The sequence below is a fragment of the Crinia signifera genome, chromosome 2 (assembly GCF_055691185.1).
Source record: "Crinia signifera chromosome 2, ASM5569118v1, whole genome shotgun sequence".
In the NCBI taxonomy this organism is placed as follows: domain Eukaryota; kingdom Metazoa; phylum Chordata; class Amphibia; order Anura; family Myobatrachidae; genus Crinia; species Crinia signifera.
The window spans coordinates 139,468,923-139,613,101 of NC_139218.1; the positions used below are offsets into that span (position 1 = coordinate 139,468,923).

A 144,179-nucleotide genomic window follows, 5' to 3' on the forward strand; every position below is an offset into this window, starting at 1 on the left:
GAAACTAGAGAAAATAGAAATAAAAGTGCAATTTTTAAGTTGTGCAATGTTACCTATAAGGCCCATACACTTATGCGACTATTTGGAGGGAGAAGTCACATAATAATTCCCTTGAACCGTCCGGGACCTTTTGCATGCAATGTATCACATGCAACCCCATTCCCATGTAGGAGGTTGCAAGTCCAATCTTTGACTCCGATGCCATTTTGTATTTTATGTTCAATTCTCCATTCAATGTGCATTCAAATTGCTATTAGATTTGCTATTAGATCAACACTGGCTTCAGGCAGGAGATGGACATCGAATCGAATGCTGCAGTGAACACATTAGATTTGCTCTATCTACATTAGATTTGCAATATATAGTCTTGGCTGCCAAGACTATTTTTCTTTCCGATTTACACTACACTGAAGCACGTATTGGGATCGAATCTGCATGGAATGTAGAAAAACCATTCGATTCCCATTCGATTTTCTATTCGATTTTGCTTCTATAAGCAAAATCGAATAGAAAAATAGTGCATATCTCACTGTGTGTATGCTCTAAGGTACACACGCTGAGACATTTCCTGGGTCCTGGTAAAGTGCGCTGAATCCCACTGTGCATACACAAAGTGGGCAGTATGTTCACAATGCTGGGAATAACAGGAAACCATCAAGGGGGCGGGGCCACCATTCCACCCACTTGCCACCTCCTCTATGATCAAGTCATCCAGTATATCACATATAATACTGGATCCCTTCTGTGCATTCACTTTGCATTTTGTTAATTGATAAACATAAACTATTAACACATTATTTTTTTGTAAAGCATTCTTACTTTGCATCATTTGTAACAACGATGCTAACTAAGTAGCCTTTGAAAAAGCTGTACTTAGTGACAGTGAAACACGTTAGGAGCTGAAAGGCCATCACTGACACTTTTGCACCACTTTATTGGATCTGGATAAGCCACCAACCTTTGGGGACCTTCACAGTTGCTCAAGCTTCACAGTGGGACTCCTGGATCAATTCTCAAGGTGGTGGACATACTTTGTAATTATACCACATTCAACTACAGAGAACTATATTGGAGACTGCATACCTCCCAACTTTGGCAGCTAGGCAGGCGGGACGCTGCTGCTGCGCGCCGAAGGCGCGTTGACATTTTTGGGGCGTGGCCTAATTTGGGGGCGTGGCCTATACTCACAGCTCTCTCGCGAGGCCACACCCCCATTTTGCCGCTATGGGGGCATGACCCAGAGGCTCTGTGAGCCTCTAGCCATGCCCCCACAGCGTTTATTCCCCGCTGCTTAGCAGCCGACAGGGGGGACTCCCAACAGCCCCCCCACACCGCGGGACACTGCCGCCCGCGGGTGGGACAGCGGGACAGGCCCTGACAATCGGGACTGTCCCGCTAAAATCGGGACTGTTGGGAGGTATGACTGTGTTAAATTATGTGGTAAACCACTTTTTCTCCCTTTTTTTGTTGTTGCAGCATTTGTGCCTAGAACGTTGTGTGTCCAAGCCAAAGGAGAGACTCAGGCTGTACACTTAGGAAATGAGGGAAGTGGGTCTGTATAAAACAAGTAGTTCTAGCTCTGGCCTGCATTATAATAATGTACACTAGAGGATGCTACAGACAAGCTCACAGGGCTCTTAAATGGAATCAGTACATCTGTCAGAATGAACTTAGGTCTACAGTCATTAGGTCGACCCCACTAGGTCGACTGGCAGGAAGGTCGACATGGGCCAAGGTCGACATGACTTAAGGTCGAATTTGCATAAAGGTTGACATGAGGAAGGTCGACTGGTCATAAGGTCGACATGGGTTTTTCAATGTTTTTTGATCCGAATGTCGACACAGTCGACATGGACACAGTTGGCAATGAGAATAGGACCCTCGCATCGCTCGCAATGCTTCGGGCACGGTGCCTCGCTGCGCTCGGCACACTATTTTATTCTCCCACCAAGCCCTAGTGGATGGTAGGGCATGAAATACCGCCTGTCGGCACATGTCGGCTCAAAAAACAGTGAAAAACCCATGTTGACCTTATGACCAGTCGATAGATGACCGCTTCCCTCTTAAATATACAGTATGTACTTCAAAGTTAGACTTTAACACCTGCACAATGAGGACAGGCAATTCATTATTCCACGCCTAATCATCCATATCCTCTGCTGGCTTCTTATGTCTCAATACAAATTAGTTGTAGATGTGTTTCTTACTGATCAGTAGACACCATGATATTGATTGTTTGCAGTGCACTTTATTTGTATCTTTTATTTACAACTTAATGCAAATTAAACTCTATTAAACCAAGGTTGAACTCGATGGACGCAAGTCTTTATTCAGCTTTAACTACTATGTAACTATGTTGTCAATAGAGATAGTTATTTCATTATTCAGCACGAGAGGAAAGAAAATGTTCTATTTTCTAAAATAGTTTTATTGAAACAGTGGGATACACAAAGTGCTTAGTTCTGTATACACACACTATCATTTATGTATATTAGGAACAGTATAACAATGACTCATGTTTCCTGTCTGCCTCTTTATTACAGAGGAGTTTGTGATATTTATACCTGGATTTTTCATTATGTAATACTAAAGGAAAATATATTGCACGTATCTAAAACAAAAACACCACTACATAATTATTGGGTCTATTTTGCAATAACCAGGGTGACTTCCGCTTGGAGGTTCAGAACTACAAAACACTGAACATGTGTGGAATTTTCACATGGTACTGGATATTGGCATGACACCGAAACACCAGGCCCACAATCATATCCTCATTATCAGAGGCGTAACTAGTACATTGTGTGCCCCATAGCAACATTTTGAAAGGCCCCCCCACCACCACCACCACCACCATTGCCACATCAATGCCTATTGGGGTGGCAATTTATTTCAGCACACTATGAATAGCGCCATGAGGGAGCTCCCACGGCTAGTCGAATCAGCATGCTGTTATGTCGGAGGATGCCAGTACTCACGGGTGTTTAGTCGCAAGTACTGGCATTCTCCAACTAATGTGCCCTGCCACAATGCTGTTTACACCGTATTAGGGCTCAAAGCAGCATTGCTGAGATACAGTAGTTTTGCCAGATTTCTGCTCCGACCTCTCCAGGGGTGTAAGTAGGGTTACCACCCATCCGGGATTACTCCGGACAGTCCGGTAATTAGACCGGGTGTCCGGAGTCCGGACAGGTGCCGTTCTCGGACTATACATAGTCCGGGAATGAGTCCCCCTCTCTGCCCGCCCTGGCCGCCCGTCTCCCTCCGCTGTGCAGTGGCGCCGGGCGGGTGCGGGACTGCGGGTCGCCATGATTGCTGAAGCCAGCAAGGAGGCGGGGATCGATGCAGGGCAGGCGGTGGGCGCTCGCTGGGAGGAGGGAGGCGGAGTCGGACGGAGACTGATTGGACACACACACAGATAGTGTGTGTGTGTGTCACTGTCTGACTCCAACTCTTTCAATCTCCCGGCTCCTCCTCCGCATTTGGCGCTCTGCCTCAGGGTGACACAGCCAGCCTCGTTGCTCTCTCTCTGACAGTCACCGACCAAGGCAAAGCAGGCAGGCCAAGGTGAGGTTAGGACAGTCAGGAGCTCAGTCAGCAGCGGCTCCTCCACCCAGCCAGCCTCCTTCACCCTCAGCCACCCACCCTCCTAGGCTCCGAGTCCTGGCTTCACCATCCATCAGCTGCCAGAGAGGATAGAGCGGCAGAGCCAGGTCAGCCACCCAGCCTCCAGGCTCCACCATCGACCCTGGGTCTCTTAGAAGAAATATAAAGTATGTACTTACATCATTTATTTAAAAACAACAAATAGACTCCTTCATATATGATAAATACAATGGTTTATCACCTGAAGCTGTGTGGCATAACATGTAATGGGCATTGTGGCATTTTGTACACTATTGTAATGGGTGTGTGACGTGTAGTCGGCATTATGTTGAGAATTTACAAAACAAATTTTCAGTCCTGGCATATTGTGGAATGGGCATTGCAGTGTATGTTGTAACATGTAATGGGCATCCAGGTGTGGGGCATAACGTGTAATGGGTATTACTGTGTATGATGTAACATGTAATTAGCATTATGGTATGCAAAATCAAGAATGAAATTGAAGCAAAGGTTAAAAAAAAATCAACATAAGGTGGGTCAAAGGGCGGAGCTGGGGGTGGGGCATGGGCGTCCCGCCCATGCCCCACCCCCAGCTCCGCCCTTTGACCCACCTTATGTTGATTTTGTGGGTGTGTCAAGGGGCAAGTGGGTGTGTCAAGGGGCGGGCCACTGTCCGGGAATCTCTCAACAAAAAGGTGGTAACCCTAGGTGTAACCCGAAATCCACTAGTTAGGACTTGGCATCCCATTTACTGGAATAGCCCCAGGGAGTTCTCTCATGGTGCTGTTCACTGTGAGAGAGAAATGATGAAGAGAGAGAGGGAAAGAAAGAAGAGGAAGAGTGTCAAACAGAGAAATGGAGAGACATGGACTGAGAGAGGTTACCAGGAAGAGACAATGAGTGATAGAGGGTGCCAGGGAGACAAAAGGAAGAGAGAGGGAGTGAGAGAGGGTGCCAGGGAGAGAATGGGGGAGAGAGGGGGAGAAAGAAGATGTCAGAGATAGAAAGGGAGAGAGTGAGAGAGCGTGCCATGGAGAGAAAGGGGTAGAGATGGAGTGAGAGAGGGTGCCAGGGAAAGAGAGGTGTAGAGACGGTGTGAGAGAGGGTGCCAGGGAGAGAAAGGGGGACAGAAGTTGTCAGGGAGAGAAAGGGGGACATAGGTTGTCAGGGAGAGAAAGGGGGAGACGGGGGTGTTAGGAGGGGTTAGAACAGGGGTGGGGAACCTCAGGCCCTGGGGCCGTATGCGGCCCCCGTAGCCGTCTGAGTGGCCCTCCCACCAGGCAGCTTTGCCGGGAGTCAAGTAAAGGGGAATTCTTGCGAGAGGTCGGTAGTTCTCCCAAGTTTCCTCTTAATCAACAGCAACTGGAGACTGTCAGTCCTAAAGGGGAATTCTTGCGAGAGGTCGGTAGTTCTCGCAAGTTTCCTCTTAATCAACAGCAACTGGAGACTGTCAGTCCTATTCAGCGGCAGCCTCCGAAGCGTGGGGCAGCTGCAGCAGGACAATTTGTAAGAGACATTTTTACATATGGCCCCCGAAGGATTTTTTCCCCATACAAACAGCCCTTGGCACAAAAATGGTTCCCCACCCCTGGGTTAGAAGATGAGAGGGGGTAGAGGATGAGGGGGAAAGGGTAGTAAAGCATGAGGGAGGGTAAAGGACAAGGGGGGGCTAGAGAATGAGAGTGTGAGGAGAGGGTAGGTGATGAGTAGGTGAGGGGGTGTAGAGGATGGCAGGAGGAGTAGAGGATGAGAGAGGGGTAGAGGATAAGAGGGGGGTTGTAGAGGACAGGGAGGGGGGTGGCAGAAGCCAGGGGGGGCTCTGTCCACAGTTCAATCAGCAGGACATGTACCTTCATCAGCACAGGGCTCCCATCTCCAGTCTTCAGCTCCTTCTGATGCCCGGCGCCAGCAGTGCAAAACTGCTTGTTCCCAGCATCACAGGGCTCCCGTCTCTGGCATTCTTCTTTAGCTGTGTATTCCCGTCCGGCAGCTCAAAGCCAGGCTGGCTGGGGGATCCCTTTCACTGGCGCCGGGGCGCAAAACTGCTTCTCCCGGCATCGCAGGGCTGACTGAGGGTGAGGGCTCCCTCACCTGCTGGGACACCAGCTCCCAAGCGCTGCCAGCACTGATCTCCCTGTCCCCGGCATCGCAGGGCTGACTGAGGGTGAGGGCTCCCTCACCTGCTGGGACGCCAGCTCCCAGGCGCTGCCAGCGCTGATATCCCTGTCCCCAGCATCGCAGGGCTGACGGAGGGCTCCCTCACCTGCCGGGGCGCCGGATCACAATCACAGAACGCGCTGATCTCCCTCTCCCTGGGCCCGGCATCACAGTGCTCCCAGTTTCAGCGCCGGGTATTCTGCTCTTAATCCCCGGCGCTGGCGAGTCATAGGCACTGAAGGGAGCACAAGACAGAGTGTTCCCGCGGGGACCAGTCTGCCCCAACAATAAAAAAACAAAAAACATAAATAAAGAATAATATAAAAAGGGTGCAGGGGATGTCCTGCTGGGACCTCGGCCCCCCCCAGCCGCCGGGCCCCATAGCAGTTGCATCCCCTGCACCCTCAGTAGTTACGCCACTGCTCATTGTGTCATCTGAGGAACATAGCCAGAATTAGGCACTTAATTCCCTCAGAAGATCTGCCTAAAGTCATACATGTATTTGTATTATCATGCCTAGACTACTGCAATGTCCTCTACCTTGCACTGTTTACAGATTGTACAAAACTCAGCTGCCAGTCTATTAACCAAACAATCCTGTGCCAGCAGGGCCGGATTATAATGGAGGCACAAGGGGTCAGTGCCCCTGGGCCCCCCTCTAGCTAGGGGCCCCCTGTGGTTGTCATGTATTTAAAAAAAAAAAAATTTAAGTTTTTATTTGTTTTTTTTTAGCTAAAGGTTTTGTGCATGGGTGGGGTAGTGCTGCAGCTTCACCTATCTGCCAATGTGACAATGATTTATGGTGCTGAGCATCGGGAGCCAAGGCACACTGATTGCACAAGTGTGCAGTGCATTTCTGGGAGTTGACTAAGTCCCATGACACTTTGCACCAGAGGACAGAGGCTGAGAAGTTTGTGCTGAGCTCTGATTGGTGGAGCTCATTACATGCTTCTCAGGTCCATGGAGAACAGCAGCAGCAGCTTAGTCATGTGAGGGTTTTTAATCAGAGGCAGCACTAGGACTGTGAGGTCTCCTCCAGAGTAAGGGGCAGAGGGACAAACACAGGCTTTTCATGTGGTGTGTGTGTGTGTGTGTGTATATATATATATATATATATATATATATATATATATATCCCCTGCAGTTAACCATTGACCAAGTTTATTCTGCCTTTACTCTGTGTTTTGACAGTATAATATTCTCCCATGCAGTGTGCGGCCAGTAATGACAAGTGCAAGGGGGCCCCCCGGTCTAAAGTACCCCGGGCCCCCCGAAGGCTTAATCTGGCACTGTGTGCCAGCCATATAACACCAATTCTCTACTTCCTTCACTGACTACCTCTAAAGATGGAAAATCATTTTCTATATTAGCTTCTGACTTTCAAAGCCCTTCATGCATACTTTTCTACTTTAAGGTTTTTCTATCTGGGAGATGCCCGGAGAGGAGAAGTAGGTTGAAGGTGATGAGGACTTAAAGCAGCTTCCTTGCTGTCCCACTTAATTACTCTGTAGATGAAGGACTATTAACTGTACCTAAAATCTCCACAAATTCATCTGGGGGTCGAGCTTTCAGCTTTGTGGCTCTGACTCTATGGAACATTCTTTCCCACACAGTTCGAGAGGCCCCCACTGTAGAATTCTTAAAAATAGACTCAAGACGTTCCTGTTTTCTCAAGCATTTTTACTATTAAGCTTGTATTGTATTTCAGCCACCCACCCGTCTTCATCCAGGCATGCAAATAAAAGTCAGTTTTTACTGACTTCTATTTGCTAAGGCAGGAGAAATCATTCGATGGTCGACAACCATAGAATGATTTCTCCTGCAGCGGAGGCATGCGAGGGATGTGTTTTCATTAAACATCCCCTCGCATGGTACCAAGGGGAATTGGCGGTGTGGGGGTTATTCGGCCGGGCAGCTCCTCAGGTGCTCAGTAAGCTGTGATGTTCGCAGCTTACTGAGCAAACCAGAATCAGGCCCACTGTGACTAACTAAATCTTTCCTTATATGTCTGCTGTGAAAGATTACATAGTCGAGCAGTGTAAATGCATGTTCACTCATTCGGTACTTGTTTCCTAGCACGGCAACCACGATATTCAGTCGTACGGCATCGCATCGCATGGGTGCTTACAATGTTAAATGCACCCACACAACCCGAAGCGTGGCAAGCGCAGCAAGCCCGCGAGGGGCGGCGGTACGCGTCCTTGGACCTTTTCATACCCCCCCTTATCCACGTCGGCGTGGAGTTGATTTTATATAGTGTGGCGAGCGCAGCGAGCCATTGAACACGAAGCGTGGCGAGCGCACGCGTATTACTTTACATGTATTCCGGGTCCCCTCGCGGGGCGCGCTGCACTCACCACATTACAGATGTATCGGGTCTCGTCCTTGCTGGCGATCCACCAGCAGCATGCTGCTGGCGGATCGCCAGCAACACGGCGCCGCTATCTGACTGAGACGCGCGTGCGTCCCCCACGCACGCGCGTCTCAGTATCCGGGCGGCGGGACGGCGAGGTGGACGCATTACTGTCCGCCTCCCGCTCGAGGGGGCAGGGGGGGACCCGAGGAGGCTGCGGGGGGGTGCGGTCGCCCGGTGTGGGCACCAAGCGACCGAGGGCAGCATCGTCGGAAGGGGACGCGCGCGCACCTCGACGTCATCGCCATCCCCTGCAAAGATGAGACCCGATACATCTGTATATAAAATCAACTACACGCCGACGTGGATAGTGGGGGTATGAAAAGGTCGTAGGACGCGGGCTCGCTGCGCTCGCCATGCTTCGGGTTGGCATTGATAGTACGGATGGCGTAGGGGTGAGTTTTACATTGTAAGCACCCATTACAGAGCTTATACAAGTATTTATCTTATAGGGGGCACATTTAACATTGAAAACACCCATTAGGGTGCTTATACAATTTTAAATTGTATACCATTGTATATGGCATACAATGGCATACAATTCGATGGTATAGAATTATATACATTGTATATGGCATACAATGGCATACAATTCGGTGGTATACAATATATACAATTCGGATGCCATCGCGTAACATCGAATCGCATCGCATACCATCGTATGCCTTATGGTCTGCGATGCGATGGGCGCCGTGCTAGGAAACAAGTACCACTCATTCTCTTAGAATGAGCCAGAGAAGAAGAGATGCGACCAGTTTGCTCTTTATATCCTGGAACTCCTTCTGGTAGAAAGGATTGGGGCTCCAAACATTAGTGCTGTCTGAAGAAGCAGGGCCATATTAACAATAGGGCAAATGGAGCTGCAACTCCAGACTCCACAAAAACCTAGGTCCATCATCATTACAGCATGATGATCACCAAACAGACACAAGCTGGCCACATGGCTGTCCATAAATCATTAAAATTGCATTCCTATTTCTGTCCATGGCAGATGACCCTTTCATTGGCGTGCTGCCGCTGACGCATTTATTTGGTGATTTGGGGCCGCAGCTCTGGCACCTATACCCAGGCCTGGCAACGGGGAGATGGGTTTGAAAGCTTTCCTGCGCCGGAGCAATTAATATAACAGACAAGCTCTGGTGCGCCCCCTCCCCCTCGACTTACCACATGGTATGGTCTTGATGGGTATTGTGAAGTCATGACACTGTGTGGGTACTTCCATTCTGCCGTCGCCAAGGGGCTCCAGCCTCTGGGCACCAGCAGCCTAACAAGCACTAGCAGCAGAAGAAACCACCTCCCATACTGTGAAGTACAGCAGCAGCCGCTCGCAGCCCCGCTGCTGTTCCTAGAGACAGTCCTCTGGCTCTGGTAAGTCTATTCTGGGTCTTGGCACCCTCCCTCACCACACATATTTATTTATTTATACTGTGTGTGTATGCGTGTGTATATATACATTACCACCCTCACCAAATGTGGTTTATAGACGAGCCCCGAACTTGAGAAGCTTGATAGCCCCCAGTCATTTTTGTCCAGAAAAAACTACATCTAAACTGGGAAAACATTTTCTGAACGATACCATCAGATGCACTCCATGCACCAAATGCAATTGTTGCAAGTACATGGAAAAGCAACCATTCATGTGGAAGACAGCGGAAAACAAATCTTACACTTTAAACCTACCATGTACATGTACCTCCAACTACGTGGTATACAGAATCACATGCGGATGTGGCCTATACTATATAGGCAAGACCAAGAGAATGTTAAAGTTGAGAATTCAAGAACACCTGAGAAATGTTAAAAACAAACTGACCTCGCACAACCTACCCCGTCACTATCTTCGCGAACATGGTTCCAACCCGGAAAAAAACTTCTCATTTACTGTTCTAGAACACATTCCCCTGAACCCTAGAGGAGGTAATATAGAACTTACTCTATCCAAACGGGAAACCTTCTGGATATACACCCTGGGGTCCCTTTCACCCAATGGTCTCAACGAAAACTTAGACATAGTCTCTTTCTTGTAGCCATTACTTTTGAACCTTCTTTCCTTCTTCTTCTTTGTTTCATTCCATCCACCTTAAGTTGGAGTACTCTCATTGACCGTCCTCAAAAAAAACATCTGTACATACAGGACCAGTGGGGCTATAAACCTTGTAACGTGAACATCGATCGATTTCGATTAATCAATGTTCTTTATCTAAATTGAAGATTGCCAGCCCCGCCGGTATTACTTTCATCTCTTATAGTGAAATAGGGTTCTCCACTTTAGGGACCACTTTATTCCCAAGAGGTTATTCGCACCCTCCATCCCTTCACTTTTTAATTCCTCTAATTGTCATATTTTAGTCTCCTTAGTAGGGCTTCTAGGATAATATCTGGCCCTATTATTTTCAACACATTGGCCATTTATTCATATTGAGTCTGCCACACCCCACCTTTAAAGGTGGCACCCACTACTTATTATTATCACCCTCACTGCTTCTATACCCATAAGGGTTGTGTCCGGCCCACCTATACACACCCATCATCCTTTCACTTTTTAATTACCATTCTTGGAAGGGAGTATGTGGCCCTTAGGCACTACTGCACAGAATATACTCCTTACCCCTCGAAGTAAGGGGGTTACACTTAGACACTTATAACACTGCACTTAGAATATAACCTCTCACCCCTTAAAGTTCTGGGGTCACACTTAGACATACACAGTCCTTACCCATCCTATCTTAAACTATCATATAATACTAATCAGTCCATAATTTTTACTCACAGAGAGTAGGCCACCCCAACACTACACACACCTTCGGGGGTCCCCCCTGTTAATATTTCACCCAACACCATGATTATAAGTCACTATTTCCCATTTGATTTAACGTTAAAATCCCTGCTCTTTACTCTTATAAAATAGCAGGGTCACACGCTGACACGCATAGCGTGTCACTTAAAACACATAGGAGCTGTCACCATACTACTCTTTAACATATTTTATACCTAATTGGTTGTCACACATACCTATAGTCACACCATATTCATTCAGCCACACGCTGACACCTATAGCGCCATTAGCCAAGGTACCTGTAACTCAGGTAACCATGGAACATTGGCAGCACGATCAGCCCTATCCACGTTACCTAGGCAACCATATAACATTACTGAACGCAGCGCTACGCCTGCTCTTTCGATATATGTTTCCTCCCATTTCTCACAAGCACCTATTAGATTGGGCTTTTTTGCCCCCGTGACCAGCCCGCATATCTAGGGCGGATACACTCATTTGGAACGCACAGCGTTCCCGGAAGCCCACTTACATGGAGTCCACCCTCCTAAACCGAGGGCTGATACGCATATCTAGGGCGGATACTCTCATTTGGAACGCACGGTGTTCCCGGAAGCCCTCTCACACGGCGTCCACCCTCCTAAACCGAGGGCTGAGACGCAAACGGAACACATGACGTTCCCGATAGTTAGCGCATCTAGGCATCCACCCTCCCAGACCGAGGGTTGAGACGCAGATGGAACGCACAGTGTTCCCGGAAGTACACACTCCTTGACGTTTTTTTTTCACCTTACAGGTAGACACCGCCGACTATTTACTATTTATCCCCCTATTACTTCATCACCTAGCGCCCTTCTCATCATTATTTTATTTTATCCCCTGCTACCCTTTTACATGTAGAAAAGCCTCTTTATGCCCATAGCCGGAAAACCGGAAGTGAGGTCACTCACTGACTGGTATATATAGCACCTCTCAGTAGAGGGTCATTATCTCTCTCCTTGCTGATCGAGACTGTGGATAGCTGATTCGGGTAGGTTTCACCCTATTGGTCCTGTATAGTAATAACCTATGTATGTTAAGGTACCACCTATCATGTATACAACACATGTAATTATATACTGTGTTTCATTGTAAGAGCTTTATTTGTATATTATGAACTCTGTATTTCCAAAGGGGGCTCTGCTATGACCCTGGACACCCATAGTGGTTACACACACTCAGTGTATTATACGCTTCTTTAATGGGCCACATCAATAAGTGATTTTGTGTATCAGTAAAACCCATAGAAGGTTGTGTAACCTTTATTGATGTAATCAGTATACACGGGCACCCATTTGGCCACTATACACTTAGGTGTTGTTTACAGCTGTTTTCTTTATATCTTTTGGATGGCTGACATCTCCGTTGGGACTGATATATATCAGTATCCTAATTGCCCCAACCCCCATTCCCTCATAGATTATCACATCTTAACCCCCATCTGTTGTGCTATAGCACTTTCTGTATACCTGCAAATTGTCTAACAGACATATGTGTTGACATTTAGAATCAACTATATATCTGAAATTGACATCAGTCGGAGAGGTGTGTCATTTCGCCTTTTTATTCTGGTATGTACCATCCATTGTTGTACTCTCTCCACAATATATGCATGTTTTTCAAGAAATGTATTGTTTGTAAACCCATTGTTATGATGCTATTGTGTCTAAAATAGACTTACTGGTTCTCGACAAGTATTTATGCTTTCATTTATTATTACCCCAATAAGAACCATTCCAGTATTCTATTATACAAACACTCCAAGTTGCGAGCACCCACGGATTTGGCAAAAAAAAGCTCTTTATTTCAGCCCTTCGTCAGGCAGCACATACATGTGTGTATGTGCTGCCTGACGAAGGGCTGAAATAAAGAGCCCGAAAGCTTGCATTTAAACCCGTGTGGTTTTCTGGATGTTCTTTTGACAAACCCTTGGGTGCTCGCAACTTGGAGTGTTTGTGTATAGAAGAAATTTGCTGAGCACCGCAGTAGATGCCGGGTTGAAGGAGGGTGCTTGTCCTTTGGACTTTTATATATATTTATATATATATATATCACCCAACTGCCTCGTGGGGCAGCTTCAGCAGCACTTCGGTATGAGTAGAGAATAATGAATAGCAGACTCAGCTATACAGTATAGCTGAGTCTGCTATTCATTATTCTCTACTCATACCGAAGTGCTGCTGAAGCTGCCCCACGAGGCAGTTGGGTGATATATTTTGGAGTTCCCTGCGAGGAGGTCCTACAGCCGGCACCAGGACAGTATACCTGTAAGCTGGGAGTGCACAGCAACAAGGACGCCTATATATATATATATATATGTATATGTTTTCCAAAACTCCTATACGCGCTATATGCTATTGTGATTATTTTTAGTGGAATATTACATTCACTAAGTAGATCAAAACAGTAAAAGGCAGCTCAACCACAGTGGTCCCTGAGGGTTGTAGGGACCAATTCCACCAATATCTTCCCCAATAGTGGTTTGGCGCCAATATCATGTGTCAGTCCATGTTCTCCATATTTTAACAATATTCAACGGTAATAAAAGAGAGTGATCTTTAAATTTATGTTTTTTGTTTTTTGTCTCCAAAGAAATGCCAAACGTCCCGGGACGTTTGGCATTTCTTTGGAGACAAAAAATAAAAAACATCAATTTGAAGATCACTCTCATTTATTACCGTTGAATATTGTTAAATTATGGAGAACATGGACTGACACATGATGTTGGCGCTAAACCACTATTGGGGAAGATATATATATATATATATATATATATATATATATATATAGGTAAATCAGGCAACAGGCGTCACTCGGAGTCTTGAAGTAAATAAAGTGCTTTATTGCAATAAAGCACTTTATTTACTTCAAGACTCCGAGTGACGCCTGTTGCCTGATTTACCTGTGTTGGACCTGCGTGGTTCTGGGAAGGCACCGGAGCAAGCTGCCTTTTTACTTCTTTAGTGGAGTGCCGGATTATCTCTTCTCTATATATATATATATATATATATATATATATATATAAATAGGTAAATACATGCACTCCACTGCCCTTTTACGTTGTAATGGCACCCGGTGCTTGATGCAAAGCCGCTTGGTCTACTTTCTTTCAAGCCTTCTGAGTGCCGCCCACCTTTAGAGCATTATAATTACTGTATATGATATATTGATTATCTGGCTAGTCAATAATAATACTGCTCTTTCAGCCAGATAATCGCTATATCATCATATACTCATATCATAAATTTGATCATCATAAACACATCCTTCTGAATCCACCCCAAAGTGAGTAAACACGCAACCAGGTCCAGACACAGAAAGACAGCCGTACATCATTATCACTATGTCCCCTACACACAGAGCAATGTAGGGGCATTTTCTAAGCGATCTAGTGAGATCGCTTAGAAAATCCTCTGAAATCGCCCCATGTGTAGGCCCCTTTACCGCAGCAAGCAACAGATCTGAAATCACAATCTTGTGACCGCTGTGCTGTGCCATCTGACACATTCTTTACAGACACAGCAGACCCCCTACACAGCGCATCAGTATTTATTCATGTACAATGCAAAATAGCCTTTTCTCTGGTCACATGTGAAGAGTCTACTTTGGGATTCCAAATTGGGGCCCAAAGCATATTGTTGCACCTGGGCCCACCACTCACTAGTTCCACCTCTGCCGCAATTAAACCCCAAAAACTGTTTTTAGAAGCTACTAAGGGTGAAATGTAATAGAGAGATAGAATCAGAAACTGAGAGATTTGGTAAGAAAACAACATTTGTGGCTAAACCCCGAAACACCAATTTTCAGGGATTAGCAGCAAATATTAAGTATCCCCCGATTGTATAAAAGGGGGACCTCCGATCCCTGCTTCTATCCCCCCTGCATCGCCGCAGGTTTCTATGAGGGATGCAAAGCTTATAAATAAAATTATAAAATTATAATAAAGCTGCCCAATATATCAACATCGGCAGCCCGGCTTCGCATCCCTGGGCTATCGCCACTACCCCGGCGGCAGTGTGGTCAGCAGGGTCAGCGGGGGTTCAGCGCTAACTGCGTATGTACAGACCCCCCGGCTTCCATGTCAGGACTTCGCAGGGACAGGTTATTTTCGAAACCCTGTCCCTGCGCCTCAGGTATGATACATACCACAGATGGGATGGCATTTTACAATGTGATCCTGGGCGGTAACATTCCACCCAGATTCCATTGTAAATGTGATCCATGATAAATGGGCCCCAAAATCTTTCACTTTCTGATTCTCTTACCCTATTACATTTCATCCTTCGTATCAGATGGCCTCATGATATTATACATCTCCACCTCCATCAGTTGAGGAACAGGATCAGGCAGCTTCTGATAATAATTAAACGGAACCTAAATGTCTTCCTCTGGTGCTTGTCAGTAATCTTAAACCTGTTTTTTTTCTTGTTTTTTTTTACTTTCTTCATGATAAAACTTTTAAGAAGTGATGGAACCTTGGTATTGCTTTACATTATTTATTTATTTACAGTTTCTTATATTGCGCATCATTTCCTTTGCGCTTTACAACTGGTCTAGCCTGCTGGACCATGCACAGGTGCCATGGGTGCATTATCATTCAGGGCCACTCTGTTTGGAGCTAATTAAAAATCTGTCCATAGTGTGGTCAGTGCCGGGGTCAGTCCATATGGAAACTGCTTCCAAAGCCCCAAAAACTGACTTTACATCCCACCATAAGATCTTTGAAGAACGTTTATTTTTTCAGCATTCAATACATTGCTGAGTATTTTAGCCATGATTCAGAGTTGCTTCCAAGACAGATCTTGTGTGTTTTTTTTAATTAATAGAACTCTGCATGTGTAGAAGATGACATACACAACTTTGAGCACCTATACAGGCAATTCAGAGTTGTATTCAACTCACCTTCATCTCCACTTGTGGCTCAGCGGGTATGATGTGAGACATATACAATAGAGGTAATTGCATGCTGATCAGAGGTGAGTACATGGAGGGATCATCTGAACTTTGAGGGAAAAGAATAGGGCTGGTAAAAAAAATTCCACTAATAGTGATGGCTGTTGCTTTTCCAAGTGGATAGAAAGGGATGCAGGGAAGTCACAGGGATCAACGATGGATGGTGCTTCGACAAGCCTCCCCCCCTTTTCCCCTCATCCCATTTTCATCAATCCAAGGGTGTACCCAGCATTCCACGAGATGCTGGGCTGCCCATACTAGAACCCCTCTGGCTGCACTAAGTTCCGGCAACTCAATCAGGCTTTTATGTGCAATTAAGGAAAAAGGTTGTTTTTATTATACAGTATTTGGCACTACATAGTACTTTATAATTATCAGTGGTAAAATGCCCAAATAAATCTACTTGATGGAAAATAATGCATTGTGAATAAATCTAAGTGGAGCCACCATCGTTAATTCAATGGTAAAAAAATCACACCTCTACAGCAAATAAAATGTTATCTTCAGTAAACAAAGGATCATCTGAGGAAAAATATGTCCCGATATATACTGTGCATACAGGATTGTGGTACGCAAAAATCGAAAAATATATATATATCCTGTCACTAGAACACTGGACATAACAAACTATTTAGACTCAGCATTTTCCTGTTGATCTAAACAACAGGATAAAAACAGCTGCTATTTCCCAAAACTGAATTTTCATTGATTTGATTTGATCAATCATGTTAGAAAAATTGCTGATTTAATTCCTGCACAAAAATTGCAGAAACCCTGATTTGTCACATAAACCCTGTTGTGTGGCATTTGATGATTATTGGGTCTGAAATAAGCGAGTACTTCAGATCACTGCTACATACCTCCCAACTTTGGCAGCTCAGCAGGCGGGACACATTTTCGGGGGCGTGGCCTAATTTGGGGGCGTGGCCTATACTCACGGCTCTCCCTCGAGGCCACGCCCCCATTTTGCCGCTATGGGGGCATGACCCAGAGGCTCTGTGAGCCTCTAGCCATGCCCCCAGCCCCCTGGCTGCGGGAATAGACGCTGTGCGCATGCGCACAGCGTTTATTCCCCGCTTCTTAGCAGCTGACAGGGGGGACTCCCAACAGCCCCCCCACACCGCGGGACACTACCGCCCGCGGGTGGGACAGCGGGACAGGCCCCGACAATCGGGACTGTTGGGAGGTATGCTGCTAATCATTCGCAAATCAACCCCTGCTTAAGTAATCTTTATATATGTGTTATAATATTACTACAATAATGTGCCTACACCAGTGATGGCTAATCTTGACACTCCAGCTGTTGTTGAACTACACATCCCAGCACCCCCTGCTACAGTTTTACTATTTGGCCCTGCTAAAACTGATGCAGGGCTTGCTGGGATGTGTAGTTCAACAACAGCTGGAGTGTCAAAGTTAGCCATCACTGGCCTATACTGTGCAAAAGGATTCATTTTAGAATTTGTGTTTGGACACCACTTAACATCTCAAAAATAATCTCCCTTAACCTCCATATTGAAATTATCAACTTGTTTTACCGGAACTAATGATTATCTTCTAGTTCTGATAACAATACTACCATCTCTTATGTGCGTATATGTATACACATGCCATCAAGAGAAGATGCATGGCTTGTTATTATATAAAACACACTGGGGCAGATGTATCATAGCAGCGCTTATCACGCCGCTATGATACTTCCTGCTTCGCCTCAATAGCGAGGCGAAGCAGGAAGGGACATCGACAAGATGTATTAACATCTTGTCTGCCGAAGCGGGGGAGCGTTAACTCCCCCCTCCGGCGATGTCCCTTTCTGGAGATAGCGCATCAGTTAATACTGATGCGCTATCTCCTGTCCCCCGGCCGGCCGCACTGGGCATGCGCGGGATCTCGCTGTTCACGCGAGATCCCCAGCGCAGCCCAGACCTAACAGCAGGGACAGCGCTGTCCCTGCTGTTTAGATAGGGCTTTGCCAGCCTGATGCTGGCGAAGCCAAACCCGGCTTCGTGCGGAACGGTCAGCGATGCTGACCGTTCATACATTTGGCCTGCTATCATTTTGATAGCAGCGCCGATATGGACAGGGGCGCATAGCGCCCCTGTCCATTACCGCATCCCGGCCGCATCATACATGGGGGAGAAGCGGTATCAGTGCACATAACGTGCGCTAATACCCCTTCTCCCCCATAACGACCGTTCATACATCTGCCCCAGTGCTCTCTATTTCCTGATGTACTCAGCATAAACAACTCTTACATAAAGTACCTACTACATACATGTAAACACCTCAGTCAAGTATCTACTAAGCTTAACATCTCTACTGTGGAACTGGGACCCTGATTTACTCCTCCTATGGCATAGAGCCTGTTCTTCAGTACGATGCTGGCACAAGCACACCGCGGAGTAGGCATTGGACTCAGGCTTTCCCACCTGTTCTTCTGGGGATGGAAGATCTCTGTTGTTTCCAAAACCGATGGTTGGTTTCCTAAATGAATAGGACAATTGAAAAAATGATTTAGAGATAGAAAATGCTAAAGTATTAAAAATACTTTCCCTTCCTAACTTTGAAATATGATTGCATTCCAAACTCTCTTATGTACATATGTGTCTACATACATCTTTGCTTAATCGTGCCAAATGAGGCGCCATCAGAAACCTGGCAGTTGAAATCCAGACGGCATCCTGATGGTAAGAATCTTGATGGATCCCAACTTTAAGTACTGGGGTTAAGGGTAGGGTTACACTTTTAGGGTTATTCTGCTGGAGGGAATGACTCTGGTAAGACTGCAGGAGGGGATAGTTATGGTAAGGCTACAGGAGGGGTGGGTTAGAGTTTGGAAAAGGGATACACACCAGGATCCTGAATGTCAGGATGATACTGTCAGCATTCTGACTGCAGGGATATCAATTACATCCCCTATGGACCACTTAGCCACACCATGTGATTCACTATAGGTTCGTTACTCAAACTATGTGGGCAAGATGGCCGCAATCTGCATATGCACCAATTCTGGAATGTGGTATATTCTTGGGTTCCAATGCGGTGGGCAATGTTTTGTTCATATGTTTGTAAATCCAGTCATAAGGACACAGAGACATGTTAGTTCACTGCTGTGCTGTCTTATTCCATCCAACTCCAGACACACTGCCTCAGGACCACCCACTTCCCAGCATTCCCCTGGTCCCCTAGGGACCATCACCGAAGATTCAGGCTTACACATATTAGTAAGAGAGTGTCTACAATTATTACGCATTCTAACACAATAACATCACATCCTCCTTTCTTTAAAGATAAGCCCTGTACGCCATCACAGGCAACATGATTTCAAATCAGCGTTGCCATAGCCTATGGCAGCGGTTCCCAAACTTTTTTGAATCACAGCACCCTAGAGCATCAAATTATTTTCAAGGCACCCCTAGGCCAAATGCTTCTTATAGAGAAATTCAGAAAAAAAAATATTAAATTAAGTGCATTGTGTTTATATGTCACAGTTATCTGGTGAGGGACAGGATTTGCTTCTGTTTGTCCACACATATTATGATTGGCAGCCACAAGCACTGGTTTTGCCTGGTACATTGACCATAAATAATATGAATTGATCCTGGTCCACCATCCCAAGGCACCCCTGCAAGTGTCCTGAGGCACCCCAGGGTGCCTAGGCACACAGTTTGGGAACCACTGGCCTATGGAGTTTTATCGCAGACTTCTGCTATGACGGTTCCCTCCCAGCATCACTGGCGGCGCGTGCCTCACTGAATGCACAGATAGGACTCTGGGTCCAAAAACTGGAAGTTCTATCATTGCAAAGGACAGGTTTTACCGCAAGAGCCATCCTTTGCAATATTCTTCATGCAGACTTGGACCCCCCTCCCTGCGGCGGAGAACAGGGTAGCATGCTGTACATCAGTAGTGTATGGCCAGCTTTACTTGTGGCTAGTGTTTCACACCATATGAAGCAAAAACGCTATGTGGATGAGGACACATTTGTAATGACTCCTCACATTGCTCTGCGTCAAATGAGTGGAAGTTAATTGGCGTTCTGTCAGCATCTCTTTGTGTTTATTTAATTACAGGGTTGTATTTATCTGCTTTCATTAATCTCCAGCACATCATGTCCACGGCACTGTATAATGTATGCAGACATACTGTACTACATTCTGTGTGACATGCCTATCCTCCAGGCATATTTGCTTTATTTGTGTTATGTAATATTAGTCTCACTGTAAATGTATGTGGCAACAATAAAAATGAGCGTGGGATTTATATATTTGTATAATAAATATATAAAAAAATTCCCCATGGTAAATAACCATTGTGAAGGCTGAACAAATCTTTTGCCCTTACCAAGACCGCCAGCCACGACAACTCTCCCATTTATTGCACCTGCAACAAAATCAGCTCTTCTTTTCCTTAGGAAACAGGAACGGTCTGTCTTTGACCAGCTCCCTGAGAGAAAGAGAGATGAGATCAGGGTTATTCCTTTAGTGATGCTCACTTAGGCTAATCAGTGCTCTTTAGATGCACAGAATCACACAATAATTTGTAGATATACACTTATGCTAGAGTGCCGATTGTTATACATAAAGGCAACAAATGTTATATTTATTTTACATAATGGGGTCACATTTAAGTAATGTAATGTATACCAGTCATTTAATGCTAGCTAAAGTAATCCAAGATGCAAATTGCACACTTTATGTATTGGTTTACACTACAGTATGGCACAAATAAACCATGTTGTTCAAAGAAGTAATAATAAAAATTATAATATAGTAGTTACAACTTGCCAACATTATATTATATATATATATATATATATATATATATAGGCTGGTAATGATGGGCGGCACTCCGAGGAAACTTCCAAAGGTTTTAATAACGTTATTAAAACCTTTGAAAGTTTCCTCGGAGTGCCGCCCATCATTACCAGCCTACCTATTCCCTTTGGGAAGGCACCGGGGCACATTGAATCAGTGGGGAGAGTGCCAGGCCGCCACCAAGCAGTATATATATAATCTATAAGCAAGAAAGAAAAAAGGCACTCCCTCGGACATGATGCACATTTTGTTTGCTTTGATAAAGGAAGTCAAACCCCGACACGTTACCACCTCCAACAGTGTGTCTGGCTGGTTATTGCTGCATGCGGAAGTCCGAGGGAGTGCTTTTTTCTTTCTTGCTCATATATTCATCATTCTGGATAAGCACCTCGGCAGCTGTATTTCTAGGCTTGGAGTGCCGGTCCCACCACAAGGATTATATATATAAAGTTTTGGTGGCGGATCGGCACTCCGACGCTCCGATGCAAATACCTGGGTGCCCTCCGGATTAGATAGGTAGCAGAAAGATAGCAGGCAGACGGCGGCACTCCTTAGGATTTTTTATTGGTGCAAAAAATCAATCTCCAACGTTTCGGGGACTAGCCCCTTTGTCAAGGTGAAAACCTCGTTTTCACCTTGACAAAGGGGCTAGTCCCCGAAACGTTGACTTCTGGAAACTAATTGACAAGGGGCTGCTATGATTGCAGCTGGATCTGCTGTCCAATCACAGCAGCCCCTGTCAATGAAGCACTTCTCGAAGTACTGCTTTTGCCATTATTTTTAATGTGCTTTTCTAGCGCACGGTTTAGCCTTGCCTCCCGGCACTTCATCCCCTTCACTTGCTTAGAGGCACACTTATTGGTGCCTGCCAAACTATTTTAAATATTACAATTTCATTGTGTCGAAATGAAATGTATAAGAATTTAATAAGCACATGAGGAGAGAGGGCCCTGCTCATAAGAGCTTACATTCTAAAGGGGAGAGGTAAGTGTGAATTAGAGATGCAGAGCTGTGAGATATTTTAAGTTAAGCAGATTTATATATAATTTATTTAATCCTTTCCCCTAGGGTACAGCGTTGAACAGATCCATACCAATTACACTGCTGTCTTACTTACAAATAAGAATATATTAAGAATGTGTATGCAGCCACCAAATAACTACTATTCCTGTGAGTCATTGCTCTTCTATCTGACCTTGTAACAAAATATTAAGTTCTATATTACTTTTGTAGATATTATGAAGACTGCAGTCTAGATCACAAGTACAGTACCTTATTGATAAATGTGATATGAATGTGAGTCACTTAAACAGGTAGACAGAGGAAAACTCCCTAAACCCTAGGAAATCATTTTACAGGGCATGGCACCATAAAAAGTCACATCCACCTACTCACAACTCTATAAATTAGTTAATGGTCATGCTTCCCTTTGATAGGAGAACCAAGTACCATACAGTAGCTCATGAGAAGGTAACACAAACCAAAATTATGTCTCCTTTATACAGAATAACAAGTAAATATCTACTTGGCGTGCTCATCTATCGTCTTCCAGGTTGTATTCTACATTTACACACAGGCCTGAATTTAATCCTTTGACACACACAGAACCCAATTGATTCTGTTTACACTACTTAAATCTAAGTATTCATCACTAATTAAAATGACTGTATATAAAATGAATACATGTATGTATTCAGGGCTACAACTAGGACTGTGTGAGCGGGGCAGCCGCCCAGTGACCAAATCTGAAGAAGAGCACAGGAAATTCATATTTTAGGTCAATTTGAGGGCTTGGCATTGTCACTTCTTACAATGGGTGGTGGTGGTGGTGGTGGTGGTGGTGGTGGTGGTGGTGGGGGGGGGGGGGGTAACATTTCTAGTTGCAGCTCAGGCCATGCTGGCAGGATACAAAGTTTTTCCTTCTGTGTGATTTTTTTTTTAAATAAACAATTTTTATTCCTTTTTTAACATATAGAGTAGAGAAAACACATCAATGAAATATATATAATATATAGAATACACTGGCATTTCAAATGTACTAACAATATCCCAAAAGCAGATGAAAAGTAATCATATAAAAATGCAAAGATTGCATAAGAAACAGCTGTATACATAAAACACAGTATTATCATCTGCTACATATCCAGAAAAAGAAGAGAAAGAGAGAGTATCACTAAAGCATAACGCATATAGTAAACAGATATGAGAATTTGGGGAAGGGGAGAGGGAGGGGAGAAAGAGACACCAGACAAAAAAAAAAAGGATGACTATCAAGATCAGAACATATCACATAACGCACCTCATTACTTGGGAAAGCAATTTCAGTATTGAGACATCAGTTAATCCATCATGCAGGAAGAGTACGTAGTGTATTATCTAGTTGTCTGTTCAAAAAACCATTCAGTAGTCTAAAAAAGTTTAAATATATGTGTCTGTACGTCAGGGGCCAAGCCAACAATAAACTATTCCCATTTTTTTTATAAACTCTTTAACATCATGTCTGAAAGGGAAGCACGATATAAAACCCTAATGAGAACATTCTTTACCACCTCCAAGGAAGGGGTAGATCATTTTATCCAATTAAATAATATCTGATTTTTGGCAATGGTCAATATAACTGATATGACCAGTATAATTTCAGACATGTTTGTAATAGACGGCCAGCAAGAAAATTCCAAAATAAATAGGCCATAGGATTTTTCATAACCCTGGTATCAAAAGTTTTATTTATGAACGGCACTACTTTGTGCCAAAATCTGGAAACTTTTCCACATGTCCACATATTGTGGAAGAAGGTAGCCGACCCCATATTATGTTTTGGACAGCACCCCGACTCCCCCTGTATCATATGGGCTCTCTGGTTGGGGGCAACATAAGCCCTCTGAAGAGTTTTAAAATGCACTTCCTGAAGGGAAGCAGAGTGTAAATATCTGAAAGAGGTCAACATATTGTCTAGGATAAACTCAGTTCCTTCTATATTGGGGGTGTAATTTTTCCATTTTTTAAAATATTTAATTTTATATGGACAATCCTTTGTCAGGACAAGTGTGGAGAGGACCTTCTGTGTGCTCTTAGTCAAGAACTTTCCAGGACAGAGGTGGTTTTCAAGTTTAGGCTTAGCACCCATCTGGGATTGCCTCATATAGTCTGAAAATTCAGGGGCATATGTACAGGAGTCAATGGAAGGCAGTAGCAGTGAACTCATGCCCCTGGTGTTGCCATTACCAGGGGATCAGTTTGAAATCCCGGCGGTCAGAATCCCTACGATGGAAAACCTGATGCCGGAATCCCGACCGCCGCAATGCCGACAAGGGGGGGAACGTGGATCGCCCCCGCCCTTGCGGACTCGCTGCACTTGCCACGCTACGCTAAGGCACACTATTTTATTCTCCCTCTATAGGTGTCGTGGACACCCATAGAGAGACAAAATGCCGGCATTGCGGCAGCCGGGATTCCGGCGTCGTATTTCAACCGTCGGGATTTTGACCGCATCCCATTGCCAGACGGGTAATATGCAAAAATCAAAGCCCCACTGTCGCTTCTTCACTATCCATCGAACTGGCAATCCAGCTTCAAAACTCTGTCTGACCTCAGAAACCTAACTTCCCTTCTGTGCCTGCCCCACTACCCGTCACTGCTCCCCTCCACCGGCACCGCTGTCCACCTCCAGCAGCCCCAATGCCAACTCCATAAGTGTACAATTGGTATTTATGACATCTGAGGAACTATGATGCCTATATAAAAAGCCATGAGGGGGCATTGGCATATGTATGTAATGTTTGGAACATAAGTTTGTTTTAAGGAAACTTGTTTGACTTATGGATAACCGGGAGGTACAATATATCCACAAATATGATGTCACAAATCCATTTTCCCATTTTTATTAAGGATCAAGTAAATCCATAATGTGCTTTTGAACAGGCTCCTAACTATGCCCTCTGCCTGGGCATCTAAACATAAATGGTGGTTACTCTTAATATTATACTTATTTATTTAGCACATTCTAGAAGATAATAGATAGAAACTTATTGGTTGCCTATAGCAACATCCCATCTACAATAGAACTCCCATCTTGGTAAATTTACTCCATGGATATACAGATTGCAGATATAGCAGAATAGCTGCCACTGCATTTTTTATAATTTATTATAGTCATAAAATTAATGAGAAATTCTAAAACAAAATCTTTTGAATGGGAGTAAACTTGTGTATTAAAGTATTAAAAGAGAGGTAGATGGAGGTTAGTGAGCAATACCATTTTAAATATAAACATAAGTTTCCTAAAATAAAATAGTATCTTTATTATAGAGTGATGTAGGTTTATACATACCTTGCTCCAGGTCAAATGTATCCACAGTCTTTGTAAATTTCGGCCTACGGTATGTACCCCCTTGCCGCAGCCCTCCTAAACTGTAAAGTGATCCTTCGCTGAGCACATATCTCGAGTATGCCCTCTTGTTGGGAATACTGGGGAACTTTGTCCAGGAACGGGTCTCTATGTCAAAAACTTCAAAGGCATTCACTGCATACTTAGACTGCCTCCCTCCTGTGGAAATAGAAATTTGTGTCACTAGAGATATTGCAGAGAAATATATCTAAGTTATATGCTAACACAAGTCAACAATACTCCCTATAATATAGGACACCCATGAAACAGGCGAAGTAGCATAAAACAAATTGTTGAGTGATCCCAGTGATCACTCTTATGTATTGTGCACACAGTTGGATTTACTTTCTATTAGATTTCCTTTAGATGTCCTTTACACATGGTTTGATTTTGAGTAACTTTCTATTCGATTTTGCTTATATAGTCAAAATCGAATTGAAATCGAACGGTTTCCATCCACTTTCGATCTCAATTCGATACTGATGCACGCTCCCGTTTTGTCTATATCAAGTAAAAAATTTGATTTTGCATGCAAGACTATATCGAAAGGAAGTTGAATAGGCCAAATCTAAAGCTGTGTACACATGCTTAGATTTTTCCCTGTTTTCAATTCGATTTTGCTTATAGAAGCAAAATCTAATTCACATCGAATGGTTTTTAGGACACTTTCGATCTGCGTTCGATTCAATGCGCGCTCCCGTTTTCTCAAAATTGAATAGAAAAATCTACTGTGCAGCCAAGGAAATCTCGAATTCGATCCAGTAAATCGAATGAGTACATTGTGCCTACATTGTGAAATCGAAATCAAATCGAATGCAAAAGTACAGATCTAATGCCAAATCGAATGGGATGATCTAATGCCAGATCTAATAGAAAATCAAATCTAACATCAAATCTAAAGCAAATCTAAGCGTATGTACAGGGCTTTATGGACCACCATTAGTGGTTGATCTAGTGGTTGTTGGCCTAGATATTGTCTATCATCTATACCGTAACTAGGGAGGCCAATCCCGGGGCTTTTTTTCAATCCCGGGACTCGGGATTGAAAAATGCTCCCTAATAAAAAAACAAAAAATGACCCGCCCCCCCCAAATATCAATATTAATGCCCTCTTACTTCGCCCCGCCTGCCCGCCCGCCACTCTTCCCCATCCCTCTGCCCTGCGCTGTCACTTACAGAGGTAGTGGTGACAGGCAGCAGCAGGAGCGATGTTCCTCCATCCATCCAGCGGCGGAGCGGGCGGGCGGGCGGCTGAGCGATTGTGTGCTTGTGCTGAATTTAGTGCACTGACAGGCATGGCGGCGGACGGGCTGCGCAGCGTGGCATGATGTCAGGGGTCACGCTGCGCAGCCTGGGCGCCGTCATGCCTGTCATCACAGAGCACCTGCACACAGCGGAGAGCGGACCAATCGGCCACCGGGGGGTACGGAGCAGACAGCCGGGCAGCATTCTAAAGTGCTCAGCGCTGCCCGGCTTTGAAAAAAAAGTACATTTAGCACTGGGATACTAATCCCGAAATCCCGGGATTGAAACCTTTAATCCCGGGATTCAAATCCTTCAGACGATTTTAGGCCTAAATCCCGGGATCCCGCCGATCCCGATCCCGGGATTGGCCTCCCTAACCGTAACCCTCCACTACGGTATTTATTCTTCTCTCTGGCCACCTATCTGTGTGCTTCCCCTCAGCTGTTCCCTTTATCACTGCTATATATTTATATACTGTAACACATACTCTATTATATACTTATATAATATAATACTGTGTACACTGCTATCTACCTACATAGTTTAACACTACACAACTATATAGTTTAATACCTACACTGCTATATACTGTACTATCTACACTGCTATATACTGTATTATCTGCACTGCTATATTTATTTGTTTTATTTATTTACATTTTCTTATATGGCGCAGCAGCTTCCGTTGCGCTTTACAATTGGAAACAACAGTGATTAAACAAACTGGTAGGAGGGCCTTGCTCGCAAGCTTACAATCTACCTATATAGTACTGTAACATTTACACTACTATAATACCTGCACTGCTATATACCAATAAAGCTGAGTACGCACTAGACAGTGTGTATACCCAGCGCTATTGCAGGTGGCAGGACTAACTTTCACCTACACCTAATCCTGCTGCCTAAACCTAACTACCTCCCTGGCTTATTGTACTCAAATCTTAAAGCCAATTTTTACCCCCTATTAAATGTCTTTTAAGTGGAGTCTGCACATCATGTGTATAATATTGAGTTTGGGTATGCTCTTCCCAGGGCCGGTGTAAGATCATAGGGGGAGGGGCCCTAAACTGCACACCCTGGACATATGAGGTGCTACCTGCTGAGACTTGTAGTGCAGCAAGCAGGAGGAGGAGTTTGCAGGTGCACACTAAATATATATGCTAGACCTTTTAATATCTTGCTATATTGCATTTGAGGTTATTAGCATGGTAATGGCCATTAGTATGGGCTTGTCCACCGCATCCAGGTTCCGGTGTAAGATCACCCACCAATGTTCATGGAAGTGCTTATTACCAACACTAGGTATATTTATGGCAGATCACCGTCCTCTCTTTCTAGAGTTCTCATTCCTTCAAGAAAGAGAACACTGATAGTATCTGGATGGTTTCTCTGGGGTTATTCAGACCTGATCGCTGCCCTGCTAAATTGCAGAGCCCTGCGATCAGGTATACATCGCCCAGCCAGAGTGAAATCCTGCCCATGCAAGCCTGTGAATTGCTTAGTACGGCTTGCGAAAATTAGCTGCATCAGCAATTGATTGCAAACCAATTTGCAAGCTCCTCACTAGGGGGGAGATTCTCTAAGCTAAAAATGCGGTAAAAACCCTGTTATCAGGGTTTTTACTGCATTTTGGGATGCTGTAAGAAAAATCTGGCGATGCCCCATAGAAGCCAATGGGCTTCTACCGCATCGCACCGCCGCCCGCAATGAACCCCCGCCGCCCCGCATCGCCCCCTCACCTGTGTCCGGGCAGCACAGAGCTGTGCTGCCAGGACCTGTGACCTCCTCCCTGCACTGATCCTCTTCCGGGTGCAGGGAGGAGGAGAGCCCGGCGCAGCAGCAGCAGCAGCGCCGGGTGTGTGAGGGAGGGGGGAGCCGCCGGGACCTGCTGGTACCCGGCGACTCTCATCGCAAAGGACAGCTCTTAACGAAAGAGCTGTCCTTTGCTATAATTATCGCATGTGTTAGAACATATGCAATAATTATAATTGCGATGGGCGGCGAAGGGGGGCGGAGTTTCTTAGATAATCTCCTCCTAGGATGGCCAATCCCGGGATTTCGGAATTAGACTGCGCATGGGCAGTCTAATGCCGCGCAGCATCTAAGCATCTGCCCCCAGCGTGTGGCCTGCGCAGCGTGACTTGACCATAAGTCACACTGTGCAGGATGAACCTCCGCCTCCAGAACCCTCCGCCTCCCGACCACCTCTCCCGGCGGCACACAATACCCAACGACTGCCTTCCGACCGAGGACTGCTCAAAGTGCCCATAACACCTGCTGACTGCCTCCTCCTCGCAGATCCGCCACAACGCTGCCACCTGCCCCCCCCCCCCCCCCCCCCCTCCCCAAGTAAGTAAATGTGGGGACAGGGTCGTTTTGCTTTTAGGGATATTTTTCAATCCCGATTCCCGATATTTAAAAAAATGCCCCGAGATTGACACCCCTACCGCTCATCATTGAATGATTTTTCACCAGGATTTTATCACAGTATGGCCTTGCGAATGCACGCTACGATCCATACGCACGCGCAGTATATCGATAGTCACCGATCAGCTCTGAATAACCTCCATGTCCCTACTGGACAGTAACACACAGGTTCAAACTGCTGCTTATGATGAGCATGTGCCCTTTGCCCAGCATGAAAACTTCATAAAATACCCTGCATGAAGGGCAACTCCTTCTCAGAACAGGACAATGTTGGCCATAGATGCTGGAAGTGAAATGTACACTATGCACAATATCTGCAATGTATGTTAGGTATGCAGTTCCGTGCACCTGAACCAGCTGTGGATTAGTGACAAGTGATCTCACAGGCAAATTCCCACGGCTCCATGGAATGTGGAACTGCAAGTTTCGGCAGGATCATGTAGAGCCACAGCACTTAAGTGATCAACTAAAATTCAATTTGGGTTTTCTATAATGCACATAATAGCTGGCACCTGAGCATTCATAGCTTTCTGCTTTAGGCACATGCATATTTCTCTCACAAATTCTACATTGAATGAACTAGACAACAAGTTGCCTAAAGCAATGCGCCCAATATTATGCAGCACAGCATTACAACAAAACATAGTTTAAACAATAAAATCTGGACAGCTTCTCTCCTCATACCCCTCCAGGGCCATGGTGTACCATGCACTGTAATGTCAGCAGCTCCCCTTATTAAAAAATGTAGGTAATATTGGGTTGGGATCATTTGGTCTACAGCATGATGGTCGACAGTAATTAGGTCAACATGGGAAAAGGTCGACATGGTTCTAGGTCGAAAGGTCATTAGATCGACAGGTCATCAGGTCGACAGTCAAAAGGTCAACATGGGGTTTTTCACTGTTTTTTTACCTAAATGTCAACACAGTCGACATGGACACAGTTTAAAGTGCACCGCACCCCCTTGCATCGCTCGCTGCGCTCGCAATGCGTCGGGCGCAGTGCCTCGCTATGCTCGGCACACTATTTTATTCTCCCACCATGTCCTGGTAGATGGTAGGGCATGAAATACTGCCTTCTGCACATGTCGGTTAAAAAAACAGTGAAAAACCCCATGTCGAACTTATGACTGTCGACATAGACACTGTCGAACTAACGAACTGTCAAATTAATGACCTTTCGACCTAGAACCATGTTGACCTAGACCCATGTTGACCTAGAACCATGTCGACCTAATGACTGTCGACAATCATGCTGTCGACCTAATGACCGTATCCCGTAATATTAGCACTCTAATATATTACCAAAGCAAGGATTTTCTGTATAATGAAGCCAAATGCATACCTCCCAAATACCCCAATTTTGGAAGGATAATCCTGTCTGTAGGGCACTGCCACCCATGGGCCACTGTGTGTGTGTGTGTGTGTTATGATAGTATAGTACAAAGCAGTAACCTTCATTTGGGGCCTGATTCAGACCCCGGCCGTCCATGCCCATGTGCAGGGCTGCGAACGTATGTATGACGATTATACATCCTTTCGCAAGCACCCGTGCAGAGGAAAAATCATTCAACAGTTACTGACCATTGAATGATTCCTCTCCCTGGCGCTCGCAGCCCTCACGTGACCCAGAAGTCACTCTGCGGCTGCAAGGATTTAAGCCAGGGGTTCCCAATCTTTTTCTAATCATGGCAACCTAGAGTATCAAAATTTTCCAAGGCACCCCTAGGCTCCAAAAAATATATATCAAATGAAGTAGATTGTGCTTATATGTGATTCTTAGGTTCAGTTATGTGGTAAAGGGCATGAATTGGTTCTGATTGTACACATTGTATGATTGGCAGCCACCAGCACTGGTTTTGTCCAGAAATAATTGATCATAAATAATTTGAATTGGTCCTGGATGACCAACCCGAGGCACCCCTGCAAGTGTCCCAAGGCACCCCAGGGAGCCTAGGCGCACAGTTTGGGAACAACTGATTTAAGCGATTTTGGGTCGGGCACCGATGTCATGCACCCGCCCCTAGCAGGCAAAAAAGCTCCTGCATTTAGCCAGGCACTCCCAGCCTCTCTATGTGCACGCCCACCGTTTCTGAGCATGCCCATGAAACGCCAGGGGTCCACCCGGCACGCCCCTCACCTGTCAGTCAGGCTGTGAGCGCTTTTTGCAAGGGCTAAATTTGCACGCACGCAGCTGGACCCTGCACATGTACATTACAGAAAATGTGAATGTGCAGTAGTCCCACCATCAGAAAGAGGCCGAATTCGGACCTGTGCGTGCAGGCCTGAATCAGCCTCATGGTGTGGTGATGGCTATTACTGCATATTATGGACCTAGGTAGTGAATGATATGTGAACGGACTCTAGTCATACCTGTGGTTGGAGGAAAGAAGTAAATTCACCCTGCTGAATGCATACCCTCCAACTGTACTGAATTTGCCGCTACAGTACTGTTTTGTAACAGTCTGTACCGGCAAATTGCAATTGTGCCGAATGTACCGCATTTTCAGCGGTCAGAGTCAGGCTCACATGAAGTTACATATGCGCGGCGCCGCATATGTAACTTCAAGCCCTGGCTCCATGTGCTGCCTGAGTTCTCCCCCTTCCTCCCCGTCACCCGTTCCCAAGAGTGCAATGCGCGGGCCGGTGCCGTGCGTCATGACATCACGCGCCGGCACCGCGCACCACTCATGGGAGGAGTAGAACTCCTCCAGCCTTACTCTCCCTTTCGGTGCCAATCTCTGCCAGTGGCCAGCCGGGACTCGTATCGGAGGAGCCTGCCACCCGCACACACTGTAAGTGCACTGCAGAAACTTAGGTGGCTCAGGCCTGGCTGTACTGGTACTTTAAATATTAAATCTCCACACTTCTCTTGACTCTTATCCATCGTGACGCACCTGCTGCAGTCACGATGGATAAGAGTCAAGAGAAGTGTGGAGATGTAATATTTAAATATTTATATTATAAGCGCTCAATTTTTATTTTAAATGCCCGGAAAGTGGGTGGCCACGCCCACTTTACATATGCCCATGCCCACTTTGCTTATGGCCACGCCCACTTTCTTTGTGTGTACCGATTTTGGCCGTTCAGATGTTGGAGGGTATGTGAATGAGATAGACCTGTTACAAGTAGCGCGATGCACACTAATGCAGCAGGATCAATGCGTGTCAGAAAGAAAATTTAGCAATAAAGTTTGAAATGAGGGTGATTACCATGCACTTAATTCTGCTGCCTGCTGTGTGTGATAGTTCATAGTGAACATCAGGTGAGCAATCCCCTATATGTTATACTTGCCTACTATTGAAAACTAGTTTCAGGGAGATTATATTTGGTAGTCGAATATTGTACAGTGCCCCATTGAGGGGGCATATCATGCTCCACCCAAAGGGCATGTCTAGTGCCATATATGGGGAGATTGTGAAAAGAGACTGTGACATGGCACCTAGAAATGTGGGTGTGTTATGCTACATCTGAGGGTAATCTTTTAAAATTACTTACATACAAATGAACAGTTATTTATTTATTAGCAGTTATTTATATAGCGCACACATATTCTGCAGCGCTTTACAGAGAATATTTGAACATTCACATCAGTCCCGGCCCCAGTAGTGCTTACAATCTCTCATTCTTTTTTTTTTATGTAACAGCTACATAATGTAAGCTAGGTGAAATGAGGGAGATTGGTAGACTAGTGAGGGAGAGAGGGAGATTGCTGTTATTTCATGGCGTCTCCTGCAGAATGCAGGATGGTAGGCAACTATGCCATATGTTAATGAAGAAAATGGGAGACCCTGTGTAGCATTTTACTGCTATGTCCCCTGCTATCCAAGGACATTGCAGTGAACTAGCAAGCAGACCTGACTAAACAGCAGGAAAGTACCCGAAGGATGGCTCTGTGAAAATGGACTGGCATTGCTCAGGTGTCATTCACTACCTAGGTACATGGCATGCAGTGGTAGCCAGTGGGTTAATGGATGCTGCAATTCTGTTAACACACAAATCCATAAACTTTTCACAGACCTGTGTGTTAACATGCTACTTTAATGGGTATTAACAACGCTACTGGGGGAAATTGGAAGTCCGATTAAATCTGTTTTTCTCTTGAGTTAATTTACGTCTGGTAAATTAATCCCACCTAAATGTATTAATATTATTATTCAGTGTATAGTTTGCACCTCAATAAACTATATTAACGCAACCTTTAGTGTAACCAGCTGCAAGAGGACTGAATCAGCATGGGCAGATCCATCCATGTGTTATTTGATAATGAGTCACTGTGTAGATTGCAGTGCAGAGAAACATAAAAAGGGCTGCTTGACAGCAACAAGAACAAGTAAAACATCCATTCAAATTAACCTAAATCAGAGATAATATTTATAAATAAAAATGGAAAGATGTAACCGTAATATTTGGAACTCATGATTACAGGAAGGAGAGTCAGAGCAAATACAAAAAGAATGCAGAGTCCATTAGACAGGGCTGAATAACTTAGGCAGGGACCAGGCCAGATTCAGCATGTACAGTATTACTAGACGGAGGAAATATGTGAGCATTCGGACACACCTATGTATGTGCCTCCGGCAATATTAGAAATACATTAGGTGCAATGGCAATTTGGCTATTTAGTTTGGGGGGGGGGGGGGGGTTTGCATGGAAAAATATACATATATATATTCTATATATAAGCAGTTACAGAAAATATTTCCTATCGATCAAATATTGCTAAACTAAGTAGGTCCTTTAATCCCATTTTGATCAGATTAAGGATTCATATTTGTTTTCAATACCTAAACTCACATCCATGTTTTAAATACCTCCTAAAATTAAAAGGATTTTAATAATGCCTGACCCGTCACTTATGGTCAATATTATTTTAGTCCCAGTGTATGTGTTAAGATGATCGTAAACAGGGGTGTACCTAGATATTCATAGTCCCCATAGCAATGGTTTGTAAGGGCTCCAATTTACCAAATAATGGTGATAAATGTATATGGCAAATATAAAGTATATAGTAAAGATGGGCCCCCTTCAGCTCTGTGCCCCATAGCAGCTGCACCCCTTGCACCTATGGTAGTTACGCCCTTGATAGGTAATCAGATCCTTGGTGATGAGGCATCACTGATCCACACCTACCTGACTTTCTCCATGCGGGAGAAAATACTCTGTTCCTGGGCTTCCCTGGTAATGTAGGATTGCCATCACCTCTGGTGAAACACCTTTCTTATCAATTACCTAGCTCCCCACAGGTGATGGCAATCCTACATTACCAGGGAAGTCCAGGAACAGAGCATTTTCTCCCTCATGGAGAGGGTCAGGTAGGCAAGTATGCACTAATCTCTGTAATACCCGGAGTGGCAGCAGGAATCAATAAGCAATCCCAGTGGCGCAGAGAGGGAGGATGGTACTCTGTGCCCCGGCCTTGGCCTCGCTAGGAGACCTGCCTCGCGGTCTGAACCATATTTTCATCACTCTGGGGGTCCCGGAGATTAAAGCTGCCCACTGACGGTGCTGGCTGCAATGCTGGCTCCTACATTGTGACAGGTTCCAGGTGCTACACATAATGTTATAGTAAACAGTCAGTGATGGTGGCATATACACTGATCGGCAATTGCAGGTGGAGGCAACCTGTTTCGCACAAAGGTCATGTCAGCTCTGTGTGAGTCAACTGGCTGCATAGTTACGTCTATGGAACAAAATACTGTTACCAAATCAAAAGTTAAGGTGATTCACCCTGCTGTTTAGCATTGAATAAATCTATGTGTATCATTAATAATATGCAAAAAAAATCATATAATATCTAGGCTATAAGCATTTCTTCTTATTCTAATTTGCTAACTCTATTGTATATTGTAGTGAATCCTCCATTTTATAAAATACTCCATAGCTAATCTCTTTGTTGGTTAAAGGATTTAAAACCTGGGTTCCACCCCTGTAGAGAAGCCATTTCTTCCATTCCTCTACTGCGAATAGGGCAGTGGCGTGCGGGGGGGGGGGGGGGGGGGGGGGGGGGGTTGAGGCAGGTGAGGCACAGCCTTTCTTGTCATTCTAGCATATAGCATAGCACACTGAATGAGAAATATACATATAATAATCAGATAATACAGAGATCTTGGTTGCATATATCTGCAGATATAGGGTTAAGCCCCCTGGCCATACGTCAAGGCATCTCAGTCACTGGGGGTCCCTAACACTGGGTATGGGTCTGGGGTGTGGGCCCCCAATATGCCTGCACAGGCTGACTACTCCAAGATCTCTGTATTATCTGATTATTATATGTATATTTCTCATTCAGTGTGCAATAGGGATACAAACTGTTTTTTTTCCTAACCAGATTTACCCCTTCCTGTTGGCACCTGAATGACATTACCTCTGATTGAGCAGCTTGCCAATAAAAGTGTTGTGCAGTTGAGAGAGGCATAGATGGGTCAGCATTAGGAGGGATTGCTGACACCTGAGTGCCATTGGAGAAGCCAGGGGTATCTCCAGGTAAGCTGGCTCTCAGATGTTGTAAGCCATTATCATGTGGCCTTACACTGGGCTATTAGGCCCAAAAATTTGCTATTGTGCATGGGATGGGTTTGGGAGTGTGATTCCCTCTTTGTTGGTATGGCTGGTCTGCTCCAGGTTGACACACCCTAACACTTTATTAACATTTATGTTTTTCCCTATCACATTGTATGTATTATTTTAACCACACCTTCACCTCCTTACATAGCACTTATGTGCTTCTTATTTAACACCTACTAACTTTCATTTGTGTGCTGCCCTGGAGTAGTCAGCCTGTGTCGGCATATTAGGGGCCCACACCCCAGACCCATACCCAGTGTTAGGGACCCCCAGTGACAGAGATGCCTTGACGTACGGCCTGGGGGCTTAACCCTATATCTGCAGATATATGCAACCAAGATCTCTGTATTATCTGATTATTATATGTATATTTCTCATTCAGTGTGCAATAGGGATACAAACTGTTTTTTTTCCTAACCAGATTTACCCCTCCCTGTTGGCACCTGAATGACAGACCTCTGATTGAGCAGCTTGCCAATAAAAGCATTCTAGCATATATGCTGGTGTTTTGAATTTATAAAGTATGTCAAAAATACAAAGAATATATATATTAAAAAATATTTTTATTATTCTAATCATTTTTATAGTCAAAACTCTGGAGTGAAAAGTCTATGTCAGGTGAGCCAGTGCCTCACCTGGCTACCTTTTCTGGACATCTCTTATCAAAAGTCATCGATTCTCCAGCAGTATATACTGCTGCACATGTGTATAATGCTGGCATGTACCCCATGGCTTATAGGTGCCGATTCTGTGGGTGCTCAAGGGCCCGAGCACCCACGGAAATTGATGAGCACCCACGGGCTCGAATCCCGCTGCTGGGCCGCCATATTAACTTGTTAATTTGCGGCTGCAGCACCCACATCGCTGGACCCGCCACCTGGGAAACAGTATGCCGGGAAGAGTGTATTCTGTCCGCGGAGTACCTGCACTGTGGGCAGTGGCGGAACTACCGAGGGTGCAGGGGGTGCAGCTGCTATGGACAAAAAGCACTCCCCTGCACCGTGATGCTTAATAATTATATTACTATTTCAAAGAGCCGCCACGGCCGCCTGTGCACAGAGTAAGGACGGAGCTGCGCGCACCGTGCTAGGCTGGGGAGTGGGGGGTGCGCACCACGCTGGGAGAAAACCCGGAGAAGCCGAGCGGATAGTCGGAGGGATGATTACGCGCAGCCGCGCACTTTCAACAGCACTTTGTAGCCTCCCTCCACCAGCACCATAGAGGAGCTCAGCTGACCAGACAGGAAGACGGCCCGGTACCCACCTCCACCTCAGCAGAACAAGCACGCACCGCACCCAGTCAAAGCCATCAGCAACACATTTGTCCCCCGCTGCCAGCCGGATTGCCCCTCCTGCTTACATACCCGCCTCTGCCTGCAAGACAATGAAGCCTTACGCATGTTCCCCGCAGCTGGCAACATCAGGATTTTGATGAATCTCAAACCTCCAACACAGGTGGGAGTTTGCTTGTATGGATGAAAGCTTCACAGTATGTATGTATGTATGTATGTGAGCTGCACAGTATGTATGCATGTACAGTATGTATGTATGTGAGGTGCACAGTATGTATGTATGTATATATGTATGTATGTATGTATGTATGTATGTGAGGTGCACAGTATGTATGCATGTACAGTATGTATGTATGTATGTATGTATGTATGTACAGTATGTATGAATGTATGCATGCATGAGAGCTGCTATGTATGTATGTATGTAAGCTGCACAGTATGCATTATTTATGAGAGCAGCACAGTATGTATGGATGAGAGCGCCACTGTATGTATGTACAGTATGTATGAGAGCAGCACTGTATGTATGTACAATATGTATAATATGTATGAATGAGAGCTGCACCGTATGTACATACAGTATGTATGAGAGTGGCACTGTATGTAAAGTATGAATGAGAGCAGCACTGTATGTATGTACAGTATGTATGAGAGCGGCAATGTATGTATGTACATTATGAATGAGAGCAGCACTGTTTGTATGTACTGTATGAGAGCGGCACTGTATGTATGTACAATATGTATGATAGCGGCACTATATGTATGGGAGTGGCAATGTTCTAGAAAGAAAAAAAATGTAAATATGTGAGATTTGACATAAATAAATAGAGTCCTGCCGCTTTGTGACGGGCACCTAGATATAGCGCTAGGGACCCCCAATATACAGAGAAGCCTTGACGCGGCTTGGGGGCATAGCATACACCTGCGCAGGTATATGTAACCAATATCTCTGAATTCTATTATCATGTAGTGTTCTAGATTGGTTACTAGCATTGCTCAGTGTGTTGAGGGAAAAAATGTCTTGTTTTACTTACCCAGTAATTAACCCCTCCCTCATGCACCTGGGAAATGCTACTGAACTAATTGAGCATCTACCACTATCTGTATGTATGTTGTTAGAGGCAGAAGGGAGCCCATATTAGGAGGAGATGTGGGTCCTGATATGCCACATGGAGTAGTCCGGGGTTGCTCCAAGGTAGGTAGCTCTTAGTTTGGATATATCAAGTAAGGAGCCATTATCATGTGGCTCCTTGCTGGTTAATCGTAGACCCAATTTAGGGTAACGGTGGTGTGGGGTGCGGTGCTCCTGGACTGGATGGGCTGGGTGGCTTTAGTGCGGCATGCCCTTACATTCTATTAACACTTTTCCCTCACTAACACTATCTCTATCCTATTTTAATTACATTCATTTATCTCTCCCTTTTTATATAGCTTCGGCTTCCTATCACTAATTATTAACACTTAGTATATCACTGGCATGCCGCGCTGGGCTTCCCAGCTTATGATGGTTTTTTGGGGTGCCGCACCCTGCACCTAGATATAGCGCTAGGGACCCCCAATATACAGAGAAGCCTTGACGCGGCTTGGGGGCATAGCATACACCTGCGCAGGTATATGTAACCAATATCTCTGAATTCTATTATCATGTAGTGTTCTAGATTGGTTACTAGCATTGCTCAGTGTGTTGAGGGAAAAAATGTCTTGTTTTACTTACCCAGTGATTAACCCCTCCCTCATGCACCTGGGAAATGCTACTGAACTAATTGAGCATCTACCACTATCTGTATGCTTTGTGACGGGCAGAAGAACCTACACAGTCATGGTGACCCCCATCCTTAACCCCACCTCCGTCACGGCCTGGAACCAATAGAGTTTTATGGGCTGGTGCCATAGCGATAGACAGTCTGGAGACCTGAATTGGGGGCCCTTAAAAAAAATTTGCTATGGGGCCCACAAAGTTCTAGTTATGCCTCTGACTGTGGGGGCATTTATGTACCTGCACTGTGGGGGCATTTATGTACCTGCACTGTGGGGGCATTTATGTATGTGTAACTCTGTTGCTGTAATTTGAATATTGGAGACAACTGTGCTCCGTAATATAAATTGGTATTATTTTGTAGCCACACCCCTTCCCCATAAAGCCACTCCTCTATATTTTTGGCTTGAGCACCCACCAGCAAAAACATAAATCAGCACCTATGCCTGGGCTCATATATTATGTGCAAATCTGTCTCTGGTACATGCCAGGGACTCCTTAGCCATTTACCTCACTGCACGTCCCTGGAATAGGGGACATGTTGGGCAGAAGGCTGAAGCAGTGTATATACCAGATGCCCAATGATTAGATCAGTTGGACATGTTGGAAGATTTTCCATGCCAGACTGTCCGATCATTACTGATCAGTTGTGGCCCTACCCGATGCAATTATCTCCCTGACAGTCAAAATACAGGAGATCAAAATACTGAAAACCATTGTCAGACAGTCAAAATATCTACATGTTTAAACTGCTGACATTCATTATTCCGACACAGTCAAAATACTGACACAGTCAAAACTTCGACATTTGACCATGCTGGCATAACAAATCCCTGTATCAGGTTAGTAATTTGATTGTAATTTTGCTGGCATTATCCTCCGCACTGAAGCCCCGACGTACATTTTTCCTTTAGTGCAATTTAAGATGTTTTTTTTTTTTTTGTGTTGGCAAGATTATACATGTCAGGATTTGTGTGCCAAAGAAATCATACGTAGGATGGTCTTAGTGCTTACCCAGTACATAAATATTGGTTCCTTGGAGAAAGGAGGTAGCACCATACCGGGGAGTTGGCATCGGGGCAAAATGGACCCATATATCTTTTAACATGTCAAATTGCTGAAGGAAACAATGTGGTCGTAGATCTGAACCCATTCCTCCAGCAGCATACACCCTGCAATCTGCAAAGAGGGAAGAAAATCTCTTTAGATTATTTGCCATGTGTCAAGTGGATCTATGGGCCTGATTCTGATCCACTTGCAAAAGCAAATTCTCTCTGTAATGGGCAAAACCATGCTGCACTGCAGGTGGGGCAGATCTAACATGTGCGAAGAGAGTTAGATTTGGGTGAGTTATTTTGTTTCTGTGTGGGGTAAATACTGGCTGCTTCAATCTTACACTGCAATATAGATATCAGTTTGCAGTACAAAAACACCCAAATATAATTCTCTCTGCACATGTTACATCTGCCCCACCTGCAGTGCACATGGTTTTGTCCATTAGAGAGAGAAATTGCTTTTAAAAGTGAACCAGAATCAGGCCCCATGTTGTGGATTTATAGGACTGTTTAAGACAGGCATGTGCAAACTAAGGCCCTCCAGCTGTTGTGAAACTACAAGTCCCATCATGCCTTGCCAAAGTTTTGCTATTAGAGAAAGCTAAAACTATGGCAAGGCATGCTGGGATGTGTAGTGTAGCAACAGGTGGAGGGCCACAGTTTGGACATGCCTGGTTTAAGATATAGTGCACTGATAACTTACTTTACTAAAGTATTTTTATTGTAGTGTTCTGACAAGATAAAGGTGGCGATTGATGATGAGACTTCTACTCAATTTGTTATGCAAAATGCACTTGTTTATGATCATGGAGAACCTGTACCTGTCAAAGTGTAGTTTGAAGTTAAGACCAGGGTTACCTACCCTCCCGGAATGACCGAGAGGGTCCCGGAAATCGGGTCACCCTCCCGGCCCCCCGGAAAGGAGGGCAACCCTCCCGCATTGCCCTGCAACCACCAGTGGACCGCCCCTCAAGCAAGAAAGTCGGCAACCATGGTTAAGACGCATGGGCAAATCCTAATGCAGCTAGTATAGTAAGCATTATAGTGTTTCTACATTCCTAGCAGGGGTTACTAATGTATACTTATACCTCTCACAGTGATTGATATTCCCATGGCTGGCTCTCTTAGGGAGCTCTTCTTCTTCCACTTGCCCTCATCAATGTTGTAGACTTCTACCACCTTGAGGGGTGTCTGGTTTTCTCCCACTCCTCCAACAACCATGATTCTCTTGCCAACTGAGACCACTGCGACCCCAGCTCTAGCAGAAGGCATGGGTGCCAGGCTAGTCCACCGGTTGACTTCTGGGGAAAAAACCTCAAAAGAATTCATTGGGTTTCCTGTATCATCACATCCTCCTATTGCAAAGATTTGGCCTCCAGAGTCTACTAGAGAACAGTACACACGAGGGCTGGAGAGAGGTGCTAGTGTCTGCCATTGGAAGTCTTTGGCAAGTGGCACTTCCATGCTGGGTCTCCGACACAGACGAGGCTCATCTGGGTGTTGGCATCTTAAACACAAAATGAGTAGAAAACAATAAGTGATGTACTAGTATTTCATGGTCATGAATAAGCTTAAGACACGATGGTCCGTTATTAAGTATGCAATATGCTGAAAAAGCAAATAAGCAATGTTGAAAATTCTTAATCGCAATGTAAGAAGCCAGCTGCTACTTTTCACCAGCTTTTATATGATATGTGAGTATACAGAAATAAAACATACAGAAAAAGTAAACACAGAATTCATAATATCTGTTATTACTAATTTTATAAACACTTATGGGTGAACAGTAATATTTAGAGGAAGCTCAGTATTGTTTAAGAAGCACTCTGCTGTGCCCTATAAAACCAACCCTAATATCTTCAGTTATTAATAAATATGCAACCAACTCACAATTACAATTTTATCTAATATCTTTGGTGTTGATAAACATCAAGCTTTTAGACAAATATAATATCCTATAAAAGAAAATGGCGGCACTTAAGAACTAGTGCCAGGTATAAGATTAGCTCCAGTCATTGTAGTCCCTTACCCCTGATGAAGTCCGGATGGACAAAACATGTTGGAAAAACTTCGGTCACTTTTCTCTCACCGCACTGCCTAAGATAAGCAATATTATTTTTAAATAATTACCTTTTGCCATTTTCTTTTATACTTGCAATTTTTTTTACTACATATAAGGTCTATATATCTTTTATGATCAAACATGCTTTTTCAAATAAGTTTTTTTTCTCTTTTTGATTTATCCTTCTATTTTATTGATATATCCCCACTCTTTTATATGCTGTTTTTGTGTTAATACACGTTTTGAAATCCCGTCTGAGTGCCGCTGCTTGTTTCCTACCTGTCTGCAAATTTGTCCCAGAGGGCACCAGGGTGTTTGTACAGCTGAGGGAGTGCCGGGTCCACACACCAAACTATATATATATATATATATATATATATATATATATATATATATAGTGTGTTCTTTATGATCCTTGAGTGGTTGAGTGTAAGTTTTGGTCTTGTGCAAATGTTTGTTTAAATTCAGCACAGCATGTATATGTGAGGGGTGCTGGTGCAATGTGCTGGCCGGGTGAGGGGTGATGGGTGCTGTGATCTGTGCTGCTGGGTGACGGGTGCAGTGCTGGGTCAGTGGCAGAAGAAGTTGTGGTGCAGTACCCACTGCATACCTCCCAACTTTCTTAATAGTAGAATAGGGACACTCGCGTGCCCGGAAAGGGGACATGGTCTATGCAAAAGAGGGTGCGGCTTATGCAAATTAAGCCACACCCCCTTTCGGCCGCGAATAGACGCTGTGTCTATTCGGTCAGATTGGGGGGAACTCCCAACTGCCCCCCCCCCCCCCCCGCAGCGGGACATTTCCGGACACGGGAGGGACGCGGGAACGTCCACAAAAATTGGGACGTTCCTGCGTGTAGCGGGACAGTTGGGAGGTATGCACTGCAATGAAGAGGACCACAGCAAATGGCAACACTAAACTTGGTGTTGGAATAATCTGCAAGGGGACACCAACAAACATTTTGCATAGGTCATTCAATTTCCTAGGGCCAACTCTGCTGTTCAGGATATCAGTGGTAAAAAGACCGATCCCATCATCCCAATATTGAGAATCCTGGCAGGTGCTCCATAACTCACCTAATCCTTCCCTCTTATACCTAACCATCCTCATCGCAGCCTGACACTAACCCTCCTCACTAGTGCCTAATGCCCTGTGAACCACTGCCTAAACGTAACCCCCCCCCTTGCCCGCAGCCCAATCCAAACCCCCCCCCCCCCCCCTTTTAAGTGCCTAATCTTTAACCCTCCCTCACCTGCAGCGGGACCCTACCCCTCCCTGCTAGTGCCTAACCATAATACCCCCCCCCCCCCCCCGCAGCCTAGCCTTAAGTCTCTCCACTACAATCTTAACCTGAAACCCCCATCACCAGCATGACCCTAACTTGCCCCACATTCTCACCAATCAGAATGCCGTATACAGTCATTCCGGCATCCTAATCCTTTCGAGGTTCCTTCATTGGTCTTCTGGTGACAGTCAGGATGCCGGCTTCAGTATATTGAATTCTGGGATTCTGACCACCAGGACGTTGCCTGCATCCTGTTCCCACTGCTTTCTCCTATTTAAGAAGTGTATTAACAACAGGGAATATATATATATATATATATATATATATATTCATATATATTTGTCATGTAGTCTGTAGACAGAGAGAAGGGTTCTCACACCTCTTTGTGCATTAATACCCTCTCTTGATTTATTATTGTCTTTGATCCAAAGGCAAGTATTCAATGCCAGGGGCGAGCAGTGACAGCGAGCAGGGCTGCCTGTTTGCTGTCACCGCTTGTCCCCACAGTATTTAACTGACCCCCCTAATACGCCGATTCCCCCTCACTCCGTTTTTGGAGCAAGGGGTAATCGGAGTATTTTGCTGCTGAAGCAGTGAAACCCGCGGTGAAATGCAGCTGATTCAATGCATTAGCCGCTGGTTTCGCTGTTAGGGGGAATCCTCGCTGTCCTGTGACAGTGAGGATTCCCTGGAACGTTGAATAGGGCGATCGGCCGACGAGGGGGTTAAACAGCGAGAATTACTGGTTTTCTGTGATCCTCACTGTTTAACCCCCTCGCCGGCCACGGCGACCCGCATTGAATCAGGACCAAACTGTAAATGCAGAGTATGCGTGTCCAATGCTTTATAAATAAATGCTTATAAATAGCAAAAATAAGCAGGGTTTCTTTTTGGATGAAATGGAGTTATGGCGCCATCTATTGGCTATTTAATTTAAAGCACATCAATTGAGTATGCAAAATTGCTGTAGGTCTTGGGTTCCTATTTATCAGACTTAAAACCCCCATAAACCATACAGAAACATTTGCTTATAATCCCCCCCCCCCCCTTTTGAAGTGAACGATTCCCCATGTGTATTCCCTTATACCTCCTGTATTCTGGTTAAAACTTAAAATTGAATCACTTCATAAATGCTTTAATCCATGAATAAAGCAGTTTGGACTATATAAAGGGTTTTTATTGTTTTAACTTAACTTTACAAGTTGCTTATCTGAGCAGTGTCAGATTAACAAGGGGGCTGATGGAGCTGCAGCTCCAGGCCTCCGCATAAAAATAGGCCCATCATCATTACAGGATGATTATTACCAGCTAGCCACAAGGTTGGTCATAAATCATAAGTATTACAATTGAATGTCAATTTTCCACACAATGGCATTCGCCTCACCTCCTCCACTTCTCAGAATGGGCCCCTGAAAAGCCTGTCTGTAATCAGCTTTCACCCCTGCTGCCGTCTACTTTGCGGGCCACCTCTCTGTGTGTGGACTGGCCGCTGCCCGCTGAATCTCCCTCTGTGTGCCATGCACCGGGTGCCGCGTCTCCCCTGTGTGTGTCTTTGTGCAGTGCAGGCCGCCCGCAGCTGCTCAGCGCTCATAAACCGAGTCGGCTGTTTTCCGTCCCGTCTGCCCTGTACACCTATAGTGTATGGCATTATGTGTAATGGGCATTACAGCGTGGGGCATATGTAATAGGCATTACATGTGCAGTATAATGTGTATCATGCATTATGCATACCTCCCAACAGTCCCGATTATCAGGGCCTGTCCCGCTGTCCCACCCGCGGGCGGCAGTGTCCCGCGGTGAGGGGAGCTGTTGGGAGTCCCCCCTGTCAGCTGCTAAGCAGCGGGGAATAAACGCTGTGCGCATGCGCACAGCGTCTATTCCCGCAGCCAGGTGGCTGGGGGCATGGCTAGAGGCTCACAGAGCCTCTGGGTCATGCCCCCATAGCGGCAAAATGGGGGCGTGGCCTCGCGAGAGAGCCGCGAGTATAGGACACGCCCCCAAATTAGACCACGCCTCCGAAAATTTCGGCGCTCCTACGGCCTGCTGAGCTGCCAAGGTTGGGAGGTATGATTATGGTGTGCAGAATAATGTGCAATGGACATTACAATGTGTGGTATAATGTGTAATGGGCTTTACGCCGCATGGTATAGTGTGTAATAGGCATTATTGTTAAACAGTGTATATTGATATAAGTAGCCTGACATTGTTTCGGCTTGTGAGGCCTTCTGGGTCACTGTGTGGGTCTACATGTTTTTATGTCACTGCGAGGCCTTCAGAAAACCAATTTAAGCATGGCAGCGACCATTTCTGTGGTATCCAATGTCTGGACATGCATGTTGCAAGAGTGGGGGTAGAAGGATTTTTTTTTCTAGCTATGTCATGGCTTTTGTCGCCTGTTAGAACACACCCTTTTTTTTGCTCTGTGACAAATTATCGGGGGAGGGGGGGGACATTTTTAACTGTTTGCACTGGGAGCCAAATTGTCTAGAAACAGCCCTGATGGACAGCTTAACTTATTGCACATGCGAGGCACCCCATGCCATCTGCTCCTGCGCTCTGCGGCTGCATGCCCTGCCTTCTCGCTACAGCAAGAGCTATGGGACAGTCGAAGAAGAGAATTAAAGTTAACAGTAAGTAACATTGCTGGTCGTAGGTCACCAAGTGTATTGGGGTTGCCTTCAAAGAGGAATCAGATATAGCATGGGTTCAAAACAAACGTTAACATTGTGAATTACCACAGACAATGCTGCTGATTCTCAAAGTATAGGTGGGGAGGTGGGAATGTCTCCTTTCACACTGCACTCAGACCTGGGATCGACCCCGGACAGCCCCGTTTACAATGATCCTGGAAAATCCCGCAAATACATGTGTATGTCATTAGAAAAGGACGTTTTTCTTGCTCACAATGATGAGGTCACAATAGAAATACCTTGCAGCATTGTTTCAATAGTAGTCATAACCCTTTCATCATTATTAGAAAACTTGAGTATTAGAAAAGTCATCACAACATCATGTTTGGTTAATTAAACTTTGTTTAGTTTGCTTATAAACAATACCACTGTGCCTGTTATCAGTCTCATTATTTCCTCCTCCCCCTTATGCTGAGCAGCTCTCTGATCTCTTTATTCGTCCAGGGCGCCATGCTGCCTGTCTCTTCTGCTTTCCCGAGCTCTGGGGGGGTCACACCCCCTTTCCAAATGTGTACTGGGCATTTTTCCAAGATGCCTCTTGGCACCTCCTCATTCACCACTGCTTGCCAGTGGATGTCTGGAGGAGAAAGGTGTTTCACCTAGCTGCGTTGTACACTGCATCTTATGTACTCATTCTGGAGGAAGGTTGCCGCCACCTGGCCCCTCTGTGGTCGTGAACGGATGACATGTCATGTCCGTGACCAGAACTAGAGCCCTCACAGGCAGCGTCACGGTCACCCAGATTCTTTGTGGTTGCGGACGGATGATAAATCATGTCCGCGACCAGAAACTAGAGCACAGGAACCTACAGTAAGCGTCACAGAGCGGGAGAAACAGCGCTTGCTGTTAAGCTCCGCTCCTCCTCACTTCGACCCCAAACACATGGAGCTGGATTCCGGAGACAATGGCAAAGTGGCGACTCCATTGCCTCTGGCAGAAACCCGGTACAATTGGTACATCCATTTTTATTCAGTAAAGACCGTGAAAGAAACAGTACTGTACAGTACTGTACTGGCTAAATCGGTACAGTTGGAGGGTATGCATCTTAAAAATGCCTCTGATTTGAGTTTTCTTGGGCTCAAGCTCAAGAAAGCTCAATTCAGAGGCATTTTTACAGTCCCATGTACAGAATCCCGGGTAGGGCACGTTTACACAGCACTGCATCCCAGGTCAATCCCTTGTTCAACCCTGATCGCGACCAGGGACGTTCAACCCAGGAAATTTCACATTGAACAAATTCCCGTGTTGATGCTCGTTCATGCGCAATAACCCTGGAAAGTGTGTATGTAATTGCCAATGATCATCTAGTGCAGGCATGGCAAACCAGTCAGAGAAAAAGGCATTGAAAAGGCCAAATCCAACAAAAAAATACATTGAAAAGGGCAGATTCACATTATAAATGTCCGCTCCTGCACCAGACCAACTTCATGTGTCATTCCAGCAGCCCATTTTGACACTGCAGCAGCTTTTAATATTGTCAATGCAGCCCTCCAGTGTATCCTGTAGTCAGAAATCACTGCAGTGTTATAAGTTTTAGGATGCCCAGAAGCCTCTTAAAAAGGGAACTAGCCAATGGGACCAACTTAATACGTGGTCCAGCTGGCAGGTGGACAAAAGCTATAAATGGGAGATGGCTGCATGCCGTGACTTGCTGACTCAAACATGCCTAACTTATGAGTCCCCTTATGACTCTCTGCAGCCTTTACGACTCTCATTGCTCTTCGTAGAGGGAGTGATACTAAATGACACGATTTGCCTTATTTTAGCTCTGTCCCCTCCCCAAAGAGGCGGGAATGCCGGTATTTGAGGGAGTGGGTGTGGGGGTCAGAAGGGGGACCGGATTTTTGAGACCCTCCAGGCCACTCCGGTAGGGTAGGTAAGTATGCGCTGACTTTCACGGCTGCTAGTTTTATGACACACTGGAAGGGAGAGATGTTGCACTAGTCAGCACACTGGGGGTTATTCAGACCTGATCACTGGACTGCTAATTTGTAGCGCCCTGCGATCAGGTAATCACCACCAAGCCAGAGGGAAATCCAGCCCTCTGATTATCTGCAAATCCATTCAGAACCACTCACCATTGAATGATTTCCCCAGTGTGTGCAGTCTATGCAGGACTTACTCGGCTGCTGCTGCGATAGAAACTGGCTGATAGTGGCCGGAGCTGATGTCACAAACCCTCCTCGAAAAACGCTTGAGCATGCCTGAGTTTTCCCTGATACTCTCAGGAAATGACCTACAAACGCCGGCTTCCTGTCAATCAACTTGCGAATGGCTTTCAATTAAAAAAGTCTCTGGATTTTAACACTGGGTAACCTTGTGTATGCATCGCAGAATGGCCTTGTGCATGTCTGCATGTGCAGTCCATCAATATTTGCCCAAGGTGTGATCAGGTCTGAATAACCCCCACTTTCTGGTACACTACTCACAAGGCAGGATACTCAGAGGCTGTCAATGATGGGAGCCGCATTTGAATAAAGAAAGAGCTGCATGTGGCTCAAGAGCCATAGGTTGACCACCGCTGGTCTAGTGTGTATGGGGCTCAACTTCTACACATCCAGCCACATGTTCCATTTGACTCATGCACTAGTTTAGTACTGTATGCTAGACCCCAGTTTAAAACTGATGGCCATACATATACTGCTGCGTTCCTGATCACTTGTGTGCCCTATGTCACTGGCCCTGTTTTTATTTTTTATTTTTTTGCCACTTCAGCATGCCCCAACGTGCTCAGGATCATAGCAGGGTGATTCAACACCTGTACCATCCTTACTTGAACAGGTAACGACAGGTCTGCCACTTATAGTTTAGTAAGCAAGAAACTGGCCACACGGAGCCCCCTACGACTGTTTTCCTAGTCCACATGCCCTTGTCAATGTGATTTGATCCACCAGCAAATCTGTTTAGGCCGTCACCCTCTGGAGACCATGCTGAATGATACAGCCTTGATGGACATGGTGTAGTGAGCATACCAGTGCTATCTCTGTTTTACTTCTGCACGGTCCCGGTGCAAATACGCTGGGGAACGATCACTGCTGAATTAGGCCCTTCATCTTTTGCTAAATAATGGGGATTGGAAATGCATGTTTGCACATAATTTTAATTAGAGATGTGCAGGTTCGGATTTACCTGGATTTTCTTATTGGCTATCGGGTGTCACATGTTTTGACTCTAAATCATGTGACAGCTGATAGCCAATAAGATCCTGTTTAACCGTATGCAGATATAGCAGCCTGACTGTGCAACTATCGAATATAGATAGCTGGGCTTGTGAACGGACTTGTCCATTCTACCCTCAGCAGACATTTCTACACTGAACGAGGTTTTTTGGACCTAAAGTGCCTCTATATTCCCAGCCGGATATACTACTCCAGGTGCTCCCGCATTCAGCGGTGGAAGCACCTGAAGGGTTACCAACACCATCATTACCCTACAGGCTGTTTATTTCATCAACTCTGAGGCAGTTCGAAATTACCCTATCAGTGAGCATAATCCCCTACAAATACCCATGGACTCAGGAGGACTTTCCCACTAATCTAAATTGTTCCAAGCAGAGTGCGGTGAGTGCACCCTTACAAAAGGGACTTTGAGAACATTGTTTCTTTTATACATTTTCACTTTTATCTTATTTTTGTTTTTTCTCTTTGCTTTTTACCACCATTGCCGGGACGCTGGCGCCAAAGTGCTAATAATAATCCTTGCAAGGACATAATTGTTACTGCTATATTCTCTTTGTGATCTTTGTCTTATGTGTATGTTTTATTGTTCCATTTTTTGATCCTATTTGATTGGATCAAAATATTCCATATATGTGTAAAATTTTAATAAATTTCTACTGAATAGATCAAATTTTATTGTTATATTTAGCCACATATGGTTTCAACTTCACGGTGTGTCAACAGGCAACCATCTAGATTTTTTGATATATGATCTTTTGATACATTGTATACACATATATATTTGGCTTCTTTTCCCAGATGCTGTGATTTTATTTATCGTTTTTTTTTTCATTTTTCATTAAGGCAGAGCAGAAGAGGACACTAGCAGCACCGGGACGGCTCAGAAAAGTAGATCTCCGGGTCCCGACGATGGCGGCGAGCAGGGCGGGGTGGGAGGTAAGCAGGTACCACTGGCAGTGCTGCGCAGCAATAGCCCCACATACCCCCAGCGCCCTCACCTACTCAGCGCCTTCCCGCCATTGCAGGGTCTGCAGGACTATAGTTACTCCACTGATCTAGGCCCTTGAGTAAGAAAAGACCATGCGGACCAGTTGCTTACTACATTGTGAATTTCTAGGCACAAAGGAAGCCCTGCAAACATTGTTGTTCTGACAGATGCTGAAGTGCATCTCTTATGACAGTCTGCGGTTCCCATTCTCTGCTGTTACTACTCTGCTGTCACTTCAGAAGGCTGTTCTTTTTTGACAGAGTAGAAACAACATTCATTTGTTTGCTCAGTGATAAAAGCTAGTGTTTATTATTATATGCTAATGGTAAAGTCTATGATCATCAAAAGGGTTATGGCTGAAACGTGTTTACAGCAAATAAATGATTGTTGGCGAGTGAGACGAAAACTCAGATAAACTGGAATTTTGCCCTACACTGTTATTATCATTACTGAGGGATTTCAAGTGCGAAATAAGCCATTCATTACATATTCGGCAAGGATTTTTCTTTCTCGGGGCAGTATATAATAACAGAAAGAAAATATGCGATCATATGTCAGTAGTTCTAAAGAATTTGAAAAGTAGGGTTAAATGATCAATGGCTTAGGTGCCCATTTATCAATCTCATATATTTAGCCAGATCTGTCACTCATCTCCTGTGTGTATAACGCTCCCGCCCAGCGTTATACACAAACCCGCCCCCCCCCCCCTAGGTAAAGGATCAGTGTCATACACACAAAGTTCCCACCCAGCGTTATACACAAATCCGCCCCCCCTAGGGAAAAGACCAGTGTCTTATACATATGAATTTTCCCACTGCATTGCAAATAGATGTTTAGCCTAAACATCAATTCACAGGGGAGCGTACAGGGGTGAAATCATTCAATGGTCGCCGACCATCAAATAATTTTTCTTCCCTTGATCGCAAATATAAATTAATATTGACTGACCTATATTTGCCATGTCCGGGTCCCAGAACAGGGCGGGGGTGGCTGACATCATGTGACGTCAGCTGCCCACCTGCGTTCGCATGGGGAAACCCAGCATTTTTCTGTGCGCACCCACCATTTTTACATGACAATATACGCGTGCGCAGAGTGCAAACACAAGTCAACCAAAATCGAGCTCTGTATCTCTGCCTGCACTACATGCTGTTCTGCTCACATTCTGGCTGCCTGTTTCTGCTGCTGCATAAGAGGGACAGCTAATGATGTCAGTATGCCCTGGATAAGGGGCCCCCTGACAATTGGGGACCCGGGGTACAATTATGCATACCTAGTGCCAGTGGGGTTTTACAAATGGACGGATCGCAACAGATATCTGGGCCTAATTCAGACCTAAACTCTGGGCTGCTAATCTTCAGGGCCCAATGATCATTTAGCCACCACCCCACCACAGTGAAATCCCACCCATGTGCAAGGTTACGAATGGCATTCAGTCTTCCAAATTTTTGCAAATCCATTCACATCACATAAGCATCTAATGATTTCTGTAGTGTGTGCAGCAGTTTAATAGCCAGTAGCTAATATCTACAGCTAACCCCCTTCCTCACCTCTAAGGGAGGAATTCAAGGGATTAGGACAGAGCAACTCAAGTGTTGTTCTATTCAGGTGCGCACAGCTGCCCGTGCGGAAATTACTGTTATGTAACTACTTATCGTACATTTCTAGTTATGTGATGGCATGGGACAATATACTTGTTCTGTGCCTTCTCAAATTTGCCACTGTTATTTTTTGTAACAGTACTTGAAATGTACAGAATGAAGTGAACAGAGAATCGTATGTGAGGAGGGAGGCATAGGACTCAAGGCCCGTACACACACATCGATTTGCTTTAGATTCTATGTTAGATTTGATTTTCTATTAGATCTGGCATGAGATCTTCCCATTCGATTTGGCATTAGATCTGTACTTTTGCATTAGATATCAAATTCGATATCGAATTCGATATACATTCATGGTACAGTGTACACATTCGATTTACTAGATCGAATTCGATATTTCCTTGGCTGCACAGTAGTTTTTCTGTTCGATTTTGTGAAAACGGGAGCGCGCATCGAATCGAATGCAGATCGAAAGTGACACAAAAACCATTCGATTTTGTTTAGGATTCGATTTGATTTTGCTTTTATAAGCAAAATCGAATTGAAAATAGGGAAAAATCTATGCATGTGTACAGGGCTTTAAGCTATGTACACACACTTCATTTTGCTATAGATTTGATGTTAAATTCGATTTTCTATTACATATAGTATTAGATCTTGCCATTCAATTTGGCATTAGATCTGTACTTTTGTATTAGATATCGAATTCAATATCAAATTTGATTTACATTCATGGTACATTGTACACATTCGATTTAGTGGATCAAATTCGATATTTCCTTTGCTTAGATTTTTCTGTTCGATTTTGAGAAAACGGGAGCACGCATCAAATTGAATGCAGATCTAAAGTGTTCTAAAAACCATTCGATGTGGATTTGATTTTCTTCTATAAGCAAAATCGAAACGAAAATAGCCAAACATCGATGCATGTGTACACAGCTTGAGATAGATAAAGGATCTTGAGGTGTGGATTATGATGTACAAATAAGTACCAACAGAGAAACAGAAAAATAAACATCCAAGGCAATGTAGAAGAATGAACTTAGGATGATGTCCCTCAAGGTCCATCAGTGGAGGCAGATCAAGGTGGTAATTCTTGTTTACACGCTATATAGCGAGTTTGGCCCCATCCTGATTCTTTGGGGACTGCAAATGTAAATGCTCTATTATGCACATGTGCAGCTCTCTGTTGTCAATGTCTTTGGTAACGTGCATAGTCGCCGAACCATACGCAACCATCGTGGTGGGCCAGGGGCGGACAGCGTTGGGAATGGGGCTCGATTCATGGGAACGGCCAGTGTTTTTTGGGCATTTTAAACCCATGTTGACCTAGACCCATGTCGATATTGTCCCATGTCCACCTTGTCCCATGTCGACCTTTCCCCATGTTGACCTAACGGTGTCAACCTAATGACTGTCGACCAGCTTGCTGTAGTCCAAACGATCCCAACCCCTCCATTGACAGTCCCCATCCTCGGACCACATGTAAGCACTGGTTAAAACAGGTGAATGCCGATGCATGGCACAGGATGGTAAACGCAGAGTGTGGATCATCTCACAGACAATGTCTAGATCAACATTCATCAGGTAAACACCATGCACTAGGTCAGTGCTCACAAAAGGCTGACATTGACAAACAGTTAGATATACACAATTCCCCATTTTCCTAAGTGCGCTCTTCCTCCATCTCCTAAACAAACAGAAAATGGATCTGGAAGACCCCAGAACGAGCTGCACCAACCCCCGAACCCCGCACCCCTCTCAGTCCCATTCCCATTTTTTCCCCACAACAGGTAGAGTGCAATACAAACAACTCCTCAAACATATGCACTTGGTCAACACTGACAAAAGGTAGACATGCACTAGGAAAAGGTTTTTTTTTTTTTAAATTCAACACCTGAGTACGTGGACCCCCAAACAGTGTACTATGTACCCTTACATGGCTCACTTAGCTCTCTATGGGGGTTATTTTGGTTCACTCTTTCTGACAAATTCCTTCTTAAATGGACAAAACCATGTGCAATGCAGGTGGGGCAGATGTAACATGTGCAGAGAGAATTAGATTTGGGTGAGTTATTTTGTTTCTGTGCAGGGAAAATACTGACTGCTTTATTTTTACACTGCAAAATAGACCTCACTTTGAAATAAAACCCCGCCTAAATCTAACTGTCTCTGCACAAGTTACATTTGCACCCCGCCCCCCTGCAGTGCACATGGTTTTGTCCATCTAAGGACTTTGTCAGAAAGAGTGAACCAAAATAACCCCTATGTTTCAGGAACACGTAGCTGGCAAAGCCTGAAAACAAATTACAAAAAAAAAGGGAAAGAATAATGTAAAACCCATGTCAACCTTTTTCATGTGTTGACCTCTTATCAATGTCAACCTTGTGCATGTCAACCTTTTTATCATTGTCGACTTAGTACATGTCAACCTTTTGGTGGTGACTTATTGACTGTCAACCTAGACATTGTCTGTGAGACATCCGGATACCGTAAAGGCCATTACATATTAAACTGTCATTTAATCTTATTTACTAGCACTGTTATGGGTTCATATTCATGTGGTATACTAGTATGCTCATTTATATTCTTATGTGGGGAACAAGAGTTGTTATGCTGCACAGAAGTATATGTCTCTGTGAAGTCTTGCCCACAACATGTAAAACATTTCTTTTGAGAGCTAAGGGAATGTTACCAACTGCAGTTCAAGTTGCAGATTTAGATCAGAGACCAGGAATATATAACCTTATTCAGATCTAACGGGGGTGCATGCAAGGCATGATCTCCCCCAACCCATCCAGTACCAATTTCGGCTCTTGGCTCAGAGAGCATGGCTATTAAATGAACAGCTGGAGCTAAGTTGGGAGGGAGGGAGCAGGAAGGGGATTTCAATGTTGTATTATCATATAGATGTGTTTTGTAATGATCATAATACAGGACATTTGATAAACTAAACCACCCTCCACTTCTCTCACTCTCAAAGAAAAAGTCTAGACCCGCACCTAGCTCACACTTGCCTACTTTTGGGACCTTCCTTCCAGGTCATCTCAGAGCGAAGGTCTAAGTGTCAGGTGCTGCTGCCCTACACTGTGCAATGCCGTGTGATTTAAAGTGGATGGAGATCTGGGAGAGCAAATGATTCTCCAGAAAATGTAGTGGCAGCGAGCAAAAAGGCAGTTGCTCATGGTGAATTGCAAATGCTGTAAAATATTGCAGCCATTGAAGTAATTGCTCCTTAAGCCTCTGCAGCATTGATGTTTATAAACACTTGTATGACCTGTAGGTCAGTCTAAAATGAACTGTGTCTGCAAGATTTCCCAGTGATTTTCTGACACAGCTTATACTACTCAGCACAGTACAGTAGGCATCAATGGTCCCAACGTACCACTCATTTAGTTTCAAGCACGCTGTGTGGAACTTCTGCTGACACGCTCCCCTGTATGAGTCCGAATATGTACATATACATGTACATGCCGTCCATGGAGTAATTAGATAAGTGTTTCAGAACCTTGGACCTCATGGTACACTAACATTCTGACACAGATAACTCAGGCAGGTACTACTAATATGTCGCCTGTGTCCAAGTATGTCTGTTCTTAAATTCTGGACTGTTATACTGTGGTTGGGAACCTCGAGTTACAGCTAAATAATAACAACCCCCCCCCCCCAAATGTTCTTCCTGAACGAGGACAAGAATTCACTTTTTCTGCATTACTGCATTCGCTCAGAGAATTGCATACACTTAAATGATCCGAAATCTCAAAGAAATTCAGGACTTGCTTTACCTACTTGGAAACACTTATAGCAGTGCAGATTAGCTTTTAAATGACATTTCCAATACAGGAGATATTAGGAAAACAGGGGGTTAATCTCAGCATCACAAGTATCGCACCTATCTACCAATTCGTTAGCACTCAGCTTGATGAGTTCTGGTTACTTAGCAACCAACGCCCACATGAACTTACCATGTGGTACAACAAGGACAGCATGAAAGAACAGGAACTGGGCCTTGCAAAAAAATACACACAAATATTAAGACTTAGCAGGAGTATACCTAGGGGGGAAATTATAGTTATTATACTGACATTATGAATGACTATTTACACAACATGAGGCTTTGCGTGTACGTAAAAGAGTATCTGATGTTATTGAGCAGAACAGACGTTTCTTGTATTGATAGGGTTAAAGGAGAAGTGAAAGATATAGTAAAGGAGACTTAAATCCAGGTCACTTCACTATTGCTTAAAGCCCTTGGGTGGACTGCTGCGCATTAGTCACGTGTATCATTGCTGATGTGGTCTCTAGATCAAAATCACATTGCAGTACGATTAGGACCTAGATTCAACAACTATTGCATGACCTAGAAAGACACAGGAACTAATAATGCTAGCCTGCATCTAGTTACCTAATACGGTTACATCTACACAAACATCCATTCTGACAACATGAGCTTTTATTTGGTTACTTGCAGGACTGCAGGGTCCTCCTCTAACAGTGCAGAACCATAGCTCATTCTCATGGTTTTTGCTAAGGGACAAATATTTTATATATATATATATATATATATATATATATATATATATATATATATATATATATATATATATATATATATATATTACAGTAAAACAATGCCCTCTGTCAGATTAGAGTGTAACAAACTAGTGATAAATAGGCAGCCTATTCTCTAATGTTCCCTGGGGTTCGGTATGATTTACCTACAATTAAAATCCTGACGGTCAAAATACCGACAGCAATTGTCCAACAGTCAAAATACCTACATTTAAAATATAGACAGGTCAAAAATTAGACACATGTTTTTCATATTTTTTGGGGTCTATATGTTGACATAGGTCGACATGAACCCCGTGCTCCGGGCACGGTGCCTCGCTGCACACGGCACACTATTATATTTCCCCGCCGTGTCCACTGGGATGGTAAAGTATGTACAAGTCGGTTTCAATGAAAAACTCATGTTGACTTTTTGACCTGTCTACATTCCATATGTCGGTATTTTGACCGTGTCAACATTTTAAATGTCGGTATTTTGACCGCGTCGGTATATTGACCATCGGTCGATGGTTGTCGGTATTTTGACTGTCGTTATCTTGATTGTAGGTAAATTGACTGCATCCCGTTCCCTGAAGGTGGAGAACAACAATAGATAAATAAAAACAGTAATCGGTTGGTAAATACCTCTAAAATAGAGGAAAATAACCTGTACAGTATTAATCGATTAAAACGTCCTAATCCAGTGAAGTACGAGTGTTGCCGTCCAAAACGATTTATTAAAAGTCTTTATTACATTTGGTCCACTCCATTCAATGAAAATCACTTCAGTAACATTAAGAGACTGAAGTAGTTGGCGGGTATCACATGAAAGGTACCCCATGCGATACTTCGCCCTAGTGGAAGGGGGCCTTTAAAGATTCATTAAAGCTAAAATATAAGTTAATGTGTTGTAGTCATGGAGGGCGATCATTTGCGGCTTGGGCTGATCTGATGTCACTGCGCCTTGTTATTGAAGTATAAAAAATAGCTGTTCACACAAACTGAGAATTCTATTTTACAACGTGTTTGTCTAAATACTGTAAGCAGGATCATTATCAGCCATTGCAATCTGTTTTGGTGCCCTCATGTTGTAATAACTGCCTCCTTGTCCAGCGTATACTGCGATATTACAGAATGTGTGACCTGCTAAACCTTAAAGTGCTATTGATAACATTTATATTTGTCTAAAAGCTTGCTGTTTATCAACACAAAGACATTAGATACAATTGTAATTGTGAGTTGGTTGCACATTTATTAGTAACTGAAGATATTAGGGTTGGTTTTATAGGGCACAGCAGAGTGCTTCTTAAACAATACTGAGCTTCCAAGTTACAAGCATGTTGACATATTCACATGAGATCCAGGAAAGAGTCTGACAGTCTTATAGTCGGTGTAACAGATCTCCCCTACTCATACTTGCCTACTTTTGAAAACTAGTTTCAGGGAGATTATAGTTGGTAATAGAATTTTGCAAAGCACCCATTGAAGGGGCGTATCATGCTCCACCCAAAGGGCGTGTCTAGTTCAATATATGGAGAGATTGTGAGTGTGACACCCAGAAGCATGGGTGTGTACTGCTACATCTGAGAGGAATCTTTTAAAATGACATATCCAAATGTGGATGAGCTCCAAAGCAGTTGGTAAGAGCTACTACAAGGTATACTTGGTATAGTGCTGGGAAATGGTGCTGATGATTCAATGTAAATGTGTCTATCTCTCATTCCTTTTTCACCAAAAAATGTAACCGTGTAACGTGGACTAGGTGAAATGAGGGAGATTGTTAGACTAATGAGGGAGAGAGGGAGATTGCTGATATTTCAGGGAGTCTCCTGCAGAATGCAGGAGGATCCTGGCTTTAAGTAATTACTAAATACAACAGTGGTGGTCCCAGGGAAGCAAAAACACATATTATTCATGTGACCATCACTTACTCTACCCAAGAATAACTTTTTAGTATTCACTATGTTAATGCAAAAAAAGTTCTGTGTTGTAAATGACTTAATGGCTAAGGTGCTTGTATACTGATAAATAAAAAGTAGGTTAAGGAGAGCAGAATATATGCTTCAGCTATTCAGTCATAGAAATTACGCTATCAGAGCTGAGGGCCCTAGGAAAGTAGCAATAAACTTTTACCAGAAAGTTTTTCACAGTTATAATACTGGACAAGACCAGGGCTAGTCATCATGAGACCCAGTCACATCTATGTCTGCAATTGATCCTATTTCTTTAGTCATATTAATGCTCAAATTATATTGGCATTTTACTCATGAGTTCTCAATGAAAGACTCACTAGATTAACTTTGTGAGCAGAGCAACAACATAAGGGTTAATTTGGATATGAAAATCCACTCACAAATTATATAATCAGTGATCTCCGGGGAACCTCTGCAGGAGTTACAGTATGAACGCAGAAAACATTACCATAAATATCTAGTTCTGCTGAACCCATAACATTATCAGTGCCAAGCAACGGAATATTCTGTATTCCGCAGAAAAAAACTCTAGAAACTTCCACACCGGAACCTTATGATAGTGCTAACCTCATATGATATAGCAACTGCTCCGTAATATGTCACAACAGAGGGTGAGTGTTATGACAGTCAGTCACACAGAGACATTGATTGCAGATCAGAACAGCTTAGACTCATCTAATCTGCTTTTATCCGACCAACTTAAAACATCAGTCCATATTTAATCCAAGGTCTTTATTCAGGAAAGCCGGCTGTCTATATTTCCTCCCTATGTTTATCCCAACCACCTTTGATGGGATCCAATGCCATAAACACATGCAAATTATGGATTTATATTGAGAACAGTAGTTGTAGTAGAATACGACAAAAAAAAAAAACAACCAAACAAATAAAAACCCCACAATGATGGCTTAACAGCTTGGTATAGATATAGATCTGCATTATGTTGCATCAAAACACTTTCTATTAGCATTCAGTCAGAAAAAAGACCATACAACCTCCCTTTTCTGCTTAATTAGCTGCTAGCATTAGGTCATATCTGTATTGGGAATTGTGCTTTCCTGGAAATCCAGTGGTGTTCTTCTGCCCTATACCATGTCTGAGAGCTTTTCATTGTAATGTAGGCGTCAGCCTGAAGATCCACTCGTGGGATTATTTATCATGATGTAGGCTATTGTATGAAAACTATACAATGAAACGTTCTAAGCAGCGGATAGGGACATAACTATCCGTGACATTGAAGGGATGATGTCAGAGACAGAGATAGCAGGCTAGGACATTGTTACTGTCACTGCCATACCCTTGTGCTATGGGTACCGACTAGCCTTCAGCACCAGAGTCAGGGATGCATTACTTGGTGGTTTGTGGCAGAACTGTCATTAGTAGGGGTTAATAACTTACAAAACAAGAATCCGCTATACTACTCACCGGTGTCTCCAGGGTTACCAGCGTTCTGGGTGCTGCCTGGTGCTCTTTCAAGTTTCAACCTGGGAAAGTCCAAATATATATAGCAGTAGCTTCCTGGGAGCTTGTCACTCCCAATCTTCTGCTGCTCCTCTCTCATAGCGTACATGCCTGCTCTCCCTCACACTGCTCACAGCATGTTTCTGCCTCTCATCTTTCCTGCCTGCCCCCTATTCCTCATATGCACACGTTGTCAAGTCTCTGCCTTTATTTTTCGCCCTCCTCGCAGCCCGTAGGGAATGACAAAAGCTGCGATTGAACAATGATACGCAGAGGGAAAAATACCTGGAGAGGAGAGAGAGAGAGGAAAAATGTCAGCGAGTGGATCGTCAATTATCCATGCATCAAAGCTAATTTTAAAACATGTTCTAAGGATGCCACAGCTGGTGATGTCAGGGGGATACTTACAGTGGTTGCAAAGGGAAGAGTGGATAAGAGCAATCCGAACACTAGGCAATACTAGTTCGGTAATGCCTTCTTTACATCTAAGTATATATATCTAGATTTCTATACACAATAGTGGAATCTTACTAGTTAAGGGTAGACAGATATTTAATAAAAACTAAATTAAAAAAGCAATCCGAACAGTATAAAATATGCATTGTTTATAGTGAACTATCATCAAAAAGTTGGATGCTACTTTAACCCATTCACTACTGCTCACATTTAGGAGATTGCTGTAATAAGATGAGATACAGTAACCATCAGAGAATGGAGGGGTGTCCTGCAAAGCCCTGGTCTCTTGGAGTCTTCACTGATTTCACTAACGAGCAATTGGAGAATAATTTTCCAATGAGTAACATTTTAATGAAAGCATCATAATAAACAAACTGATACAAATGAAATGCAGTTTGGCAGTAGGGTTTTTCTTTCTTAAGTAGTTACTATACCGTCAAAACGACGTAACAATATAATGTAATGTCAGCGACAGCGGCTGTGCGTGTCCTAATGGAGCAATATTTGAATTGCTCTGCCGAGCACTATATAGTGGCCCCGGGTGCAAAACACCTGAATTCCCCTCAATGAGGTGAGGTCCAGGCAGTGTTGGCCTCATATAAGATGGATAGATACCCAGTGGTGGATTTCCTACTAGGCATGTGAAGCACATGCCTAGGGACAGCACTTGGTGGGAGGTCAGAGGTTTTTTTTTTTTTTTTAATTACAACAAATACTTTATTTTGCAAATGAATTAAGTGAGAAAAAGGGCAGCAAATTGAGGCCCCGGAGGTGGTAGTAGGGTGAGATCGGGGCTGCTATAGCATCTGCACTGGAGCCGAAATTAAGAGGGCAGTGACATGACAAGGAAGCAGCCAATAATGTGCCTGGGGGCGACCTGTCCCCTAAATCCATACCTCCATACCATAGAGAATGTCTTTCCCTAGAGTACAATTGTCTGACGTGTGTCTTCAGTGCATACAATTCATTTGGAAATGATGTCACTTAGAACACATGCATATTAAAGTTTAATGTTATAACAAACAGTAACACTGCCTTTCTACTTTCATTTATTTATCTTATTACTTGTGCTCTGATGGAAATAGAGGAAAGGAAGCTACCTGCAAGGAGCATTGTACTCTACTGTATCTCATAAACCACTCTGGTCAAACTGAAATAAAAGCTCTGATTTCAATGGGTACCACTAAAAGAGGGGAACATAGGTGGGTTACATATATACACACACACAGAAGATACAGTATGCTATATTATTTAAGATTTGAAGGCGTTAACAGTTCTTACTTTGTGCTCTGAAATGTAGGCTTTAATTATTATAGAACATTTTTTATCTCCTTTTGCAATACAATAATACATCTTGAGACATTAAGACATTACATATACAATTTAGATTCTTTAAAATGATATTACTCGTAACACAGGGGTCAGGTTGATATATTTCTAATACATGGGGAGGGGGGGAGATGGGGGGGTGGTAGTGAATACTCAGAATTAAATTTAGACCTCATGGGGCTCTAGGTAAGATACCGGTTTGAGGCCTCCTCAAATAAACCATAGCACAATATTTTACCAAAAACCCTAGCCCAAACCCCTTTACTAACCCTAACCCAAACTGCTACAATAACCCTAATACCCTATCTATAATACCCTAACCCAAACTCCTAATCTAACCATAATACCCTAACTCAAGCCACTACACCAACTCTAATAACCTACTGTATCTGTAATAACCTAACCCAAACTCTTACACCCTAATACATGATTAACCCAAACTGCTGCACCAAGCCTATTTAATTCCCTAACATCCTTACTTCATGTACACCACACAGTATTACTCCTATTACACCTTAAACACATTACACATTATACTTCTTAAACACATTACGCCACAGTACTCCTTATACACCTTATGCCACACAGTAGAATTTCTTAAGTACCTTATGCCATACTGTAATACTCCTTATACACCTTACACCACACAGTAGTACTCCTTAAGCACCTTATGCCACACTGTAATACTCCTTATACACGTTACAGCACACAATCGTGCTCCTTTTAACATTATGCTCCCTAAACACAGTTCTCCCTAAACACATTACACCACACAGTAGTACTCCTTGTACACTTTATGCCACACACTAGAGTTCTTAAACACATTACACCACACAGTAGAGCTTCTTATGCATTTTATGCTACACAGTAGAGCTCCTTGTCAGTGGCGTAACGAGATACATGTGGGCCCCATAGCAAAAATTTGTAAGGGCCCCTATTTATCAACTAATGCTGAAAAATGTGTATAGCACATGATACTTTCACAGGCAAAGTGGGCCCTTCTCAGCTCTGGGCCCCATAGCAGCTGCACCCCCTGCACCTATAGTAGATACGCCTTTGCTCCTTATACATTTTATGCTGCACATTAGTACTCCTAATATACATTATGCCACACAGTAGAGCCCCTTATACATGTTACACCACACAGTAGAGCTCCTTATAAACGTAAGATCACACTAGTAGTCCTTGTACATGTTACGCCACACCATAGTGCTCCATATATGTGTGTGTGCACAGAACTGGCAACATAAATCTTGGGGCTCCATACATAGATATCTCTGGGGCTTGCCCACCCCCTCAAGCCTGCTAACCATAGTGTATATGACCCCAGTGTCCTAGCATGCTAACCCTAGTCTGTATGACCAGGATTCACTGACATGATGATTTAAGTGTGTATGACCAGAGTGCACTGGCATGCTGATCCCAGAGTTTGTGACTAGGGCACACAGGTATGCTGCCCCCCTTAGTTTGTGTGATCCAGGTGCACTGGAATGCTGCCAACAGTGTGTATGACCAGGGTGAACTGGCATGCTGCACGTAGTGTGTATGCCCTGGGTGCACTGGTATGCTACCGATAATGTAAAACTGGAGTGCGCTGGTATGCTGCCCCTAGCTTGTAAGTCAAAGGTGCACTGGTAGGCAGACAATATAGGGGAGGGAGATAGTAGGAGAGACTGCAGAGCATCAGGTGACAGTGAGAGACAATGATATATATATATATATATATATATATATATATACACAGTAATGCTCATCAACAAGCCATGCATAGTATAAACAGTCTAACCTGCATCAGGGTCTGAGTAAATTCAGTCAGATAGAGCTGCAGGCCCTCCAATGAAACTAGGCCCAGTAGATCCTCTGGAGGCTGGCATTGTGTACAGGAAAAACTATACAGTATGTTTTCCTATTACAGCTATCCAAGGTCCTTCTTCTTCCAACCTTCCTGTCAGTCAAATTGCGAGGGGATTGCGACTACAATCCATATGCTTTTTTTTTTGCTATTTGTGCACGCGCATGTGCACTACGATCCATATGCATGTGTAGTCATTCGATAATTACTCGATCAGTGAATTCACACAACAGCGATCAGCTCTGAGTCAGGCCCTGGGAGGGGGGGAATTACAAAATAAAGAGGGTCTATTTGTTATAGTTCATCTTTCTACTATGAAAGTGTCACTGCCAGCAATAAACCAGCCAGTGGCGTAACTATAAATTTTGCTCCCCCCTGCCAAAATAGTATCTGGCGCCCCCCCCCCCCCCCCCCCCCATAATGCTGCTTACACCATCATTTCACGTACACTGTATGCCACACACCGTAATGCCACTTACACTATACTCCACACACATAATGCCACTTACACTGTACACCACACACTGTAATGCCACTTACACTATACGCCACACACTGTAATGCCACTTACACTGTACGCCACACACTGTAATGCCACTTACACTGTACGCCACACACATAATGCCACTTACACTGTATGCCACACAACGTAATGCCACTTACACTGTACACCACACTCATAATGCCACTTACACTGTACACCACACACATAATGCCACACATTGTACACCACACCGTAATACCATTTAAACTGTACGCCACACACCATAATGCCACTTACACTGTACGCCACACACCATAATGCCACTTACACTGTACGCCACACATCATAATACCATTTAAACTGTACGCCACACACCATAATGCCACTTACATTGTACACCACACACAATGCCACTTACACTGTATGCCACACACCGTAATGCCACTTACACTATACTCCACACACATAATGCCACTTACACTGAACACCACACACTGTAATGCCACTTAAACTCTACATCACACACCATAATGCCACTTACACTGTACGCCACACACCGTAATGCCACTTACAATGTACGCCACACACATAATGCCACTTACACTACACACCACACACTGTAATGCACCTTACACTGTACGCTAGACATAAGGTAACATTCAATAGATGTCAGGCAGTAAGTCACCATGGGGAGAAGGAGCAGAACCCTCCCCACATCCACACAGACCCTCCCCAGTGCTTTACCAATAAAAAATTGTGCTTACCTGCATTCTTCAAATGTGTGGCGCTGTACATGGTCTTGTGTTGGTCTTGCAGAAAACAGCCATAGAGGGGGAGGCATGGGTACACATAAGGACATAGCAGAGCTGCAGAGGTACAGATGGGGAAAGCAACAGAGGAACACATGGGGGGGGGGGGGGGGGGTCAGAGGTAGAGATGGCACACATGGGGTGGAAAGGACACACATGGGGTGGGCAGGAGCAAGGGCACACATATGATGGACAGGGGCACACATGGGGTGGGTAGGGGCACACATGGGGTGGGCAGGAGCAAGGGCACACATATGATGGACAGGGACACACATGGGGTGGGCAGGGGCACACATAGGGTGAGATGGACACACATGGGGTGGGCAGGAGCAAGGGCACACATATGATAGGCAGGGGCACACATCGGGTAGGCAGGAGCAAGGGCACACATATGATGGACAAGGACACACATGGGTGGGTAGGGGCACACATGGGGTGGACAGGGACACACATGGGGTGGACAGGGGCACACATGGGGTGGACAGGGGCACACATGGGGTGGACAGGGGCACACATGGGATGGGCAGGGGCACACATGGGGTGGGCAGGGGCACACATGGGGTGGACAGGGACACACATGGGGTGGACAGGGACACACATGGGGTGGACAGGGGCACACATGGGGTGGACAGGGGCACACATGGGATGGGCAGGGGCACACATGGGGTGGACAGGGACACACATGGGGTGGGCAGGGGCACACATGGGGTGGGATGGACACACATGGGGTAGGCAGGAGCAAGGGCACACATATGATGGACTGTGGACAGGGACACACATGGGGTGGGTAGGGGCACACATGGGGTGGACAGGGACACACATGGGGTGGGCAGGGGCACACATGGGGTGGGATGGACACACATGGGGTGGGCAGGAGCAAGGGCACACATATGGTGGACAGGGGCACACATGGGGTGGGCAGGGGCACACATGGGGTGGGTAGGGGCACACATGGGGTGGGCAGGGGCACACATGGGGTAGGTAGAGGCAGTGGCACAGCTAGGGATAGAAATCTAGACTTACAGTAAGCAGGGGAGGACAGCAGCAGAACTGAGAAGCTGTAGCAGGAGATCTGGGGGCGGAGCAACACGTACAGGAGGAAAGGAAATGCAATAGAGGAAGCTTCTGAGCTGCTGCGGGGACTGGAGGTTTAAGTGCGTAAGTGTGAGACTCCAGAGTGGGGGAGGGAAGGTATACTACCTGCCAGAGAGGGGGCAACTCTGATTACAACAGCCTCGAGGTTACACTGCAGCAGTGGGGAGCCTGTGTGTTTTACCTGAGGGGGAGAGGACCGGCCAGGGGGATCGGGCTGCAAAGCTTTCTTCTCCACCTCTGTAGCTTGCTGCTGCATGTCAGCTGTTTGACAGGAGCAGCAGGGACAGCGCTTGTCCATGTTGGTGCCTTCCTGCACTGCAGAGCGTGCTGAGCAGCCAGCGCCAGCTCTGTGTGCAGACAGTGACCTTTCTTCAGTTCTCATGGCGGGATATACTAAAGGGAAAATGCGGTAAAACCCCCATTTTACCGCATTTTCCTATGTATCATCACCGGTTCGCCCCGTTTTCGCTGGCCAGGGTTTCGCCACCCTCTGGGTGGCGATACCCTATAGAAGCCTATGGGCTTCTTTCGCCACCCGCCGTCCGCACGCCGCCCCCCCCCCCCCCCCGTCCTCCTTGTACCTCCTCCTCCCCCTGGTGTGACAGCTGGGAGGACATCCGGCTTCAGGGGGGAGGAGGAGACGCAGCGGGACGCTGGCAGCCGCCGGGAGGTGACGGAGACCCCCGCAGCCCACATCACAGGTATCGCGGGGGTCTCCGTTACCGCAACCCGATGCTGGCCGCATATGTTAGTACATATGCGGCAGCAACGCGGCGGCTGCCGTGCGAAGGGCGGCGATGTATGTTGATACATCCCGCCCCCAGTGCGCCCAGCAGGCGCTGGCTCCTCCAAGCCATGGCGGGGGGCTGCCACAGCATAGCTACGCCCCTGAAACCAGCCACAGTGACTCTAAATAAAATGAGTGCTTGCCTTTCTGTGGGTTTCTCAGGCCACTCCAGGGCTTCTAATGTAAAGGTTAACTATTATTTTAGTAAAAAAATGTTAATAAATTGGGGGTACCTGTTGTATGTCCCTACCTACAATGGATCTGGGAAAGCGATAGGTTAATAAGCAATGAGCATATGCACTGAACTTTGACACAACAGGAACTTCGCAAGGTGTAGAAGTTGCTGAAGCTGGAAAAGCTTTTGCTGGGACTCCATGGGAACCATACTGCTAACACCAACTAAAGTATTTAATCACAGTAAGTGCTCAGCAAAACTCCCTTCTGCCTGCGCTATGGGGTGCACATCCTCATCTTCCTCATTCTCCTCCATGTGCTGATCCAGGCAGAACATTCCTCTTAGCACTGGATGCCATGTTGCACTACTTTCTGTAGATACGGGATAGCAGAGGCACTAAAAATCTTTGTCCAGAGAAAGAAAAATGTCAAATACACTCCATTGGTTGAGCCGCTTAAAATTTTTCCTCCACTTCACATTAAGGGGGTTATTCAGACCTGATCAATTGTCTGCTTATTTGCAGAGCCCTTGGATCAAATAGCTGCAGCCAAGCCAGAGTCAAATCCCAGATAAAGAAGGTCAGACTTTCACTTATCCAATAGAAACATTTCTGGAGTTAAGTGAAGCAAAGCTATAAGAAGGAATATTTGTTGTCTCCAGATAAGGAAACTGCTTATGGATAAAAAAAAATATGAAGCTAAATTGATGGAAAATGAGTCTGCTGCTCGGTCCTAGGCTGTTGTATGTGGGTCCTTAGAGAACTCACGCTATGATCCAATCTTATAGGAGATGTTTAACGGTGATTATGCAGCGGTATTCTGCAACACATACACATGGCGGTCCCGCTACAGAATGCTGCTATGCATAGAAACAATGTAGCAGTAGCAGTAACACATCTGTACAAGAATACTGATTGCAGAATGTCAATCAAAATTAACTTTTTACATTCCCATCCAGACTTTTTTCCTAACAACCTGAGTGGTGTAAGTGGTGGACAGGTGGAACATTTCCACCAAGATTTACTGACAATGGAGCAACGCTAGAACTCTGCAGTGATGGGTGACAACTGCTGGTTCCTTTATAGGGCAGTATTCAATGAAAATATTCACGGCATGCAGCGAATCCTGTTTAGGATTCGCTGCACAGTCGCCACTGCCCGCCGTGTTCCGGAGCCTCGCTGTCCCCCCTATTCAACGTCGCAGGGGCTCGCTGCCCCTGACGGCGAGTGTGAACCCCTGCGGCGGACGCCGCAGGGAGCCTGAGGACGGTGGCAGGCAGGGAGATGGAAGTCTCCCTGCCTGCCCCAGAACGTATGTGGAGAGAAGGAGGGCTCCCCGGGACCCAGGCAGCACAGGCTGCCCCCCTGGGAGAGCCAGCAGGGGACCAGGTATTCACTGCACCCGATCGTGCATATGTAATGATCGGGTGCAGTGAATATCTGAATATCTAATGAGCGGCTCTCGGCTCCCAGCCCCCTGCTGGCTGCTCTGTGTAAAAAAAAAATATTTTTTTTAAAAATAAATATATATTCATGTGCTATAAGCACATGAATAAAAATAGCATGCCCCTTCACAGAATAAAATTCCTGATTTTTTTTTACACCAAATGTAAAACAACAACTTTATTTTAAAAGTTCACTTTCCACTTCACCATGAAAAGATGGCGATTTGCTACAAGGCGACACACGGCGAAAATCACTTAGAAAGACGGCGAGAAGTGCACGTTGAATAGTGTGATTCACTTTCTGACCCAAAAAATCACCTTCCAACGCAAAAATAGCACAAATTCGCCGTGAAACAGGGCGAATTATCCTCATTGAATACTGTCCATAGAGAGACCAATGATGCACTAAATCAGGTATGGGGAAGCCTTAGCTCTCCAGCTGTTGTTAAAATATGCATCCCAGCAGGCCCTGCAACAGTTTTAACATTGCCAAATAGCAAAACTGTAGCTGGGCATGCCGGGATGTTTAGTTCAACAACCAGGGCCGTTTCTAGAGGCGGACAAGCCGTGCAGCAGCCCGGGGCGCCGCACGGCTTGTCCGTCTCTAATAAACAGCCGAGGCGCCCGGCAGCTCCCTCCAGCGCCGCCTCCCTTCCTCCCCCTCTCGGCTCGCCTCTCACCGTCCGCCGCCGGCGCCGCTGATTAATTTCCCATGGGAGGGGAGCGCATCGTGCGTCTCTCCTTCCCCTCTCACTATGTCACTGGGCTGTCAGCCAATCAGGAGACAGCCCGCGATGTATGAATGGCTGACAGCTCAGTGAAGGGGAAGGAGAGACATGCGATGCGCTCCCCTCCCCTCCCCAAGGAAGATGAAGGAGAGGCAGCAGCAGAGGCGATGGCAGCAGGGGGAGACGCAGAGAGTGAGACAGTGAGTCACTGTATGCTGCTTCCGGCACTGTGGGGCATATTTGGCACTGTGGGGGCATATATCTGTAGCACTGTGGGGGCATATATCTGTGGCGCTGTGGGGGCATATATCTGTGGCACTGTGGGGGCATATATCTGTGGCACTGTGGGGGCATATATGTGGCACTGTAGGGGCATATATCTGTGGCACTGTGGGGGCATATATCTGTGGCACTGTGGGGCATATTTGGCACTGTTGGGGCATAGCTGTCACTGGAGGCATATATGTGTGGCACTGTGTGGGAATAGCTGTCACTGTGGGGGCATATATGTGTGGTGCTGTGGGGGCATATCCAGCACTGTGGGGGCATATATGTGTGGCACTGGGGCATATTTGGCACTGTTGGGGCATAGCTGTCACTGTGGGGGCATATATGTGTGGCGCTGTGGGGGCATATGTGTGGCCTTTGGGGGAATAGCTGTCACTGTGGGGGCATATATGTGTGGCGCTGTGGGGGGCATTTTTTTGTCTTCGCCCTGGGAGCTAAATTGTCTAGAAACGGCCCTGTCAACAACAGCTGGAGGGTTTTCAAAGGTTCTATCCTATTTCCCTAAAACAAAGGGACTTTACATTTTATCTTTTATTAGCGATAAAAAAAAAAAATAAATTAATATGATGAGAATATTTAAAGGGATTAATTGAAATTTTTACTGATCTTACTTTTTTCAGATATAGCTACTACACTTTGTTAGTGTGAATTTAATGAATGTGATGTGATAGAGGAAATCTGATTTTTACACTGAATTCAGCAGCCATATATTAGATATAGCAGCCATATATTAGATTAAAACAAATATTCACATGCCAGATGCCGAGAATATTTTAAAATTTGTTTAGCAGTTTAATAGTTTGTCTAGATCAGGGTCAACCAGTGGCAGTTTTTACCTTTGAGCTGCAGTCCCCCCAGGTAAAATCCACCACTGTCTCTGCCTAAAGTGAAGCCAGATGGAGTCTGTGAGACGGCTCTGGCTTCAATGTGACTTCCTATTGGAAGTCCGACCTGCCAGTCACTCAAAGTAGTCCCATTGGGAGGTGTTCCCTCCCTTCGGGATGCCTCTCCCCCAAAATGGGCTCTGCACATGCGCAGTACCGTGGACGATACTTCGCATGCGCCAGCAGGGCCGCTGAGAGGAATGCTGGGCCCTGGTAAAATTTGGGGGCGTGGCCACATCCCACAATAAGGCCACGCCCAAAAATGTTAAGGTGGGTGAAAAACACTCTAATGCCGAGGGGGGATGTTATTGCTCCCCCCTCCCCCACCTCAGCAGCAGCACACACCTACAGCATGTGCTGTGCTGAAAGCTGTCAGCACAGCACATGCTGTAGGTGTGTGAAGCAGCTGCCCGGGAGGGTGTCGGACCAGGGCCCCTGGCAGGCCCCTCCAGCAAGCCTGGGACCAGGTAATTAGTACCTGCTTCCCCCCCCTCTCGGCACCCCTGTGCACCAGACCCGGGAACCTGATTAAGCCTCTTGGCTTAATCAGGCTGCAAAGGCAGCCCATGTAGGCTTGGGCCAGCGCATGCGCAGTATGTATGAAGTTACTGCGCATGCGCTGACCACATGCAGGGGAATGGAGTCCAGGACCGGAAGGTGCGAGGAGCGCGGCAGCGGGTCCCGCATTGCGGCAGGCCCCCTCCTCCAAAAGGGTAAGAGCCGCCACTGGGGTCAACCATTTTTTGCTGGGGTAAATGTATGAAGTTATGAGAAAAGTTGAATATTGAGTCATTGGAGAAGTTACTCATGTCAACCAATCAGCTGCTACTTATTTTTTTATAGAATGCACATAAAAAGTGTTACTTCAAAGCTCATTCTTTCCAATGGGATGCCTGCTCCAGTCTTCGGTATGCAGCCCCCAATAGAGGGTATTACTCTTCACATAATAAGGAAGGGGTGTCCAAACTTTTTGCGACGAGGGCCAGTTTTGGTGAGGTGAAAATGTGGGGGGCCGATCATTCAGCCTGACATTCTTTGGGTACTTGTTTCCTAGCACAGTGCCCAATTTTTTCATCTTATGGCATCTTATGCCATCGCATCGCATTGCATGCCATATAGCCGCATATGATGCATGCGATGCGGTGCAATACGATTTTTTATTGTATAAGCACCCTAATGGGTGCTTACAATGTTAAAAGAAGCCCCATGCCACCCCTACTATCAACGTGAACCCGAAGCGTGGGGAGCGTGGCGAGCGCAGCGGGCCCGCAAGGGGCGGCGGTACGCGTCCTCCGACCTTTTCATACCCCCACTATCCACGTCGGCGTGGAGTTGATTTTATATAGTGTGGCAAGCGCAGAAAGCCACCGAGCCCGAAGCTCGCCACACTTTATCAAATCAACTCCACGCCGACGTGGATAGTGGGGGTATAAAAAGGTCGGAGGTGGCGTACTGCCGCCATAAAATGCCATACAATTTTTTATTGTACAACATCGTGCAGCATCGCATTGCACCGCATACTATATTTAGTCTTATGGCATACAATGCGATAGGCGCCGTGCTAGGAAACAAGTACCCTTCTTTGAATCATTAATGGCATCAGAATGGTCCCCCACTCTGCCCCCATTCACTTTATGTCCCCCAGCCTGCCCCTTCACTGTGTATTCCCTGGACTGTCCCCTCCTTCTCTGTATTTCCTCCAGCCTGCCCCCATTCTCTGTATGTCCCCCACTTTGCCCCCTTCACTGTATATTTCCCTGCCTGACCATCTTTCTCTGTATGTCCCCCAGCCTGCTCCTCCATTCACTGTATGTCCCAAAGCCTGACCCTCCTTCACTGTATGTCCCCCAATCTTCCCCCATTCACTCCATGACTCCCATTCACTATGTCCCACAGTTTGCCCCCCCCCCTTCTCTGAATGTTCATCACTGCACCCATTCACTGTATGTCCCCCAGCCTGACCCTCTTTCACTGTATGTCCCCCACTCTGCCCCATTGACTGTATGTCCCCCTGCCTGCCCCCTCCCATCTCTGTATGTTTTCCAGCCCCTTGTGTGAGCCAGAGGATGAAGAGGCAAAGTAGGAACTGCAAGGACAGGAGATGCTTAGGCTCCCGCTGCCGCCCTCCTCCACTCTGCATGTTACGGGAGCAATCTTCTCCCTTGCTGCCACCCCTTCCCACACACTGCTGTCACTGTGATTGCGGAGGAGGGTGATATACCATTGCAGCTGCAGGGGTTGGCTGCATACTCACCGTAAAGTCACCAAACACATCTCACTTTGGCGGCCGACACCTCCTCACTGCTGCAGACAGCAAGGTAAAGGCACGCTCGCTGGGGCCCCACCTTTAGTGCTGTGTGTCCCGCATCTGATGCTCCACCCACTTCTGGCTGGAGGCTGCGGGCCGCTTGAAATGACAGCACGGCCCGCAATTGGCCCCAGGGCCGGACTTTGGACATTCCTGTAATAAGGTGAATCCACACACAAATTGTGGGCCTTACTTGGTTTCCTGATTCCCAGCTTGCCTAACGTTTTCTAATTATACCGTATCATATTTATGTTTCCCATGTTTGATCTGCTACCTACAACATAATGTGGCTCTCCACCGCTCTACAAAACTTTAAACAAGCTCTCAAGATCCCCGCCCTCTTCATAAAACCCAGCCATCTCTCACCCTAGTCTTCTATATGTGCTCACTGCTACCCCTTCTGTTTCACCCCTGTCTGTCTGCCCCTCCCCTCTAGAATGTAAGTTGTAACAAGCCTCTACCATCATGTGCTTTTTTCATCTCTTGGTCTATTTTTGTCCATACTCCTCTTAACGGCAGTGGCAAAAAACCCTAGGTCTCTGGCCCAGTGGCGTAACTAGAAATTTTGCTCCCCCCTGCCAAAAAAATTCTGGCGCCCCCCCCTCCTTTCCTTCCTTCCATTTTTTGGTAAAAGAAACAGGACAGTTTCTCAGCAATTCGGCTCTCAATAACCCCCCCCCAAATTAAAGAAAAACACAAAGAATTTATGAAGAACCTATAGTGTGCCCATTCCAAAAAGGTGTGTGGCAATGCTTATTAGACAATATGCAAAACACTGTAATGTCTATTACATATTATACCACACACTATAATGACCCTTAAGGCGATTGCGACCAATCGGCCCAAGTCGTCCCTCCCTGACATGCCGTCGGGTCCGATGCGCGCTCCCATGCGCAACTGACCCGACCAGGTGGTCGGACCGGTAGGCCGTCCGACCACCCGTTTCTCCTGGTGGTAAGGCGGGTGGGAAACAGGGACGCATGCAATCCATCACAACGAATCGCATGCGTCCCTGCCGCCGGGAAGGTCCTCGCAGGCTATCGGGTGTCCGTACACTGCTGCGAGACATTGCAGACAGTGTATGGACACCTTAACACATCGCTATCCATACACACTGGGCAAAAATGCCCAGTGTGTATGGACCTTTAGTGTGAGTGCCAATCCACAAATAAGATACCCCCTTCAGAGCTGACAGGGGGGCCTTGAGGTATATATATGTGTGTGTGTGTGTGTGTGTGTGTGTGTATACACATACTTTATTGTCGAGAGATCCTGCGTTACCCAGAAATGTTTCTAATACATACAGGATATACACGCACACATACCATACAGACACACAGGACTTACATGCACATATACCATACAGACATGCATCACATACACGCACATACATACATACACACAGGACATGCATGCACACATACAGTAATCGCACACATACCATACAGACACACAGGACATACACGCACACATACCATATACACACACAGGACATACAAGCACACATACCATACAGACACACAGGATATACACGCACACATACCATATACACACACACACACACACACACAAGACATACAAGCACACATACCATACAGACACACAAGACACACACACACAGGACATACACGCACACATACCATAGACACAAAGGACATACACACACATGGCATACAGGCACAGATACCATACATACACACACACACACAAAGCATATTTATAAATATACACAAGCTATAGACACACATAGTATACACAAAGGACAAAAACACACACACACACACACACTCACACATAGCATTTAAACAAAGTATACATACATTATACATACATACAGCATACTTACAAACACCAATACTAAAACAAATAACCCCCACAAGCAATGGAGGGCACCCAGTTTCCACATACCCAGCCCTCCCCCTTCTCACTGCAGCTACCAGTACAACATAGTGCTCACTGGGCCACCAGCATACATTAATGGTGCCCACATTCTTCACCCCCTGCCCATGCCCCTCCAGCTGGCACCCACAACAAGGGACACAGACCTGTCAGTTGTCCATTCCAGGCAGGTTAATCTTCGTGTCTCAGGCAGCCCCATGCGTTGTAGACACATATAGAAGAGCTTCCTGAGTGCCGAGGATCTCTGCGCTGCAGCGCCACCTACAGGCAGCTCAGCAGTACATCCTTAGCTTTCTCCCAGCAGCTTGCACAGGACAGCCTTCGGCTCCGAGAGAGCCGTGACCCTCCTTCGCCCTAGTGGCGCCGGCTCCCCCCCCGCGACCGCTGGGGCTGCCTATGCCTAGTTACGCCACTCTCTGCCACCCTAATAATCGTTACCATGTCCTATCTCCTGATGCAACAATCTCTATTTTCCATGAATGTGTCCAAAATTGCTAAAGTTAAGTGCTGCAGACCCCTTGTGGTGCCATATAAATAAACAATTATGATGATGATAGTTATGATGATAATAATGTGCAAAGACAGACAGTGAATTGGGTGGAGTCTCCTAGAAGAATGCAGAGACAAAAATGCAGTTATACATTTTTTTATAACTAAATATATATAAGGACAGATTCTTTGTAATCCTACAAGTTTGCATTTTTTTTAAATTACATTTATGTTCAGTCATGAACCATGTTTAATATGTAACTATAAAAATAAAGTCTTATGATAAACAACTTCAATTATTCTTATACGTCTTTACAATTGTTTCTAACAAGCAAAAACAGTTAATTTTACGACATGTACTCAGATTGAACTACTGTGTTCATCAGTGACTATAATAAAAAGATTATCGCAGAGAATCACGGAGATAAATGACATGTGGTGCAGCGTACATAAAAAAGACTATAGGAATTAATATATTTGAACAATTATTGCCAGAAGATGCAACTTTCTTCATGTGTGTACAAAGTAAAAAGCACAACCCAGTTGTGTTAAATAATACTTAATGATTTTTCCGGCTTAATACTTCTACTTGATGACTTTTTTAAGTGCAGAATTTGCAGCCGTAGAAAGTAAAATAACAAAATATGTCATAAACATGGCAAACATAAAAAGGCATGGAACAGTGTACAACCTCAACTCAAATAAACAAATATACCGGGCTATAAGCAGAGAATAGAAATTTATAAAGGAAATATAAAAACAGAAAGAAACATGTAAAGTGGTATAGAAAACATAGGGTAAGTAATAAGTAACATGTGTATCTATGAACCTTATTCTAGTTCACTCTTTCTGACAAAATCCTTCTTAGATGGACAAAACCGTGTGCACTGCAGGGGGGCAGATGTAAAATGTGCAGAGAGAATTAGATTTGGGTGAGTTATTTTGTTCCTGTGCAGGGTAAATACTGGCTGCTTTATTTTTACACTGCAATATAGATCTCACATTGAAGTAAAACCCCACCCAAATCTAACTCTCTCACAAGTAACATCTGCCCCCCTGCAGTGCACATGGTTTTGTCCATCTAAGAAGGAATTTGTCAGAAAGAGTGAACTAGAATAACCCTCTATAATGGGTAGAGGGTGTGTAGTGGGGTGTGGATTATTAGGTCAACCACAGGAAGGTCTACATGCATTAGGTCGACCACTGAAGCTCGACAGGCCTTATGTCGACACAATCAAAACATGGCTTTAGGTCGACAGGGTCATTAGGTTGACATGGGGGAGTTCGACAGTCAAAACGTCAACGTGCATTTTTTGTCCCGAATGTTGACACAGTCAACATGGATCAACACGTATCAGTGCACTGCTGCACCTATAGAAATCTATGGGTGATGTGATGAGAAATGGAGGGACTGCAGCAGATGTGATTTCAATATCCCGGCAATGTCAGCAGTAAGAGCCCTGGCATCAGAACCCTGGTGCTTAAAAGCCTGACAGTGTTAGGGTTAGTCTTAGGCACTAGGTGGAAGGTTAAGGTTAGGCTGCAGAAAAGGAGGCCTAGGCTGTGGGAGGGATGGGTTAGGCTTTACGTGTGTGTGTGTGTGGGGGGGGGGGGCAGTAGCGCACGCAGGGGGGTTTCTGAGTACCCAGAAACCCCCCCAGGAGTCTAAGGACCCTATGCTGAAAGCTGAGGGTCCCCTCTTTCCATGGGTATAAGAATTTTAAAAATCGGCCCTTGGAAACCGGAGATATCTAACTTCAAAGCAGTGGTCCCCATCCAAGCCTATTAATTGCTCTTCCCAGTCAGATATTTCAGGTCCTGTCTGACTTAGAGTTTTTTTGAGGGTATATTCCAAAAGCTGGGACTCTCCCCCTTTGATGGACACTAGTAGCTTGTCTCTACTGTTCCCAAAATCAGAGATATCAGCCTTCCAGCAGCTGGTTACTGCTCCAGCTCCACACACCTGGTATGTAGTTTTATATTCTCGTTGGCAGATTGCTCTGCCTCCTGAACTCTCATCCCCTAGTCCCCAATACAATTTGGTAGGTAGGATTCTCTAGTTTTTAATTCCATTAAAATCTAAGAAATCTGGGAACTGGAGATATCTGCAGTCAAGCAAGCTGTCTTCCCACCAGAAAATTATGAATAATAAGCCCACTCCACTATACACCCCTCCTCTGTATATTAAACATCCTCTACCACCCTGGAAGTTATGTATCAGGGCCCTTTCATTCAGCCCAATGCCCCCTTCTCCCACCCCATCTCCCACCATCTGTGCAGTAAAGGGGTAATTAGTGGAAATTACTGATCCAGGCCCTACATGCTGAGCAGTTAATATAATACCCCCTACCACCCGGGGCAAAGCTTCCCCCACCCCTACCGCTGGAGGATCGGTAAGTGCCGCAATACATTGTTATGCCCAGGGGTCTACACTGCTGTTGATGCCCCTGTATGTATATATATATATATATATGTACTATATGTATGTATATGTTACTGTTACTTTAAAATCCAACCGCATCACCACCACGTTATACAAAAAACCCACCGATAGAAACCTGCCCCTCAAATACAGCAATTGTCACCCCGCGGGTCTTAAACGCGGCTTACCCTTTTCGCAGATGATTTGCATCTTGCGAATCAATAGCAACCGCGATGTAGCCATCCAGCAAATTGATGAGCTCATTGCCAAATTTTCAGACAGAAGTTACTCCCGACAACTTCTCACGGAGGCTAAAACGAAGGCTCTTACTTTTAATCAAGATAGCCTCCTCATCAAACGTTCCCCTACTACCCAAGCCGGTAGTAAATTCCCGTGGGTTAACAAATTCACCCTAACCTCCCCTGCCATCACGCACTCAGCCAAAAAACACTGGCCAGTAGTTGCGTCAGATTCCTACTTGCCATTCAATGCTACCAACCTCATGCCCTGTTATTCCCGCGGCCGCAACTTAAAAGATTGGTTAGTCAAGGCAGATGTATCCCGATTGCAGCAAACCATGCCCGCTACCAAATCCTTTCTACAAACCAAACCAGCAGGTTGCACCAGATGCGGTTGTGTCACCTGCCAGTTCATGCTCCCGGGCGCCTCCTTTCCCCATCCCCACAATGGCACCAAAATTGCCATTAAACACCCTGTCAATTGCGACACCAGCCATGTGGTTTACCAATTGATCTGCCCTTGTGGGCTCTCTTATTTTGGCAAAACGGAGTGCAAGTTCAAAGAATGGATGGCAGCGCATCACTCTGCCATCCGCAAAGCCATCCAATCTGGCACCAGCGAACAGCCAGTCGCTAGGCATTTCGCTGAATTGAAACATCCCATTAATTCATTACGTTACCGCATCATCGACACGATACCACCACTACTTAGAGGCGGTAATAGTGCACTGTTGCTTCGCAAAAGAGAGGCACAGTGGATACACAGATTGGATGTCCTAGCACCCCGGGGCCTCAACGAAAGTGCCTCATTAGCGTGCTATCGATAGCACAGGTGGATTACTCTACTTTCACCCACCGGCTTTTGCCACGATATACAGTATGTGTGCTTAGACTTGGTATATTGCTTGTGCATTTATTTGATTATGCTTCATGTATTCTTACGGACTGTTCTCTCTTCTTCCCGCAGCACTGTTGGTTGCCATGGTGATGGTTTTTTGTTGTCACTGATTTCAGCCAGCACGATGACGTCATCGCATGGTGTCCATGCCGGATGCGCGTCTCGTCCAGGCTTCACATGTCACAAGGGTGTTTGTTCAGCTATAAAGGTATGTTTGTTTCTGTTCTACACTGTATGACTTGAAAAAAGTTGTGAGAAATACAACTGAAACGTTGTCTCAAACCACTGTTGTTGGTACATTTATTTTGCATCATCGCGCTGAGTGCCGCACCTACACCAGACTTTGTAACCTCATTTGTGCAGGCACCAGCCCAAGCTAAAAAACATCATTGGGAGTGCCGGACCTTCGGATACTATGTATATATATATATATATATATATATATATATATATATATATATATATATATATATATATATAAATAAATCCGGATGTTCGGCACTCTGGATGATAAAGCAACTTGCCGGGGTGCCTTCCTAATTATTGATAAGTCTCAGGTACCTTCTGGGTTTTTTTAGGACCAGTAAGGAAAAACGGCACTCCACGGGCTTAGAGTAAATAGGCTTTTTATCCATAAGGTGAATGGTGTACATCAAGTCGACGTTTCAAGACCAAATAGGTATTTTCTTCAAGACTGGTACATTAAAGTGCGGATAGTGCTATGCAGATTGTGCATATTTTTTTAAAATTATTATTATTTATATACATTTGGTCTATCTATAATACTTTAACTGACCCGACATATACTGGGTCACCTAAGTGTCCATCTCCGTGCTTTGCTCCGCCCCTCTGGAAACCCCCTTCTGAAAATCCTGCGTTTGCCACTGGGGGGGGGGGGGGGTAAGATTAGTTGACATGCTGTGCACCAGGATATTGTACGAGCCCATGCAGATATCTGCTTCTGTCCCTCCAGCTGCGTTACTATGACCGTGCCCAGGTGTCACCTGCTGATGGGTGACAGCAAAGTTCCAACTCCTGTTTTCCTGGTCAGTGACAGGGGCCAGTTGCTGCGCTGCACTGCTCCCACTAAGTGTGGGAGCCAGCACTGCAGCTAAGGCTCTCTAGGGGCAACCCGCACCTCGCAGACCCCTGCAGTGAGGAAAACGGGGTGAGACCGTGGCCCCAACCAAGGTCATGCCCCTTTAAGTTTTCCCACAGGGGCCCTTATTCAGATCTGATCGCAGAACAAATTTGGGTACTTGTTTCCTAGCACGGCCACAATCTTATGGATCGTGTACCTTTAAGTTAAGGTACACGATCCATACGATGGACCCGATTTCCTTTGAAATCAGGTCCATTTTGCCGGCTAGGACACAATATCGGGGGCATCGCGTCGGTCGGGACCATTAACATTGGTCCCGACGCGACCGACGCGATGCCCCCGATATTTCCATAGGCTTCAATGTTAAAAAATATTTTAACATTGAAATCGTGTCGGGAAAGGTAAAATATCGGGGGCATCGCGTCGGTCGGGACCATTAACATTGGTCCCGACGCGATGCCCCCGATTTTTCCATAGGCTTCAATGTTAAAATATTTTTTAACATTGAAATCGTGAGAAAATGTGAAAAATGTGAAATGGGCCAATATGACCCATTTCACATTATAGATGTCCCCGTCGTCACCCCACGATAGACGCCAACCCGAAGCGTGGCGAGCGCAGCGAGCCTGCGAGGGGCGGCGGTGCGCGTCCTCCGACCTTTTCATTCCCCTACTATCCACGTCGGCGTGGAGTTGAGAACAGAATAGTGTGGCGAGCGCAGCGAGCCACCGAGCCCGAAGTGTGGCGAGCGCAGCGAGCCCCGCGAGGGGACGCGTATAACTTCACAGGTATACGCGTCCGCTCGCCACGCTTCGGGCTCGGTGGCTCGCTGCGCTCGCCACACTATTCTATTCTCAACTCCACGCCGACGTGGATAGTAGGGGAATGAAAAGGTCGGAGGACGCGCACCGCCGCCCCTCGCGGGCTCGCTGCGCTCGCCACGCTTCGGGTTGGCGTCTATCGTGGGGTGGGGTGTACGCCGTTAAATTTGGGGGGGTTGGGAATATTTTACATTGAATCCAATGTAAAATCGGGTCCCAGGGACCCGATTTACATTTCATTCAATCAAAAAATCGGGTCGAAAATCGGTCGGTCGCGTCGATCGCATCGCATGCGACCAAATCGCATGCGATGCGATCGACCCGATTTTTCCGACACGACCACCCCGATGTAAATCGGTGTGGCCGTGCTAGGAAACAAGTACCCAAATTTGTTCTCAAAATGGGCAAAACCATGTGCACTGCAGGTGGGGCAGACGTAACATGTGCAGAGAGAGTTAAATTTGGGTGGGGTGTGTTGAAACTGAAATTTAAATTGCAGTCTAAAAATAATGCAGCCAGTTTTTGCCCTGCACAGAAACAAATAACTCACACAAATCTAACTCTCTCTGCACGTAACATCGCCCCCACCTGCAGTGCACATGGTTTTGCCCATTTTGAGAACAAATTTATACTGCGATCAGGTCTGAATACGCCCCCCCCCCCCCATCTCTGGAGCGCTGGTGCTTGCTGGTTGTGTCTCTGACATGCTGGTAACCTCCTCTCACCAGAATACAGCATGTGGACTAATATAATCTACCACTATACATAAGATCACACTGCTATATATTCTTTGTTACAAATTTCCTCTGAGAAGCCCTGGAAAACATAAAAGAGAAAGGGTAACACTTGAATATTATTTCAAGCTGATGTGCTCAGTAATTGAGATTGCCTTTGTTTGAAATGATTCCTTACAAATCCCATTATTTAAATTCAAATGAAATCGTCCCATAGGAAATCGCTAATAGAAAAAGAAAATGCCTGCTTGTGAAGCACGTGTGCAGCTGCAGTGATGAGTGCTTTCCAGAGGCGAAACTAACATTGGTGTAGCAGGTGCATGTCATTGGGGCCCCTAAGGACTAGGGGCCTATTGCTGAACAGACCAACAATGTAATCTTGAGTTGAGGCAGAGGAGGGGGCCTAAATTATATTTTTGCACCTGGCCCTGCCACTTAGAAGTTCCACCACTGGTGCTTTTCCTAGTGTCTATGAGTACTTAAGGATACTCTAAGTAAAGAATGTGAAGACAGAATATGTTAAAAACTGTACAGACAAATGGATATGGGGCCAAATGTAATAGGGTGAGCGTTTCAGAAAGTGAGAGATTATGGGAGAGTGTTTCCATTTTTTTTAAAGCAGCAATCAATTACATGGCAAAATCAACCTGGTTTTGCAGTGTAATTGATTGCCGCTTTAAAAAAGGGGGAAAACTCTCCTAAAACCTCTCACTTTCTGAAACTCTCACCCTATTACATTTGGCCCATGGTCTCTGTGTTGTGCTGAGGTTAAGCAGCAACTCCAGTGGGTCCCTCCTGTTAGTGAGGGACAAACAGAATGGATACAAACAACTAAATTCCAGTACCTCCCAGAAAAAGTAATATGAAGTAAATTGTACTTATGGTCCATATTATGTTTTCTGTACCATTCCCAGTGTAAATCCCCTGATGAAGTTGTGTTGACGAAACGCTTTGGATGTCTTTGTCAATAACAGCTACATTTTTACCTGTCTCCAGTTCATTGAATATAAATCCAGAGATTGGAAAGAAACATTGAAATCACAAACATTTTAAACATTATGGATTGTTTTGCTGGGATGTTAAAAACTGTATTTAAAAAACAAAACAAAAACAACAACCCATTTCAGCAAGGGTACCAAAGTTCCATTACTCCTAGTTTTAAGTAATTTATCCCCTTTGCCACCATGAAAAGAAAGGAATTCTAAAGGTCCATACACTGATGAAATAAAAAAAATAAAAAAAGTCCATACACACTGGGCATTTTTGCCCAGCGTTTATGAGTAACTATTATGGGGAAAATTGCTGGGCACAAAAACACTGAGTATTTTTTCACCAGTTTTAGCGGTTTTCCCCAGGTGGACGGCTTTCCATAGCGGGGAGATGAGCGGCTGGGCCAGCAATGATGCCTGAGCATGCATCAGAGCTCATCGCTGCCCCGTACACACTGGGTGGCTTTCAAGCTGAAAGTTGCTCAAACGCGTAAACTGAGCAGCTTTCAGGTGAAAGTGGCCCAGTGTGTGTGGGCCTTAAGATCTGACTGGAATTTCCAGACCTACTGAATGTCTGATTCTAAAATTCAGAGGATGTAAGCCTATTATGCAGAATGTTTATAAGTGACCAGAGTGGCTTTTTGCATCTATAAACTGGAAACTTGAAAAGTGCTATACAAACAATTCCGTGGTTGAGTTGACCATGTGTTCCCTCCCACTACAAGTCCAAAGCTACTGCATGCATATAATATACTTCAAATCCAAAATATTCAATGTTGTTCAAATCTAATTTTAAACAACTGTTCCGTTATTCTGCTCATGTCATGGGTCACTGTTGTAAGCTCTAAGAACTCTGTATGCAATGCCACTGCCAAACTACTGTCTAACTGTCTAACTGTATTTCTGTCAGTACTTACAAATCCCAGCAAATGTGCAGAATTTGTCTAATGTCTGCCCAGTATATAGGACCTTATTCTGGTTCAATCTGACCCCCAGCATGTGAATCTGAAATTTTCTGCGACTGCGCATGCACAAAGTAATTTATGCACACGTGCAGCTGCCGAGCGCTGGCCAAATCATTCGATGGTTGCTGACCATTGAATGATTTGTCCCCGGCTGCGAATGGATGATTATGCAAATCATCCATTCGCAGCCGTGCAGGGATTTGCTGGGGATTGCCACATGTGAGGGGGGAGGCGGCCAGGGTCTGATGGACTCGCAAGGCTGTGAGTAAAGCAGAATAATGTCCTTAGTGTGTGCAATGCGTGGACATAACATGCTGGTTATAAACCGTGTCCACAAACTTTTGCAAGGTTGACTTGAATATGATATCTATTATTAGTTTTTTTCTCAGTGCTATAAAAAATTTTTTTTTAATTGTTTATCATCTAAATCTCACCCAGTGGTAACTAGCCACACCATTCAAGCATGGGCTCCTATCATCGCATTCCCCCGGGAGGTCCGGAATGTCACAGTCCAGCACTGGACTGAGGAATGTGCCAGATTATGATGCCTGTAATTTATATCCTATAGGTGTAGCACTGGTCCCGGACACTGACCTCTTCCCATAATGCAGGACATACAAGGATATAAAAAAAACTCTCACATTCTTCTAGGGCTTTTCTCATAGGGATTCATGATCTGTAGCCTGCCTGATGAAATACAGAATAGAAGTGGCCATGTTATTGTATTACTTATATATGCTCCGATACCAGATTCCTCTCTGTATTTGGTTTGGCTGTGCTTCTCAGCCTTATACGGCCTACACACATGCCGATATTAAGGCATTTTCTAAGCAATTTTGCTTAGTTTAGCAAAGTCGCTTAGCAAATGCCCTCACATCGGTGTATGTGTGGGGGCTATATCGGCAGCAGTGCGCGTCCCCGCACGTCTTTATCGCTGGCCGAGATTGATGAAGTGTCCATCAATCTCGGCATCGGCAGTGTTCTCCCACCGGAGAACACTGGCGCTCTCTGCTCGCTTAGCACACAGAGCTGACAGCTCGCTCTGTGTGCTATGCGATAGCGGCGCAGCACAGCCCGACCTAGCATAGCTAGGTAGCCCTGCACACATCGCTATGTGTGTAGGGCCCATAAGTCTGAGGTCTTGAAGAGACCAGACTTGTGTAATATGGAGAAACCTGGAAAATGATAAACTGGAATGGATGCTTCAGCTGCCATACTGTAGCTGCCTTAGGGAACACAAACAGGACGTTTGATATCCCACTATGGGCTCAATAAAAGGATACTTTTATTGAGCCCAAAGTGGGACATCAATACATTGGTCTTAGAGAAAAACTGATACATGAATAACGCCCTGCTGCGGAACTTTATGTTTGTGTTCCCTAAGGCAGCTACAGTATGGCAGCTGAAGCTTCCCTTCCAGTTTGTAGTTTGGTAGGGGGTTATTTATGAACCTGTCATTTAATAAGCAACAAATGTCAAACTTACTGAGGACTAAGTACTTGGAGGTCGAGTAACATCCGATGAGGGTCGCATGCACGTGGAGCTCCCATCCTGGGCCCCCAGAGAAGAGGTGCTTCAGCGTACAGTGTGCGGCCGACCCCCCCCAGAGACCTCGCGGGTGAAAAGGCGATGGTGGATGCAATGCCACTGGTGACCCCGGCCTGGAGATGGGCAGCATCCCAGCTGGTGACACACCCGGACTGGAGGATTCCCAACCAAGACCCCCGGAGGGGGAGCAAACCAGCCAGCAGGATCCTTGGCCACGGACACGACCCCCAGTGAAAGACATGAGGACGCCTCGCCGGTCTGGAGATCCACAACCAAGACCCCAGTAGGAGAAGCATCCTGGCTTGCATGATCCCTGGCCGTGACCTCCGGAAACAGCTGTGAGAGTCTATCCACCCCACGCAACGTCCCAGCTCCTGGAAAACCTAGAAGAGGCCCTCATGGGAAGAATCCCCAAAGGAGGAGGTAAGGCGCTTGCCTCTGCGGAAAGCGGTTATGAGCCCACAGCCCAGTGAAGGCCTAGCTTTGGCCGGCGACCTCACACCCTCAAACCGGCTCACCCCCCAGCCATGGCCTCCGGACACCATGGTCCACCCCTCAGCTTCACAGAAGGACAACCTCAGGACTGTAATATGCTGATAACAAAATTGGCCTGTTAGGCCCTGCTGCTGCCCTGGAAGTACCAATGACCAAGACGGTGCCGCTGATGGCTTCCTAGGAGCTGTGTCTCACCTGTCCTTGTCCATCATCCTCCCCAGGGTATATCTATATGTGTTATATATTCTGTACTGTCTCTGTTTATTTGTTACCTACCTGGCACAGCAATCCAAAATAAATTCCTAGTATACACAAGTATACCTGGCCAATAAAGCTGATTCTGAGTTTTGAGCTTGATCATTTTTTGGGGAGAAGTGAACTCCCCCTTCCTTCTGCGAAGTTCGTCCCCTAATTGGTCAGGCATACCAGTGACTGGCTTCTCTGAAACTCAGCAGTTTTCTGAAAAAATGTGCTTGGATATCTACAATAATACACAATGCACGAAGTGTGACAGGAATAAAAAGAAGCCTTGAAGCTGAACAAATAAATCACTTTGTTTCGCTGGTGTCATCCTGCAAAGATGGGATGATAGCCTGGTGCCAAATTGGTTCAGAAAGAAAATACATGTTCAAGAAGACAGAAAGAACACAGTATGCAGCCAGTCCCATTAGAGAGGCATAGTATGTCATCTTGTGATTTGCTAAAATTTTGAAGGCCAAGGGTCATATGGGCTGGAATATTCACTGTCCTCTCAAGTTGCAAAGGGGCATCACTAGGTGCACCCTTTCCCCAATGGATGTACACTTTGAAATGGGAAGGGTGTACATTTTGCAAAAGATAGGCTGAATTTATATGACTATTGTTCACTTTACAAAATGGCTGCCTTCCCTTTGTGTTAGGGTTGGCCATCGACCAATGATGGTCATTAACCATCAATAAATATTTTCGCTGTCATTAATGGTAAAGATCCAAAGGTTCTCCACCATTACTGATACAGAGCCCAAAACTTCCCCTGAAAACCCTGTCCCCAGCTCTAATTTGGCAACTGCCCAGTGACCAATAGAGCAGGGATGACCATCGGTGTGTGAAACTGTAGATTATTCTATAGTCGACGATTTCATAACATCGAGGTTAAACAAGAATGGTAATCATCAATGGTTAACACACTGATGACCATCCCTACTTTGTGTCAGCATTTAAACAGCCATGTTGCTCTATGTTACCTCTCTGCTGTTTTGTATCTTCCATTAATGTATCAAGAGGTTGTACAAAAGATTCTGTGTTACCCTTGATTCAGTTGATAGATCTACTGTGTCTAGATAGACAGTCGAAAGGTCGACAGGGTTAATCTTGGAAATATTTTGGCGGTAATGGCTTGGTATATGAATACTAATTACAGCCACTTAGTGTACAAAGAAAAGCAAGGCAACAAAACTGACAGAAGTCAGGGAATGGAACATCTAAAGCAAAAACATGCAAAATGCTGAATATTGGGGGACCGCATAATTTTTGCCATCCAGATTTCCATGCACTCAGTAAGGTGTTGGTAATGTAAATGGTTTTCAGGGACTGGAACCCATTGTCCCCCCAGTAACCACCATAGACAAAAAAAAATGTGCATGATGAAACCTATAGGGGAGATGCATGAAACAGTGAAAAGAATGGAGAAGTGAGCCAGTGGAGAAGTTGCCCATGACAACCATCCAGCTGCTACCTACAGTATAAGTTCATAGAATGCACTTGGTAAATGTTAGCTCAAAGCTGATTGAAGATGTTGCCATATGCAGATTCAGGAATTGACAACTAGGTATGTGCCCCCCCCCCCCCGTCCTTTAGGCCTGTACATTGCAGCAGTAATCCCCAGTCTGTCAGTCTTTCCCTAGGCAGCTATGCATGATCAGTCCAGCTCCGCCTCCAGTGGGCTGTGCTTCATCCTGATTGGCTTCCCTGGCCACACTACTCTCTAAACCCATTAAATGGGGATGCCCTGTGCACTGGAAAAACTTCCACAGCACAGGGATCCAGAGCCACCAGTTCAATGTCCTGCTGCAGCCATATGAGGACAATGAGGCAGAGCAGCAGGAGAAAGGATTTGCTCTGCCCTCTGCAGCTCTTTCCGAACATTCATCTCAATCTCCCTATGAGTATAGTGCATGCCTGATGTTGGGCCCTTGCGTAATTTTGTAGAGTGCCTCTTATAACCAGTAGCATTAGACATGAGGCCAGTAACATATTTCTAAAAATGGGATGCAGTTGAAATCCCGGCGGTCGGAAACTCTGCGTTCAAAATCCCGACGCCGGAATCCTGACACTTTCTCCCTCCTCCTCACTTCTGCCCCCAAGCAGAACCCCCCACATACATACTCTTCCATCCTTATACACCTCCCCACACATCTACCTCTCCCCTGCTTCCAGTTACCCTGCCTCCAGAAACTAGCCACCCCCCTAACTAGCTCCAGATACCCCCTTCCCAGCCTCAAGAAAAACCCTCTTCCTTCTGTCCTTAGTATTAGACAGTACCCCTCCCTGCTACCAGCTCCCCATGCTGCCATATTTCTTTCTCTTACTGCCCAATCCCCCCTTACTACCATACCAATCTTACTAACATTACCCCCCACATACATACACTATGGTGCTATACCCACTATGCTGAAATATTAGTCCCCTATTGTGCCAAACATGAGAAAGCTGCCTTGCCTCATCTGCATTTTCTTATAGAAATGCTAGCTTCCTTTCAAACCAGTGTCCCCTGTATAACCCATTGCCTCTCATCATCACCTGCTGTTTGTAACCCACTACCTCTCCCTGCCACCCACTGCCTTCCATCCTCTACCTGGCGTTACCCACTAAAACTTCATGTCACTCTGCCTGTGGCACACTTGTACAGCATTTCCTTTGAGACAACATCCTCTTTTGCAAGGCTACATCTACTTTTTTGTGAATTGCATGTTAAAGGCACACTCAGAAGATTCCCCCCTCCACCCTGTTGTTTTGTTCTGGATCTGCCCCTGGATGTTGCCTATAGCACATTACAACCTATTACATTCAAGTTTACTTATAGACCAGTGATGGCTAACCTTGACACTCCAGGTGTTGTAGAAGTACACATCCCAGCATGCCTTGCTACAGTTTTGCTATTTGACCATGCTAAAACTGATGCAGGCCATCACTGTTATAGAAGGTGCTAAATAAATGTTAGGGAGAAACTGGTTGTTACGAGCAACATCTCCACGTCTAAAATCAAATCTAAATCAAATAATTTTTATTGTACTCACAATTCACACACTACAAATTCAAATGTAAAATAACAGATGGGAAAAAAACTATTCTGCAGCCGACTAGTACGGCAACCTAAACACCTATGACGTTTCCCAGAGTGCAACAGGGAGAAATGAGAATAACAAGGATGTCTTGAATCTAAAATAATTGTATTAGCCTTAACTTTACCCCTTTTAGAAAAATATCTGCCATCCTAGGCAAGGTTTGGCCAATGTTTTTTTCTGCAGTCTTAACTACCCTATCTAGGAGCCATAGGGGGGTATTCAATCGTTATCGAAATGGTTTTTTTCACGTGTTTTTTTTCACTTTTTCACATCGGAGAGTCCTCAGCTATTCAATCTAGTCATTTTTCGAGTATGTGAAATGTTTTTTTTCACGATGCATTTTCGTTTGATTCGGTAGCGATATTTCCACTTTTTCACTTTTTTTTATAGCTTTTTTTCGACTTTTCACTCAGACATATTCAATGATATGATACCGATATGAATGTTTCCGCGTGTATGCTCTTCTTCTCAATTTTCCTTTCACCATGTCACGGGTGATGAATTCATAGATTCAACTCTGTATTTTGTTAAGTAACGGCTCGTTTGCTCTCCAGAATAAAATATATGCAGGATTGTTTGCCCTTATTTTGTTTTTTGCTTATTTTGTGTGAAATATTACTTGTTTTCTTACAATTCACTTCCCAGCATGCCTTTCTTTTCTCCCATCATGCACTTCACCACACCTCCTCACTCCTGCGTTTGGGATTTCATGGAGTAGCAGCCTTGTGCAGTCAGCTGTATTTGGAAGCGTTTTTATAGGTCAATTTGCGTTTTTGGATACAAATTCCTTCATTTTTTATCACTGTCTCAAAGAATGGATTATTTTGCTGACTTGCTTGTGATGTTCATGATCGTGTCAACATACCTGATGCGCTGTCGACGTCGTCGTTTGGCAAGTGGCTATCGGTGTCCTGTTCAGGGCCGTGGATATCATCATCGTGGTCAGCATCTTACTCCTTCTGGTGAGTCAGTGCGTGTTTCAATTCCACGTCCACGCCAGTATCGTACTAGGCGTGTACTGGATGGTCTCTCTGAGACGGAAGTGATTGGTACCTTTCGCTTGTCGTCTCAGGATATATATTCGCTGTATGATCTGTTGGAAGCTGACCTTGAGCCCCGGGTACGGTCAAACCATGCAGTCAGCGGTTTCCAGAAACTGCTGGCTGCATTGCAATTTTTTGCGTCTGGCACCTTCCAGCCAACTTTATCCCAGACATGCGGTTTTTCCCAGCCAACGATGTCTCGCTGTTTATCTCAGGTCATTAAAGCTTTCCGTAAATTAACGGCCCAGGTTATAAAATTTCCAGACACTGACAGCGAATGTAATGAGATCAAATTTGGCTTCTTTCAAAAATGGAGATTCCCCAATGTGCTGGGCGCGATTGACTGCACCCATGTGCAACTCACACCTCCCAGGGAATCGGAAGAATGTTATCGGAATCGAAAACACTTCCATTCCCTGAATGTCCAGATGGTGTGTGATTCCACAATGAGGTTATTGGACATCTGTGTGGGTTTTCCTGGGTCGACCCACGACTCCTTCGTTTTAAGCCAGTCATCTATTTTCCGTGATTTTGAGGAAGGAAGAATGCCAGATGGCTGGTTGTTAGGTATGTAATCTATATATATATATATTTTATAATGCATAAGTTATTAGCAAATATGTTACAACTTTTTATTGATATTTTAGGTGATGCGGGTTATCCGAATAAACCGTGGCTGTTGACCCCATTGCTTAATCCTGTAGGTGATGCTGAAAAAAGGTACCAGGAGTTAAACATTGCATCGAGGGGTGTATTTGAAAGGACCTTCGGTGTACTTAAGAGCCGGTTTAGATGTTTAGACATCTCCGGTGGTAGCCTCTTATATTCTCCGGGAAAAGTCTGCGGCATTATTAATGCCTGTTGCATTCTGCATAATATCTGTGTCGCAAGACGTTTGCCGGTGAATATTCGTGCTAGTGTTAACCAGCATGGGGATCTTTCTTCAGTGTTACCTGTGGGCATGGACGAAGGAGCAGAAACCAGAAGAAATCTGATCAATACTTTTTTCGCATGTGAGTATTTCTGTGTTTTTTTTTCGTTTAAACAGATATCTCTATATATCATGATCCGTATCATTAACGATACATATGTATATACACACATGTCTGTATGGTTGACAGACCTTGTAATATTATTGTTTTAACGATTGCTATCGTATTGGGACATGTGTGTATAGCACACATTAGTTCTTTACATGTAAATGCACATGGACTTTACATATATATATTTGGTGTTTGTAATGTGATGCAATGGAACTGATTTTTCCGTGGTATTCAATTTGTACAATATTTAACTACGCATGGCGGTGGATAGAAACCTGTGCCAAGGGTAGTGACCCTCCGTGGCCCAACGAGGCAAGCACAGCGAGCCCTGCAAGGGGACGTTGTTTTGTTTTTAACTAATCAGCATCCCCTTGCGTGGATAGCTGATCATGTCCCCGATCTGGGTGGGTGCTTCTTGACGCTTGTCCCAGGTTTAGATCCAACTGAATGCCTTGTTGGATAGTGGGGATTTGCAAAGCTTACTTCCCATACAACCCTTTGAAAAATCGGGACCATCACATTGCATCGCAGTGCATATAAATTTGTTACATGCGATGTGATGCGATTATGGAGTTGCAACACACCAGATTGTGTGCCATGTTTCTGAACAAGTCCCTGAATATTTTTTAACGATATACTTTATCCCTTTCTAATTACAGAGTTGATCCATGTTGGTTCTTGTTGGCCTAGTTGGTTCTTGTTGGCCTTGTTCGGCTTGAAGTTTTCTGTCTTTTTTGGAGTTGTTTATTCAAAGTTTATTTTCGAAAGAGTCTGCATCACAAAATTATTGGGGTTCATTTGCAATGGATGTAAGTAGCAAACTGCCAGGTGTAACTCGGTGCCATGTCCGTGTGCAACAGGGCCACTACTGACCAGCACGCTATGTTCCCATTCATGTTTCCCCCTGCAGGTCCTTATGTCTCCTGCTGCCTCTGCAAACATCCCTTTGCTGTTTGATGTCTGCCTTCACGCCACATCCACTTCATTCCCAAGTGCCAGAGACAGGCCCCACTTCTCAGCTGCTGTGTGAAATTGGTAAGTAGCTCATTCATGTGCCCCCGCAACACTGGTGTTCAACCTGTGGCACTCCTCAGGGAGGGCCACAGGTTGAAGACCCATCCCCTAGGTTAAACCCCAAACAAACCAAGGGCGCATGCGCTGTGTGCCAGGTGTACCTCGGGGCCATGTCCGTGTGCAACAGGGCCACTACTGACCAGCACGCTATGTTCCCATTCATGTTTCCCCCTGCAGGTCCTTATGTCTCCTGCTGCCTCTGCAAACATCCCTTTGCAGTTTGATGTCTGCCTTCACGCCACATCCACTTCATTCCCAAGTGCCAGAGACAGGCCCCACTTCTCAGCTGCTGTGTGAAATTGGTAAGTAGCTCATTCATGTGCCCCCGCAACACTGGTGTTCAACCTGTGGCACTCCTGATGGAGGGCCACAGGTTGAAGACCCATTCCCTAGGTTAAACCCCAAACATACCAAGGGCGCATGCGCTGTGTGCCAGGTGTACCTCGGTGCCATGTCCGTGTGCAACAGGGCCACTACTGACCAGCACGCTATGTTCCCATTCATGTTTCCCCCTGCAGGTCCTTATGTCTCCTGCTGCCTCTGCAAACATCCCTTTGCAGTTTGATGTCTGCCTTCACGCCACATCCACTTCATTCCCAAGTGCCAGAGACAGGCCCCACTTCTCAGCTGCTGTGTGAAATTGGTAAGTAGCTCATTCATGTGCCCCCGCAACACTGGTGTTCAACCTGTGGCACTCCTGATGGAGGGCCACAGGTTGAAGACCCATTCCCTAGGTTAAACCCCAAACATACCAAGGGCGCATGCGCTGTGTGCCAGGTGTACCTCGGTGCCATGTCCGTGTGCAACAGGGCCACTACTGACCAGCACGCTATGTTCCCATTCATGTTTCCCCCTGCAGGTCCTTATGTCTCCTGCTGCCTCTGCAAACATCCCTTTGCAGTTTGATGTCTGCCTTCACGCCACATCCACTTCATTCCCAAGTGCCAGAGACAGGCCCCACTTCTCAGCTGCTGTGTGAAATTGGTAAGTAGCTCATTCATGTGCCCCCGCAACACTGGTGTTCAACCTGTGGCACTCCTGATGGAGGGCCACAGGTTGAAGACCCATTCCCTAGGTTAAACCCCAAACATACCAAGGGCGCATGCGCTGTGTGCCAGGTGTACCTCGGTGCCATGTCCGTCTGCAACAGGGCCACTACTGACCAGCACGCTATGTTCCCATTCATGTTTCCCCCTGCAGGTCCTTATGTCTCCTGCTGCCTCTGCAAACATCCCTTTGCAGTTTGATGTCTGCCTTCACGCCACATCCACTTCATTCCCAAGTGCCAGAGACAGGCCCCACTTCTCAGCTGCTGTGTGAAATTGGTAAGTAGCTCATTCATGTGCCCCCGCAACACTGGTGTTCAACCTGTGGCACTCCTGATGGAGGGCCACAGGTTGAAGACCCATTCCCTAGGTTAAACCCCAAACATACCAAGGGCGCATGCGCTGTGTGCCAGGTGTACCTCGGTGCCATGTCCGTGTGCAACAGGGCCACTACTGACCAGCACGCTATGTTCCCATTCATGTTTCCCCCTGCAGGTCCTTATGTCTCCTGCTGCCTCTGCAAACATCCCTTTGCAGTTTGATGTCTGCCTTCACGCCACATCCACTTCATTCCCAAGTGCCAGAGACAGGCCCCACTTCTCAGCTGCTGTGTGAAATTGGTAAGTAGCTCATTCATGTGCCCCCGCAACACTGGTGTTCAACCTGTGGCACTCCTGATGGAGGGCCACAGGTTGAAGACCCATTCCCTAGGTTAAACCCCAAACATACCAAGGGCGCATGCGCTGTGTGCCAGGTGTACCTCGGTGCCATGTCCGTCTGCAACAGGGCCACTACTGACCAGCACGCTATGTTCCCATTCATGTTTCCCCCTGCAGGTCCTTATGTCTCCTGCTGCCTCTGCAAACATCCCTTTGCAGTTTGATGTCTGCCTTCACGCCACATCCACTTCATTCCCAAGTGCCAGAGACAGGCCCCACTTCTCAGCTGCTGTGTGAAATTGGTAAGTAGCTCATTCATGTGCCCCCGCAACACTGGTGTTCAACCTGTGGCACTCCTCAGGGAGGGCCACAGGTTGAAGACCCATCCCCTAGGTTAAACCCCAAACAAACCAAGGGCGCATGCGCTGTGTGCCAGGTGTACCTCGGGGCCATGTCCGTGTGCAACAGGGCCACTACTGACCAGCACGCTATGTTCCCATTCATGTTTCCCCCTGCAGGTCCTTATGTCTCCTGCTGCCTCTGCAAACATCCCTTTGCTGTTTGATGTCTGCCTTCACGCCACATCCACTTCATTCCCAAGTGCCAGAGACAGGCCCCACTTCTCAGCTGCTGTGTGAAATTGGTAAGTAGCTCATTCATGTGCCCCCGCAACACTGGTGTTCAACCTGTGGCACTCCTCAGGGAGGGCCACAGGTTGAAGACCCATCCCCTAGGTTAAACCCCAAACAAACCAAGGGCGCATGCGCTGTGTGCCAGGTGTACCTCGGTGCCATGTCCGTGTGCAACAGGGCCACTACTGACCAGCACGCTATGTTCCCATTCATGTTTCCCCCTGCAGGTCCTTATGTCTCCTGCTGCCTCTGCAAACATCCCTTTGCTGTTTGATGTCTGCCTTCACGCCACATCCACTTCATTCCCAAGTGCCAGAGACAGGCCCCACTTCTCAGCTGCTGTGTGAAATTGGTAAGTAGCTCATTCATGTGCCCCCGCAACACTGGTGTTCAACCTGTGGCACTCCTGATGGAGGGCCACAGGTTGAAGACCCATTCCCTAGGTTAAACCCCAAACATACCAAGGGCGCATGCGCTGTGTGCCAGGTGTACCTCGGTGCCATGTCCGTGTGCAACAGGGCCACTACTGACCAGCACGCTATGTTCCCATTCATGTTTCCCCCTGCAGGTCCTTATGTCTCCTGCTGCCTCTGCAAACATCCCTTTGCAGTTTGATGTCTGCCTTCACGCCACATCCACTTCATTCCCAAGTGCCAGAGACAGGCCCCACTTCTCAGCTGCTGTGTGAAATTGGTAAGTAGCTCATTCATGTGCCCCCGCAACACTGGTGTTCAACCTGTGGCACTCCTGATGGAGGGCCACAGGTTGAAGACCCATCCCCTAGGTTAAACCCCAAACATACCAAGGGCGCATGCGCTGTGGGCCAGGTGTAACTCAGTTCCATGTCTGTTTATAACAGGGCCAATACTAACCATTAATTTTTCCCCTTGCAGGTCCATATGTCTACTGCTGGCCACACAGAGAACACTGTGCTTGATGACCGGTTGAACCGATGGCCAAATCTTTGCATTACACCACTTGCATCGTGTGTCATAAAATTGTATTGTTATACTATAATAGTTCAATGTAAATAATTGTATACGAAAAATGATTCTTGAAATGTTGTTTGGTTCAATAAAATTTTATTGAACAATTTTGGATTTTCGACTGACATGAATCATGACCTTTGATGTTGTTTCATTTATAAATAGTTAGAAAGATATAAAAACGCTCAAAAAATGAGAAAATATTCAAAGTGTTTAGAGAAACAGAGAACCAAGATACGCCACAAGGTAAAGTTTCAGAACTGTCATTTGTTTGTAACAATGACCATTGTCACCACTGACCACGCTGCTCCTTCCAAATGTGCAGTGCGTCACATCTGGGGGGAGAAGGTTGGCCAGTGTTGACAATGGAACATTGAAATCAGCACAAATGATATACGCCACAAGGTAAAGTTTCAGAACTGTCATTTGTTTGTAACAATGACCATTGTCACCACTGACCACGCTGCTCCTTCCAAATGTGCAGTGCGTCACATCTGGGGGGAGAAGGTTGGCCAGTGTTGACAATGGAACATTGAAATCAGCACAAATGATATACGCCACAAGGTAAAGTTTCAGAACTGTCATTTGTTTGTAACAATGACCATTGTCACCACTGACCACGCTGCTCCTTCCAAATGTGCAGTGCGTCACATCTGGGGGGAGAAGGTTGGCCAGTGTTGACAATGGAACATTGAAATCAGCACAAATGATATACGCCACAAGGTAAAGTTTCAGAACTGTCATTTGTTTGTAACAATGACCATTGTCACCACTGACCACGCTGCTCCTTCCAAATGTGCAGTGCGTCACATCTGGGGGGAGAAGGTTGGCCAGTGTTGACAATGGAACATTGAAATCAGCACAAATGATATACGCCACAAGGTAAAGTTTCAGAACTGTCATTTGTTTGTAACAATGACCATTGTCACCACTGACCACGCTGCTCCTTCCAAATGTGCAGTGCGTCACATCTGGGGGGAGAAGGTTGGCCAGTGTTGACAATGGAACATTGAAATCAGCACAAATGATATACGCCACAAGGTAAAGTTTCAGAACTGTCATTTGTTTGTAACAATGACCATTGTCACCACTGACCACGCTGCTCCTTCCAAATGTGCAGTGCGTCACATCTGGGGGGAGAAGGTTGGCCAGTGTTGACAATGGAACATTGAAATCAGCACAAATGATATACGCCACAAGGTAAAGTTTCAGAACTGTCATTTGTTTGTAACAATGACCATTGTCACCACTGACCACGCTGCTCCTTCCAAATGTGCAGTGCGTCACATCTGGGGGGAGAAGGTTGGCCAGTGTTGACAATGGTTCCTATGTTGCTGCATTGAAAAAAAAAACTTATAGATAATAAACAATAAAAACTTAAATAAGTGCAATTTCACAATAAAAAAACCTATTCCTTCCTAAAGAGACCAGAGTCAAATCTGGATGGAGATGGATGTTACAAGTTATTACTGTGAAAACAATGTAATTTTAAACTTTTTATAATTCCTGTGAAATCTGAGTTTCATCGTCATCGTGTGTAGGTGCTGATAATGACAGATCGTTAGCTAACGATTCAGGTTGCACACAAGATGTTGTCGCATGATCTGGCTCTCTAACATTTGGAAACATGCCTGAATATCCTGTGTACATTTGGGAATAGGAATAGGTATTTTGTGTGGGAAATACACCCCCTTTCCTCTCGTTTACTGATGCTTTTCTTTGTTTTTCACTTATGTTTTTTTTGTGCGACTTTGCAATCATGTCCTCTGCAATTAACTTCAGAGAAGTAGCAATCAACCCTGTACTGGCAGAAGTTTGTCGATGGCACTCTAACATGATATTAAAGGTATTTGCTGATTGTGCATTAGCATCTGAAATTTTCATTAAACTGTGTGCGTGGCTAGTTGTATTGTCAACCAATTTGTTGATTGACACAGCTATAATATTCAGTATATCCTGAGTAGTTTTGTATTGGCTCTGGCGGTTTACATCAATCTGTTTTACTATGTCTATAAAACCTTTAAAAGTGTTTTCTAAGCTATCTAGTCTTTTGTTTAAAACTTTTTCAAAGTCAACATGTCTCCGCTGCATTTGATCTGCCAAAGCTCTGATATGCAGATATTCTGGTTCTTCTGATGTGTCGTTGTTTCCAAGCTGCCTTGCTTGAGATGCTGTAAGGATAGAGAAATTTTGAAGAACATTCAATTACTTGATTTTATTTGTAAATAATGAAGAGTGTAGTAGAAAACCAAAGATATTGCTGAAATATATTATTACTTACGTATAGGTGTTGATTCCGATTGTCGCACCTCCACATCTCCATCCTCAGACAAATTTTCAATTAAATCAGGCCTAAAAAAACGACCAATTCCGGAGGAAAGTCCTCCACTTGTCATAGGCATATCTTCTGTAATTAAAATTCCCATAAAATTTATTATAAACAAATAAATCACACTTTTCATGTAAGGAGTGCATAATATTTCCAAAAAAGTATTACTGTTTAATAAAATACATCCCTTGATTATAAACTGGTTTTATGCCGCAATACACAGCTATTTTTTAAAAAAAAACTAACCTTTTTCTTTTGGATTTACAGTACTCTCGCATTCCATCTGTTGAGAATTTCTCTCCCTTGAGGATCGGTTACCGGAATAATTATCTATGGAACTGCTGTTGAAACCCTCAAACGTTACGTCGGTTACATCAGATGATTCAAGGAAGCATGTGGGTATACTTTGCAATTCAGCCATACCACTGCCATCATTATCTTTCGAACGTTCAAGAACTCGATTGCTGGAATTATTGTGCCTTCTTTCCGCTTGCATTAAATGTTGACGCTCATCTAATGAAGGTAAAAATATTATTAATAACATTTCATTACATTTTGGTACATAGATTTTATGCTATTAAATTATTACCATTTTTACTAGACATATTTTTCTCATTGCTAATTTTGCTGCCTCTTTTCTTTCTAGGATTCTCCTCTTCCTCCTGAATGCCTCCTCGTCTAGAGTCAACACCTCCTTTCACTCCATAAATCATTATTGGGTTGAATCGTTTCTTGATTATTTCCTCCCAGGAAAGCCACTTTATTTTCATCTCCGGTCCGCCACCTGTACCTATCTCATGTCTTCTTTGCATACCCATTTTTTTTTTAGTTTGCCTGCGGCAGTCACTATACCTTTTGATACAATGTTTGGAATCTCTTTGAACACCTGATATAGAGGTGACTTTTTCGGCAATATTATTCCACATCTTTCTTTTCAATTTTGGAGCTGTAGTTGGTGCCCTTGGACCAAACAACATATCATAATATCTATCAACTGCCTCCACCAGAGCATAATTCTCGGACTCATTGAACCGTACGCCACGTTGAGCCTTTTTCAGATTTTCACCACCGGATCCTTCACCAGAAGAATGATGAGATGCTGAGTCATCAGAAAACCTTGCAACCTCATTTGTATCACTTTGCATGCTTTCTTGACTACGGATATTTGATCGCTGCCTATCATTGGGACGCTTCTTTTCTAGACTGTTTTGTGGCCGGCTGTGATGAACATTTTGTAAATGTTGCCTTTTGCTGTGGAACATCTGCAAACAGAATGAGAATTTACAATTTAAACATCATTACATTGCAAAATTGAAATCATCTTTGGTTGAAATAAAAATAAATACCTTCGAATGTCCACTTGTGGTGGCTTTTTGTTTATTGCGCGATGCTTCAACTTTCGCCCTCCAGATTCTAAATTCGGCACTTTGCTCCCAATCCTCCTCAAATCTTTCAAAATCTTCCTCCGTTGTAGAAATATCGGAACGATGTGGGCTTCTCAATGTAGGAGACTGTATAAAAAAGATGTAGTGTTATTGTTTTTAAACAAGCACATAATAAAAATTATTTGCCATGTTCAATTTGCCCTTAGTTTACCTATCTCTTTCAGGAATTTTTATTGTATGTCTAAATAAAAGGCATGTGTGCCAATGACATTCATTGATCACCCAGTTTAAGAAACCATAATGGTTATAGACCCAGCACCCACCCATGTTTTACCAAAGCACACCAAGCTGTAACCGCTACGTTTTGCCTTATAGAAGGCTGCTGTGTCTGTTCCAACTTCTCGAATAATGTGTTGTACTTGTGAGAGCCAAATACCATTTCTTCCAATAAATTATGGTTGGATATTAGGACAACATTTTAAGAAATTGGCGTGTTATAAAATCACCATAAACAAATAAATGGATGTTAGTATTGATGTACCGACACATGGTGATTTTTAAAATCGCATTGGGGCGTGGTGTGAGGGTTGTTGGGGTTGAAATTTCATATAGGAGGGTTCACTCTGAGGTGGCAACAGTATGAGCCGCACACCCACAGGCCTTGTCCGTGACACTCGATGCAATGCATATTTACTGATCCAGACTATCATTACATATTGGTGATACTATATTCATAAACCCAAAATAATTTTAATTACCCGATGTCTTCCATTGCTTTTCTTTCTAGTTCCAACAAGGCTTGTCGTCTTCAAAGCCATCTCATCCAGTTCTTGATGCTCTGTATTTTTATGCACTGAATCTTCTGAAGAGGAATCCACTGGTGAAAAAAGACTTCTTTCTGTAGACATTCCTAATAAATACAAATGTCATGATTGAGCATGGTCGTTTCAATGTACAACAAAAGATCCCCATGTGCTAAACTTGCACAGTGAATACACCCAGTTGAATAACTTTATAACAGATGCCCATAGGCGGGGTGTGGATCATGTGTGAGAATGAAATTATATATGTACAGTCATAAAGTCGTCCCCACTAGTGCAACTTCCCTGGAAGGTCGACCTGACTTAGGTCTAAAAAGGACAAGGTCTTAATGAGTTATGTTGGAATTTGAATAGAGATCGACAGGTCATAAGATGAGCAGGGAATTTCCAGCACTTATGTGGGCACGACATATAACTGTAGAAATAAGGTCAGTCTGATTGATTACCGCTTCTATTACAATGACTACTGTTTATGCCAGACTAATATACAGACACACCCGCATAGGCACACACAGCAACTCACACACATATAAAATCCACATATATAGAAACTGCAACATACTTCACATGTACACACATAACAGGACGGACATATGCACATACACCCACAATTCATATATGGCATTAACAGACACAAATCCATGTATACACACAACAACATATGCACATACACCCACATCCATACACACAGCGTTATATGCACAAGAACCACCATCTATACACACTTCCACAAACATCACATGTATACACATGCAGTTGCTACAGATGCACATACACCCACAATTATAAACTGCAACTTTCAGGTACACAGACACATGTATGCACACAGCTACATGTGCCCATACATCCACATGTACTGTAGACCAACCTCTCTAAATACAGTGACATAATAGCCCTTACATACACACAAGCAACACATACATAAATAAACAAAGCAGCATCTACATAAACACACAATACACATACAAATCCTCACACACTGCGACTGCCCCCTCACACCTCTAAAAGAGCCATCTAGCTATTTCTTTATTCATAAGATAGTTGGAGGTGGTCAGCTGGATGGGCTTTATGGCTGCGAGGAAGACACAGGGGCTTTCTGCGTGTGACAGGAAGTCACGTCTCCTCCTGTGACTGAGCTCCTCCAGCAATGCTGCTATTCACTGCAGCGCTGCTCCATCACAAAGCATTCTGGCTGGCACGCAGGGGCTGGAGTTTAACAAATGCTGCTGGTCAGGCAGGGTGCACCCTTAAGACGTTCCCCAACAAGAAAGTGCAAAGCTTTGAAAAGTGGCCATGCTGACCCACCCCAACCGTGCACACTTCAAAGCTCATATAACAGTACAATTTGAATTTATCCCCTTAACAACCAAGCACTAAAAAGAACCAATTTGGAAATATGAAAGACATGCCACACACAAGGAGAGTATCGTTTAAAGGACATGCTAAAATCTCACTAACAACGGACAAAACTAAAAAGCCCTAACCTGTGGTTAAATTCAAGGACAACGCTGTCGAGCAGAAGGTTCCATTTTAAAGAAAATAAACAATAGAAACAGCGCAGCAATACTGTACAAAACAACTAATAAAATAAAGGATATTACTCACTCTGTTTGAAGACACGCGGTCCGAACGTGGAAGGGGGCTGCTGTGATCCACTGCACTACGGCCATTAGACACAACACTGTCGGCATCCCAAAATGGTGGATGCGTTGCGCAGCACGTTCTTTTTATACAATACGCGTAAGTTTCGCTTAGCGAAAAAGTCACGCCCATTTTTCGATACATTTCACTTTTTTCACTTCTTGCTGTCTCCGGAAAAAAAACCTTTGAATACCTCGAAAAAAAAAATAGCGAAAAAGGATTCTTGATGCGAAATAAACGAAAACATAATGTTAAACGTAAAAGTTTTTTTCGGAGCACATTGAATACCCCCCATAATCGGAACACTTGGAATTCCCATGCCATAATAGCATAAGTCAACAGACTTTCAGTTACACAGCAATAGGAATTCATAAGTATTGGCCTAGGTAATCCTGCTGCCTGGAGTCTCCGCAGGAAATAAAGGTGTTGCTGAGCCTTTCCAACTGCTATAGAGGGATGTGAAGACCAGGTCAGATCCTCAGTAAATGTAATCCCCAAGAATTTGATATTACTAGCCCTCTCCACCTCCTTGACATTTAGGAACAGCGGTCCAATGGTCTGATCTTCTAACATCTATAAACACCTCTTTCATCTTTTTACCATTTAGCAGTAAGTTATAAACCTCTCCCCAGTTTCTTAGTTGCTGCACCTCCATTCTATAACTGTCCTCCCCCCCTCTCTATTCAAACCCACTACCATCATATCGTCAGCAAATTTAACAATGAGGTCAGACTCTAAGGGGTAAATTTATTAAGCTCAGTGAAGTGATAAGGTGTCTGGTTTTTATCACCATCCAATCAGCTCCTACCTGTCATTTTTCAAACCAAGCCTGTAACTTCACAGTTAGGAGCTGATTGGCCGGTGATAAAAACCAGACACTTTATCACTTCACCGAGCTTAATAAATCTGCCCCTGAATTTGAAAAACAATCTGAAGTGTAAAGTGAGTATAGGAAGGGACTCAAGACACAACCTTGGGGGGCACCTACATGTAAAACAAGTTCAGATGAAAAAGTAGAACCCATCCTGACTGTGGACGATCAGTGAAGAAATCCAACAGCCAATTACACATGGGAACATTGTAACCGATCTTCCAAGGCTTTGAAATCAACATTGCAGGCACAACTGTGTTAAAAGTGGACCTATAATCCACAAATAATAGTCTAACACAGGAGTCCCTATTCTCCAAATGACAGAGAATCCTATGAAGAACAGTAAGGGCAGCATCCTAGGTGGATCTATTTCACCTATATGCAAAATGATAATGGTCAAAATCCACCGGGATGACTCCCTTAAGGTGATACAAAACCACCCTCTCAAAACACTTCATAATTAAGGTTGTGAGAGCGATCGGGAGGTAATCGTTTAAACCAGATACTGTTGCGAATTTAAGGACAGGGACAATTATAGTGACTTTAAAGCATTGTGGGACAACACAATAGTACAGATTATTAGCTGCTAATAGGCTTTCCTCTACTCCACCATGGCAGCATACTTCTGGGTTTCCGCCCTCTTGGGTAGATATCTGGAAAGGTACAAAAAAGACACTGCCCCTATATAAGGACCACCCCCATCAGGCTCTGTGTCTTTTTTTCCCTTTCCGGGTAGATGTATGGCTTACCCTGTGAAGAGTTCCCGCCTGTTCCTCTGCCCGGTGCAGGTGTGAATTTGGCATTGTTGGGACCCCCGCCGTCAAGAGCAGAATGGGGCGTCCGTCTGCTGAGGGACCCTGCCATCCAGTATGGTTAGGGTAGAAGTGTCCGGCGTGGGAACTTACAGAGGCCGATGCCTGAGGTATGATAACAGCCGGCGTCTGAGGTCATCAAGCTGCACCCACCAGTAAGCAGGGACGCCGGAGCTGAGACGCGTGTAAGCGTCTGACGTCATCGGAGGCGTCCGGCGTCTGTAACCGGGACACAAGGTTTTTAAACCAGTCTGCAAGCCCTAGAGGTTGCTGCAGACTTCTCCTTAAGACCAGCAGAATATGTGTGCAAACAATTTGTACTTGTTGGTATAAAATGGATTATGAGAAAAAGCAGCCCGCAAAGGCAGGGTAAGTCAGGACTGTTTTGGTTTGTGAAGGATATTTTTTATATGGTTTCTTTTTGCCTTTTGTCTCATATGGAAGTAATATATAACTCTCTGGCTTATGATATGTCAGAGCCAAGCAGTAAAGAGAAAGCTGAAGGGAAAGCTAAATATAAAAGGCTTCATATAGCAAAGTGTTCTTTATGTGAAAATAAATTACCTGAAAAGTGTTCAAGTTCTACTTGTGATAAATGTAGAGGATCCCAGCAAATGGGGTTACCTCAGATGACCGAGCTGGTGTCATAATTAAAGACAGCGCTCGCAGATACCTTTGTGACCAAAGAGGATTTGGCAAAGGCTCCTGCAAAAAGGAGCAGGACGGTACTTTCAGATGACTCAGAGGCAGGTCTGGCATTTAGGGCAGAAGAAGAGACAGAAGAGGGGTAATTATTTCAAGAAAAGGAAGAAATAGATTTTAACCCAGATCTGCTTGAGAACCTATTGTCCCCTATAAATAAGTCACTTAGGCCCTTATTCTGGTTGGTGCGGCCAGAGCCGCACACGGGGCTCCGGCCGCACAAACCAATCCCCGCCCACCCTACGGATCGCCACGGCCGTCCGTACACGGACGGCTGGCGATCCGCATAAAAATGGTGGAGGCGTACGCCTCCACCATGGTGGGAGCTGCCCCCTGCATTCGATGGTCGTCGACCATCGAAGGCAGGTCCGCACGCCCCGGCAGCTCCCGCAAGCTGAGACCACACGGACGGTAGCTTGTATGGGGGCTGAAAGCTGACATCCGGCGACGTCAGCTTTCCGCCCCCATGAGTTGCGTCATGCCCTCATTACCATGCATACGCCCCGCGTTTGCATGGGAACGCCCATGAAACGCGGGGCGTACACATAGGGAAATGAGGGCATGAAGCCTCTCACGCCCCTATACGCCCCCTTTGCGGCGGACGAAATACGTCTGCGGCGAAGGGGGCTGCACATGCGCAGATTGACCTCTGCGCATGTGCAGAATAAAAACATCGGCGGTACGGCCGCACGCGGGCCGTACCGTCCGAATTAGAATAAGGGCCATAATATTGAAGATACCCAAGAAGAGGGGAAACTTCAAGATTTGCTACAGTATTTAAGGATAAAAAGAAAAAGGTGAAGCAATTTCCGTTATCTACAACATTAAAAGAAGTGGTGGAAGAGGAGTGGCTTCTCCCGGATAAGAAAGTACCAGTACCTGTAAGAGTATTAAAAATGTACCCATTTGACCCAGAACAGGTTAAAACATGGGAAGAGGCACCAAAGGTGGATGCCGCCATTGCCCGCATATCAAGGAAGACGACACTCCCGCTGGAGGATGCGAATGTATTTAAAGACTCTATGGAGAGGAAAATAGAAATGAATTTAAGGAAGCAGCATGTGGCGGTGGCGGAAACCCAGAAGTATGCTGCCATGGGGAGGTAGAGGAAAAGCTATTGTAATATTCCTGCTAATTGGTCAGCACAGAAAACCTGCCTGCAATACCATCTGGACCGGGAGCTTTCCTATCAATAATTTGCCGTAGGCACAACCTAACTTCAGACTCGGATAATGCCAGAGGGGTATCTGAGTGATCACAGATAATAACTGCAGGGATCAGGTTCCCCTCCTCAAACCTGGCATAAAATTTATTAAACGCATCCAGAGGGCCCATTAGTCTTACATAGACCAGTATTTGAACCACTGTTGATCTTTATATGCTTGATCCCATGCCACATTAATCATCTCCATATTCCTTTAAATAACCATCAAATTTTTTCAAGTAGGTCTTCTTAGCCAACTGAATGCCCCTCTTCAAATTTGAATGAGCGACGGTATATGCTCATAAATATCTCTAGATCAGTGGTTCCCAACCCTGGTCCTGAAGTACCCCCAACAGTGCACGTTTTCCAGGTCTCCACACAGAATCACAAGTGCTATAATTAGCTCCACCTGTGGATCTTTTAAAATGTGCCTAAATAATCTGTGCACCTGCCGGGTGACCTGGAAAACGTGTACTGTTTGGGGTACTTGAGGACCAGGGTTGGGAAACACTGTTCTAGATCGTAGCAGGGAACGAACTTCACTATTCATCCATGGCTTCTCATTTGGGAATAAATGTATTCTCTTTTCCCTAGTTACACCCTCTATGCAAAATTTAAGGTACAGTACTTCCAAACAATGGAAGCTAATGAGCCACATTGATGCTATAACCATGGCTTACCTCCTCAACAAACAGGTTCCAATCTGTATATTCCAGACTCCCCTGCAAACTCAGCAAAGCCCTGTCAGGACAAACTGTATGGGGCTAAAAACCAACACTTTAGTAAATATAGCCCTAGATTTGTATTCATGTAGGATTTATAAGGGTCTCTTACCTGTATTACTCACTTGTTAATTATTTCTCATTAATAAGGATTAAAAACAGGGCAAGCCAGAACATCTAAAAGGGGGAAAACCCACTCAACATAAGCCACATCCCCCTTGAAACAGAAAAAGACTTTCTTCAAATACCAAGTCTACCATATCATTCCAGGGGTGCTGCATCAGTCCTGGGGTTCTGCTAAGTCTGCCATATCAGTCCAGGAGTGCTGCTACTGTAAATCTATTGTATAATTTCAGGGGTGCTAAGTCTGCCATATAATTCTAGGGGTGATGCCCTGTGTGCTGCATCATTCCAGGGTTGCTGCTAAGTCTGCCGTATCAGTCCAGGTGTGCTGCTAATTCTGCTGTATAAATTCAGGGGTTCTTCAGTCCAGGGGTGCTGCAAAGTCTGCTGTATAATTACAGGGATGTTGATAAATCTTCCTTATAATTGACACCACTGATCTAGATGGTAGAGTGTGAGATGGAAGGATGTACACACTGGTGGGAGTGAGGAATCGGAGGATGATGAGGACATCTTGCCTATGTAGAGTTAGTTTGTGATGGGAGAGACCACTGGCAGCTTGTTTTGTGGGTGCCCAAACAGTATATATATGGTGTCCATGTCAACTATGTCGACATTTGGGACAAAAAACTCCATGTCGACCTTTTGATTAACAACCTAATGCTTGGGTCAACCTTAGCCATGTCAACCTGTTTCATGTGTCAACCTTCAGTGGTCGACCCAATGACCCATACCCGGTTTCAATAGCTAGTCTCTGGAAAAGAGCTTCATCTTAGAAATGATATAGGTATTTATTGATCGGAGCACAATACAGCTGCAGCACCTTTAACATTTATTGAATCCTTAGTTGCTGTGGGCAGGGCTAAAAGGGTTAATACACCCAATTTTTTACACATGCGTGAACCTCCCACAAAACTGGTAAAGCTCTGGAAATGCCTGTTTTGTTATGGACTTAAATGCCTTAATCCTAAAGACATGTTTAGGGATTTAATAAACAAAACCTGCAGTGCATAGATTACCTTTCAACATAGGAAACTGGGGATTGTGCTGGTTGTGATCTATAGGTTGTATTACTATTAATAGTTAAATATTTTGTGACCATCAGTGCATCACTAATAAGATTTAAAAAAAACAGCCCTAGATCCCCACCCGCAGTTCCCGAAACTGAAAAATGGTCATTGGAACTGCAAATTTGCTAATGCTTGAATCTATAAAATGCATAAATCAGACCTGTAATCCTAGCTGTAAAACAATCATCTATTCAGTGTTATTAGCTGGGGAAGTTTCCTCCCTTATACACAATTTGTGTGTATTGGTGATATATGGATTTTCTCTCTGCTCCAGTTTCAAACGGTGACGCAGAAGGCGAGAGATATTTTTGAGAGTTAAATCTGGTTCTTGTTCTAAAACTGCTAAAAGCCTTGTGATAAATGTCACTGAAAGCGGGATTGTTTATTCAGGAAGACAGTATCCAGAGACATAGAGGAGCCAAGAGGAAATAGATTGCAGCCGACAGTACATTAACTGACTTAAGTAGAGCAAGCAGTTAAACAAATTAATTATATTGCCAAAAAGTATGCTCAAAAGGAAACAAAGAGCTGCTGCCAGTGCTAGTCCACACCCACAGTGCAAAAACTCAAACAAAATGGACTACAAAACAAAAAAGGCAATTGATAAATTTTAATTTGACTTAATCTGAAAAATTAGACAAATATAATTGAAAGGAAAATACTATTTAAATTCATTTGATGTGCAGCATGCATTTAATTCAGCACGGTCACCCAAACTGTTTAGTAACAGATGGTATGGTAATCTGAAAGAGAATGAGTACCCCCTCATAATAGCTATAATACATGACGAGGGTGATCAACTGGCATGTGTGGGGATGCTAGCACTATCATTTATGAAATGCTCACCCTTTGTTTACCCACTTTACTGATATGTTTTCCGACACTTACCTTGAGGTCCCGTTCCTATATTGCCACCATTAGTGCGCAATATTGAGCAGTAAATGAAGTTCAATGGGGATATGGCAATGTCCCATAAATATATAGCTAACAATGTGACCGCAAGAGGCATTTGATCCATGTAGGATGGCATTGCAGCATATATCCTCAAATTTACGTGGTGAAGTACCAAGGCAAGGCACTTTGTCCAATTGACAAATGATGGCCAGCTGGTTTGGGAAGATGGTAGATAGGAATGGTGATGGTGGTCCTGTCCAGTCCAAGTCCTCCCCCCCCCCCCCCGCAGTGCACATGGTTTTGTCCATTTGAGAATGAATATGCCTTTGCGAGTAAACCAGAATAAGGGCCAGAGCCACTGATTGATTTCATTTCATCAGTAAGGTGCTTAGCTTGAATCATTTAAAATATCATGATGCATATTATATGCAAATTGCAAGGACTGTCATGGGTTGTAACTAGCACCAGGTTTATTTATACATGGCAGAATATGAACAAATGAACATTCTAAGCAGATTTGCATTCAATATACTTTAATTTAAGAGATTTATCAACAACGTATTTTTTTTATCTGGCGTCTCCTATCAGATTCACTGCCTCAGTGGCAGACAAGGATTTATAAAGGTGTGTACACACGTATCGATTTACTTTCGATTTTCCCTATTCCACCTCCTTTTGATTTGGCCTTTGATTTCACTTTCGATCAAGGCACATTGTACACATTTCATTTACTGGATCAAATTCAATATTTCCTTGCCTGTACAGTCTATTTTTCTTTTCGATAGAGAAAACGGGAGTGAGCATTGAGTCGTAAAAACCGTTTCATTTCAATTCGATTTTGCTTCTATAAGCAAATTCGAATCGATAACCCGCGAAATTCAAAGCGTGTGTGTACTGCTTTAGATGTATCTGTGAAGGACGAGGTCAAACATTTGGAATGTACATTATTTAGAAAACCCACTGACAGAATCACTTTGTTATGGGACACAAGCCATCACCCAGATAGACTCAAGTCAATCTTGCCAGTTGCCCAGTTGTTAAGGGTCCTCCATATTAACTCCAATGGGGCACAAGCTAATATCCAGTTGGAGGAATGCTGTGAGAAATTTCTGATGAGAGGTTACAAACCAGCAACAGTACAACACTGTCTCCTGAAGGGTGGAAACATTCATAGAAAGCCTAATATCAGCAGAGAAGATGCTTGTGCTGAGAAAGTGACCGTAGTTGTGAAACGTGACACTAGTTTGAAAAGCATTGAGGGAGCTATTAAAAAGAACTGGCCAATCATCTTGTCTGACTACCTTCAAAAGACATAACCGAGCTCCACTGTTGATTGGTGCCCTGAGGGGAGAGAACCGAAGACCGAATTTGAAGCCACATGCTGAAGAAAGTGGAATGTGGTCATAAACACAAAGGGGTTTCTTCAAATGTCTGCACTGCCCCACATGTAGGGTTTTAAATAACCGGTCCATTGTTCTGTCACCCGCACATAGGTAGAAGGATCAGCGTGCAATAACATTTTTGATGTACACTTGATCATATTATTTACTTCCTTTAGTGCCTTTGTGGACTCATGTACATCATTAACAAGGTGCGCACTTTCAGGGAGCATAAGAGCGAGCACTGTTCCTTGATCCGACCGGCGTATGTCAATAATGACACTGATAAACCAGTGGCAGCACATTTTCTAAGCATGAACCACTAAATTTCCACATTACACTACATGATCATTGACTGGATTCCTCCATTGGAGAAAGGAGACTGATGCATTTGATCATCAAGAGAAGAAGCAAAATGATGCATTTGATCATCAAGAGAAGAAGCAAAATGCACACACCTTTTGGACACGTGACCAAATGGTGTATCCATTTTGCTTATATTTTATACATATAAAATATTATGCTGTGTTTTGTTTAGTGTGGAGTGGAGATTTGTATGCTACTGGGAAACACCAGCAGAATGGTATGAGCTCTGTACGCAAACAGCCATAAGGAGGACTTTCCATTATAATGGGGGGGTGGGGCGGTGGTTCGTGGAAGCTGTAATCAATGTTGGAGAAGTCACTAATTACCTGCAGAGTCAGCAATGGAGGAACAAGGAGGAGACTAAAAGGGTCAGGCTGACTGGTTACACCCATCCAAGCTACAGCGATCCAGGGGATGGCCTTGTCAGCTCACCCCTGACAGCAGTTCTGTAACCCTATTAAAAACACACCATGTGCAAATAAGTACACCACACTTTATCATCATTTATTTGTAGAGAGCCACGGTGATACACAAGCTGTACAGTTGCGCAAAAAGCTAAATACTGTTTCTAGCAAGCTAAAATGCCAATATCGATAGCTGATAGAAGCAGCTATTTAATAGCTTGGTTGTGTGTGCAGGAGACCCGCAATTTTGCAAGGGGTGACATGACTGCAAAAAGGTTTTTTTGCACTTCAAAAAAAAAAAAAAGTGTACACCATCAAAACATATCTTCAGTTCTGACATTATATGGACACGCACAATCATTTAATAATATTAATAAAAGGCGCTTTCCGTGTAAGGATTGGTATTGAGGCATGTGGGACGGTTTTAAATGGATTTATGTATATGGGTTTATTAACACTGCGGATACTATATTTTAAACAGTTATGTTGACATTGGGCCTAATTCAGACTGGATCAAAAAGCAACATTCTTATCTAATGGACAAAATCATGTGCACTGCAGGTGGGGCAGATGTAACCTGTGCAGAGTTAAATTTAGGCGAGTTATTTAAACTCTGTGCAGGGTAAATACTGGCTGCTTTATATTTCCACTGCAATATAGATTTCATTTTAACCCTTTGAGTGCCAACATAGGTGTGGGATCCTCAAAATATCAGTTAAAAATACCAGTGCTGCTCACAGTGACTGGTCTTTTTTTGGGTGCAATATTTAACTAAACTTCAGTTAAATGACTTGGCTGTATATGTATACTAAAAAGAAAAGTCACCGTGAGCGATGCTGGCATTTTTAGCGGATATTTTGAGGATCTCTTACAGCAACGTTGGCAGTGGCCCTCAAAGGATTAAACACACCTCACACTAATATAACTCTCTCTGCACATTACATTTGCCTCACAGGCAGTGCACATGGTTTGTTCAATCCACAGTTGCTGTTATATAATGTATTGTTTGAAGTAAACCAGATTACTTATGGTTGTTGCCTTTTTATGGAATAAACTGCATTTGAGGTGTTGATTGCACCATTGCCTTGTTTCTCTCGTAATAAATAAGGTTGTGGAATACTGCTGTAACATCCAGAAAACTCACATGATGGTCAAACATTGTTTTCCTGTTCTCATAAATGAAGACTACAAAAAAGGAGGAAAATAAACACATGCTTTATTTAAACACTGAATAAAATAACTTAACACTTCCATAATAATCCAAAACTGTTGAATGAGACAGATAAATGGTCCAACAACGCCAGTCACCAAAAGAGTGTACAACGGCACATATTTGCAAACAATATAGAAACAAAAGTGGTACTGGATGTCATAACAGGTAGATTTTTTAATTCAACCCCTGATGTACATTATGTTGCAGACAGATCCTCATCTTCCGAGTTTGGATACTTAAGGGGCTGTGAGCAATAATGCTTATTTTGTTGAAGTTCAATCTCTGTGACCAATTGTGCTCTATCACTACTTACACACACAATAAAGAAAACTGGACATTAGAAAGGGAGGGTGGAAGTACCACTAGTGAATCCAGTTAACACACATTTTAGGGACGCATACCATTTAAACCAGGGATGGGGAACCTTTGGCCCTCCAGCTGTTTAATTACACATCCCAGCATGTCCTGCTACAGTTTTGATATTTGTCCATAATAAAACAGTTGCATGGCATGCTGGGGTGTGTAGTTCAACAACAGCTGGAGGGCCAAAGGTTCCCCATCCCTGATTTAAACACTTCAATAAACACACTTAAAGTAGGCCAACTTTAAAATAAAATTGTATTAGTGATTGCTCTTTCAAATGTGAACTCAGAGGAGCTCATTTAAATGGCCTTTGGACATTCGTAAACTGGTATTGCACAGAAGAATAGATACTGTATGCAAAAGCAACAGCATTTAATACTAGGTACTGTAGCTAGCCTGCTAAGCATAACTAGCTTAAGAGAAGTAGGCAGTGCTCATCGTCTTGGGACACTCCCTTGAACTTTTTCATCATATTTTAAAGGTGATTGCGGTGAACTGGGAACCACTTACCGTCCTTGTGCAATTTAGTAGAGTCACTTTCTTATTAGCAGCATCTATGGCCAACTTAAAGCCCAAAAATAACTAAAATACACTTCGTATCGATGCTTAAGTAGGTTCAACTATTAAGTGTTCTACAACAGAGAACAGTGCATTGTAGCAACTTCTATACTTACAATCATGAAGAACCACTCAACGTACCCATTGTACATGTAACAGACATTACAAAGAACAAGCATTACTCATTTGGGTAGCTTATAAAAGATGCTCCATTTGTTCCTCAGATAGAAGGGGCTTAGAAAGGTATTGCATCACTGTATGTTCTCTTTTAAGGTTGCTGTAATTCAGTGTCTCCTTCTGTGAGGGGTTTGAAGGGATTCTCTGGACTGTTCTCCATACTAAGAATGACCAGGGCAATAAAAGCTATAAAAATAAAGATGGCAATTTTAACAGGCACAGGGATGAAGCGTTGCGCTTTTGATTCAGTCACCATGTCCTTGGGCTGTTCTTGCATCCTGGCTCTGGTAACAATGTCATCGTATTGAAACTGAATGGGACGCCCAGCTGCACCCTTTATTGGTTTCCTGCGGGTTGCACTGCAGATGCAAAAAACAAAACAAGGACAATACTAAATAAATGTATACAAAAAATGGAAAAAATATATTACCACTATGTAAAAACCAAATGCTGTAAAACAAGAGGCATATTAAACACCAGGGATCTATGTGTAATAAAATGGACTGCAGTTATTGCTTTTTTTCCGCACTTTATTTAGAAAATATTTAGGATTTGCTTGATAATTCTTTCTTGTGTTACACATGTGTATAGGTAAAAATGAGAAAATCGGCCTGTAATTTTAAGAAACAAAAATTAACATAGGAAGACAGTATAGAAGTGTGTTATTGTCCATATAAAAGATATTTGGGGTTCTTAAAATGTGTCAAATGGGTAGTATATGCATTATTTCAAAACACTAGGAAAAATTCTAGAAACAATTTTTAGGCAAAATAAAGGCTCTACTGAAATTAAAGGTAAATAAAAATGTCTAATAGTATACATTTGGGCAAGTTTAAGCCACTATTTTACAAAATTGTACTAAAGAAAAAAAACAAAATAACTCCTCCCACTTGCAAGCCTAAAAACACCTGTTCCAGTCATAAAGCACTCCCGTATACATGTCCCATTCATTGAAACCTGCATTTTGCTTTTTTTTTTCATCCATAAAAATATATTGTGCTTGGTCAATAATATGGGTATCCAAGTGGTTCTCAATAAAGTCCAGATAAATTTGTGAAAATCCCTGTTTTAAAGTAAATATATCTGCTCAGGATTTGGGAAACCGAAATCTTTGTTAAAATCTATAAAGAATTATTGCAGGTAAATTTTTTAAATAAATGCATAGGTCCGATTTTACGAGTCACTATATGGTTGAAACACCCAGAGTATAGACCTGTATCTGACAGACTCAGAGGAACATGGTATATTGTGCCAAAGGCAGATTACATGGTAATCTGTAAATCTAGGTGCAATGAGTGAACTGAGGGGCACTGCACACCCAGCATACATTATAGATATGCTACTTTGTATAACCAATGCAGGAAAGCAAAAGGGATCACCAATTCTCACCACAAAACATGCGCAATGTGCATACAGTAGAGATGCAGTCAATTTACCGACAGTCAAAACACCGACAACCATTGGCAGACTGTCAAAAAAGTCAACATGAGTTTTCTTATAATGTTTCCTTTGAAACCGACTTGTACTTACTACACGATCCAAGTAGGCATAGAATTAGATAATAATAAACTGTGCCCAAAGCATGGCAAGCGCAGCGAGCCACGCGAGACGAAGATGTACATTTATACCTGGTCTATGACAATCTAAAAAAAAAATGACGACTAAGACAGGTTGACATTTTAAATGTAGGCATTTGGACCGTGTCAGCATTTTGACCAGGTAGGCATAACGAATAACAGGTCCGTATTTTTACTGTCTGCCAATGCTTGCTGTTATTTTGAATGTCGGGAAATCATACTGAACCTACATAATATAGTTTTAATTACACACATTCTTAAAAATCTATAGGGACATTAAGTATTTAGATTTTTAGAAAGTTCCTTAAAAACTTATGACCAATAATATTTTAGGGGTAGAGTGATATTCTTCTTAATCTGCACAAGTTACATCTGCCCCACCTGCAGTGCATATGGTTTTGTTCATTTGAGAAGGAATTTGTCCTTGCGAGTGAACCAGAAGGGCCTAAATGCAAGGAGGAAAATCCATGCCCAAGGCAAAAAAAAAGGTTTGGCTCTTCACACGATGACGTCACCCCCCAAACTTCCAGACACGCTGAAGCTGGAAACTTGCGCATTGCCGCCTCACCACTCAGCTGCACACGGGAGCTCTGAGACAGACTCCAGGTACCAATAGATAGGGCTAGTAAGTGCTAGGCCACTCTTTCTGGGACAATTCATCTTAACCCACCCTGAAGGGGCTGTAAACATTATCGCCAGTGTTTCTTTATTTTTAGGTTTATTTTATTTTGACTTTTTCTTGGTACCTATGTAGTATCTGGGTGCCCGATTTTGTGATTGTATGCCTTACCTTAAGGCAGGGGTTCCCATTCTTTTTTGATTCACGGCACCCTAGAGAATCTAAATTGTTTTCACGGCACCCCTAGGTCCCAAAAAAATGAATTGGATTGGGTTTATATGCGATTCTTAGGGTCAGTTATGTGGTAAAGGGCAGGATTTGCTTCTGTTTGTACACATTCTATGACTGGCAGCCACCAGCACTGGTTTTGCTCATAAATAATTAACCATTAATAATTTGAGTTGGTCCTGGACCACCAAGGCGCGGCACCCCTGCATGTGTCCCGAGGCACCCCATGGAGCCACGGCACACAGTTTGGGAACCACTGCCTTAAGGCATACAATCAGATGCGATTCGACATGATTTTTTTCGGCAAAATCGCATCGAAATTGCATGCAAGCCGATGCGATTCGATTTTTCATAGGATTCAATGTTAACAAGGTCCTGTTCATTTCCCCACTATCCAAGTGGGCATAGAGTTGATGTTATATAGCGTGGCGAGCGCAGCGAGCCACCGAGCCCAAAGCGCGGCGAGCTTCGGGCACGGTGGCTCGCTGCGCTCGCCACGCTATATAAAATCAACTCTATGCCCACTTGGATAGTGGGGAAATGAACAGGACCTGGTTAACATTGAATCCTATGAAAAATCGCATCGGATTGCATGTGATCTCACATGCAATTTTGATGCGATTTTCCGACCCGATCTTAAAATCGGGCGCCCAGATACTACATAAGTACCTTTTTCTTTTATATTTATTTGACTTTTATTTATTCTTTCCTTTACTGTACTGTGACCTTCACCCTCCCATCCAAGAGCCAGTCTACCTTTGCTCCTCTTAACCTAATTTGTATCCCAATCAAACTATAAGGCCTTGGCAGCTCCAACACAAGCGCAAGTACTGTTTTCTTTTTAGGATCCTTATCTAAAAAATCCCCTCTACCAAAGAAAAGGTTTGCCAGGAATTTCCTACTGGGAGACCTTAGCAGTAAATAACCATGCAGAACAAATCCAATTAAAACATAAAATTGTCTTGGGAATCTCAGAGCTCAATGACTAATTTATCTCAAATGAGCAACCTGCATATATGAATATCTAAAAAGAAATACAATATACATAATGTGACAAAAGTGCGCAAACAATACCTTCTGCCTTACATGGTTTGTCGGAAGCCCCATGTAGTTTCATGTACAGCAGAGACCCTTTTCTACAATAAATGCTTGTTAAGACCAACCAACAAAGCCTATTTTTCACAGTTAAGCACCTCGGCTTGTGCTGCCTGCTCATCATATACCTATCATTTGTCTCTATTAGATAAGGAGCTGCAAGATATCAGACTCTCTTTGTATTACCTCATTCCAAGGGCAGACTGGGACAGCAGTTCAGAAAAGTCATCAAGTGAAGCATCCTCTGCCTGTCAAAAAGGAAAAGAAAAATTACTCACTTGCTTTGTTATCCCTGTACTGTGTACCTGCCAATTTTTGACCTTACAAGCCCAGAAGTACAAAGAAAATGTGGAAAACCACCGCAGGCACTTTTCTCCATAACGGCATGGAAAAATACAAGATTTTTGTATTACAAAAATGAACGGTTAGAACACAGATTTGTGAAATATCTGGTAAGTATGTATCATAGCAGCGACAGAGAAGAATTCTACATAATCAATAGTGTGCCATATCAAAGGTGTTACTTGGTCACTAATGTATTCTGAAGCCATACACATCCATTCCACGTCTCATAAAACAGTTGATCTACATCCAGTGGGGGGTGAGGATGGTTGCACGCAAAAAACTCCCATCCTCGCCTCCCAGACGCTCGGCCTGCGCAGCAGAGGGACCCCCGGCCAGAGGGTGGGGACAGACTGTATGCCCGTCCGCCCCCACCCAATGTCCCAGCTCCAGGGTGAATTGTTACCTAACTGGCTGCTGCACAGCAATCCAAATCCAATTCCTAGTATACCTAGCCAAATAAAGCGGATTCTGATCGATGTGCTTGTTAGACCGGATCACCCACTTGTGACATGTGACAAATATAAAGAGGACATCCCCTGAGAATGAACATTAAGCGAGCTAGGTAACTGTGCTGGCTACTTTCAGATCTTTTGTTGAACACATACACACACCCCCCCCCCCCCACCACACACTCTATATGGCTGGAGGTGCCCTCCAACCCCATTTAACTAAAGCTAAGAGCTAGGTAATCCTGCAACTTTCAGCAGTGGTGAAAGAGCAACTGGACAGGTTTTTAAAAAGGTGTAGGGTGCTACATTAAAGCTGTGTACACACGGGGCGATAGGGGCTGAAATCGCTGGAAATATGGTCGCTGGCGACCATATTGTCAGTGATAGGAGTGCACACCAGCGATAAATCGCCGGGTGCGCGCTCCCGTTTTTAGCCCCCTTTTTAGCAAGCTCCTGCGACCAGCTGATCTTCTGCTGCTCCCCCGGCAGAGGTTCCCTTTCCTCAGCGACCATCTCTGGTCACTGATGAAAAGGAGAAACTGAGCAATATATTGCTAGCAATATATGGCTGAGCAATATATCTCCCCCCATGTGTACGGGGCTTAACATATATAATCCCTGCTGAGAGATAGTGAATATTTATTTTAGTATTGTGAACTAGACTGAATGTTCATTCTCAAGGAAGAGTTACAGTAAGTGCAGCGTTAGTGCCCCAGCCGGCTAGAACACAAATTGTTGCCTGGAGTTTGTCCTGCTTCTTAAACACACAAGCCTTGGGTGTGTTCGCTGTGGATCTGTAGGTCATTGTGTTCTTGTCCGCAGTCACTTTTTCCTGACAAATATAAAGCTCATTAAAAATTAGGCTTCAACACAGGGCTTGATGCCTTAAAAAAGCTAAAAAAATCTTCTCTAGTGCAAATGAAAACCACAAAACAAAAGCATCCAAAGCTCTTTTGAACCCATATGTCAACAGTGAGTTCTCAACGTAACACAAAGATACTAAAGTTAAATGGGCTACAAGAGACACATAAAAGAAAAAAAATACAATATGGCTATATGAGAATCAAGAAACAATACAATTCCAAACATTTTCTACAGCTGGACTGAACACAATTTTGACACCAAGATTTAAGGACTAGTAATATGGTGCAAGAAAGTTAAGAAAAAGGGTTTGATGCAATTAAATCCCAAGGATGTGAGGTGCCGTTGAAAAGTTGTCAATGGCAGATGATCCCCGCCCCTTCGCAGGCCGGTTTCGGCTCAAAGTGCTCGCTACTCTATGGGCAGCAAGCAATTTTCTGTGAATTACGGCCACCGTAAAGTGCATCCACTGCTGTGATGAATTGCACACAATGAATTCATAAATAATTGACAATTCTTTTGTAGTATAATAGATTTTAGTTGTCAAACTGAGTTTTTCAATGTTAGAAATACAAGTCAGCGGATAATAGGCCTGTGTGTTCAGCACTGGGGTCCACCCTCATAACAACCTGAAGAATGTGCGACCCTACGCAGAAATCACTAGTCCAAATAAATATAATGCCGTTTTGTAATAAAAGATAACCCCCTTATAATAAAATATTGCTATAATAATCTGAAAACAATTTGCTCCATGCTCCAAAAGTGATAAAATGGAGAGTGATACACAGCCAGCCAATCAGCTCCTGTCTGATTTTTAAAACACAGCCTGTGACATGGCAGGTAGGAGCTGATTGGCTGTTTGTTTATCACTCTCCATTTATCACTTTTGAAGCTTAGAGAATCTGGCCCAAAGTGAGGCATCGACCAGGTTTTATGTTCAAAACAAAATCAAAAGTTTCTGAGCACTGGGCCAGTTATCTATGGGCGAAGAAGGGGGGCACATGTGTGTCCACCAACTCCTATGGAGGTCTGGACTTGATACTGCATAGCACAGGCCTATTAGACAACAGGGGAGTGGGATGTGCTACACTTGATTTAAAAAACAAAATCATGTAGAGATTGAACCCTTTAGTGCCAACGTTGCTGTGAGAGATGTGCAAAATATCCGCAAAAAATTGCAATAGTTGAGGAATATGAATCACTAGTTATTGCCAGCAAAAGAGCTGAAGTAAATTAAAGTTTAGTTAAATATTGCACCGCCCCCTCTCAAAAAGTTGCTGTGAAGTAGGCTGGCATTCTTAGAAGATATTTGCACACCTCCGCAAGTTTGCCACTCAGAGGTTTAAAACTCTTGATTTATGCTGTTACCCACCAGGACAATGGGTAGTACAGTAATCTATTGGGAGGACAACATTTCTAGCAACTTAAAAATCAATGCAAAATTGGAAGCGATTACATTTTTCTATTATCAAGGACCACCCAAACCAACCTATATAGCCATCTCAGATGATGATAGCAAAGGATATTGACAAATGTATTTATTTTATTTACTTTTAAAGTTTTTTTGGTACTTATATGTTAGTTGGGCGCCCACTAAGCTATTTGCTTAGTTTTACGCATCCGGTTGCCACACTATCTCTTATATATTTGGCTACATCTGTCAATCATCTGCGGCACTAACGCTGGGCGGGGTCACACACCACCCAGCCTGCAAAATCGTAGCCATAGCCAAATATATAAGAGAAAGGTAACCCTACCTAACCCACACCTATGCTATGCCCACCTAACGCACACCTTCAAACAAATACCACCAGCACGGTCCCGGTTGTTGTGCCCCGGCTCCTGCGCTCAGGGCAGTCAGAGTGTCGCATCACACAGACACTCTCGCAGGAACACGCTCAGCACACACTGTGCCAAAGCCGTGCGCACGCTGACTCCGGCTGCTTACCGTGCGCTGAGCCCCGTAAGAGCGCCCGCTGCCTCCAGCTGCTCACCGTGCACTGAGCCCCGCAAGAGCGCTCGCACAGTGCCCTCCCTGACGGAATGTGTGCATTCTTCATACAAGGGGGACACGCACGCAGGTCCCGTCACATCACCGTTGGAGGCGTGCCCTTGCACCGATTATTGGGCGTGCCTCCAGGTAACGTCCACACCCCCATAAGCTCCCGTCGCTGTAAGTGGGGGAAGCCTCTTACCGCCACCGCTCACTGTGCACTGCGCTGCGCTGCTGTCAGTGGGAACACCCGCTGACATGTTGCTCACTTGCGCCCACGCTCCTGCCCTTCTGCGCCACTACAATACTGCCCGGGGGACCCGCACCGACCTGCCTTTCATCACTGCATGGAGCCGTCCCTTCTAACCTATGAGGGGCGTAGCTCCAGATAGCGGCAACACCCCCCAAACGCTAGCGCTAATGTGTGTGTGTGTGGACCTGCATGCATGTTCCCTGGGCAGGAAAGTACAGTATGGGATGCTTCACCTATAGTGCCGCTGGAAGGAGATGTTCCCTGTCTGACACAATCCTCCACTTCTCTGCTACTACTGCAATCGTCAAACACAGAAGGGACAAAACGGGAGACACACAAAGCAGCACTGCCATCTGTCTTGCTGGACTGCGTACTGGGACAGCAGCTACAAGAGCCGCAGGTGGGTGCTAAAATATGGAGCCCCTTTCTTTTCTCACCCTGGACCTACTACAGTGGAAAAACTCCATTGACCATGAAAGCAATCCTCCCCCCGCCCACCCTACCCACCCATCCGCATCTCCCACACCAGCACTGCAACTGTCCATCATTAAGCCTGTGCACCCCTGCACCTAACCACCACAGAGCACCCACACAAGGCACACCCCGACTCTCACCCACAACAACCCCACGTCCATCCCTCAAACCCCACTGCCACCATCGCTCCCAACCATCCCGCAAACAACTTCACCACCCCCACACCCACCCCTACACGACATACACCACACACATGCGGAACCCCTGCCCCTGAAGCTCCGCACCCCACCCACACCACCACCAACAAACACCCTCCCCCACCTATGCAAAAACAACACCTACAACTCCCACACCCGTCGTACTCAGGCACCCACCTACACCACTCCTGCACGCACACCTCCTCAACCACCACTACCCCTGCACCTAACCAAGGCAAAACTACATGCACACATCCCCCACATGCAGTAAAATAGAAATTATATTTCACGCAATAAATGCGTTCACATGTTAAGGGGGCAAAGCCCCATACGACGGTGTGAAGAGCGCCCGTAGGGCGCGATGAATCACCTAGTATAAAATAAACTCCACACGGAGATGGATAGTGGGGGTATGAGCGTACTAACTATAGTGGGCACCCAACTAACACATAAGTACCATTTTTTTAAATTCTTTGTGGGAAGTAAAACTGGAAAAAAAAGTGTCACGGCTCCTAACTCCTCTGTGCATTGCAAATATGCACTGACAAAGTATTGAGTTCTCTTACTGCTACCAGCCATATTCTAAAATCTGCTTCAACAGTCAATCGATTTTCTATAGCTGTGATATGCTCCATACTGCATACGATACGATGTATCATATGCGACCCCAGCCTAGCCTGCCGGAAGCTTGGCGATGCAATGTCTCTATAGTGCAGCCCATGCAAACTTCAGGCTCCAATGCGATGCTCACTGGACCACGCACTGGACCACGCATCACTTCAGACCTTATGTCAATTGAATGACACTGGTAATTTTTCAACCGATTCCGGCAAGAAATCTAAAGAAAATGATCAAAATGACATAATTGCTCTGGAATCACCTCAATATATTTTGTGATGTGCTGTGCACTGCAAATGATTGTGCAGATATCCAAAGAATATGAAAAAATTTGAACCTGCATTACAGTATAGAGAAGGTGGGGTGTTCAGGGTTACAGGAATGTCCCGAAAAGTGCACAGCTTTTTCTGTACATAGTCATTTAGCATAGCCTGGCAGTTTTAGTTATCAGTTTCTGTACCTGGCTTCTGGATGTCATATTTTTGCCATCCTTTCCATTTCTGTAACCTGTTTGGCCCACAGAATGCCTTCGCTCCATCTGTTCAAATACAGTTTGCTCTATTAGATTGCGACCAAAGTAAAATATGATAACCAGCTGTAAGCAATTTAGAATTTGGCTCGCTAATTGCTCACATTACTTCTGCAAATGCATACTACTTTACTGGGGTCACCTGGATGCGTAAAATAACCCTCTAAAAAATAAAATCAACTCTTGGACATAACACATTAATGCTGAAATATTATTTATGTTATGGTTCCACTGTTGTACAGTACGTGGAAAATTTTTGATCATAAAACACACCCTTTCATGGCTATTATCAGTGATACCCAGGTTGGTTATGGGATCCTGACATGAGATTGCTGGCAGTCAACATATACAATCTCTAGTTGTAAAGTATTCTAACCTTCTATCCTCCCTCACCCAAACGATTACCTCAGCTCCTGCAGCATTAACCCTAAAGGTCAATAGTTAAAAAGTGGTCAACCTTACAATGGTAATCAGATCTCTGGGAGTTTTCCACATATTTTTCAACTTGTGCTTGATTTACCACATAGATAGCAACCTGTCCGAAGCGTGGTGAGCAAAGCAAGACGGCAAGGGTAAATGTTTACCAGTGGACCTTTTCACCTTGTCGACCCAATGCATACCACACCCTGAAGAACGGGCTATGGCTCTTGGCAGGGAGAAGAATACCTTTGCTCTAGCAACTATTATGCAGTAATAAAAATGACAGGTCTTCCAGTAGTTAGGGTTTTAAGCTGTGAATGGAGGATTGCCCATCCAGTCACAACATAAGCACTGTACTTTCCTGCTTTAATATTCTTGCAACGCTGAAATGGTCTCCTAACGTTGCAAGGTTCTGCTTAAATTCAGCTGCAAGACATGCTGGGATCTGTAAGAGGAAAAAGCATCATTCTCATCTTGTGTAATGAAGATTAAACTTCTAATTACACTTACATTTTTATGTAGAGATTTCAGAAAAAAGTGCCTTTATTAGAATGCTCAGAATTAAAGAGGAAGTCCAACATTTAAAATATTTGCAAGATTTAGTGCTGTTCATATTTAATCGGAACCCAGAAGGAAAGTTCACCCAGTGATGTGCAGCACTCAGTGATTAGCATAGTACACGGATAAGCAGCATTACATGTGTATATTGGCCTGCAGGAAGGTGCCTTGTTGAACCACTTGATAAGGAAGATCGTCGAGGAACTGGAACATTCACTGTGAAAACCTAGAGGGTTATACAAGGTATTACCAACAAACTAAGCTGTGCGATCATGGTCTAACTGTATGCTTTTTCAATTAACCTTTTTTTAGTGCAGCAAGCTGTATAATCCACTTTTGAATTTCATTTCTTCCCCTCCAGTGACTTCCCTGCTGCTTACACAGACTTGCTTAAACTACTTTGTAGGAGGTTTTCATGCGTGCAACAAAAACAAACTAGTTCACACAGCAGAACAACTGGTGCACAGAAACCTGCTATTACACAGTCAGATACTTGCGTTCATGGTATAAACTTTTTATTAAAGAAAGTGTTTTTGTTGTTTCATTTAACAGGCACCAATATAATAGCTCACCAGAACCAGTTCACAGCTGCACAAAACCTCCTGCTTAAACAGAAGAGGGTTTTCATGCTGCTGACAACACCCTCCTCCCAGGTAACCTGGCCACATTGCTGCCTGACAGCTGCTTATGTGACGGGGTATCCTCATTATCTTTTACTGGAGTAACGACAAATAGCACCTCTTGGCACAGCAGGCCTCAAGATACCAGGCATCGTCTCTGCTAGAAAATGCTCCATAGTCACAAACAATGTGACTAGGACATGCCCTACGTCAGAGTTACGTTGGACTTGGCAGCTCACTCCAGGCATCTAAAGGCCTATACACACTAGACGATTTTCAGCTGAAAATTGTTCATTTTGGCCGTTTTGAGCGAATTTCAGCTGAAAATCGCCCAGTGAGTATGGGCCACTGATAACAGACTAGCGATGATACACGCACCCGCATCATCGATGTCAAAGTCTCCAATCTGCTGGTTTTATCAGCATGCCAGAGATGATGGCTGATTTATTGAGCCATCATCTCTGTGTGTGTACGGGTCGCCGGGATGAAAGATTAGCCACTTTCAGCCCGGCAGACCAGCTCACTGCCTCCTCTTCTCCCTTCCCCTGCAATGTTGCTACCTCTCCCTGCTCCGTATACTCACGCCGCACGGAGCAGGGAGGAAAAGCAGACACCGTCCACCCGCACCCCCATCATCCGCACCTCCCGCTCACCTTCACCTGCACGGAGCAGGGAGGAAAAGACGCAGCCGCCGTCCACCGCACTTCCTGTTTACCCCCTGCTCCCTGGCATAGAGCAGAAGCCGCCTGCCGATCACAGCAGCTCCAGGGTCGGGGTTTGCACGGCAGCCCCCGCTCCCCTTCTCCCTCCCCCTGCTTTATATATTAAAGGTTAAGTTAAAGGCATTCACCGCCCGCAGCAGCTCCAGCTCCCCCGCAGCAAACACAAACTGGCCAACACTATCCGACTAGTCATATTAATATTAGCCAGTAATATATACATTGTTGGCACTTGCCAGCAATGTATATATTACTGGTACCACTGGGCACCAATGTATATAGATTAGCCATTAATATATGCATTGCTGGCACATGCCAGGGATGTATATATTACTGGACCCCCTGCCCACCAATGTATATTCATTAGCCAGTAATATATGCATTGCTGGCACATGCCAGCAATGTATATATTTGCACCACTGGCCACCAATGTTTATTAATAGTATATGAGGCGGTAACGTATGGCAAGCACTGTATACGTTACCACCTCCACTGCCCGACCATGTAAATTATGTTATGGGTGTAACGTATACATTGCTGGTCTGCGCCAGCAATATATGCGTTAATGCCGCCACTGCCGAACGCCTGTGATCGCTGGCCATTTGCTGTCTAATCAACAGCAGGTGGATGTTTTGGGGAGTGCCACTACCATTTTCTGGGAGGTCACCAGAAAATGAAGGCATTCCCCAGCCAATCGGAGTCATCAGCGCCCTCTTTCCCCCCATGGCCTTTGCTGTGCTGAGTAGTCCTGGCTTACTCGGTGCTGAACACAGGGGGAAAGTCGTTCAATGGTGAATGGTTTCTCCCTACGTGCACGGCTGCACCTGAAAATACAGCCGTGCACATGGGTGGGATTTCACCCTGCGTGGGGCGGAGTTTACCCAATTGCTTGGCTCTGAATATACGCAGCCAAGCAATCAATTCTTAATCAGGTCCCAAGGGCAGACACGCACTGAATAAAATGGCCGCTGCTCCCACCCTTGGGATTCAAACCCAGCCCATTATGTAAATATCCCTTTATATGAAAGATTTTCAGCAAAGTCTTTCGCCTTCTGAAAATCTCTCTTTGGGGAAAATAGCTCAGTGTGTACGCACTACTTTGGTAACAGATATATCTTTCAAAGATTTTGGCAAAGTCTTTTGAAATGAAAATCTCTAGTGTGTATGGGCCTTTACAGTGCATTGAGGCTAGATGTATAAGGACATAGCTGTCCACTGAGAATGAGGTGTGCAGCTGAGCTGAGGACAGGAAACACAGGCAGGACCCTGGCTGTAATCCAGTCCTAGCAACGCAAACTCCTCAGACTGGCTGACCAATACATACGACACCTCATCTTTACTGTATCAATGAAAGCCATATAATTAACAAAATAACAATAAATAAAAAAGGCAAGAGGTTGCAATTGTCCAGCAATCAGGACTATACAGGGAGATAAAATACCAGGAGAAGCATGGGAGCAGTTCCATAATCATATTAAAGGGGGAATTCAATGAGCCACAATAATGCAGCAATTGACCACAAACAGACTTTTCATGGACATTGTCAAAAAATGACTGCAAGAAGTTGCTTATCGCTGGTCTAAGCGTTGCCTTGATTCACACTATTATACTGATTCTTACGTCATAAACATAGAAGAATGCAGAAAATGGGAAAATCAGTCCGTACCTTCAATTAAAACCAAACTAATATAGGAGAACAATATAAAAGTCTATTTAGTGATCATAACAAAAAAGATTTGGGGTAATTAAATTGTGTCAAATGGCTGTTGTATACATTAATATAAAGCAAGTGTTTTCAGGGAAATAAGAGCTCAAATTAAATTGGGGGTACATAAAATGTGTTATAAACCGGATGTCACTTCCTCTGATGCCAGGCTGCCCAGAGGGAGTGCAGTGACAGGAAGTGCCAGTTCCTACACAGTGGGCAGTATTCAATGAGAAAAATTCTCCGTGCATGGCGAGATATTTTTTCTCTCGCCATGCACTCGCCCTGTTTCGGAGGGCTCGCTGCCACTCCTGCTCCCACTATTCAATGTGGTTAAGACTCGCCGCCACTCGCGGCGAGTCTTAACCCCTGCAGCAGACGAGCGTCCGCGGCAGGGAGCTGGGGGACGGTGGCAGCCAGGGAGATTAAAGTCTCCCTGGCTGCCCCATAACATATGTGGAGGGGAGGAGGGCTCCCCGGAACCCAGGCAGCACAAGCTGCCCCCCCCCCCTATAGCCAGCGGGGTACCCAGTATTCACTGCACCCAATCGTGCATATGTAATGATCGGGTGCAGTGAATATATGAATATCTAAGGTACTTGTAGAGTATCACCGCTCCCATCGTATGGCATCGTATGCCATATGTAGTGGCATACGATGGCATACGATGCAATGCTTACCGATTTTTGAGCATTTCTGGTCAAAAATCGTATGCGATCGCATCGGATGCCATACGGAGGCCATACACATCCTACGACCTTTTCATACCCCCACTATCCACGTCGGCGTGGAGTTGAGAATAGAAAGTGTGGCGAGCGCAGCGAGCCACCGAGCCCGAAGCGTGGCGAGCGCAGCGAGCCCCGTGAGGGGACCTGGAAACCTGTGAAGCCCGTGAGGGGACGCGTATAGCTGTGAAGGTATCCGCGTCCCCTCGCGGGGCTCGCTGCGCTGACCATGCTTCGGGCTCGGTGGCTCGCTGCGCTGACCATGCTTCGGGCTCGGTGGCTCGCTGCGCTGACCATGCTTCGGGCTCGGTGGCTCGCTGCGCTCGCCACACTTTCTATTCTCAACTCCACGCCGACGTGGATAGTGGGGGTATGAAAAGGTCGTCGGACGCGTACCGCCGCCCCTCGCGGGCTCGCCGCCGCTCGCCACGCTTCGGGTTGACGTTGATAGTGGGGGTGGTACACTATGAAAAATGGCATTTGGGGGCATTTCACAAGTTTACTACACATTTCAATGCATTTCAGTGCAAAATCGGGTGCGATCGCATCGCATGCGATTTGATCCTATGCAACGCAATTTTTTAGCATACGATTAAGGTCGTGGGAGCCGTGATACTCCACAAGTACCATATCTAATGAGCGGCTCGAGAGCTCCGGCCCCCTGCTGGCTGCTCTGTGTAAAAAAAAAAAAAAAAAAAAAAATTTTTTAAATATATTTTCTTTAAATTAAATATATATTCATGTGCTATAAGCACATGAATAAAAATAACATGCCCCTTCACAGAAAAAAAATCCTGATTTTTTTGACACCAAAATTAAAAAAAAAAACTTTTAGTTTAAAAGTTCACATTCCAGTTCTCCATGAAAAGATGGAGAATTGCTACACGGAGAGACACGGCGAAAATCACTTAAAAAGACGGCGAAAATATCACATTGAATAGGGTGGTTCACTTTTGGAGAGCAAAATGCTCCTTCCAACGCGAAAATAGCACAAACTCGCCATAAAACATGGCAAATTTTTCTCATTGAATACTGCCCAGTGACAGGATCTGGGTGCTGTGGATGTAGCTACAAGGCAGCCCCAGAGGTGCGGTATGCACTCCCTTGTGACACCAATGAGTTTATATTTGTGTAAATTTTTCCCTAATTTTAAAAATGTTCCCCAAAAAAAGCTCAAACATACCGATATACTTTTCAAGGTTTTACATTTTTAGACCCCAAAAATTACATGTCATTCATTATTGGCCAAATAAAATAAGCACCTTATTAGTCATTCATTGGGGGTGTCCCAGGAGTTCTGAAGGAAATCCTGAATTTTTTTTTTTTTTTTTAAACTAAAAATAGGATTTTAATACCTACCGGTAAATCCTTTTCTCGAAGTTCTTATGGGATACAGGGAGTCGTTCATAACGATGGGGAAAAGAGCTTATCCGAAGGAGACAGGCACATATAAAAATTTATACAGGGTGTACTGGCTCCTCCCCTCTGCTCCCCTCCCTCTAGCTTCAGTTAAGTGAACTGTGCCGAAGGAGAAGAACAATATGAGAGGAATATGTGTATATTTACCGTGGTGAGATTCATCCAGCACACCCAACATTCAACATAACAGACCACATTAGCAACCCCATAACCTGGGAAGTCTAAGGGCCTAAGAACATGTCAACATGACAACTATTTTGAACTGTGTTCCAACTGGAACAATGCATAGAATAATCACCTAAGTGACCATGTACACTCGTGGACCTTTAAGGTACACTATGTAAGATTAAGTTACCTAGGTAACCTACACCCTATGTCCGCCGGGAACAAGAAGGGTAGCAGAAGGACCCAGAATTGGTCCATATCTCACAAAGTGAGCAAGGCAAACCTCCGCACAGAGGCGGGTGCCCTGTATCCCATAAGAACTTCGAGAAAAGGATTTACCGGTAGGTATTAAAATCCTATTTTCTCTATCATTCTTATGGGATACAGGGAGTCGTTCATAACGATGGGGATATACCAAAGATATCAGAACGGGCGGGATTGTGCGGAACCTATTGCCGCAGCACCGCTTGCCCAAACTGAGTATCCTCAGTGGCCAGAGCATCAAACTTATAAAATTTGACAAAAGTGTGTTGGCCAGACCATGTGGCTGCTCTACACAATTGTAAGGCCGAAACTCCTCGGGCAGCCGCCCAGGATGTCCCCACGGAACGAGTAGAGTGAGCTTTCACCCCAACAGGCATAGGCAGCTTTGCTACCGCATAAGCCTGTTTAATGGTTGCACATATCCATCGTGCAATAGACTGCTTGGAAGCAGGACGTCCAATCTTTTGGGCATCATAAAGGACGAAAAGTCCATCAGTTTTTCGAATCCTTGCTGTTCTCCTGATGTAGACACGGAGAATCCTTACTACGTCCAAGGACGTCGGCACCTCAGAATGAGGCCCACCAGCAGGAACCACAATTGGCTGGTTCACATGGAACGCAGACACCACTTTGGGCAGAAAACGCGGGTTAGTACGTAATTCTGCCCTGTCCTCAAAGAATATCAAATAAGGACTCTTGCAAGTCAACGCCCCTAGCTCCGAGACCCTCCTAGCCGAAGCTAGGGCCAGTAAGACCACTGTCTTCCAGGTTAAATATTTCAGGTCAATTTCCTCCAAGGGCTCAAACCAGGAGGATTTAAGGAACTTCAGCACAACATCCAAGTCCCACGGTGGAGTAGGGGCCACAAAAGGAGGTTGTATGTGCAATACTCCTTGCAGAAATGTCTGCACTTCAGGAATATTAGCCAGTTTCCTCTGGAAGAAAACTGATAACGCAGATACCTGCACCTTCAAAGAGCCTAGGCGTAGGCCGAGATCCAGACCAGCTTGAAGAAAGCTAAGAAATCTTTCAAGTCTGAACTCTGATGGAGAAAACTTTCCCTGTTCGCACCAACCCACATATCTTTTCCAGATATGGTGGTAATGTGCAGCTGTTACCGGTTTCCTTGCACTTGTCATAGTTCTGATGACCGAAGTGTGAAACCCCTTCTGAGTCAGGATCTGCCGTTCAACTTCCAGGCCGTCAAACGCAGCTGTTCCAAGGCCTGGAAGACGCACGGTCCTTGCATGAGTAGATCTCTTTGCAGGGGTAGGCGCCACGAGTCCCTTTGCAGACTTAGAAGTTCCGGGTACCACGTTCTTCGTGGCCAGTCTGGGGCCACCAGAATAACCTCGGTTCCTTCTCTTCTTATCTTCCTTAGCACCCGAGCCACTAGGGGAATCGGTGGGAAGACATAGACCAGGCTGTTGAACGTCCACGGTATGGAGAGGGCGTCCACTCCTTCTGCCTGAGGGTCTCTTGCCCTCGAGAAGTACCTGGATACTTTCCAGTTGTTTCTTGATGCCATCAAGTCTACCAGTGGGGTCCCCCACCGAGCCACCAGAGAATTGAATACCTGGTGGTGTAGACTCCATTCCCCGGGGTGGAGCTCGTGGCGACTGAGGAAGTCTGCTTCCCAGTTGTCCACCCCGGGTATGAAGATGGCCGAGAGCGCTTGGCAATGACTCTCTGCCCAGGACAGGATCTTCGATGCTTCCCTCATACAGGGCCTGCTCTTGGTCCCGCCCTGTCTGTTCAGGAATGCCACCGTGGTGGCGTTGTCTGATTGTATACGGACCGCCTGACCGCAGAGGAGAGGGCCCGCCTTCAGAAGTGCGTAATACACAGCACGTAACTCCAGGCTGTTGATATGGAGGCGTGTTTCCCATAGGGTCCACTTGCCCTGAAAGGACTGACCCATGGTCACTGCCCCCCATCCCGTGAGGCTTGCATCCGTGGTGACTAAGACCCAATCCTGGATGCCAATCCGACGCCCTGCCTGCAGGTTGGGCGTGTGGAGCCACCACTGTAGTGACAGTCTGGTCCGAGATGACAACGCAATGCGCCGGTGCATCTGATGGTGTGAACCGGACCACTTCGCTAGGAGATCGAGCTGGAAAATCCTGCTGTGAAACCTCCCGAATTGGAGAGCCTCGAAAGAGGCGACCATCTTTCCCAATAGGACAATGCACTGGTGCACTGTCACCTGGGGGGTCCTTAGCAAGTCTGTGACCAGCCGCTGGATGTCCAACACCTTGTCCTGTGGCAGGGACACTCTCATGAGAGCTGTGTCCATCACCATGCCCAGGAACTGGAGTCTCTGTGAAGGGATCAGAGAAGACTTTGCCAGATTCAGGAGCCAACCATGGCCCGACAGGGTCTGTATGGTAACTTGTAGAGCTGTCTGTAGTTCCTGTGGCGACCGCGCCTTTACCAACAGGTCGTCCAAGTATGGTATCACGCAGATACCCTTTTTTCTTAAAACCACCATCATCTCCGCCATCACCTTGGTGAATATGCGCGGGGCTGAGGACAAGCCGAATGGCAGTGCGCGAAACTGATAATGCTCGTTTAACAGCGCAAACCTCAGGTATTTCTGATGAGGGGGCCATATTGGGATGTGAAGGTAGGCGTCCTTCACATCTAGGGACGCCAAGAACTCCCCCTCCTCCAGTGCCGCTATCACGGCCCGCAAGGACTCCATCTTGAATTTGGTTACTTTCAAGAAGGGATTCAGGGATTTTAAGTTCAGAATTGGGCGCACTGACCCGTCCGGTTTCGGAACTACAAATAGGTTCGAGTAATAACCCTGCCCCCTCTCTAGGGGAGGGACCCGGGTTATAACCTTGGCCTGCACCAGCTTTTGGATTGCTTGCTGCAACACCACTTGGTCCTCTGGGGACGCTGGGAGGCCTGATTTGAAGAACCTCTGAGGTGGCTGAACTGCAAACTCCAGCTTGTAGCCGTGCGTAATAAGAGCCTGTACCCAAGAATTGAGGCACGAGGCTTCCCAAACCTGGCCGAAGAACGCCAGTCTGGCTCCCACCTCTGCCGGAGCTAATGGTGGAGCCCCACCGTCATGCTGCGGGTTTTCCTGCAGCTGCCCCAGATGGCCGCTCTGCGGTGGCCGAAGCGGAAGGCTTCCTGAATTTACCACGGGAGCCTCTTGCAGCGTTTGAACCACCTCTTGCTTTAGGGCGGAATTTACTAGCCCGAAAGGACTGCTGCTGGGAGTGAGCCTGAAAAGGACGCTTTGGCGCCTGTGGAGTGGATGGCAGGAAAGTGGACTTTCCCGCCGTGGCTTTAGAGATTAATTCGTCTAAATCACTCCCAAATAACCTGCCACCTGTGAAGGGGAGGTTTTCTACACTCCTTTTGGAGTCAGCGTCAGCAGCCCACTGCCGGAGCCAGAGGGATCTGCGCCCAGACACTGCCATGGCTGAGTTACGGCCGTTAATGGCACCTAACTCCTTCTGCGCTTCACACAGAACTTTAGCAGTGTCCTGAATATGGTGTAATTTTTCAGACACCTGCGCAACTGTCATGTCGCCCAGAAGACCTTCCTGTATCTGGGAGGCCCACGTGTATATGGACTTGGCCATATAGCAACTAGCTAATACAGGACGCTGACACGCGCCACTAGCAGTAAAAATGGACTTCAAAGTGTTTTCAACCTTTCTGTCCGTGGTGTCTTTAAGTGAAGACGACCCTGGTACTGGGAGTACCATCTTTTTGGCTAAGCGAGACACAGAAGCATCAACCTCTGGTGGCTCCTCCCACACCTTACGTCCCTCAGGATCGAAGGGAAACGTGGACTTAAACTTTTTAGCCACTTTAAACCTCATTTCTGGGTTATTCCACGCTGACTTGAATGTACTTTCCAGGTCAGCCTGCTCAGGGAAAACTACCTGTTGCCTTTTCTGAGTAGCAAAGAAGGTATCACCTGCTGTGGATTCAGCTAAGGGAAGGTCCAACACCTCCCTGATTGCCATAATCAATGGCTCTGTGCCCCGCAGTAGTGACTGTGAAGCATCAGGCTCGTCATCACCTGCGTCTGCATCATCCATATCATCACCATCATCCCCATCATCAGCCCCGGAATCAGGGGTTTGAGAGGGGGTCTTTCTCTTACGAGTATCCCCAGGGGTGGGAGTAATTACATCCACTCTGGCAGTGAGGACAGCCAGCTCCCTTTGTACTCTCTGGGTCTGTGCTGCAGTAGCAGTTAACTGTGTAGTTACAGTCTCAAGCATGGTTTTTATACCTGTAGCCCAGGCTGGCTCCTGTGAGCTGTCCTGTGTGCTACTTTGCTGCCCAGTTAGTTGTGGGGGGACCCCAGTACTTTGAGGGGACATGCATGACTCACAAGTAACCTGTGATGAAGATGCTGGCACAAACTTATCACTGCACACCATACATGTAAGTTTCCTCACCATTGTGACAAACAAACAGTCTCCCCTCACACAGCGCGCACACACAGTGGATATGCAGTGTGAAATTAACCAGATAAATACTATGTGTAGCCTTATCTGATCTGTACAGCTTAACAAGCCAGTGGGGTGGTGTACAGAGGATAATGGAGGAGACCAATACACCTGATAACCTTAGCTCTCCGATTAGAAGAGCTGGTAATACAGTACAGTATCAATAACAGTACTTTACAGTGTAAGCAGGCAAGTGCACAAGTACACAAGCGCTGAAAACCTGAAGCTGTCTCTGCAAGCAGATTCCCTCTGATCCACACCGCTGAGGAGTGTCTGGAGCAGTATAATGGCGTTTCCAGCAGCCAGGGAAGAAGCAGGAAGCAGGTTTTGGCGCCCTCACAGAGCTGGTCTCACTCTGGGTAAGCTCCGCCCAGCGTAATGGCGCCGGAGCTTACCTGCGTTTTATACTGAGACTGACATTGGGGAATGTCCAAATCCTCTTTGGTAACTGCCCTGGACAAAACAGGAACTGTACCCTGTCTCAGTGTAGGCAGGGGGTTACGCAGTCCCTGTGCAGGGCACCGCCATACCGCCGCCATTTTGCCGCACAATAACCCGGGGACCCCACGGCGGGGGACCCCGGGGTAATACTCACCACAGACGTCTTCAGACTGGACTAGGGGTGTGCGGCGTGCCAGGGGTGTGCGCGCTGCAGCGCAATGCCCGCGGTAACATCACCCACTCAGGACGGTGGTCCTGTGGCAGGGACAGCTCGGTACCTTGAAGTGGCCAGCAGCTGAACCCTTCCCCTAGTCTCCCACGACGCAGGACTGCTGTTAAGTCCAAACAGCAGCCCCAAAATAATAAAGAAAATAAAACAGAAGAAAAACTCTCTGGAGCTCTTCCTGATGCGTGCTTCTCCTGAGGCACAGTTCTCAAACTGAAGCTAGAGGGAGGGGAGCAGAGGGGAGGAGCCAGTACACCCTGTATAAATTTTTATATGTGCCTGTCTCCTTCGGATAAGCTCTTTTCCCCATCGTTATGAACGACTCCCTGTATCCCATAAGAATGATAGAGAAATAGGGATTATAGCCAAGTTTATCACTTACTCAGAAGTAAGTGAAATCTGTGGTTAACTTTATGTTTACACAGGCAATAACAGATAGCAGAACAACTGGTGCACAGAAACCTGCTATTAGTCAGATACTTGCGTTCATGGTATAAACTTTTTATTAAAGAAAGTGTTTTTGTTGTTTCATTTAACAGGCACCAATATAATAGCTCACCAGAACTAGTTCACAGCTGCACAAAACCTCCTGCTTAAACAGAAGAGGGTTTTCATGCTGCTGACAACACCCTCCTCCCAGGTAACCTGGCCACATTGCTGCCTGACAGCTGCTTATGTGACGGGGTATCCTCATTATCTTTTACTGGAGTAACGCCAAATAGCACCTCTTGGCACAGCAGGCCTCAAGATACCGGGCATCGTCTCTGCTAGAAAATGCTCCATAGTCACAAACAATGTGACTAGGACATGCCCTACGTCAGAGTTACGTTGGACTTGGCAGCTCACTCCAGGCATCTAAAGGCCTATACACACATATATTCAGCCCGGCAGACCAGCTCACTGCCTCCTCTTCTCCCTTCCCCTGCAATGTTGCTACCTCTCCCTGCTCCGTATACTCACGCCGCACGGAGCAGGGAGGAAAAGCAGACACCGTCCACCCGCACCCCCATCATCCGCACCTCCCGCTCACCTTCACCTGCACGGAGCAGGGAGGAAAAGACGCAGCCGCCGTCCACCGCACTTCCTGCTCACCCCCTGCTCCCTGGCATAGAGCAGAAGCCACCTGCCGATCACAGCAGCTCCAGGGTCGGTGTTTGCACGGCAGCCCCCGCTCCCCTTCTCCCTCCCCCTGCTTTATATATTAAAGGTTAAGTTAAAGGCATTCACCGCCCGCAGCAGCTCCAGCTCCCCCGCAGCAAACACAAACTGGCCAACAATATCCGACTATTCATATTAATATTAGCCAGTAATATATACATTGTTGGCACTTGCCAGCAATGTATATATTACTGGTACCACTGGGCACCAATGTATATAGATTAGCCATTAATATATGCATTGCTGGCACATGCCAGGGATGTATATATTACTGGACCCCCTGCCCACCAATGTATATTCATTAGCCAGTAATATATGCATTGCTGGCACATGCCAGCAATGTATATATTTGCACCACTGGCCACCAATGTTTATTAATAGTATATGAGGCGGTAACGTATGGCAAGCACTGTATACGTTACCACCTCCACTGCCCGACCATGTAAATTATGTTATGGGTGTAACGTATACATTGCTGGTCTGCGCCAGCAATATATGCGTTAATGCCGCCACTGCCGAACGCCTGTGATCACTGGCCATTTGCTGTCTAATCAACAGCAGGTGGATGTTTTGGGAAGTGCCACTACATGTTCTCCATGAAAAGATGGAGAATTGCTACACGGAGAGACACGGCGAAAATCACTTAGAAAGACGGCGAAAATATCACATTGAATAGGGTGGTTCACTTTTGGAGAGCAAAATGCTCCTTCCAACGCGAAAATAGCACAAACTCGCCATAAAACATGGCAAATTTTTCTCATTGAATACTGCCCAGTGACAGGATCTGGGTGCTGTGGATGTAGCTACAAGGCAGCCCCCAGGTCCGGTATGCACCCCCTTGTGACACCAATGAGTTTATATTTGTGTAAATGTTTCCCTAATTTTAAAAAACGTTCCCCAAAAAAAGCTCAAACCGATATACTTTTCAAGGTTTTACATTTTTAGACTCCAAAAATTACATGTTATTCATTATTGGCCAAATAAAATAAGCACCTTATTAGTCATTCATTGGGGGGTGTCCCAGGAATTCTGAAGGAAATCCTGAATTTTTTTTTTTTTACTAAAATAGGGATTATAGCCAAGCTTATCACTTACTCAGAAGTAAGTGAAATCTGTGGTTAACTTTATGTTTACACAGGCAATAACAATGGTTATTGGGTATTAATGCTGCACTTTTGCAGCAGGGGCTGCTGCAGAAGAACAGCTGGCAGACCAGACCCTTCACTGGTGACTATTTCTGGGGCAGAACAAACCTGCCCCGATCATGTCTGAAGCATTATGCAAATTGAGACAATTTACTACTTTACTATATTTTATTATCAGATTAAAACCAATTTGCTTTCAAGCATACTTCTAGGTAAAAATCTTAGTACATGTAGCGTTGCTACTTCTCTGAGCAAGGGAAAGGTCACACAATGAAGATTGATGTGTTTTGGGATTTAGTCACCAGAATGGAATCCTACCCAGTGCATAAACTTTTTCAATAGCTTTGTTTTCATTAAATTAAAAATGCTAATGTACATCTTGTCACATGTTATGTTAGTCTTCCAAATGTGTTTCTGGAATTGTGCAATAACATTTTGTAATAAAACATAAGGTAAAAATATAAATGCATGTTCGCAAGTTGTAATAAATGAAAAGCCGCACAAGACTTGAGATGTTGGTTAACTAATGTACAAAAAGTCAGCAACTTACTTCTTTTTGGATGTAGTTGTTACTTCCATTAACTGCTCCATCACTCCTATTTTCATTCAGCTCTCTCCTCATTTCCACCTGGCTCTTCAGTTGAAACCCTTCAGAAAGATGCAGAACATTAGAGCAGCACACAACCCAAACAACCACAGGTAGGGCTGACATATTTATAACTGTATTATAAAAAAAAAAAAAAAAAGTATGAGAACCAAGTTCATCCAATAACATATCTGTAATGATTGTTGAAATTAGAAACCATAGTAATAACAAATCTAATCATCTTTTCTTTAGAATAATTTGTGACCAATCAGTGTTTTGAGTGGAGGACTTTGCTTAAGTTAATAACTTAAGCAATTATATTATGGCTACACTCATGTACCTTGAGTGTAAAGGTGCCCATACACTAGTAAGATTTATCTTCAGATCTGGCTGGTTGGAACAAAAAGTATGGATTCTTACCGGTTAATACGCTTTCCTCTACTCCTCCATGGCAGCCGAACACATGGGTTTCCTCCCTTATAGGTAGACATCTGGAAAGGAAAAGAAAAGACACTGCCCCTATATAAGGTCCGCCCCCAAAGGCTCTCTGTCTTTCAATTATCAAGCTTAGATACTATTACTTCATAGCAACAATAAACTAAAACATATCATACAGTACTAAATAGCAATATATACTGTCCCGCAAGTGGCGGGAAATACGCTGCCATGGAGGAGTAGAGGAAAGCGTATTAACTGGTAAGAATCCGTACTTTCCTCTACCTCCCCATGGCAGCCGAACACATGGGTAGTACCCTAGCAGTTTAATCACTGGGTGGGCAACAAAATAACCAATTCAATTAGAATATACAACAAGACAGTGATAACTCATTAATAAGCATACAAGAAAGAAAAGTAAAAACAGAGAAAAAAAGGATACTCCACAGAGTTAACTTCACTCCGTAACAGGCCATCCACTCAGTTTTCTTGCCGAGCTTCTGCCTCTTTTTTTTTTTTAAATTACTGCGCTTAGGATCCTTCTCCCCACCTTGGCATCACTAGAAGATTCTACATCCACCCTATAATGTTTGGTAAGCGTATGAGCCGAAGCCCAACAAGCTGTCTTACATAGTTCGTCTAGTGAGACCGCCTCTTTTTCGGCCCAAGATGAAGCCACAGCTCTGGTGGAATGCGCTTTTAATCCTTTCGGAAGTTCCACCCCTTTCACCTTGTATGCCTCCGAAATACAGTTCTTAATCCACCTTGCAATGGTGGCTTTGGAGGCCCCCAGTCCTTTGTTCCTACCCTCAGATATAAGAAAAAGCCTCTTAGATCTCCTCACAGGTTCCACTCTTTGAAGGTAAATTTTCAATGCCCTGCTGACATCTAGTTTATGAAGCTTGGCTTCTTTGGCGTTAGCTGGTTTATTAAAGAAAGAGGGTAGAACTATTTCTTGATTTATGTGGAATTGGGACACCACCTTGGGCAGAAAGTGAGGGTTGGTCCTCAAAACCACCTTCTCCTCAAAAAAGTTTAGGAACGGCTCCTCGGCCCAGAGTGCTTGAAGCTCTGACACCCTCCTGGCCGATGTGATGGCCACCAGGAAAGCCACTTTCGCCGTCAGGAATTTCATGGGGACCTTGTCCAATGGTTCAAAAGGCTCATCCGTCAGAACATTCAGTACCATATTGAGATCCCAGGGTCTTATCTTCTTTATGGCCTGCACAAATCTCTGTATATAACGGTTTTCCGCTATCTTGGAATCCAGCATAGCACTAATTGCTGAGATCTGTACCTTCAGTGATCTTACAGATAAACCCTTGTCCATCCCTCCTTGAAGAAATTCTAAAATAGTAGAGATGTCAGTATGTTTTCTATTTTTACCTCTACAGAACCTCATAGTCCTCCCAGATCCTATAGTAGGTTTTCGATGTTGAGTTTTTTCTGGCCTTAAGCAGTGTATTCACCACTCTCGCTGAGAACACCTCAAGGTTCTGGTCTCAGTAACCACGCCGCTAATCTCCAGTGGTCTGGTTGGGGTTGGACAAACTTTCCTTGCCTCAGCAAGTCCTGTTCCTGAGGCAGAAACCATGGGGCTTCCACCGCCATCCTTGTTACTCTGGGGAACCAGGACCTCCTTGGCCAAAACGGTAGGATCATTATCACAGTGGCCTGTTCTCTCTGTCATTTGCTGAGAATCCGAGGAATCACAGGGAATGGAGGAAATGCGTATAGTAGACCTCTCCCCCATGATGCTGACAGAGCGTCTACTTGCCACGCCCGTGGCTCCCAATGTCTTGACATAAACTTTGGCACCTTTGCATTCCTGCTGGTAGCCATCAGATCCACCAACGGTAGTCCCCATCTTTTGACTATCCTTTCGAAGACCTCCTGAGAAAGCTCCCATTCCGCTGGCCTTAGCAACACCCTGCTTAGAGAGTCTGCTTGTTAATTCCTCTCTCCAGCTATAAACACTGCCTTCAGACTCTTTGTCCACCTCTCGGCCCATTGCAATAGTTCTGTTACTTCCTTCATGAGGCTTCTGCTTTTTGTGCCTCCCTGTTTGTTGACATAAGCCACGACAACTTGGTTGTCTGACCTGACTAGCACATTTTTCTGCTGTAGCCGATGTTGGAAATGCAAGCAGGCCAAGGTGACCGCCCTCATTTCCTTTAGGTTGGAGTGTAACCTCTTGGTTGCCCCTCTCCATACTCCCTGAGCGGCTTCTCCTTCGTAGACTGCTCCCCAGCCTGTATGACTGGCATCGGTTGTGAGGACCACCTGATTTTCTTCTAGGAAAGACCTTCCTCGACGAAATTTGCTTGTGTCTGACCACCATCTGAGGTCTGCCAGTGCGCCCCTCGATAGGACGATTCTTTGATTCAGGTTTTTCCCATCACCGTCCCATTGGGACAGGAAGCAGTTTTGCAGGGACCTTGTATGGAACCTTGACCAACTGACAGTGTCCTGTGCTGCCGCCATAAGGCCTAGAATCCTCATGCAGTCTGCCGACTTCACTGCTTGTCTTGCCAGAAGACTTCTGACCTCCTTTCTTAATTTCTCTAATCTCTCCTCCGTCAAGGTTATTCTCATTAACCCGGTGTCTATCATGACCCCTAGGTATTTTACTGACCTTGTCGGTCTCAATTGACTTTTCTCCACGTTTATGATCCAGCCGTGCCTTTCTAGGTACTGTATCACTCTCTGCGTATGTCTCAGGGCTAGTTCTTCCGAACTGGCCATTATTAGAAGGTCGTCTAGGTAAGCCCAGATCGCTATCCCTTCTTGCCTGAGATTGGCAATAAGAACTATTAGTACCTTCGCGAAAGTTCTTGGGGACGTGGAGAGTCCGAATGGGAGCGCTGTAAACTGGTATGTGACTCCCCAGAGACGAAATCTTAGGAACTTCTGGTGATCTGTACATATGGGTATATGCAAGTAAGCGTCCTTTAGGTCTATGGTGGTGAGGAACGAGCCTTGTCTTATGTCCGGTAGGATGGACCGGATCGACTCCATTTTGAATTTTTTTGCATGTACGAATGAGTTCAGCCTCCTCAGGTCCAGGATGGTCCTGAAGCCCCCCCGAGGCTTTTTTTTACTACGAAGAACCGGGATTGCCACCCCCGGCCTTCTTGATCCTCCGGGACCCTCACCACTACTCCTTGAGCCATCATTGTCAAAAGCTGTCTAATAAGGCTTTTGTTACTTGCGGGCACTTTGGCATTGGAGAAACTTCTTGCCAGTTTCCCGGCGGTTTGACGAACTCTATTCGGTATCCGCTGGAAACTATCTCCTGGATCCACCTGTCCTGCGTACATCGGAGCCAAGCTTGCTGGTATTTCATTAGCCTGCCTCCGACCCTGTGCCTGGCGTCATTGGGACAGGTTACGAAATCCAAATCTGCCCTCTTTGCCTCGCTGACCTCGAAAGGAACCTCTGTTCCCGAACCAAGGCCTTCTATACCCTCTACCTGGCCTATAGGTTCTGGCCTCTTTGAGGTCAGGGGTTTAAAAAGGCTGGAACCGATTAAAGGGTTTCCTTGTTGTTTTGTCCTGCGGGAGCCATACTGATTTCCCGCCAGAGAGTTTGGAGATAATATCATCGAGTTTGGCACCAAAGAGATATTCTCCATGAAAAGGCAAAGAAACCAATTTATTCTTGGATTGGGCATCAGCCGCCCAGGGCTTCAGCCACAGGGCCCTCCTTGCAACCGCTGTACTTGCGTTAGCTCTTGCTGATAACCTCACTGTGTCCAGAGATGCGTCGCAGACAAATTCAATAGCCACCTGCATGTTCTGCACCACTTTAAGCAGTTCAGCCCTTTTGATACCATCCAGTAAATCGGATTCGAGATCCTGACACCATGATCTCAGAACCCTAGAGGTCACTGCGATTGCAGAGGAAGCCTTAATCGCCGCCCCTGATGTCACATGTTTCCTCAGGGTAATCTCCATCTTTCTCTCCATACTATCCTTAAAGATGTTGGCGTCTTCCAACGGGAGAGTAGTTTTTCTAGATATTCTCGCAATCGCGGCGTCCACCTTGGGCGCAACCTCCCAATGCTTAATAAGCTTATCCTCAAAGGGGTACATCTTTGCCACCCTGACCGGGGCTGCTACCTTTTTGTCAAGATTGGCCCATTCCTCTTCTACAACCTCCTTCAACGCTTCGGACAAGGGAAATGTTTTGGGCCTTTTTTTCTTGTCTTTAAATAATAAGTCCTGTAATTTTCCCTCCTGCGGAGGGTCCTCTATGTTGAGTGACTTATTAATCAAGCCCAACAGGTTCTAAAGTAGGTCTGGATTAAAGTCCAGATCTGGCTTCTCCTGGGCTACTTTTCCTTCCTCTACATCGTCGTCAGCCCCTACCGCGGGGCCCTCTCCTGAACCATCCGAATCTTCGGACAATACCTCCCTGGGCCTTTTAAGGGACATTTTAGCTAGGTCATCCTTTGTGACGAAGGTATCGGCCAGGGAAGATCTTAACAGACACCAGGTCCTTCATTTGATCCGGCCCCAGCACAGGTGGCCTTTTGCACTTCTCGCATACGGAGCCTGTACATTTATCTGACAGGTCCTTATCACAAAGGACACATTTGGCAGGCCGCTTCTTATGTCTTGCCTTGGCCTCAGCCTTCTCCTTGCCAGTCTCTGACCTAAACATACAATAATTTACTATCAATAAACCTTGTGCAAAAACTCTTTTTTTTTTTTTTAAACCAATAACCGAAAATAATACTACATTCCTAGGCTTACCCTGACTTGGATGGCTGCCTTCTCTCCTCCTCCATTCTATCAACTCTGTAAGACATATTCTAAATTCAGCCAGAGGATAAACAAGAGAGAAGTCCCCGCAGCGCAGCTGCCAGGGGATCTTACCAGTCTGCTGAATCCTTCTCTCGTTTGCTGTAGTGCAGTGTAACATACACAAGTCCCGCTATATGAAGAGATCCCCCAGGTCGCCTGGCGCCTTTTTATGACGCCAGACGCCGGCTGCAGACACCGCCGCAGCCCTGGCCGACGCGCTCCCCCCCCCCAGGCTGACGTCAGACGCCGCAGCGTCTGCTGCGTACTCTTCCAGCGCCGGAACGCGCGCGCGCCCCGGCACCACGCACGCGGCTGACACACACCGCAGCCAACCGCCCAGCTCTGAGGGGGGATGCACCGCCGCCTGCCAGCACTCGGCTTCAGTGAAGGGAACGCCGCTCCATACAAACGACTGAGGGGGACTCCCATTGGCACAGTCAGTACCCGTGCGCAGGTTCACAGGGCGCCCCTAACTGCACTAGGCAGCGGGACGCCTCAGCAGACAGGCTCCCAACTACACTAGGTAGTGGGACACCTCTACCTAACCATAGGTCTAAACCCCTGCTGCACTAGGCAGTGGGGAAGACCGGCAGCCTTTTCACAGGGTAAGCCTTCTGTCCACCTGGAAAGGAAAAAAAAAGACAGAGCCTTGGGGGGCCGACCTTATATAGGGGCAGTGTCTTTTCTTTTCCTTTCCAGATGTCTACCTATAAGGGAGGAAACCCATGTGTTCGGCTGCCATGGGGAGGTAGAGGAAACATGGTTATGGATGAGTAACAGTTAAGCAGTTTTCCAGCATTTCCAAGAAAATGGTCAACTGTCATTTGCTCTCATCCATAACCATGTTTTTGTTCCAACCAGACAGATCTGAAGATAAACATGCGTGTGTATGGCCACCTTTACACGACACAATATTAAAACAAATTACAACATTACAATATAGACTGTAAACTCCACTTGGGCAGGGACTGATGTGAATAAAATATTATTTGTAAACCACTGCTGAATATGCGTGTGCTATATGGTAAGAAATAATCCCAATTTAAAAAAAAGTATTGGTGGAGGATTAAGAGGTTTATTGTTTGATCATAAACCTGAAAAGAATATGCCCAGCACCGATGCATACTGATTGGAAAAAGGTGTGCACACAGACAATATTTTAAATGATATGCATGATGACGACCATTGTTACCAATATAGTCATGCATATCATTTAGTTTGTACGCTCTGTCTTTAATGATGCATGCTCCCGCAGGTCATTAGGGATCCCCTTCTGTCGTCTGTACATGCAGAAAAATCAGATATAAGCCCCATACACACTACACAACCACGGCTGATATAGTTAACCTTATCGGCCGCCCAATATTGCCCATACAGTACACACTGAACGGTATTGGCCCTGGGACATGCAGGTCATTTGGCTATATTGCCAAATTGACCTGCATGTTCAGTAGATATCACTCAGTTAACGACATGCGGGATATTGAGTGTCCATACTAGACAATATTGTGAATAATATCACTCAGAAGCACCTTAATTACCTTTAAGTAATTAAGCAAGTTTTATTTATATAGCACACTTTCAACAGGACATAATACATGGGATTTGGGGGAACAGCAAAAAGGTCCCAATAAGACAAATCCATGTATTTTTCATCCCATCCACAGGTACTGTATATCAGATGAGGAAGCCATGTTGGGCGCACTACAAAGGTTACAACAATATTGTTTAGTGTGTATGGGGCTTTCCTCTTAGTTGTGGCTACTGAAGATATCATTGAAGATTATCTTTTGAGAAATTTTTCACTTCACAAGAGATACCGTTTGTCCTAGAGTTCTGAGAAGTAAAAGGGAAGTAGTTACCAATATAGTTTCTTAAGCATATAGTCGATGTACTCGATTTAAATCTGATTATACACTATGCAATATCAATAGCGAACTAAGGGGTAGCTTTATTATTAGTCAATCAGGGGAATATGCACTATCCCCGTGCGTACCCACTGTGCGGGTGTCTAACGTGTGGTGGTGAGGGGCAGGAGGCATAGCGCAGGACCAATATTTTATACAGCGCGCCTACCCAATGTATGAACAGTCAGCATCGCTGACCGTCCGCCGGCAGCTATCGACTGACAGCTGCAGGTGGCGATGCCCTATCCCCACAGCTGTCCCTGCTGCTGGCTCTGAACTGCACTGGGGATCTCGTGTGAGTAGCGAGATCCCGCGCATGCCCAGTCCAGCCAGCCAAGGGGGAAGGAGACAGAACGTCAGTGTTAACTGATGCGCTGTCAGCAGGAGGAGGCATCACTGGAGGGTGAGTTACCACTCCCCCATTTTGGTGGGCAAGATGTTTATACATCGTGTTGGTCTACCCTCCTGCTTCGCCTCACTAATGAGGCAAAGCAGGAAGTGTTATAGCTGCGTATTATTAATAAATCTACCCCTCTTTGGATAATGATACTGCTTGAACTCCAGGGTGAACAATAAAGCACTGAAACACTGACCGATATTACTATATTGTTGAGTAACGTCAGTCAGCCTTTAATAGTGACCACAGGAGAGCGCATCGTCAAGGATATAGTGGGTAAACACAAGATTATATACACAACAATATAATTTATGTGCTTATAGTTAAGAAATAGTGTGCATCCAGCTTATGACGGCTAAGAAAATAAGCACAGACCTTCATCCTCACTGTCTGAATAATGATCTTCATGGCCTGCACCATTTTCTTCAACTTGCACCTCTTCCAGTAGTTGCTGCAGCTTCTTTTCATACACACTCCTTGTACTGGCTAGACAAAACAGGAAATTACTAATAAACTGCAAATCCCTAACAGAAAACAAGCGTGTTCACCATATCTTTTCAGCTTTAGCTGCGTTCAGCATATGGGCCAGGTTTTGATACAATATCACCAGGGAAAATAAAGCATTGGTGACTAAACACCCTTTAAGCGATGCTAACAGCAAATAATGGTTCTAAAAGGGAAGCAAGTGAACCACAGAGCAATACGCAATGATAAAATTAAATGTTTTACTTCTACCCCCTGGATCACATATACCAATTACTTAGATTTACAACATGCATATTCTTGTAATCCTGCTCTGCAGGTCAATGTTCACACAATACAATAAGATGAGGCTGGCTGTGGACCAGGCCGGATAATCAGGAAATTAACTACGTACTTTGTGAAAACAATCTACAGTACATGCAGCAATCTTTATGAAATACTACACCGCTCTGACACTCCATTACTCAACATGACGCACTGAGTGATCAGTGTTTATTGACTGACCGCTCGGACACACTTTATTGCTCATGTAAAATAAGATATGCATACGTAAGATAGGTCCCGGGTTGACCCCATATTTCAGTAGCTGTTCCTTGAGCTCAATGTTGCTTAAGCTTCCAACTTCCATCTTGTTTCTTCTGTTTTCCCTGTGGTTAGCAACAGGCAGAAGCTGCAAAAGAAACGGGATGTGATTAAAAAAGTTGTGCAGCAAACTATAAATGAGCTTCAACATGCTTTTTCTACAGCAATGGAGTCTGGTGTGGTGACCCTGCATACAGGCCACGGTGGTTGTGTGCATTACTTGATTTCGAATTACGAATATATTACAGATGGTGTCTTGACCGTCTAAGCCTTTTTGCACCTCCCTTCATGTTTTCAATATTTTTTCCATGTGTCATTTCACATAATTGAATTTATGG

The 144,179-nt window shown here is 45.0% G+C and overlaps 3 protein-coding genes across 15 annotated transcripts in view; all 3 read right to left on the reverse strand.

Moving 5' to 3' along the window:
- Positions 1–16,258: 16,258 nt before the first annotated feature.
- Positions 16,259–74,051, reverse strand: KLHDC8A (kelch domain containing 8A). 3 transcript variants are annotated; one of them, XM_083172997.1, is made up of 7 exons: positions 73,961–74,051; positions 59,242–59,562; positions 40,576–40,994; positions 39,447–39,611; positions 25,092–25,307; positions 20,289–20,390; positions 16,259–18,428 (listed from the first exon to the last, which is right to left on the reverse strand). In XM_083172997.1, exons 3-7 carry the CDS (start codon positions 40,949–40,951, stop codon positions 18,235–18,237), a joined length of 1,053 nt encoding a protein of 350 aa, XP_083029123.1. In that variant the 5' UTR covers positions 40,952–40,994; positions 59,242–59,562; positions 73,961–74,051; the 3' UTR covers positions 16,259–18,234. The 3 variants fall into 3 exon arrangements, with proteins under 3 accessions (XP_083029123.1, XP_083029125.1, XP_083029124.1); XM_083172999.1 differs by lacking the exon at positions 73,961–74,051 and adding an exon at positions 62,849–62,868; XM_083172998.1 differs by lacking the exon at positions 73,961–74,051 and adding an exon at positions 59,942–60,018.
- A 21,736-nt stretch (positions 74,052–95,787) lies between these two features.
- Positions 95,788–100,737, reverse strand: LOC146060105 (uncharacterized). 2 transcript variants are annotated; one of them, XM_083173001.1, is made up of 7 exons: positions 100,463–100,737; positions 98,795–98,946; positions 97,998–98,162; positions 97,241–97,913; positions 96,898–97,164; positions 96,604–96,729; positions 95,788–96,493 (listed from the first exon to the last, which is right to left on the reverse strand). In XM_083173001.1, the coding sequence occupies exons 2-7, from the start codon at positions 98,942–98,944 to the stop codon at positions 95,820–95,822; spliced, it is 2,055 nt and encodes a 684-aa protein (XP_083029127.1). In that variant the 5' UTR covers positions 98,945–98,946; positions 100,463–100,737; the 3' UTR covers positions 95,788–95,819. The 2 variants fall into 2 exon arrangements, with proteins under 2 accessions (XP_083029127.1, XP_083029128.1); XM_083173002.1 differs by having other exon boundaries at positions 99,857–100,737.
- A 9,507-nt stretch (positions 100,738–110,244) lies between these two features.
- LEMD1 (LEM domain containing 1) overlaps positions 110,245–144,179 on the reverse strand; it is a 92,088-nt gene continuing 58,153 nt past the window's right edge. For 7 of the 10 annotated variants that reach the window (XM_083173006.1, XM_083173008.1, XM_083173010.1 and 4 more), the window contains exons 2-10: positions 143,809–143,929; positions 143,152–143,262; positions 135,194–135,291; positions 121,712–121,798; positions 121,376–121,459; positions 120,526–120,603; positions 116,409–116,501; positions 115,062–115,123; positions 110,245–111,715 (exon numbers count right to left, since the gene is read on the reverse strand). In XM_083173006.1, the coding sequence (XP_083029132.1) occupies positions 111,448–111,715; positions 115,062–115,123; positions 116,409–116,501; positions 120,526–120,603; positions 121,376–121,459; positions 121,712–121,798; positions 135,194–135,291; positions 143,152–143,262; positions 143,809–143,929 (1,002 nt within the window). In that variant the 3' untranslated portion in view covers positions 110,245–111,447. The remainder of the gene's footprint in view (positions 111,716–115,061; positions 115,124–116,408; positions 116,502–120,525; positions 120,604–121,375; positions 121,460–121,711; positions 121,799–135,193; positions 135,292–143,151; positions 143,263–143,808; positions 143,930–144,179) is intronic. The other 3 variants (XM_083173004.1, XM_083173005.1, XM_083173007.1) reach the window with 3 other exon arrangements.

What these genes read in the sequence shown, in the direction of transcription:
- KLHDC8A (XM_083172997.1), bottom strand. Translation starts at nt 40,951, where the DNA reads ATGGAAGTGCCACTTGCCAAAGACTTCCAATGGCAGACACTAGCACCT. An exon ending in AATATCAATCACTGTGAGAG is followed by an intron (nt 39,612 to 40,575) that starts GTATAAGTATAC and finishes CCCTCTTTGCAG; the next exon opens with ATTGCAGGGTGTATGCTGCT. An exon ending in TGTCGTGGCTGGCGGTCTTG is followed by an intron (nt 18,429 to 20,288) that starts GTAAGGGCAAAA and finishes CTATTCATTTAG; the next exon opens with GAAACCAACCATCGGTTTTG.
- LOC146060105 (XM_083173001.1), bottom strand. Translation starts at nt 98,944, where the DNA reads ATGTCTACAGAAAGAAGTCTTTTTTCACCAGTGGATTCCTCTTCAGAA. An exon ending in AAAGCAATGGAAGACATCGG is followed by an intron (nt 98,163 to 98,794) that starts GTAATTAAAATT and finishes TTTTTTATACAG; the next exon opens with TCTCCTACATTGAGAAGCCC. An exon ending in CCACAAGTGGACATTCGAAG is followed by an intron (nt 97,914 to 97,997) that starts GTATTTATTTTT and finishes TTCTGTTTGCAG; the next exon opens with ATGTTCCACAGCAAAAGGCA.